At 36.4% G+C, this 133,712-nt stretch overlaps 5 protein-coding genes across 6 annotated transcripts in view; all 5 read right to left on the minus strand.

The window, feature by feature from the left end:
* celsr3 (cadherin, EGF LAG seven-pass G-type receptor 3) overlaps positions 1 to 39,072 on the minus strand; it is a 63,536-nt gene extending 24,464 nt beyond the window's left edge. The window contains exons 1-13 of the mRNA XM_073818755.1: positions 34,245 to 39,072; positions 23,554 to 23,891; positions 21,208 to 21,496; positions 13,123 to 13,345; positions 11,974 to 12,089; positions 11,276 to 11,364; positions 11,021 to 11,178; positions 8,896 to 9,059; positions 8,229 to 8,354; positions 7,889 to 8,058; positions 6,362 to 6,547; positions 6,000 to 6,110; positions 2,578 to 2,746 (exon numbers count right to left, since the gene is read on the minus strand). Coding sequence (XP_073674856.1) covers positions 2,578 to 2,746; positions 6,000 to 6,110; positions 6,362 to 6,547; positions 7,889 to 8,058; positions 8,229 to 8,354; positions 8,896 to 9,059; positions 11,021 to 11,178; positions 11,276 to 11,364; positions 11,974 to 12,089; positions 13,123 to 13,345; positions 21,208 to 21,496; positions 23,554 to 23,891; positions 34,245 to 39,072 — 6,967 coding nt within the window. The remainder of the gene's footprint in view (positions 1 to 2,577; positions 2,747 to 5,999; positions 6,111 to 6,361; positions 6,548 to 7,888; positions 8,059 to 8,228; positions 8,355 to 8,895; positions 9,060 to 11,020; positions 11,179 to 11,275; positions 11,365 to 11,973; positions 12,090 to 13,122; positions 13,346 to 21,207; positions 21,497 to 23,553; positions 23,892 to 34,244) is intronic.
* Positions 39,073 to 59,190: 20,118 nt separating this feature from the next.
* Positions 59,191 to 72,986, minus strand: dalrd3 (DALR anticodon binding domain containing 3). Its single transcript, XM_073819185.1, has 13 exons — positions 72,682 to 72,986; positions 66,089 to 66,393; positions 65,695 to 66,005; positions 64,032 to 64,090; positions 63,826 to 63,927; positions 63,347 to 63,411; positions 63,151 to 63,209; positions 62,935 to 63,017; positions 62,728 to 62,854; positions 61,349 to 61,407; positions 61,049 to 61,165; positions 60,466 to 60,534; positions 59,191 to 60,206 (listed from the first exon to the last, which is right to left on the minus strand). Exons 1-13 carry the CDS (start codon positions 72,880 to 72,882, stop codon positions 60,087 to 60,089), a joined length of 1,677 nt encoding a protein of 558 aa, XP_073675286.1. The 5' UTR covers positions 72,883 to 72,986; the 3' UTR covers positions 59,191 to 60,086.
* Positions 72,987 to 76,305: 3,319 nt separating this feature from the next.
* On the minus strand, positions 76,306 to 90,940 carry impdh2 (IMP (inosine 5'-monophosphate) dehydrogenase 2). 2 transcript variants are annotated; one of them, XM_073819349.1, is made up of 15 exons: positions 90,507 to 90,940; positions 88,822 to 88,870; positions 88,617 to 88,718; positions 87,242 to 87,316; positions 86,789 to 86,995; positions 86,624 to 86,711; positions 85,101 to 85,300; positions 84,098 to 84,188; positions 83,928 to 84,023; positions 81,840 to 81,911; positions 79,554 to 79,697; positions 79,021 to 79,165; positions 77,487 to 77,630; positions 77,145 to 77,228; positions 76,306 to 76,649 (listed from the first exon to the last, which is right to left on the minus strand). In XM_073819349.1, the coding sequence occupies exons 1-15, from the start codon at positions 90,602 to 90,604 to the stop codon at positions 76,628 to 76,630; spliced, it is 1,617 nt and encodes a 538-aa protein (XP_073675450.1). In that variant the 5' UTR covers positions 90,605 to 90,940; the 3' UTR covers positions 76,306 to 76,627. The 2 variants fall into 2 exon arrangements, with proteins under 2 accessions (XP_073675450.1, XP_073675451.1); XM_073819350.1 differs by lacking the exon at positions 81,840 to 81,911 and having other exon boundaries at positions 90,507 to 90,895.
* A 1,968-nt stretch (positions 90,941 to 92,908) lies between these two features.
* On the minus strand, positions 92,909 to 107,466 carry arih2 (ariadne homolog 2 (Drosophila)). The gene is made up of 15 exons (XM_073819007.1): positions 107,317 to 107,466; positions 104,367 to 104,796; positions 104,149 to 104,216; positions 102,446 to 102,518; positions 99,994 to 100,135; positions 99,755 to 99,876; positions 98,988 to 99,097; positions 98,784 to 98,901; positions 98,176 to 98,226; positions 97,692 to 97,713; positions 97,461 to 97,612; positions 96,072 to 96,215; positions 93,899 to 93,967; positions 93,695 to 93,802; positions 92,909 to 93,601 (listed from the first exon to the last, which is right to left on the minus strand). The coding sequence occupies exons 2-15, from the start codon at positions 104,589 to 104,591 to the stop codon at positions 93,530 to 93,532; spliced, it is 1,476 nt and encodes a 491-aa protein (XP_073675108.1). The 5' UTR covers positions 104,592 to 104,796; positions 107,317 to 107,466; the 3' UTR covers positions 92,909 to 93,529.
* Positions 107,467 to 109,283: 1,817 nt separating this feature from the next.
* xpc (xeroderma pigmentosum, complementation group C) lies at positions 109,284 to 121,554 on the minus strand. The gene is made up of 14 exons (XM_073819004.1): positions 121,303 to 121,554; positions 118,877 to 119,146; positions 118,663 to 118,771; positions 118,415 to 118,499; positions 116,829 to 116,986; positions 116,293 to 116,413; positions 115,952 to 116,044; positions 115,081 to 115,860; positions 113,586 to 113,746; positions 112,611 to 112,692; positions 112,373 to 112,504; positions 111,514 to 111,683; positions 110,011 to 110,104; positions 109,284 to 109,852 (listed from the first exon to the last, which is right to left on the minus strand). The coding sequence occupies exons 1-14, from the start codon at positions 121,397 to 121,399 to the stop codon at positions 109,538 to 109,540; spliced, it is 2,667 nt and encodes an 888-aa protein (XP_073675105.1). The 5' UTR covers positions 121,400 to 121,554; the 3' UTR covers positions 109,284 to 109,537.
* Positions 121,555 to 133,712: the final 12,158 nt, after the last annotated feature.

Genomic DNA, 133,712 nt, shown 5'->3' on the forward strand with positions numbered 1-133,712 from the left:
CCAGCATTTTTATGTATTTTAACCCTTTCTAACAATGACTGTATGATTGTGAGATCCATCTTTTTACACTGAGGACAACTGAGGGACTATTACAGAAGGTCCAAATGCACACTGATGCTCCAGAAGGAAAAACCTTGCATTAAGAGGTGGGGGTGAAAACTTTTGAACAGAATAGAGATGTGTAAATGTTTCTTATTTTGTCTAAATATCATATTTTTTCATTTAGTAATGCCCTTCTAGGCTACAGAAGTTAGTTACATGATTCCCAGAAGACAAAATAAGTTAAATTTATCCTGATCTTCAAATTCAAAAGGTTTTCATCCCCAGCTCTTAATGCATGTTTTTTTTCCTTCTGAAGCATCAGTGAACGTTTGAACCTACTGTAATAGTCGCATATGAGTCCCTTAGTTGTCCTTAGTGTGAAAAGATGGATCTCAGAATCATACAGTCATTGTTGGAAAGGGTTCAAATACATAAAAATGATGAAAAAAAACCAAAGAATTTGTGAGATCTGAAGGATTTTTCTGAAGAATAGCAACAAACAAGGGACTCATGAACAACTATCACTAAACAAAAAAAAAAAAAACAGCTGTGGATCATTCAGGCAAGTACATAGTATTAAGAATCAAGGGGATGTAAACTTTAGAACGAGGTAATTTTAAAAAATTCAAATATCATTTTTTTTGTAGAGTATGTGTAAACATCTTTTATGTGAAATATAGAAATATCTTATTCAGGTCAGTACTAAATAAACAATAACATGCATTTTGTATGATCTGTCTTATTTTGTTAAAATAATTAACATTATATCAGTCATTATCAGTTCATAAAATCAAGTTTTCTGTAATCGTATGATATTTCAGAGCTCAAAAATGATAAGTAAACTGCAAAAAAGTTTAAAAGTTTCAGTATGAACTGTTTTGTGAACCTACAACAGTAATGCAGGATGAGGCAGTGCCATGAGGCAGTGCCAAAAATATTGTATGTGACAGCAAACCCTCAACCTGTTACTAATTTCAGGTGGCTTAAAGACACAGAAGCAAAACACTACCTGTTTATAGAGTCGAAAGGCAAAAAAAAAAAAACAAGACTAACATTAACTGAATCTCAGCTGAATAAAATAATGCAATAAAAATTTATGATACAAAGAAATTCGTTCTAGATAATAAAAGAAACGATACACACGCCCCAATTAAATCTACAACAATAAAATGTGCTTGAGGGAAAAACATCACACACATCACATACATATTTATTGAAATTAAGGCGTAAAACACACAGGGACTGAATGAACAGAAAGTATTTTACTCTCTACTCAGAAGAGCCAACAAAACAGCATAGCCTTGATCTTTCCTTCACCAGAGTCATATAGAAAATCATCCATCTGCACGACGACTGATCAAAAGACACAATAACCCACATTCTCTCTCTCTCTCACTTTCAAGAGAACTGCTGTGCAAAAGTGTGTGCAAAATGAAAGAAGAAAAGCTCACTAATCAGAAATGGAATGCAGTAATAGAACTATAAGCTCTTCTGATAAAGCTTTCCACTGCTTTGAATGGTATAGAAGTCACTACAGGCTTACAATAAAGTTCTCAGAAAAACAACACGCATTCAACTAGCAGGCTGCAGCACTGAGACTTATTAAAACTGTTAAATTATGTATGGGAATCTAACAAACAACAGAGCAAGAAGGAGAGAGATATTTCTGTTCTTAAATTTAGGCACCCTGTGTGCGTGTGCGTGTGTGTGTGTGTGTGTGTGTGTGTGTGTGTGTGTGTGTGTGTGTGTGTGTGTGTGTGTGTGTGTGTGTGTGAGCGAGAGAGAGAGAGAGAGAGAGAGAGAGAGAGAAAGAGAGAGTTGAGAGAAGTTGTACGTGTGGGTTTACTCTACAAGGAGGAGGTCTGAGAAATTAATTCAGAGTTTATGAGGGGAGTCTTTGATTTCACTTTCTGCATAGCACTATTAATAACACTGGGCTGATGCAACTCTAACGGCATGATAATGAAGTCTGTATCTTCATTTAGACGTGATGGGAGCTCATACCAACACAAGGACTTGCAAATGTATATAATGTACTGTGTGGGTGAACTGTCAGACTGTTAAAATCCACTGACATACTCTATCTATTATTAATACACATATATACTGTACAGATGCCTGACACTAAACTGAAAACTGAAAAAAATATTGGTGGGGATTTAAACCTAGAAATGAGTAAAGTGTTAGTATACTGAATGTTTTAAAACAAAAAGAAAGAAGAAAGTGTGAAATTTATGACTGAACATGTGAACTCCTTTGTGCAGGCGTTAAGATGTTCTTCTTTCACTGAAGCACAATCTGCTCCTTGGATCTTTCTCAAATCATCCTAGAGAATATGATCATCAATTTTACACAAACTCGTAGAGTCCATGCAGCTCAAATACTGCTCTCACTAAAGCAAAAGAGACACGCCTAATACTGAATTTTTTTATTTAACTTTTCACTAAAATTCTAATGCTGATAATATAAATGAGATAGACCCCATTGTATATGTACAAAACATTTTGCATCCATTGATCATAACTGACATCCTACCTGGTTCACAAACACAAGTGTGTCGATCCCATTCGTCGGTGCACTGGCTGTGGGCGGGACAGGGGGAGGAGTTACATGGGTTGCCAACATTACAGCCAGTCTCCACCTTGATGGTTCTGGAAGGGCGGGGCAATGCAGGGGAATCAGGACGCACCCCCAGACGCACCCCCTACATACCGGAACATAAAACACACATATGTAAGTATCAGGGGCATTTCCTCTGAGGAGGCAAGGGAGACAGTGTCTCCTCAAAATATTTGTTAAGAAAATTTTCTAGTACAAAAATAAAACTTCTTTATATAAAGAATCATTGTCCAACAGCAACACCAGAAGGTAAAATTACAGCAAGAGCCCTCTTCTTTTTCACCTCTCCTGAGCCCATTGAGTTTTAACAGACGCCTAAAGTGTGCTACGAGTTTCATGGGGGGTAATTGAGAATGAATGGGCAAAAGTCATGTGAGAGGAGGCAATGCCTTGATTGTGATATGACTGAATATGACTGGTTATGTTCAGCTGTGATTGGTTCATGCGATAAACCCCGCCTCTTGTGTCCATGTATGTTCTGCATTCACAAATCAGTCTGAATGAACAATATAATGGCAAAATAAGACTTAAAATAGCATTAAAACATGATCTGTGAGAGCTTTTAGTGCGTAATCAGCTTGGTGAAATTTAAAGTAAAGCTCCATGTCTCTGACCAATAGTGTTGGGTCGAGTCCACGTAAGTCGAGTCCGAGTCGAGTCCGAGTCTTTAACCAGTCGAGTCCGAGTCAAGTCCGAGTCCAAAATGGGGCGAGTCGGACTCAAGTCCGAGTCCAAATGGGTCGAGTCCGAGTCGAGTCCGACCGAGTCCAACTAAAAACTACTGTTTGTCAGTATCTTAACCTTGTTTTAATTTGTACAACTACAATAAGGCAATGACAATTTAAATGTAACAAAAGGAAACCTCTGTTGCATATTGCCATTTTGATTTTTTTATTTCACACCATCTCATTAGTGTCCTGCTCAGCAAACTTAAAGTCATGTAACAGAAGTTATGACTGACTTGATATTATGACATATTTCAGAGTGAAACAGCTTTTAGAATGTGGGAAGGACAATGTGTGAATTATAAGGGAAGGACAGGACTGTACCTACGAGTAAAAGAATGAATCTGTGATAAAGGGAGGGGTAGGTGAAGAGATGGACAGCTAGTGACATATTTTTCTTAGATGAAAATGAGGCTGTGAGGGTTAATGACATGGAAGTCATGGAATAAAAGAATAAAATTCTGACTTTATTTTCTCAATTTCGAGATTATATCTCACAATTCTGATAAGAAAATACATTCTCCCTTTTCCTCTCAGCTAAAGTCATGAGTTTATTTTTTCCCTCAGAACTGACAAACTTGCTATTGCTGCGTTAAATTGAGTTCTAAAGTCTTAAATACAACATATAAACGACATAAAAAAATTCTGAATTCTGAGATAAAATAGGTAAATGTAAAATGTTATAGGTTTAAATAGTATTTTTTTACTGACATAACTGTAACGTCTACTCCAAATTGGTCTATTGACAACGGGCCATTGAATTATTAGAAAATAATGCACACCCAAGTAAGTAAGTAAAACATTCTCAAGCTTACTGAAGGAAAATAAACAGTCTAATAATTAATTACAAGCAAAAGCATAAATAAATATAATAATCAAAATACAAATGAAATAGTTTTATACGTTTTTCAGATTGATCTATATAGTAAAGTATACCACAGAAATAGTGTACTACAAACATTTAATGAAGTAATAAATGTAAAAATAAAACTCTCTACAATCTTCACCGTATATAATAAATATAGATGATTCTTATTAAAATTGCTAAACTGCTTCAATCAAGAGCAGTGAGTGATTTTCTCTTTTTATTTTGTTGTTTGATTATGACGCAGTCTGTGGCAGGTTTACACTGCTGTCGCTTTAAGACCGGACGCACAGATCATATATTTTGACACATCTGTATTTCTAACTCAACACAAAACCGATAGCATTTACATGAATGCTCTCCAAGACGATGCATTTTGACATTACCTTTCGTGTAAGTGTGTAGCAATAGAGAAAGAGTTTAATTCAGCATTGTGCGCTGACTGAGAGGCAGGCTTTCAAGTACCGGCAAGACTTTAAAACACATGCCAATAATACTGAATGTCACTTTCGTAATAATGCATCGAGTCAGTAAAATTTCCATCAACTGTCCCTGGACTCGGCTGGACTCGGCAATAATTCCCGAGTCCGAAAAGCTCGAGTCCGAGTCAAGTCCGAGTCAAAATGCATCCGAGTCCGTGACAAGTCCGAGTCCGCTAAAAATTGTACTCGAGACCGGACTCGAGTCCGAGTACAAGTCCGAGTACCCCAACTCTACTGACCAATATTTACTAAGCTTAAATATTGGAATAAATGTAAAATGCTTCAAAACACTAACTTGATGAGATTCATACTTGGCTTTAATAAATATAATATTGATTACATTGTTAATGTAAAAATATAAAATATAATTTTTGTTGTTTGTTTTTTATTTATATTGTAAGTAATGTTTATTTAACCATGAAAAAGTGACTGGGATATGAATTTACATTTGCGTTGAAAAAAAAAAAGTTAAAATTTAGATTTATACATTGTCTGAAAGCTGAATAAATAAGCTTTCCACTGATAAATGCCTGTTAGGATAGGACAATATTTGGCCGAAATACAACTATTTGAATATCTGGAATCTAAGGGTGGACAAAAAAAAAAAAAAATTAAAATTAAAATATTGAGAAAATCGCCTTTAAAGTTGGCCAAATGAAGTTTTTAGCAATGCATATTACTAATCAAAAATTATGTTTTGAAATATTTATGGTAGGAATTTCACAAAATATCTTCATGGAACATTATCTTTATCTTTACAGATTTTTGGCATAAAAGAAAAATGAATAATATTGACCCATACAACATATTTTTGGCCATTGCTACAAATATACCCAGTGCTACTTAAAACTGGTTTTGTGGTCCAGAATCACATTTCAGAACACTACAGCACACCACTGATCCCAATTAATGACACATAAAAAAAATGATTGAAAATGCATCACAGACTTCTTTAAAAAAACAAACCAAAAAAAAAACATTACTTTTACAAATAAAATAAATTTTGTTCTAATTAATGAAATGAAAATTCTAATAATCACTATAAATGAGAATTGACTTGGTAAATGTTTTGCTGACTGCACATTTGAAGGAACTTTTATATTATGTCTGTTCTCTAAGCTCTCATTAATTATTAATTGTCTGCATGTTAAAAACTAATGACACCATTAGGAATTCATAACTACCAATAATTCATACATTGCAGAAGCAGAAGTGTGGTAAGCACAGTTGAGAACACAAAAATGACTGAAAGTTACAAAGACGAACCTGAATGCAGCCACGTATCCCATACTGCACCTCTCCTGACCCTAAAACTCCACCCACGTGCAGATGCTTCACCTTTACACCATTAATCTCATTCCCAACAATGACTGTTCCCTGTGACAGAGAGAGATTTAAAGAGAGGCAGAGAAAGAGATGGAGAAATGGTGAGGTTATATTAAACTATATTGCAAGTAAGTCAGTGTTTAATCACTAGACCAGTGACCTGTAGTTTAATCCAGCAAGATTAGGATCTGATATTTTAATATTCCAGATTATGGATTACAACATGGGATTATAACAGTCAGTCAGCGATATAATAAGGGTTATAGGACCACTTATATGTGGGTGTATGTGCTTGGGTGTACCTGATATAGTCCAAAATCCAGTCGGACTGTAGCAATATATCGAGTCTCTCTGCCACTCCTGACATCGCGGAGCTCAAGCTGTAGGTCATGCCAGCGTCCATCACACACCTGAACCTGATCCAGTCTCAACCTGACCGGCCGAGTCGAACCCCGTGCCACAGAAAACACCAACTGACCTGACACCACCTGGAATGAGACATATAAACACCAGGGCTTTTTAATAATTAACAATTAGTCAATTTCATTTAATGTTTGCATAGGATATGAGAGTTATACTTGATCATCTAAGCATCTGCAGCCTTTGGAGTTCAGCGCAGAACTGTCTTCTTCAAAGTGTTATTGGAAGTCAAGCTAGTTTTAGTTTATTAACACTGTGCTTCTAGTGAAAATGTTTGTTTCCTACTCCAAAACAGATTATGTTTTTCATTTACTGGGCTTTTAATGATTTAAGACATTTCTTGGAATCTTTGCCAGAGAGCGTTAGAATAGTACAGCTTTCACACAGGGGAAAACTTGCTTCATAATTCATGGAGGCTTCAATCCTTTGATTCTACGTGCCTTTAATGAAAATTTTTGTTATTGTTTTTTAAAATGCAAAATGAAATAGCTATGAAAAAATAGTAGCACATTTAGAAACTACAATTGAAACTATTGTAATAAAAATACAAATTGTAGTAACTTCCTCTTTTTACCAATTAGATTATGTAATAAAAGTTATTACAGTAAATCTTGATATTAAATTGAATCAAAATGTAAATAAAAATCTAATTTACATTATATGTGGGTCAAAGACGAAAGTGTAATAATGCTTTAAATTGTTTTTGTTTTTCCAAAAAATATGGAAAAGTTTTCTGTTTAATTTAACTGCATTTTTGTTTTTGTTCTGAGCAAAAAAATTAATTTCATACATTTTTCCCTAATTTACAGAAGAAATGTCATTCAGGGTAGCAGGCTTGTCAGGTATATTTACAACAAAAATCTATTTATCACATATTAAAAGATGAATTTCTTTCACCCCAATACTAATTGTATAGTAAATGTAATTCTACATTTTAAAAATTTGCCACTATCCTAGTGACACTGAATGACAATATAACATTATAATGATATATATTATGACAATATAACATTATTTCAACCAAATATTGACAGTTGTTTCTCCGAAAACTTATTTAAAACCTTAAAAGTAGCGGTTTAATTACATTCAATGTGCTTCCTATGAACATAAAATCACTTTTGTACATTTCTTTTGATGTGGACATCTTAACGTCTTTGGCCCATGTAAATGTAAACTTTCAATTTTAAAATTTGCTTTGGTGACCAAACATTTTATTTCATTGCCTTCAGAATAAAATAAAATCTGTGCAAGAAAGAATGTCTCATAATTCAAAATGTCAGTTTTTATTAGTAATGAGATGAAACACAGACTAAATAACAAAGGGTTAAACCTTTTCTAGTGTTTCTTTCTATTTCTGTGTGCATTACTGTGTGTTACATGTTATTCTGTGTATTTCTAAGTGTGTATACCTGAAAGATCAAGTTGGTGTACTGTCCAGCTTGAGCCTGCAGGAGAACTCCCTCTTTTGATCTGGTGCGGAACACCAGCCCCATGTACCAGGGTGTAGTGATGGTGACTTCATTCTTCAGGTCCCACCACAGCGCACTGTTTCCAAGGAAACGGTGGGGGTGGGACATCACTGTGGAAGAATCATTCCAACAATACCATCATCAGTGATGTCATCGTGGCATTAACATTTAGTAATAGTTCCTGTCTGACACTGGCGTTCTGATCTAATGTTCACTTAAAGATCAACAGAAAAATATTTTATGCATTTATGTTCGTTTTGAATGCTTATGTGGGTCTCACCTAAGTTGCAGTCCTTCCCTCCAAATCCAACAGGGCAGTCACAGGAGTACGTTTCCCAGCTCACCCTACATGTGCCACCATTTTGGCATGGGTTTGATTTACAGAAAGGCAGTTTGGCACTGCAACCTAATAAAGACAAAGAATATTAACTGACAACTGCTTCAGCCATTCAGAGAAACATCACAATAACAGCCAATACACTACCATTCAAATGTTTGGGGTCAGTAAGACTGAAAAAAAACAAGTCTCTTGTGCTCAGTTTCAAAAATATTGACAAAAATACCATGTTTACCATTAAAAAAAGGAATAAACTGTTTTCTCTTTTATTAATTTAAAAATGTAATTTATTCCTGTGCCATTACTCCAGTCTTCAGTGTCACATGGTTCTTCAGAAATTAAACTTTTTGCAAAATAAAAAATAAATATGACCTCATGTTGTGTCAATCACATCTACACACTGGCTCAGAAACTTTAGTCCATCATAAATAAATAAATAAAAATTCTGGTTCAATTTGCTGGGTTTTTGGCATCGGAATAAAACACGTGGAAAATTTCGGACTCATTATGCAAGGACCTTTAATCCAAACTTTTAAATGATAGTGTGTGTTGACACCACGAGACAAAAACAGGACGTCACTATCATCACATTGTAAACAATCATACACACCAGGTAAAGTGCCATTATTAGCGATGAATCCTGCCATGTCCACTGGTCTGTTATCAATATGCAGGTCTTTCATGCAGCCAATAAATTCTCTCGTAGTAAACGGGAAATTCTCAGGCAGGTTAGGAACTCCACCCATAAATAATGGGCCTGTCAGATCCAAAGACCTGTGAGAAAAAAATACAGAAGGAGAGAATGAGAGAGATGCTAATGGTGTTCCCCCGAGCATAACCAACAATTCTGGTATGTGAACTAGGGGTGTAACAATTTCAAATTACTCACGGTTTGGTTTGTATCACCATTTTAGAATCGGTATGTGCTAATCGGTTCGGTCTGTGCTATGTTTAGGGAAAAATATATACTGTCAAATAAAATTAAAGAAAATAAGAACAAATAACAAGTAAGAACAAATAACCAAAGCCAAAGTCTAACATTAGTTTTTAGGTCCAGAAATTGTAGTAGTCGAATGTAAAATAACGCATATTTGACTGTATAAATTAAAGATGAATCCTTAAAGTTGCAAAAGCTATTCAATCAAGAGAAGTAAGTGATTTCCTTTTGTTTTTTGATTAACATTAAAAAAGCGCTGTCACTTTAAGACAATGCACGGCTCCAGTACACTGATACTGTACGTTCAACTGACTATAGGCCAGATTTATTAAACAGGGCAAATTAGCATTAGAGCGCAATTCTATAAAAGCACAGATGGGAGGGGAAAATTCTGTGTGTCATTTACCAGCAATGCGCATATTAAAGAAAACAGATGCAGTAAGATCATTCCCATGATAACTCATCCGTTTAAGTTATATTAAGGCTTAAAGTTCTAAATAATTAAGGGCGTGACCACTTGAGTGACAGGTGGATTGCCACTGCTGTCACCACTGTCGTGGTAGGTGGGTGTGGTTTCAGCAACCAGCTCCACCCACGTCCTGCCTCTTTGCACATTTTCGATTATCCTGCAGTGACGTGTGATGGCGCGATGACGCGATTCCAAAATAGCGACAGCCGACTCCCGCCCACGATGAGCTTCAAAAATGCTCTTCAGAAACCTACGGGTGACGTAAAGGATACTGCGTCCATATTTTTTTACAGTCTAAAAGGGAAACTCCTACAAATAAATTTTCAGTAAGGTCAGGCACAAAAATAACTGTCCATGCCTTTTCAGCGCTCATTCTTCACTGTGCCACTTTAGTAAATCCCGACAGAACTACTTTAACGCAGAAAGCCGGTTTGCGCTGCAGCTACTTACCAAGACAGGAATTTTGATATTTTTTTGTGTGAATATGTCCATTCAAGCACAAGACTTGAATAAGAACTCAATATTTGCACACCTAAATGTGGGTTTGTGCACTTCAGATGAGTGCACACCAGGGTTGCCAGGTTTTCTCAACAAAACTCACCCACTTGCTACTCAAAACTAGCCCATTGGCGTTTCAAGTAAAAATCACGTTCTGGGGGGTAAAATACACGTTTTTGGCTCAGGTCCCCTGTTAAAATTTACATTCCAGCAACTAAATATCACATTATTGGGGTCATTTCAACCCGCGAACATGAAAAACAACCCGCAGCAACAGTGTTGAAGTAGCCCAATTTCACAGGAAAACCTCAGACTTGGCAACACTGGCGCACACACAAATCTTCTCACTGTGTGCGTGAGCTCTCAATTGCATTTTCTGACTCTTGAATGTTTAAACAGACATGGCTTAAATGCATTTAGTTTAAACACAAATAGCAACATGTGCTGTTTAGGTCTCACCTGTGCAGGTGTGCTATCAACACCCAGGTGATGATGGAATAAATGACTGGTCATTTTCAAGCATACGCCACTCGCATTGAACAAAGTTTACAAAGAGTGACTGGTTTGTCCACATCTTTTTTGTTCATCGCTGTATTGGGAAGCCAGAATGTGTATCCATCGACAGAAAAATGAATTTTGTCTGTTTTACGTGTTGTTATTTTTAACAAATCTTATTACAGATGCCTTGTCATATTTCTTAAAGTTGAACTGCAGTGTAAGTACGTACCGAACCGTGGGTGGAAAACGGTATGGTTGGTTTTTTGTACAGAGAGCTGTTACAACCCTAATGTGAATATGTATATGTGTATTTTTGAGGCTGTAGAAGCTCACTTCTTGCTGCTGGTCTGTCTTCCCTGTGCAGCACAGCTGTAGTTGCCGAGTTGAGCGCCAAACCTCAGAGAAACTGCCGTGTCACAGTCATCTACACTCAAGACTGCGACCTTCTCATCAGACGGACCTTGAACATCACCGCTCACACTGCGCTTTGGCTAGATACAAGCACAAATAGTACAAAATAGTCCCCATAAGTACACAAACACAAAGCACACATATACACAAAACTGCTTCTTTAGAGGTCTTTCTCACCTTGTTGTAGTAATGGATGTGAACGGTGTGCCAGTTGCCATCACTCACTCCACCAGGCAGGTATGGACTCACCTGAGTAGACGACTCACCTGTGCAAAGGTCACACAGAGATCAGAAGTTGATATTACAGAGACAAAATTTACACCACATAAACATAAATAGAATTACATTATAATCCCAAATAAAAAACCATAGATGGCTCCAGGGTTTATTTCAACTTTCTGAACACACACACACACACACACACACACACACACACACACACACACACACACACACACACACACACACACACACACACACACACACACACACACACACACACACACACACACACACGTTGGGTTTACATGTTTTATGGGGACATTCCATAGGCGTAATGGTTTTTATACTGTACAAACCGTACTTTCTGTGGCCCTACACCTAAACCTAGCCCTCACAGGAGATTGTGCACACTTTTACTTCATCAAAAAAACTCATTGTGCATGATTTATAAGCCTGTTTCCTCATGGGGACCTGAGAAATGTCCCCACAAGGTCAAAATCTACTGGTATTCCTATCCTTGTGGGGACATTTGGTCCCCACAACGTGATGAATACCAGGTACACACACACACACACACACACACACACACACACACACACACACACACACACACACACACACACACACACAAAATCACTTTATTTTTATTTTACCTGTGGAGTATTTTAGAACCATTTGTCCATCCAGTATCTCCAAAGCAAGGAAGTCGTGCTTCTCATTAAACCGACCATTATAGAAGAGCAAACCATTACTTTCCAATGTGGCAAACCTACAAAACACATTAAATGCTCATCAAAGATCTGGAATGAATCAGTACAGGACCAGGTCCATTTAGTGGTTTATAATGTGATGTCAGCAAAATGAGAAGAGTACACTCAGCATAAAATGATCTCTAAACTAATTCCATTTGATTTCCAAGTCAATATAGGAAGTTTTCATGGCAGGGGTTCAGCAAACAAAATCCATTAGAACTCTTAAAGTCAAAAAGTATTGTATTGTTCATCGTTCGTTTTATTAAATTATGAACTTTCAACATATTTCGGCAGTGAAGTACCATCTTAGGTCAAATATAAGATGGCAAGTCCTCTTTGGTGACCAAAAAGATTCACTTTAAACATCTTTTAGTTTGGTCCAGACAAAACCTTGACAAAAGACCTGAGCTGTGAGAATGATGGCCCTTGTTTACGCTCTACTAAGCAAAGACTTTTAGATTTAAAAGAGTTTTTTATAGGACATGGTCAGTCTTTCCGTGCAGAGAGGCAACACTTCAACCAAGAGAAAGAGAAGGATTTAATATTCTGGCGTGTCTAGGGAAATGAGAGAAGGTTGTGCCCTTTGTGGATGTGTTGATATTTGACCATGTTAATAAATAAAATAGCTCTGTTTTAGTTGCCCTGGAGATTACAACAAACATCCATTATATTACCTCTGTGCCACAGCAACCAAACCCTGACCAATCGCATCAAACACATGACCAGAAAATAGCACTCACAAGGGGAAGTGGAAAAAAACACAAGATGAAAGAGAGTGCTAAGGAGCTTTTCTTAAGAGAGAGCATGAAAGAGAGAGGAGAGACTATAAGGAACAGATCACAAAGAAGAAAACAAGATTCATGACATATACATATTACATAATATTTAAAAGTCTAGGTAAGAGTGGGTAATATTTTATAAAAAAATTCTGTCTGAGAGAAAAAAAAGATTCTAAATCATGATACAAGAAAATCTTGGTCGTCTCCGTCATAAATTTGGACTTGACATTACCTAAGGTCTATTGACAGGTGTGTCCGTGTGCATACTCACGAGAGAGAGATGGAAAGGTGGAATCGTTGACGGAGCCCTCTGAACATCATGAATGATTTTGGTGGAAAGGATCTGGTGGTGACAGAGCAATATGGCTTCTCATAACCTCCTGCAGGACACTCACACCGGAATCCCCCTCCGGAGATTTCACGACATGTACCGCCATTACGACAAACGCCTGCCACACACCGGCCACCACGCCGATCAAACTCACAATGCTCGCCTGAGACAGACAGAAAAAACGGGGCATTTAAAATACATAAAACACACACATGCACACATTGATATACACTTATTCAATTCAGTCTTATTGCATTCAATTTTCAAATGTTAATAATGTCCTACATAGGTGTTGATATTTAAGATTGATATTAGTTTTTAGTATTTTATTTTTTAATTTAGTTAGACAAATTACTTTTAAATTTTATCATCAGATGTTTATCAGTTATGAGCCATAACATAAAAAAGTAAATGTAAAGTAAATGCTTTGACTAAACGTAAAATGTCATGTTGTCGTGACTCAAAATTAGCAAATTTGAACAATTTCCTATTTTGATTACATTTAAAAAGATTTAATAAATTAAAGGAGTAGTTCACTTTCAGAACCAAAATTTACAGATAATGTCCTCACCCCCTTGCCATCCAAGATGTTTCTCTCAGGATTTCTCTCCATATAATGGACTTCTATGGTGCCCCTGAGTTTGAACTTCTAAAATGCAGTTTAAATGCAGCTTCAAAGGGCTCTAAATGATCCCAGCCGAGGAAGAAGGGTCTTATCTAGCGAAACAATCGTTTATTTTTTAAAAACATTTACAATTTATATACTTTTTAATCTCTACACAGCGTACACACAGAGCTAGACAAGACAAGCATTTGAGGTTAAAAAGTATATAAATTGTAATTTTCTTTTTGAAAATAACTAATCGTTTTGCTAGATAAGACCCTTCTTTCCTCGGCTGTGATCGTTTAGAGCGATTTGAAGCTGCATTTTGGAAGTTCAAACTCGGGGGCACCATAGAAGTCCATTATATGGAGAGAAACCCTGAAATGTTTTCCTCAAAAAACTGAAGAAAGAAGGGCATAAACATCTTGAATGACAAAGAGGTGAGTTCATGATCTGTAAATTGTTGTTCTGAAAGTGAACTACTCCTTGGCTTTAAGCTGTTAAAGTCTGCATTAAATGCTGTTTTCGTGCATGTGTCTTTAAATGCAAATGAGCTGCTGCTCCCCGCCCCCTTTTCCAGAATAGGGCTGTGCCTTTACAGCTCGTACCTCAGATACTCTGCCAAAAAACATCAGTTCAGTCTTGATTATCATGTATATCGTGCTGAAATCATGCGTTTTAAAACATATTAGTTTAAAATTCTGATATGGTTTTCTGAGCACACACATCCAAAGCACGCGCACAGAAAGCGGCAAACTTTTGCCACGCCGTTACAACTGGTACACCATTGTCACTTGCGAAAACATTATGGTGGTGCCTTGGGTGGAAACATAATATAATAAGATCCCCTTCCAGAGAAAGGCTTACCAAAACAGTTACTGGATTGTCCTTTTTCACTTTTTTAGGGTTGGTAGATGCACCAGGAACCCTTGCTTAAACCTCTTTCTCACAATGCAAGCTCACAATCAGATATTATTTTGTTTAGACCACAATAAAAATAATTTTACAAGTTAAAAAAATACAAGGTACTAAATGTGACAACAAAACCAGCAACACAAATTTAAATAAAACTGGTGAATATTCCAAAATGCAAACCTAATGATTATTCATGCCCTAGTGCGTGCTGGGAATAGGGAGCGAATGGGACCAAATCACATAACATTTTTTTTAAAGTTCTATTTTTACTTCATCCAAGAATCATTTCACACAGCACAGAGCTGAACATTGATGACTGTATTTTAATCAGTCTGTAAGACACATTTGGATCAAAATCCTATAAATTGTACCATCACTGTATCAGCAGGGGTCTAGCTTACACACATACATACTTTGTTAGCAATGTGTAAAAGCTCTGTAAAAACCTGTAGACGGGAATGTCCCAGTGGACCAATAACAGACAAACACAAACACACACACACACACACACACACACACACACACACACACACACACACACACACACACACACACACACACACACACGCACACGCACACACACTACATAAAGCACCTTGTTGTTTGGGTTTCGAAACATCAGCAATCCTGCCCTTAGGCTTTATGATGCTGAGCCAAATGTGAGCCAGATTCTGGCACTGTGATCTTCCAGCATTGTGCTAGTGAGCCTCTGGCAACGGTTAAATAAAGCACATTAATGTGCATGCGTGTACAAACCTCTGGCACAGACACGCATGTAGACATCTCCGTCTCCCTTTACTGGGAGTGTGAAAATACTGCCTTTAAAAAGCACTTCAAACTTTTACCCACCACAGAAATACACACACATACAGCAAAATGCCTTGGGACACACATATGGACAGACACACACTACAGGCAAACAAACCATTAATGTTTACACCATAGTAACTGCTCACCACAAACCAGCTACACACATACACACACCAAAACCCTCAAGACACATGGACTTAGGGATTTAGAGAAGCTCAGTCCAGCCTTTATCCTACTGGCTACTTAGACTGAGACTTATTTGCATATTCAAGGAGAGGTATTAGCATATTCATCATAGCTTACAAACATATCACCTGCAAAGGGAAAAGGATTTTAGCGCACATTCCTCTTGACAGCACTAGAATGAATATTCAAAAGCCATATGAAATAAGTCGCTGTGCCCTGAATAAAAATATATAAGCAGGTCACAGGCCTCTGAATACCAAATCGACTGAATTTTTCTGACTAACTAAAATGATAAATTGTTAAACAGGAAGGACTTTCTTCATAAGGAATAACTAATGCTGTTGATACATTAATTTACTAAGAGATTCTAAGGTGGTATCAAATTATCTAACCAAGTCTACATGGACTAAAGACAGATATTACAGCATTGCAACTTAACTGTAGATTTCGTAGACTAAAATTGTATTATATTTAGCCAACTAAAACTGGACTAAAACAATTCAGATGACTAAAATACGACTAAAACTAAATGGCATTTAAGTCTACATCAAAATTCGCTGTCAAAATTAACACAGCTAGCACTATCCAAAATTATCTATAAACTGAATAGATCTATTGACTAATTTTTATCTGGTTTTATCTTAAAAAAGAAAAGAAAAAATAATTTACAGTTGAAATCAAAAGTTTACAAACACCTTGCAGAATCTGCAAAATGTTAATTATTTATTTTTTAATATTCATTATATGATTCACAGCTGTGTTTTTTTTATTTAGTGATAGTTGTTCATAAGTCCCAAACTGCCCGCTGTTCTTTAGAAAAATCCTTCTGGTCCCACAAATGATTTGGTTTTTCAGCATTTTTAGGTATTTGAACCCTTTCCAACAATGACTGTATGGTTTTGAGATTCATCTTTTCATACTGAGGACAACTGAGGGACTCATATACAACTATTACAGAAGGTTCAAATGCTTACTGATGCTTCAGAAGGAAAAACTATACATTAAGAGCCAAAAACTTTTGAAAAGAATGAAGATGTAAACGTTTTTCTTATTTTGCCTAAATATCATAGTTTTTTCATTTAGTCCTGCCCTTCAGAAGCTACAGAAGATGCTTACATGCTTTCCGGAAGACAAAATAATTCAAATTTACAAAACGTTTTCGCCCCTAATTTTTATAACGTTTTATGTAAACGTCTTTTATGTGAAATATCATATTACATAGTACTAAATATACATATTACATAGTCAAAAATAATAATAATAATAATAATAACATGCATTTCATATGATCTCTCTTATTTTGCTAAAATAATTAACATTTTGCATTTTGAAGGTGGATTTATGCTTTTGACTTTAACTGTATGCATGTATATATATATATATATATATATATATCTGCATCCATTTTTGTCCAACAAATAAACCAAACAGGAGAGTAGATGGACTTGAACTTGAAAAATAGTGTGTAATGACATTTTTCCACACGGTTGAAACAAGATAGCTTATGATATTTACTCATGTTTATTTCATGCTATAAGGAAGAGATAATCAGGTCACTAAATGGTTTTTATTGTCTGAATTTATTAAAAAATTACAAAATTTGAAAGCTGAGACACAATGTATTTTTCACTAGGTAAGAACATGATGTATGGCATAAGAGCGCCAGCGCGGTAACTAATAGTGTAGGTCTTTGCGAAGGGTCAATTACATGGTTTCTTGCCAGTAGTGGTGTTGAATATATAATAGTGTTCCAGTATTGCACGATTTGTCATTTGAATTTAATTAAACAGATTTTAGAATGTTTTATTATTATTCAACATGTCTCATAATCCCATTTCAAAGCGTATGCCCCTGGCCCTAGTTAAACCATATGGACTGTCTGACATGAACACAAGCAATTCTGAGAAAACATTTCACACTGACTGCTCCTGCTCTCAGAGCCCCTACTGACACACATTCAGAGACCTACAGCAATTTCTTTTAAACTCCTCAACCAGAACTGCCAGAAACACACACACAAACAACATGAACATAAACATAGCATGTACAAAATCAAAAATACAAACACTTAGGTATAAGGTGAGGTATAAAAGTTACTGACAAAAATAGTACTGTCTTCACATATCCACAACAAACACAAGTGATAGCACATAGAGTTATTCACTCACATGCACACCAAGAGCATTTAAGCTCAGTTCTCTTTACAAGGACAAAAGGTGAGCTTTTAGTTACACACATGCTCTCCAAACACACACTTGCACACTTAAACAAATCTCCATTGATTCTCGGTTGACTCTGAATCACTTAGAATCCAGCAGGGAAAGGCTCTCTGCAAATATCTCTCCATCTTTAGTGTCTCAATCTACTATATTTGTGTCTGGTATTCGCTCTCTCTCTATTCGCTTTTTCTCCAGCTGTTCACTTCCTGACTTACTATTAAGAGCACTTCTCCCTCTTTCTTCCCCTCTCTTTCTCCGTTTCGCTCTCCTCGCCTGTACCGATCCACTCCATCCCCTCAGAATATTTGGTAATGTATTCTCTCCCCTTCGTTCAGATGATGTTTAATTCATCAAAGCTATTCTTCTCCTCATGGGCTAAACCACCCTCTCTTCCCAACCCCCACCACACACATGGTACGGCCCTCAGGGGATCCTGCATCTGCCCCTGCTTTCCTCCTTCCGTTGGATTTCTTTCTCTCTCTTTCACTTTCTCTCATACTGCAGCGTTTGTATTACTTAGAGTTGCTCATTTAACTTCTGACTGACTGTTTAGGTCTGTTTAAGCCCCATGGCCACACACATACACTAAAAAAATAAACCGGTTAGCGGGTGTGCTTCACCACCAGTAGCCACCGTCTAGTCTCAGCATCAGATGGTGCGCCCACAGACCGCTCACAGCTCCTTTGCTGGCCATCTGATGCATATTGCAAACTGCCATTGCTTGATTGGCAGGCTGCTGAATAATTTTCAAGAGCTTTTTTGGAAGAACTAGTTGCTGGTTTTGGAAACACTGAAGGCGCTTATAGCCAGGGCTGGGTTAAAATATTGATTTTCCCATTAATCGTGATATTCCTTTGAAAGATCTCAATACTGAGTCTTGAAATCCCAAGACTGATTGTTCACACCATGACTATTAATTTTTTAGCAAGTCTATTTAACGGTAAGTATATTTATTAGACTCATATTTGCAGTCCAAATGTATCGAGGACTAGGAGTAATAATTTAGAAATTAAGAAATAAGTTGCCATTTGCTGAGTGTTTTTCTTTGTTGTTTTGTCAAATGCTTTACTTTGTCCATTTGCAAATCCAGTAAAAAAAAAAACACACAGTTTGTCAGTTCAATCACAGAAGCAACCAACCAAATTTCGACTCTTGGTTTAATAGCAACCCATGTGCCACTCAATTTTCAATAATTTTTTTCACAGTTATTAGGGCTGGGTTTTGACACAATTTCATGATTCGATTCAATTATGCTTTACAATTTACAATATACAATTATTTTGTATATATATATATATAGGATTTTTTTTATGTTGTTTTAAAGAATTCTCTTCTGCTCACCAAGCCTGCATTTATTTGATCCAAAATACAGCAAAAACTGTAATATTGTGAAATATTTTTACTATTTAAAATAACTGTTTAAAATTTAAAAGAAAATTGTATTTTTTCCTTTAATCAAAACTAAATTTTCAGAACCATTACTTCAGTCTTCAGTGTCAAGAAAGATCAAGAAACATTTTTTAATATTATGATTATCAATATTTAAAACAGTACTTTTTCAGGATTCTTTGATGAATATAAAGATCCAAAGATCAGAATTTATCTGAAATAAAAATATTTTGTAATATCATAATATCAATTATAGAAATTAATACTTTTATTTAGCAATGATGCTTTAAATTGAAAAAGTGATGATAAAGACATTTATTATGATACAAAGGATTTCTATTTCAGATAAATGCTGTTCTTCTGAACTTTCTATTTATCGAAGCAGCCTGAAATAATTCTACTCAGCAGTTTTCAACATGATTTCTGAAGGATCATGTGACTGGAGTAATAAATAATTATAAAATAATGCTAAAAATGTAGAAATCACAGAAATAAATTGCATTTTAAAATATATTTAAATAGAAAACAGTTATTTTAAATAGCAATAGTGTGTATCTGGTACAATAAATCTCAAATTTGTTCAAGGAAAAAAAAACTCTCAACTAATGTTGTAAAATATACACATGAGAGTCAGTTGGTACTACATTACTGTAATATTGAAGGTTAAAATTATAATATTAAACTAAAAAGTAACATTTAAATTTCAAAATTATATTTCTATTCCAATTCGTTTTTTGAAATATTAACATTTAAATGGTGGCTGTCATAAAAAAATTGACTGGTTTATTCGAACTTAAATATTAAAACAATTTGTTATATGGTGCATATATTTAGCTAAATGGTCCTCTCTAGAGTTCATTTTTCTAGCTGACTAATAAGTATATGGTCACCGAATATGTTTTTTTCTGAGGTAAATGTGACGTTATGTGACATACTGTATTGTTACAACACTGATTGAGCAATTACATGAGACAGGATATGGATTTCGATAAGTTGTACTCTTTCTTTTAACGTACAGCGCCAAAACAACATTTATTCTTTGAATATTGTAATAAAATGGACAGAATTTAAAATCGGAGACATTGTTTCATATCAAAAGTAACAAAGCACAAAGCTTATTGCAATTTACTGGATGGGAGGCGCACTACAGTATTCTGTTCATTAACTGAAAACAGGCTTATCGACATTTGGGATTTAAAAATCAATATTGTTTTATGAAATGAGAACCAATTAAAATAGAGAAATTGAAGTTTTTTTATCCAGCCCTAATAGTTATAAAAACTTTTTTTTTTTTCATAAGAAATCCAATATAAAGTTTATATTCACAGTTGGTATCCACAGAGCAGTTATATTTGACAGTTTGACAAAAACGATTACATAAATTCACATTTTTGTACTACCAAGCAAGAAGGATCTTTAAGTAACGTATAGCATTAGCTAAGAAAGATTTTTTTTTTCAACTAAAACCTTCAAAAATAAATCAGAAATGAATCAAATCAATACAATTTGGAATAGAATAGTCCAACTCCTAGCATAAAACCTTCAAAAGATATTCTGTGCTTTCCTGTCTAACCACACAAGAAACATCAAATGCCAAGGGTTGTTGGGTTTGTTGGATCAGTGTGTCAACCTGCCTGTTGCTGTCTGTTAGGCAGCATGAACATGACAGTTTTTATTTTCTTCATTCTACTGTACATCCAACAGCCAACTTTAGTACACATTTGAAATGTTGCCGTCTGTTTTGGCAGTGTGAACCAGCCATAAGTGGGCGATTCTTGGCCAGAGTAAACTGCAAAGTGCACAAGACGTTCTTTTGCAAGTCCTTTTCCCAAGTTCTTTTCCCATCATCTAGAAAGACACAATAACACATTGCCCTTCTTAAAAACCAAATCACATTCTCACCTGTGTAATCCTCTCGGCAGATGCAGGTGTAGCCTCCCTCTCTACGAGCGCACACTCCTCCATTCATGCAGGGGTTTGAGTAACACAGGTTAATTTCAATCTCGCAGTAATCTCCCGTAAATCCGGCAGGGCAGCGGCAGCGCAGCCCTGTGATGGGATGGATGGGCCGGAACAGCGTGAAAGGGGACGCGATAAAGGGAGCGGAGCTGTTGAAGCGGAGAACGCTGATGCACTTCATGTAGTTCTGACATGGCTCACGTAAACACACGTTATCATCAAACGGGAGAACCTGCCGGAATACAAAATACAGAGTCAGAGGAGTGTAAGTGTGTCTGTATGTTTGTGTGTGCTATCACCACAAAAAAGAATGGATTTCAAATTTTGCATTTAAAATTCTATCCAAGCTGTGTTTTTCAAACATTATATTTATTTATTTATTAAATGTGAATTGAATAAACAGCTTTAAATACATCTTTTTATTCCTTAATTTATTAAGGAAGTTTATTAGAATTATTTGGGGGGGGGGGGGGGTTAATTAAAAAAATGTTACAATAATGTTACAAAGAACTTTCTATTAATCAAATAATCCTGAAAGAAAATATATTATGGTTTCCACAAGAATATTAAGCTGTAACTGTTTTCAACATATTTATATGAAATCAGCATATTAGAATGATTTCTGAAGGATCATGTGACACTGAAGACTGGAATAATGACAGCTGAAATTCAGTTTTGAAATCACAGAAATAAATTACATTTTAAAATATTAATAATATTAAAACAGAAGACAGTTATTTTAAACTGTAATAATTTTTCACAGTATTACTGTTTTCACAATATTACTGTATTTTTATCAAATAAATGCTGCCTTGGCCAGCATAAGAGACTTCTTATATTTAAAAAAACATTTAAAAAAAAACAATAATAATCTCACTGACCCAAAACTTTGAACGTTTGTGTAAGTTTATTGACTTTGATTTTTAAATAGTTAAATGATATCTGATTGATTGATTTGTTTGATTTTAATGGCTCACATAGTGCTTAAATCACTTAAACCATACTTTAAAATGTATGAATGCTATTTTCTTACTGTGTCTTGGGGATGCACCGAAGTGGGCCAAAACCGGAAATTCTGAAGTTTATTAAATAATATAAAATCAAATAATCCTAAAAGAAAACATATTATGGTTTCCACAACAATATTAAGCTGCATAACTGTTTTCAACACTGATACATGTTTCTTGAGCAGCAACTCAGCATATTAGAATTATTTCTTAAGATTTGTGTGAAACTGAAGACTGGAGTAATGATACAGAAAATTCAGCTACGACATCACAAGAATAAATTATATTTTAAACTGTAATAATATTTTACAATATTACTGTTTTTACTGTATTGGCCAGCATAAGAGACTTAATTAAAAACATCTTTTAAAAAAATCTTTGAAAACCTAAAACTTCTAAATGCTATAGCACTATAGTGTATATAGTGTATATACACTATAGTGTAAGTTTATTTAAAATATTAAATTTTATTTTTTGAATAATTAAATTATTATTAATTATTTTATTTTAATGGTTCTCATATTACAAACACTTTGCATGAATGCCACTGTTTTATTTAACAAAATATCAAAACAAATAATCAGTATTTGACATTTATTTTAAAGTTAGATTTTCTTACTGTATTTTAGGAATGCCCTGAAATTAAAATTCTGGGCCGAAACTGACAATCCTGGATTCACAGAACCCGAAAATGGTTTCATTTAATTTAACTCAGTAATTCTAATGATACTGACTAAAACAACCACACTTTTATTGAAAGTAAAAAAAATTAATTGGACAGAAAACATATTAATATCAAAATCTCACTATATTATTTTTATTCAGTGCTATGCAACAGAATCAGATTTAACTGAACTTATGAAATGTGTGACCCTGGATCACAAAACCAGTCATAAGGGCCAATTTTTTGAAATTGAGATTTACACAGCGTCTGAAAGCTGAATAAATAAGCTTTCCATTGCTTTGTGGTTTGTTAGGATAGGACAATATTTGGCTGAGATACACATATTCGAAAATCTGGAATCTGAGGGTGCAAAAAAATCTAAATATTGAGAAAATCACATTTAAAGTTGTCAAAATAAAGTTCTTAGCGATGCATATTACTAATCAAAAATTAAGCTTTGATATATTTACGGTAGGAAATTTACAAAATATCTGCATGGAACGTGATCTTTACTTAATATCCTTTTGATTTTTGAAATAAAAGAAAAATCAATAATTTTGACCCAAACAATGTTTTGTTAGCTATTGCTACAACTGAGCGTGTGTATATGTGTTTTACCTCCATATGTGCGAGGGCATTGAGCCTAGGTCTGTTGAGGTACAGCTGCTCCTCCAGAGCCTCCGAAGCGAAAAACTGCCCTCCCGGCAAAGCAGCGGAGAAACTAACATTGAGCACTTTTCCTGCATCTGCATCCGGCTGCACGTTGAACACAAACACATCATCAGGAGAGACTGAAAGTACTGCTGACACCCCTTCCAGGAAGTGGGTGAGCAGCGGCGACAGGAAGTGCTCCTGGGACATGTTCTGGAGTCGCACGGTGATGCTGCTGCTGAGCATCTCCTCCGTAATGATGAGAACCCGCAACACACACTGAGCGCTGATGCTGTGAATGCCATCTGAGAAACAGACAGAGACAAAGGAAGATGAGTTAGAGAGCAATAACAAACTGGAAAACTACAAGCCTAGTCCTGCATCACAGTAAGTGTAAAAGCAGTATGTCAAATCACTTTAGTGATAAGAACAGGTCTGACAGCTCAGTCAAAACATCACTTCAGTTACTCTGACAGTCACGCAGTCTGTGCTTTACTCTATAGCAATATGAAACACTTTAATGCTGTAGCTGTGAGAGTTGTAGTATTTCAGAAGTCCATCTCAACATGTGAACTGAGTCGGGTTGGTGTCAGTACAGCCTGTGATATCATCTACAGCTCACTGGCTGTGAAATTAGCAACATGCTGTGGAGTGAGTCATGCGTGTCCATCAAGTGCACACATACTTTATGCTCATACACACACAAATGCACATATAGAACATATAACTTTGAAAATACACACAGGAAGTTTAGAGCTGAAAAGACATAAAGGGTGAAGGATTAAAAAAAGAAAATATACCGATATACCGGTAGACATGATTAACCGGAAGAAATTTGTCCGCAGGTAGAGACCTACCTATCGTCTCTATTGCGGTTAACATGCTCATGTGATGTTACTGTACTACGTGGTACCGAAAACTTAGTTTGCACACATTTTTAAGCATTGCAGTTTGAAAACATGTGATTGTAAGCTGTTCAAATAAAATAAGCAGTGAAAGAGAACTCCTTTCGCTATATGCACACGCTGCGTGAGAGAGGCACATATGTGAAGGCGGCGTTTATAGAGTGCAGGAGTATTGAACCAAATTATTTTTGCCACTTTATAGGCCTTGAACGGTTAAATACACACACTTGTATGTGGCAAAATGCCTGTCTTTGCAAGTAACCTTTTAAACAAAGGAATTTAGGTCTTGAGTGAAAGCAAACAGCTGAGAAAGAAAACGTGTAACAATATATTGGATCCGGGCAGCTCTTAAAGTGACAGCCGTTTTGCACCCTCAGATTCCAGGTTTTCAAATAGTTGTATCTCTGCCAAATTTTGTCCTATCCTAACAAATCATACATCAATGGAAAGCTTATTTATTCAACTTATTTATAAATGATTGATGTATAAATCTCAGTTTCAAAAACATTGACCCTTATTTACAACACAATTAACATTTACAACACAATTAACTATACAAACTTGTGTAACCACCTATTCCTACACTGCATGTACTTCTGCGTAAAAGGCTGCGCGACATGTGCGTTGCAGTTAAATACAAAGACGCGCAGACTATGCACACAGATATCCATGGCATGCCCGTGGTTTTTTAATGTGAAGTATTTTCTCCTGTATTCTGCAGAAAAAAAGAAATGGATACAAGTTTGGGACAACATGAGGATGAATAAATGATGGCAGAATTTTCTTTTTTTTGGGGGGGGGGGGGGGTGGACAGTTTAATGCTTTAATTGATTTATTTGAATACATTTTGGTTATTTAAATGAGCGTGAATTTAAGGGAAATACTATTATGATGCATAAACTATTTTAAAATAAAATGTAATTTCTATAAAAACTGAATGGTCCTATAACTGCTCTTGCTTTTTCTTTGAGAGGACAAAATAAGTACTTTTTGGTGTAAAATATGACACAAACAAGTTCTTGGCAAGCCTCCGACATGCAGTTGTATATTTGTTTGAATTTATACAGTCAAACCAAAATTTATTCAGACACCTTCAACATTTCTCACATTATCACAGTTTATTCGCTATAGTTTAGAAAATGGTTATAAAATATAAGACCTCAAGAGTTAAACTGTGTCAGAACAAATTTATCTTGATAATGTCAGATAACTTTGATAGAAAAGGTTTTGTAATGGATTACAATCAACCAAAAATCCAGACAGTATGACAATATTTACACAACTATCAATACTTTGTTGACTAATTACCAAGCAATGCTTCATTTTGTTAAGTCTGTGGTGTAAAAAGGTTGCATTAGCATTTAAAGAAAAAAACACTAAACACCAAATTTTTATCAGTTTTACTGGTAGTGCACTGTATTAAGATATTTGGGTATCATATGCCACAGTTTACTTTATTTTGCTATCCACACTTATATAAATGAACTATAATGTGCTGCACCCACTAGTAAAAAAATCAAAAATTATATCTGGTGTCTGAATAATTTTTGCTTTGACTATATATTACAGCCACTGGCTATGATTTGTACAACATTGATGAAATTTTCACAGTTGCCTTTCCATTTTCTAAATGCTTTTCGCCTGCATACATTAAAAATGTTTTGGCTATGAAGTGCATGAATACAGTCTTGGCAGCAAGTCACTCTAATGTCGATTTAAATTGAGTGAAAGAAAATTACACAGAGAAGAGGAAATGATTCAGCAGACACTGAGAAGGAGAGAGAGATGGGGTGAGGGGTGAGGCTGCTGGAGACTGGCAAGGAGGAGTCAGGGATGGGAAAGAATAAAGCACACAAGATAAAATGAATGGGGGAGGGGAGAAAGAGAGACGTTAGATCATAATGTCATCGCCTTAAAAGTCATACCTTTCATGCTGATAAGCATTTCCCATAAAATATACCATCCATCCCCCACTTCTGTCTCACACACACACACACACACACACACACACACACACACACACACACACACACACACACACAGACACAGAGTCAAGACGTTATTTAGACTCAACCACACCTGTTATTTTAATACGCTCACTGTAAAAATTACGACAACAATGTTTCAGATATTGCGGGATGATATATTGGTGCTTGTATTTTATAACATTTACCCGTATATTTCATGCTGTATTCTTTATATGTTTATACCAAAATCAGCTTTTCACCTAAATGTACTGATAATCACCATAATAATACAGGCAGGAAAACAAACAAACAAACAAAAAAAAACATTTGATGTTATTCTTTAGTGGCCATTCCATAAAACAAGAACAATACTTAAATATTGTCCAAATACATGGACAATAATGTATAGACGGTGCACAAAGACATACATACAAAGACAATACACCATCAGGGTAACACACATAACTTTTTTCAAGTAACTAGTAAAGTAAACACATTACTTTTTAATTTACAATTTAATTCACTTGCCAAAAATCATTAGGATATTAAGTAAAGATCATGTTCTGTGAAGATATTTTATACATGTCCTAACATAAATATATCAAAACTTTTGATTAGTAATATGCATTGCTAAGAATTTTATTTGGACAAATTTAAAGGCACTATTCTCAATATTTTGATTTTTTTTCACCCTCAGATTCTTGATTTTCATGTAGTTGTATCTTAGCCAAATATTGTCCTATCCTAACAAACAATACACCAATAGAAGTTTATTTATTTAGCTTTCAGATGATTCATCTTTGAAAAAAAATCCTTTATGTATTTAATCCCATTTTATTAACCAATGTCTTTGCTGCTGATCTTTGATGATCCAGTTTAACCATACTAATAAGAAAAAATGACTTTAGATGAACTTACATTTGTGGCTCATTGTTTTTTATTGCTGAAAAATGTTGAACCTTCTTTTCCTTTGCTCTTGCGTTCTACTGTACAGACATGAATTTACTTTTCCTTTTTTTACTTTTAAATGTAACTTTCCCAACACTGCTTATAACAAAAACAAGCAGAAACAAAACAATTTAAAGTGAGAGTTCACATGAGGGTGAGAAATTAATGACAGAATTTTCATTTTTGGGGGAACTATCCCTTTAAATAAAAAATAATCATATTTGATGTGTCACACAAATTCTAAGAACGATCTTTCTTAGTTTTTATTGTAAATTATACAGTAATTCACTCTTTTACTGAAAAAACTGTAATTTACTCATATTTCACAGTACAATTTCACATAATATGATGTTAAATTATTTACGGTTTTACAGTTTACTAAGAAATAGGTTTTTGCTGTATGTACTATAGTTTTTGAAATACATTTTTACATAGTAGCAAAATTAAAATCATATTCATTTCAATTTTTCAAATCAATTTTTGACATTTGCCATAGATCTCCTTGGTGTGTTTATGAGAGAAGTAGTAATGTCAATTTTTTTTAAATCAGATCTATTCAATCAAGCAGTTTGTCTAGGTCACAAAACTGGTCTAAACAATTAAAATGAAAATTTCCTGATAATTCACTCACCCCCATGTCATCCAAGATGTTCATGTCTTTCTTCAGTGGAAAAGAAATAAAGAGTTTAAGGATTTTTCTCTATATAGTGGACTTCAATGAGGATTAGCAAGTTGAAGGTTTAAATTTCAGTTTCAGCGCAGCTTCAAAGGGCTCTACACGATCTCAGCCAAGAAATAAGTGTCTTATCTGGCGAAATGATCAGTCATTTTGTAAAAAAATTACAATTTCTATGTTTTTAACCACAAATGCTCATCTTTTACTAGTTTTGCATCTAAGACTTCACACATTATGTATTGGAAAGTTCACAGGTGACACAGGCAGAAGTACCGACCTGGTGTTTATAAAAGTGAACGTGCAAAGAAAGTAAAACACCCTATACAAAAAAAAGGTAAAATAATGTCAGACGATTTTGAAGTTGGATAAGAAAATTTGAGTTTTTTGCCCTAGCTTTTTGAACGAACCAAAGGTGACCTTTCCAACGCATTTTCTGGTTAAAAAGTATAAACAATTGATTTTTTTTAGAAAATGATCATTCCACTAGATAAGACCCTTATTCCTCAGCTGGGATCGTGCAGAGCCCTTTGAAGCTGCATTGAAACTGCAATTTGGACCTTCAACCCGCTGATCCTATTGAAGTCCACTATATGGAGAAAAATCCTGGAATGTTTTTCTCAAAAACCTTTCTTTTTGACTGAAGAAAGCAAGACATGAACATCTTGGATGACATGGGGGTGAGTAAATTACCAAGAAATTTGAATTCAGGAGTGAATTAATCCTTAAATTCACTATTTAGTGTGATGAGGTTCAATTTGATAAACTAAATAATATTTGTTGCAATGGTTAACAGCCAACTAGTCATAATAGTCAGTGATTAAATAAGTACATTTCAGTCTGTTTATCACACAAAGTCTGGAGCAAATACAACAGATTTTCCTTTTTGGGTGAACTGTCTCTTTAAAGAACCTATAATCCTGCTTGGCTCACCACACCAAACACTGTTTGCATGTACTGTTTGTAAATTACAGTTTAGCTCAAAATATTTGCACAGTTTTCTACATCGCTGGAGTGTTTGACTCAAGTTGTGCTGTAATAGCTAGAGAAATAAAGTCAAGCGCAACGTGTGAGCGTCTACAAGAGGACGACAGCCGCGGCTTGAAGTTTTTAATGTCACTAGATGTCTCAGTGTCTAAGGAGATTATATCCTCCTTTGATGAAATGCCACCCTGTGTGTGTGAGAGAGTGGAAGAGTAATGGAAAGAGAGAAAGGGGTTAGAGAAGGAAGGGTGGAGGCAGGGAAGCAGGAGTGTTTACATAGATGCCAGAAAGATGAAGGCAATATCAAGCAGACAAGAGATCCGGGAAAGTGTGTTTGTGGTAAAGGCTGAGATGAGGAAAAGACGAATCGAAAGAAAGGGTGAGGGGGAAAGGGAGGTACAGGAGATGTGGGGGAAGGGTGCGAGGAGGCAGCTGGTTTGATTACGGGATTATAAGGCAGTGACTCCCTACTGACCTCCCGAAAACAGTCCCTGTTTCTCTGTAACACACCACAGAGCCATTACACTAAAAGACGCATGGTGGGAAATACAACTGAAGCAAATCAGCAAAATCTTGTGTATCATTTTCTGTCATGTTCCGATAATCACCAAGGCCAAAGAAATAACAGCAATTATGGTAAAATGACAAGTAAATTATCTTAATTAGTGCAAATAGCCTCAACCAGTGCAGGGACAAATACACTATGGTTACTCAACACCTGAATAAAACAAAACAAAACATTGATTTAAATGATTAAAGTAGCTTACACCAGGAAAATATTATTAGTCATGCTGATTAAATCAACACATTCGGGCTCCCACAGAGGATAAGTCAAATCACCAGTGTGTGTGTGTGTGTGTGTGTGTGTGTGTGTGTGTGTGTGTTTGTTTTACATTTGTGTCCATAATGTCTGACATTAGCAAAATTAAAACTTTGGATGACAGTCAAGATATTCATAATGTTACAAAAGATTTCTGTTTGGAGCACAACTGTTTTTAACATTAATAATTGTATAAATATTTCTTGAGCACCAAATCAGCATATTAGAAAGATTTCTAAAGGATGTGACTGCTCAAAAAAATTCTAATTTGTGTCACAGGAATAAATTTGGAAATTAAACATTATATTAAAAAAAAAAAAACAGTTGTTTTAAACTCAGATCATATTTCATGATATTAGTGTTTTTATATTTTACTACAAAATATCCTTAAAACTAGATACATTTTTTGATAAGCTGAGATTTTAAGACTTGTTTTTAAGGAAAACGTTCTCAATTAAGTTTATTTTATAACCTCACTGACAAATTGTTGGTTTTGGGCATAAATCTATCAAAGTGTGTAAAATGTAAGCTACCAGTCAAAAGTATTTGAACAGTAAGATTGTTTATGTTTTTAAAGAAGTCTCTTCTGCTCACCAAGCCTGCATTTATTTGATTCAAAGTACAGCAAAAACAGTACAATTTCGAAATATGTTTACTGTTTAAAATAACTGTTTTCTATTTGAATATATTTTAAAATGTAATTTATTCCTGTGATCAAAGATACATTTTCAGCAACATTACTCCAGTCTTCAGTATCACATGATCCTTCAGAAATCGTCCTGATTTGCTCAACAAACATTTTTTATTATTATTTATTTATTATTATTATCAATTTTTAAAACTGTTGAATATTTAATTTAGCAAGGATGCTTTAAATTGATCAAAAGTGATGTTAAAGACATTTATAATGTTACAAAAGATTTCTATTCTATTCCTCTGAGCTTTCTATTCATCAAAGAAACCTGTTTCAACCGCAAATCAGAATATTAGAATGATTTCTGAAGATTTCTAATGATGCTAAAAATTCAGTTTTGAAATCACAGGAATAAATTACATTTTAAAACTGTTTAAATACTAAAAATAGTTCCAAATTGTACAGTTTTCCTGTACTTGGGATCAAATAAAAGCAGGCTTGGTGAGCAGAAGAAAAATTATAAAAAAATCTTACTGTTCAAAGACTTTTGACTGGTAGTGTATGCTTAAAATAAGCAATAAATAAATAAATACAAATTAAAACATATGAAAACAGAGTTTAAATGTATATCTTAAGTGCAATTATCTTGTTCATAAAGATGCTTCAGTATTTTACTGGAAAACAAGATCAAAATACTAGTTATGAAGATGATTTATAAGTGCAAGCACAAATACAAATAGAACCATTGCACATACATACACACACATACAGCCTTTCACTAAAAAGCATATTAGGAGCTGTATGGTAGATTTCAAAGAGGCAATTTTCCATTTCTTTCATCTGAAATAATTTTCCTTTCAGGCATTCAAAGCCAAGACCTGAACTCAGCGAGTTTTTCCTCTTTCTATTTCTCCTGTTCAATCACACGTCTGTCATTCACCACCCTCCATTTCTCAATTCCACTTGAGTGTTTTGTTATCTGTTTTTTCACAATCTGTATTCTTCTTTTTCTTCCTCTACACATTCCCAAAACCCATCCTTTCTCCCGTCTTCATTGTATCTCTCTCTATTCCTCTCTCAGACCCTTTTAATCTTTTATAATCCAGCTCACTTACCTACTCTACAGTGAACTTTATTTTAGGCTTGTTTTGCACAGAGGGATTGTTGGAAAAAATGTGTGTCTGTATGTGTGCAATTCTAGCTGGGGTCGCAAAAAAACATGCAAATAGCTTCTACCAGCTCACAAAAATGAAATAAACAAACAGATCTCAGAGGTCCCAACAGTATAGTTTTTTGTTCAAGTTTCACTACCTAATACATGCATATGCTCACAAATTCTCACAACAGCAGCTCACACATTTGACATGCTTTTAAACATTGAAATGACAAACCTAGCGTGACCAAAACAGACCCAAGGTCTCAAGGGCCAATGTTTGTGTGTTTTTGCACACAAAAAAGTGAAATGCTTAGACGTGTTTGCCCTTCATAGCTGAAATTAGTCACCTGGAAATACATTTCTACCCCCATCAGCCAAGAGGCACTCAAACACATGTGTATAAACACACAAACTTAATATATGCTCAAACAAAGGCATAAACATTGTAGATGCCTGCATGAACGAATATTAAACCATCCAAACACACACACAAAATCTTGGGCACTGGTTTGACAGCTGATTACTGTGCTCCGTTTGTTTCCAAAGCCAGGCTTCCCCTAAGGACGTCCTATTACACTCAAAGTAAAGTAGAACAGAGAGAGAGAGAGAGAGAGAAAGCACGCTAGAGAAGAGGGCTGTCCGTAATCCTCTATTAAACTACATTTACCAGTATGTACACACACTTTCATTTTGGCATTCATGCATTAGGACTGAGACAAATATGGTTTTGGCTACACCTCAAATGTGCATTTTGTACATTACATCATTAGGGAATAGCTAAATAAACTAATCGCATAAATATAAGCAAATCTGCCTTGCTTGGAGAACAAGATAAAAGCGACATTGAGTTTCAAACTATGTCATCTCATTTTACAGACAATGAGCTGCGCTCATTAGGAAACTGTAACTGCTGTTTCTCTGGGTGAAGCGGAATACAAGGGAATTATTTGATAGGAAATTCCTTCAACTTAACCTTCTACTTCCCTCGGGACATCAAAACTCTGATTAAATTGTGCAATGCAGAAGAAAGACACTCTGATTATTTAGGACTATTTAGCCCAATAGAAAAAGATGTTCTGCAGAGCTGGGTAGCCATAACCAATGTCAGAGAACAGAGAACTAGTTAATACAATGTTGAAACGCTTCTTAAAAAATGAAATGATTTTTTTTTTTTTAAATCAGTGGTCAAATGCTGTTTCACTACCTGACTAATGACTGATCTTTGTGTGCATGTCCACAAAACTTGGAGAATCTCTGAAAGTATGTAAGCAGTAGGTTCACGAGTTCACACTTACATATAATTAGCTGGAGTATGTAAAACGTGTTTGGCGTGCTGTCCAGGGAAGGGCTCCGAGCTCGGGAATGTCCCGAACCTAGAGTACCCCCCCCCCCCCCCCCTCATGTATATGTGTAGAAGGAACTCGGAGTGAGGAGATGGGGTGGTGGAGGGATGCTGATAATCCGTCAAATGGGTAGAGGTAAATCAGCTGTATTTATGCATGACGTAGATTGACTTGAGTGAGTTCCAGTATCTGACGTGCTCCTCCCGAACTTTGTTAAAAAACATCATTTAATTTAGAAATTAAAATGTAAAAGATGAAAAAGAGGAATTAAGGAGAATCAAAGAATTATGAATTATTTATTGCTATTGTGTAAATAATATGTAATCCATAACAAAGCAACTGTAATCTGATTCTGAGTATTTTCAAATGTAATATAATCTAATTGCTAATACTTCATTTTTGGAATCTGATTACGTAATCTAGATTACATGTAATCAGTTACTATGTTATAAGAGAAAAATATGGAGAGAAAGGAGGTAAAAATGAATGAGAAATGAAGAGCAAAAGGGGGATGGAAACAGATGTGTGCTTTCCTCAGAGGAGAAAGAGAGAATTTTACCAGAGGGTAACTGAGCTGTCTAACACTGCAGTCTTACAAACTCCCCAACCTATATGCCTTACGCACACACAAACTGCCAGATAAGGTAAAAAGCACAGAACAAAATCAGCAATTTTGTTCAAGTCAAGCAGGAGTGATAAATACACACAAAACAGCCACAAAACCCCACACATCATGTTAAATTCGCCATTTTAGTCACCTTGTCTGTAAATAACAAATCACCATTTATAGCCTTTCAAAAGCCACAATTATCTACACTTCCCAGCAATGCAATCAACAACATCAGGCACTGTGGCAAAGCAATGCTCTCCTCAGCACTTACACTCTCTCATGTTACCACTCAGACTCCTGTTACAGTACCTGCTAATGCCAGTAGAAATCATTCCAGCATAAAGTGATTTACATTGATCGCTAAATGTCTTTACAGAGAAAAATGCAAGTCAAGGGTCAGCTTTCTCTGAAGAAATCTTCTATTCTTTCTATTTTTCCTCTCACAGAGACTCTCCACACTGACACATTGCCTTCAGCAATATTTCATAATAGAGCACTGCAGAAAGGAGTTAGCAAAACCAATTTGACCTGATTTGATTTCATCCTTATGACCTTAATAGCCCTTGCCTCATTTCCCCATATCTTTCTCCCTCTTGTTCTCCCCCCTCTTGGTCTTACCAGTAACAGTTACAAGCATCGGGGCCACCAGTGGTCGGTTGTTGTCCAGTTTCCGGCTGAGCCGGATCTCCCCGCTCGTGTGGTTCAACAGCAGCAGATGCAGCTCATTCCCCCGGTCTATGGTGTAGTAGAGACGATCCGAAACATCTGGGTCATGAGCTGGAACTCGTCCAATTACCCCACTTGGGAAGGTGTTAGATCGATTAGACACAAAATTGTTAAAGATGATTTGAAAGTCTTGCATTTGGGGCCCATTATCATTCTGGTCTACCAGTTTGATGCGGACTGTGGCACGGCTGACTAGCGGTGCTGATGTGGCCTGGACAACAATTACGTACTCGTTCCGTGTTTCATAATCAAGGTCAATCAAAGAAGTGAGTTCTCCTGAAAAAATGTCCATTTGGAAGATCTCTGGAATGTTTCCTTCGACAATCTGATACATAATCTGAGCATTAGGGCCCTCATCTGGATCAGTTGCTGTAATTTGAGCTACGACGGAACCGACGGCGCTATTCTCTTTTACTAGAACCTCAAAATCGTCAGCAGGGAACACTGGAGCATTGTCATTGACATCCATGACACTGACTTGAATGTGCACAGGTGTACGCTGAGGGGGAACACCGCGATCCACAGCGAATGCAGTCAGCTCGTAGAAGGGAACACTTTCGCGGTCAAGCCTCCTGACGGTCCGGACTATTCCCGAGGTTGGTTCTATGGTGAAATCACCATCACCGTCTTCTCCATTCTGGAAGGTATACTGGACACGACCATTGGCGTGAGCATCACGGTCAGTAGCGGAGATTTGTAGGACGCTTGTGAAGGGTGGAGCATCCTCACTGACACCACCCTGATATCTGGGGCTCAGAAACTGAGGTGCGTTGTCATTTACATCATTAACATTGACCTCCACATAAGTAGTGTCAGATTTCTGAGGGATTCCGTTGTCGCGTGCAGTGATGGCAAGAGTGTAAGTCATTTGGTCTTCGTAGTCAAGCTCAGCTTGAAGTGTGATCGCTCCGCTTGCAGGATCGATTCGGAACTGTGGAATATTGTCCTCCAGGTAATACGTGATGCGGGCGTTTTCTCCAACATCATCATCTGTTGCGCTTATGACAACCACGGTGCTGCCAGGAGGCCGGTCCTCATTCACACTTACTGAATAATGAGCGCTCTGGAACACGGGGCGGTGTGTGTTGGCATCTGTGATGTTGATGTGCACCTGACAAGTATCATGGAGAGTTCTGTCAGAAGCAGTGACTGTTAACACATAGCGACGCTCCTGTTTGTAATCCAAAGGCAGTGCTAGGGAGACAAGCCCTGCACCACCAGCTGTGCTAATGGCAAAGCGATTACGTGTGTTTCCACCTGTGATCTGATATGTGACGGCGCTGTTTACATCACGGTCAACTGCGGTTACGCTGACCACACTTGTTCCAACAGCCGCATCTTCATTAAGTCTGACGTAATACTCTTTTTGTAGAAACTCTGGTCGGTTATCGTTAACATCCATTACTGTGATTGTAACACTAGCTGTGGCAGAAAGAGGAGGGGCGCCATAATCTCGAGCTTCAACACCGAAGAAGTAGTGTTCTACTGATTCGCGGTCAAGTTCTGAGCTCACTGTGACCCAACCAGTGGCAGCGTTGATAACAAACGGTGTATCTGTGCCGGTTCCCGTTAAACGGTATTCTAGACGTGCATTATCACCATTATCTGTATCAATAGCTTGTATGTGAAGAATGGAGTGACCAATGGGAGCGCTCTCCAGCACTGTAGCCTGGAAAGGTGTGGAGACAAAGATTGGTGGATTATCGTTGACATCAGTGACTTGCACACTTACAATTCCAGTGTTGTTGGAGAGAGGTGGGCGGCCGTTGTCTTGAGCCCGCAGCCGTAGAGTGTACTCCCGCTCTGTTTCAAAGTCCAGTGGTGCAACCACCTGGATTTCTCCAGTGACGCTGTCAATCGCAAACTGTCCTCGGCTGTTGCCGCTGATTATGTTGTAGTGCACAGCAGCATTTCCATCTTTATCCTGATCTGAGGCACTGACTCTGAGGATTTCAGAATGTGGTCGGACATCTTCTCTAACTGCGACCACATAGCGCTTTTGACTGAATTGTGGAACGTTGTCATTCTCATCCAACACAGTGATATGGACGCTAACTGTAGCCGAGCGTGGCCCCGGCTCTCTCCCCTGGTCGCTCGCTTCCACCAACAAGGTATAACGTTCATTAGCTTCTCTGTCAACAATGCCTCGTGTCGTGATCAACCCTGATCGGGGATCGATCTCAAATGCAGAGCGTGCAACAGCTGCACTTTCTCCAATAAATCTGTAGCGTATGTTAGCATTTGCAGACGAGTCGAGATCTGTTGCACGCAGCTGCAGGATAGGATACCCCTCTTCCACATTTTCTCGAATGGTCTCGCGGTACTCTGTTTGCTCAAACACAGGTGAGTGATCATTACGGTCAGCCACAGTGATGGTCACCATAGTTGTTGCAGAAAGGCGTGGTGAGCCGTGGTCTGTGGCAGTGACTCGGAAGTAGTGCAGGTCCATGTGTTCTCGATCCAGAATGTGTGTGGTGGTGAGAAGGCCAGTAATCGGGTCAATTTGGAAGTAATCCATGGACCTGCTGTTCATTAAAGGGGCCATGCTGTAACTGAGTCGGCCTGCCTCACCGGCATCAGGGTCCTCAGCTGTCATAGTTATGACTGAGGTACCAGGAGGCTGGTTCTCAGCAACCTGAACCTGGTAGTTATACTGGGGGAAATGGGGGTGCCTATTAGCAGCTCTACGGGAGCGCCCAACAGGAGGGACACCTGTCTGCTCTTCGTTGTACGCTTGCTCTTCTTCATCGCTTTCTCTTGCTTTTTGTGTGTTTCCCACCCCATCTAGACTATGTGTAAGCACATTTTGTTCAGTCCACATTCCCTCTTTGTTTTCATCGCTTTCTCTGTCTGATTGAGAGGTGCCATTGCCTTGACCTTTTTCTTTTTCTCTTAGCAAATTTGTCTCTTCTAACACTGGCTCTTCCTTTGTGTCTTCAGCAATCACCCACTCCATGCTTTCCTCCCTTTCTCCCTCTACAGGCTGTCTGTCACCCTCCCCCTTTCCCTCCCCTTGCACCCCGCCCTCTATTTGTCCCTCCCTCCTACCGCACTCAGTCGCGGCTTCCAGCTGCTCCTCTTGCTGACTGACACCCTCAGCTTGTAATGACACCCGTTTACCGGATTTTAATTGCGGCCGCGTGGCTCCCTCATCGGCGGTTAAGCTGTCATAGTCGCCACACTCTGCAGGCGTACTGGAGCAGGGATAACGTGAGCTTTGCTCTCTTATAAAGTCGTGCTCTTCACTGTCAGAAACATTTTGGGTTTCATTTGCAACTTGATCGCCAGGTTTGCTGTTGTTGTTGTGGTGGTTATTATTACGATTTTTGGCGCAGTTGTTGTTATTGTTACTGTTCTGATTTCCCAGCAACAAACTTTTAGGAAAGTCATTCGAGTAAGCGAACTCATGCACGGAGATTGGCGCTGTCCACTGAGCGGGTGCTGAATCCCCCCGCGCGTTAACGTGTGAGTCACGAAAACGTTTAGGAAAGTTAAGCTCGACTAAGAGGTAGATATGTGAAGCATTATGACCCCTGTGAGAGCCAGTAGCAGATGAGTCAGAGTTGTGTACATCACGGTTATACAACTGAGCAGCGCTGATTGCAGTTGATCCACTATAATGAGCCTTTCTTTCGTCAAAGCGAGTCCCAGTCCTGACCCAGAGAGTCCGTTTGAATCCACAAGAAGACTTTCGTGAACTATTCTGATCAGACTTTGCATGCACAGATTCTACTTCTGCGTTGTTATTTGAAGATGTGGTGTTTGTATTTTCTCTTGCCTGCCTTCCACAAACAGCGTAGAGCCTCAGAGAGATGTTGAATCGGTGCCAGTTACTGCTGTGCCAGTCTGGATGCCTTTCAGAACAACCTGTGATCCGGTGTGACTCGAGACAGCTGCTTGCTCCGCTTCCAAGCCCTAGAGAGAGCTGCCACTTGCACGGTTTCGAGCACCCGCGGGTATTCCTAATGCCTGACCCGTTCCAGCCCTCTCTGGTGAGATCGATAACATTCAGGGGGCCTGAAAGATGACGGTCCGCTGTCGCTTTGTGCAATTTATTGGCGTCCGAAACCACGTTAGAATAAGAATAGGCTTTTAATAACGGCCGAGTAGGTGTCTTGATAGTGGCAAACTCCCGTTTTGGGTGAGATGGGCAGTGGTTAGGCCTGGGTTTGCTATCCACGGCTCTACAGTTATCCAGCACGCTTTGTGTAATGACCCTGTCCGTGCCGATGCGCGTCTGTGGCCGCGAACGCGTTCTAGTCCTTTGTATAGTCCTCTTTTTCCCATACTGAACCGGAGAGGCGAGAACACGAGAAACAACGCCCTTCTCTCCGCTGCCACCTTTACTCCAAACAGGCTGGTGATGACAGCGTCCGGTGTGCGCCGCCGGTTCTGATATCCATGCACTAGAATTCCGGTAATCCGGACTCAGCGGACCTGAGGAGGTTCCCAGTGCACAGGACCGTAAGCATTGCGACTCCCATCCACGCGACCGTACCGTCCGTGCAGGGTGGATCTTCCAGTCGCCCCCAGCCAAAGCCCCCGTTACCGTTCCGTCGGGCAAGCTGGTGATTTGAGCGTCTCCGGGGGCTGGGTGGGTGCACAGGGAGCGGCAGAACGGCCCTGCTGCACTCCCCGGGATAACAGTGAACAAAGAGCTGAGGAGAAGGAGAAACAACAGCGGCGAAAGCGAGCCCAAGTCCAGTAGCAGTGCAGCCATTAGTCTGGTGAAATCCTTTCTCTCTCTCCCCCCTTTCTCCCCTCTCTCTGAACCGAAGTGTCTCTCTTTCTCTCTCCAAACGCCGGCTAAGTGGCCAGCTCATCCACCGCCGCCCGACTCCTTCCGCCGTGCTCCCCGGTCGCTCGGTGATCCCGGGAAGCTCGCATCTACTCTCGGTGTTTGGTAGAGCTCCGGCTAGCAGCGGCACGCGCGCAGCATCTCTCATTCACATCCAACATGGCTCACAGCGAACCCGGTGCTACCCTCACTCCTCCCCCTCTCGCTTCTTTCTTTCTCTCTCCTCTCTCCCTCTCTCTCTCGCTCTCTCACTATCTGAGTCGGGAATGGTTCGTTCCAGTGTGCGCAAGGCTGTTTCCTCACTCAGATGACGCCATGTCCACCGTTGGAGAGGTGCTATATAGCCTCTCAATATCAAAGAGAAAACAATATAACATTAATTATATATGGAATATGGAAATTTAAACAGAACTTATATTTAATAAATATTCAATAAATCCATACATTTCATTCAAATTATATAATGTTAATAACTTGCATTGCTTTGTATTTTAAAATGTACTGATATCTTCTATAACAAGACCTGTAACAGAAGGCCACATGGTATTCTCATGAATGACTTTTACATTAACAGTGGCTAAAATAAAGTGATAAAACAGCACCCGTGTAACACATACAGTGGTACGAATTATTAGAACACTACAGTGTTTCCACCAACTAAAAATGGTTTTAAGTCAGTTATTGCTATCTTTTGTTGTAGTGTGTCAGTGGGAAATATCAGTTTACATTTCCAAACATTCATTTTGCCATTAATTGTAACAATCCAGTGAGATTTGACAACAGTCTGACAACAGCCAGTGCTCCACCAAGTGATCTGACCTTATCATCATCCAGTCTGTATGAAATGACATGAAGAAACAGAACAAACTGAGACAAACTAAATCCAGAAGAACTGTGGCAACATCTGCAAGAAAGAAACAGCTTCATGAAACCTACCTGCAAAGTTTTAGGCACTAGGTGTAAAAACGCTTAAAAAATAAGGTTGCTGTAAAAAATGTCTCTTGAAGCATCTTTGTTCTGTTTCTTCATATCATTCCAGACAGACTGGATGATGATGAGATCAGATCTCTGTGTGGAGCACTGGCTGTTGTCAAGCTTCTTGTGCAAAAAAAAAAAAAAAAAAAAAAAAAATTAAATTGAATTTTTACGATTAATGGGAAAATTATTGTTTGGAAATGTAAAACTCATATACTGACACATTACAGCAAAAAATAGAAATAACTATTTTAAAACCATTTTTAGCTGGTAAAAATACTAGTGTTCTAATCATTTTGAAGAAAGTCATCTTCGTTCATCTCATCGTTCAGTCTCTTGATTACACTGAATGTGAGTGCTGCATCTCGTCAAAAGCAAATAGAAATTACAATCATGGCCACTATATTGTCTACACTAAATACAGTATACAGATGTGCACTTGCTTACTGACACATTCTACGTGCTTGAGTCTGTCGATAAACAGGACAGATATCAGTAAGATCCCTGCAGTGTAAGAAACAAGTGGATTGTGTATTTTTAATGGCATCCCGGATTGTGTCAGAGGAATGGCACAGGGTCATGTTCACAAAGAAACATTTGTTGAAAGATGAAGCGGTACTAGATCTGAATGCAACTGCATCACAAATGGTAAGTAAAAGATTTTATAATGCTTTGTCTGGAAATGACAGTTTTATTTTGATTATGCTGTCAAAACACTCACGTGCAATAGCAAGGGGGCACTGATACTGTTTTCTATGCAATGACATTAGCCAGTCATAACTGGCAGATTACTGACTAAAGTCTTAAAGGACCCGCCCCTTAAAACAGGTCGTTTTAGACAGAGGGTTGAAAATAATAATTTTTCCACATCTTTATTTGTTTTGTTTTTTCAATAACAACAAAAAAAAAATTAAATTAACTAAAATTAAAAGTACACCTCAAGGAACATATTACAATAATAATTAGAAAAAAAAATCCATATCATGACCCCTTTAAATATATTATAATTTCCCCCAGCATATGGTAAATTAACTTTAAGCATTTTAATTTTTGACCATTTATTTTATTCTGTTCTAAATGTACATGATTAACCGCATAAAATATTTAATCAACAAATGTCAAAAGTAAAATAAATAAATAGTAGGCTATATTAACGTCTGTTTAGGAGCGTATGGGGATTTCGTGTGTAGCTGTACAACAATCAGTCGGTGTCCACGTGTGACGTCATGTCTTATTCACAGAACGATTTCCTGAGGCGTATTTTTTCCCATTCAACGTATTGACTTCATATTACCTTTTCTTTCTCCTGCCAGCTTTACCTCCTACTCGGTAGACACGGTCTCATTTCAAATGCATTGTTTGACATGGAGACATTTTTTAACTATGATTTTTCTCTTGTTTTAAATCACACTGCATGTGGGTGAATTTCTGAGGCGCGTGTCACAGCCCCGCATGGTGCATGTGAAATCCACGCTTAGTCAAAAATAGACTTGCGCGTTACAAAAACCAATCTGTGTCTCGCACAGTCTGCCTGCCACTGACACGGTTGGAACGAATCCACGGATGTTGAAAAATTCATACGGCTCAATTATACTGTGCGCGCGCGCACACGCCCTCGCGTGCTCTATAAGCTGGCCTCGCGTTCCAGTGTTCTCATGCTTTCGTCGGAGTTGAGCAGAGCTGACTGTGGTAAAGAGCTTGTGCTTTCTGTGTGCAGTTACCAGTGATGTCTAAGCAGAAAGAGATGATTTGCGAATTTTCCTCGTTGACTGTGGAGGATGAGATTCATGTCTAGTGTTTAGTGCTGCGGGTGTGCTTGTGTGTGTCTAGACGCTTGATGGTATTATATCACACAGTCACGGCAGCCCTAAATCACATTAAGTGAGGAGGAGAGGAATTCCCATAACTGAGAGCTTCCTCTGTGAAACCTGACTGATGGACAACTCCGATCAGCCCGCCTGCGATTTACCAGCTCGCCAAACAGCCTCCGGGAAGAGCTATCGTATTTAGCGTTACTCATCATTCCCCAAATAAAGTAGAGCCCATAATTCAAATTCTTGCATGTCATGCAAACACATATGGCCCACATTTCTGATCATTTCCGCCTACACTGGTGGATGACGATAAGACTTTTTATACACTATTTTTATTAGGATTTGTATGCTTGAGCATTGTAGCTCAAACAGTGGAGCACGACTCTAGCAACACCAAGGTCATGGGTCTGATTACCATTAAATGTAGGCATTGTGGGTCACTTTTATGCTTCTGCCACATGCTTAAATGGATGGCATAAATGGAATGTGATTTGAATGAAACAAAGTAAATATTGAAATTAAAACATTTAAAAATAACAATGTCTTAACCAGCAATATATGTGGCATCAAATGTGACTGCAATAAAACCCAAGGTACTAAAACATTAAAAACTATTTCTAAACCAGTAATATGCTGGACCAAATGTAAATCCAATGTCAAGTCGAGATACTTAAAATTACTCTGTAGGTAAAGCATTTAACGACAATGTCTAAAGCAGAAATATGATGGATCAAATGTAAATGCAACAAAATGCAACAAGTTAGTAATTATTACATTGGTGCAAAGTCAGAGTTGGAAACATCTTGAATTTTTTTTTTTCAGAAATGTTGTGTGTATGCAAATTGTAGAATTTCCAAGGTAGACATTTCTAATAATTGTGCAGTTGATTAAATAACAACAATTTAACAATTTATGAATTTGTTATATTTTAAATCCATTTTTTTTTTGTAAAAGGCAAAAACTTGATAATTCTGAATTCGAACTTAAGAATTTACTAGTTTGAATATACACTGAACCAAAAACTATCATAATACACCGCGTTCCAAATTATTATGCAAATGATATCTTTCTCTGGTTTTCATAATTAGTCAATGCAAATGACAGTCAGTATAATTTTTAAGTCATCAACCATTAGGGTATAGTTCGAATTTTATTGAACAAACCTCCTAATGATAACAGTATTTATTTCAAAAATAAAAAACTGAAAATGCACTGTTCCACTTTATTATGCACAACAGAGTTAAAACATTGTATAGGTTGTAAAGAACTGAAAATGGGCATTTGCTGAATTTGCAGCATTAGGTGGTCATATTTACTGAAATCTAAATCTATTTCAATCAAAAACATCCTAACTGGGCAAGTTACATCTTACCATAGGACCCCTTCTTTGATATCGCTATCACAATTCTTGCCTCCATTGAATTTGTGAGTTTTTGGAGAGTTTCTGGTGAATTTGTTTGCAGGATGCCAGAATAGCCTCACGGAGCTGCTGTTTTGATGTGAACTGCCTCCCACCCTCATAGATCTTTTGCTTGAGGATGCTCCAAAGGTTCTCAATCTGGTTGAGGTCAGGGGAGGATGGTGGCCACACCATGAGTTTCTCATCTTTTATGCAGATAGCAGCCAATGACACAGAGGTATTATTTGCAGCATGAGATGGTGCATTGTCATGCATGAAGATGATTTTGCTACGGAAGGCACAGTTCTTCTTTTTGTACCATGAAAGAAAGTGGTAAGTCAAAAACTCGACATACTTTGCCGAGGTCATTTTAATACCTTTAGGGATCCTAAAGGGGCCAACCAGCTCTCTCCCTATGATTCCGGCCAAAAACGCCACCTCCTTGTTGTGGTCGCAGCCTTGTTGGGACATGTTCCATCCACTACTCCATCCATCTGGACCATCCAAAGATGCACAACACTCATCAGTAAACAAGACTGTTTGAAAATGAGTCTTCATGTATGTCTGGGCCCACTGCAACCGTTTCTGCTTGTGAGCATTGGTTAGGAGTGGCCGAATAGTAGGTTCATGCTCAACTGCAAGCCTCTGGAGGATCCTACACCTTGATGTTCGCGGGACTCCAGAGGCACCAGCAGCTTCAAAAACCTGTTTGCTACTTTGTAATGGCATTTTAGTAGCTGCTCTCTTAATCTGATGAATTTGTCTGGCAGAAACCTTCCTTATTCTGCCTTTACCTGCACGAACCTGTCTGTGCTCTGAATCAGCCTCAAATCTCTTCACAGTACAATGATCACGCTTACATTTTCGTGAAATATCTAATGTTTTCATACCTTGTCCAAAGCATTGCACTATTTGACGCTTTTCGGCAGCAGAGAGACCTTTTTCTTTCCCATAATTGCTTGAAACCTGTGGCCTGCTTAATAATGTGGAACATCCTTCTTAAGTACTTTTCCTTTAATTGGGCTCATTTGGCAAACTATTTATCACAGGTGTCTGAGATTCATTTCAGTGATCCAAAGAGCCATGAGACACAATACCATCCATGAGTTTAATTGAAAAACAAAAAACTGTGTGTTTATGACACTTACATACAATTTGCATAATAATTTGGAACGCGGTGTATATTATCTGATAATTCAGTATTTTGACAAAAAACATCCAATTTCTCTATTGTGATTGAACATTTTTGGTAGTGACAGTAATGCTTTGGTAGCGACCACATCACATTACAGAATTTTAACTTGCATACTAAAACATACCAAAATACTAGAAATTTGCAATAACTGTACTACAGTTTTGTTAATTTCCCTAAATTATGGAATATGTGTTTTGTCACTACCAAAACAATGATGTTTTGGTAGTGACAAAAGTTCAGTTTCAGTTGTGACTGTTTCGATAGTGACAATTTTAGATGTTTTTGAACATAGCTCAAAGATGCTAATCAGCATATGGCTGCCTAGCACAGTTCTGAACTGTGGTACACATTTAAAAACTAAATGTTATGAAATAACTCCCAAAAAAGTGTGCTTAATTGCAGAAGTGATGTTTACAGTTACACACAGATTTTCAGACTTTTGAACACATTTGACTCAAAACAATTGGGCCTATCTACCTTGTAGCTATGAGAGAGACGGACACAGGAATATTTTCTGATCATAAATTTAGCGATGTTAAAATCAGTCTCAGCCAATAAACTAAAACACACATGAAAGTGACATGAAAATGTGGAACACATAAAGTCACAAAGTTTCATAATTTACAAAGAAAATATAAAATACGAATTTCATTATAAAATGAAAAGATATTTATACAAACAACAATGGAATAAAATGTTAAAAGTATTTCAATATCATTTTCATAAGTTGAAATTCAGTGTTGAAATTTTCCCAATAAATTATGATTTAATATATATTAAGATTTGAACACTTAAATGCTTTTTAAATGTTTTTTTTTTTTTTTGGTTGTGGAACATCATTTTCTTTGCGCAAAACAAGTATTAAGATTTAAACCACTGATGTCACTCTGATGTGGACTATTTTAACAATGTCCTTACTACCTTTCTGGGCCTTGAACATGGTAGTTGCATTACTGTCTGTAGGGTCAGAAAGCTCTCGGATTTCATCAAAAATATCTTTTATGTTCTGAAAACTTATGGGTTTGGAACGACATGAGGGTGAGCAATTAATGACAGAATTTTCATTTTTGGGTGAACTATCCCTTTTAAAGGGGTCATCGGATGCCCATTTTCCACAAGTTCATATGATTCTTTAGGGTCTTAATGAAAAGTCTATAATATACTTTGGTTAAAAATTCTCAATAGTAGTGTAATAAAACACCCCTTTACCTTGTCAAAATCAGCTTAGCAAAAAATCAACTCATTTCATTGCATGGTCCCTTTAAATGCAAATGAGCTCTGCTCGCCCCGACCCTCTCTGATGTGGGATTATTAGCCATAATGTTTATTTTAGCTGCATTTAGTGGGGAAACTTACCAACAAGCACATTATTAAGAAAGGCTGTTTGCAAAGATGCGTAAACAACCCTTATACTCACTTCTGCTGTGGGTGAAGCTGCATCAGGAATGATTCACACGAACTAGACGCATATGTAGATCGGGATCGGCACTTTCCTTTTTAAAAATGAAAGTAACATTATCCTCTGCATCTTCAGCGGCTCAGATGTTGGAAATAAATAACAACTGCTATGTTCATTATTACATCCAACAACAGAACACCTCAATCGCTCAATCTGAGACATTCTTATCTTCCTCTGCACCCGAGTCAACACAATGGCGATCGGAGTCGGACTGTTTCAGCTCGGTGAGGGCGGGTCTAAGGTAAGGCGCTCATGTCAATCAACTATCGTGGGAGCGGCCTCTGTCGACAAGAAGGTGAGAATGATTTTTTCCCTAAAGGGGATATTTCTTTACCACTGGGTGCATTTTTATCATTATAGGGTGGTTGTGTACACAAACTGCCAATACACATTTATGTTCAACATGTAAAAGTGAGTTTTGCATCCGATGACCCCTTTAAGAGATAAATAAACTCCTAATTTGCTGCTTATTGATAATAAGTAAGCTAGTTGTGAGCTACTTGTAGTAATGTATAGGTATTGCGTAGGGTTAAGGGATCAAGAATATGATCATGCAGAATAAGTATTAATATGCCTTTTATAAGTATTAATAATCAGCCAATATGCATGCTAATAAGCAACTAGTTAATAGTGAATAGTGTTCCCTAATCTAAAATGTTACCAAAAAGGTCAAAACCAGTGATCTGATGTACATCTTGGATCAAATATAAATAAAAACTGAAAAAAATACGAATGCAACAATGTGTTGATCCGAAAAATGAATTTTCCATTTAAAACCCCTGAACCAATAAAAATGAGCATACAACACCTGATCTGTTCAGAACTGCAGACAGCGCTCATATCCTGGGCTCAGTTGGTGTGTTGCTGACTGCTGAGATCCATCACTTCAATCACAGGTGCTGCTATCTGTGGATTTTGAAGTTGGATTTCAAAGTCAGTGACAAAAAAGAGTCACATATATTTCTGTGGTCCAAAACCACGAGAACCATGTTCGCTTTTAAAGGACTTTAATATCAAGCACAATCTTGTTTTATTCATGACTGCATCAACGTTGACACACTAAATATAGCGTCGCACAAAATTATTAATAAGACGCCTGTCTTCACAAGACTTAAAAGACAGTCTATTCTATACAGTTAAGTTGAGAAGAAGCAAAAGTGAGAGTGAGAGCTCTAATGGGCTGATTTGTAATCCCCAAAAATCCAGCCTGCGGATTACAGGGGCGCACACTTCACAGAGCACACCCATGCACACACATACACATTCAGGTAAGCTGTCAGCTACAAGGCCAGAGCTATTCTCTGAGTTGCCATGGGAACGAAAAGAGTAGGGGGTACGTTCCATCAAGAAGAGGGGTTTGTGTTTGTGTCTCGCCACCACTGTTGATCTGTAATTGCTCGCATCCGCCGGACCCCCTCCCTCCCCCCATACGCAACCCTGCTGTCCTCTCTGCTCACCCCGCTAACCCCTCCCCTGTGGCCGCAGCAGCAGGTGGCCTCGGCCCGGTGAGCATCTGTCACGGCTGGGCCTGAACAGGCAGGCGGCAATAATACATATTCACAAGAGAGAGGGACTGTCAGATAATCGCACACATACTGCGAGAGCCATTTTTATTTGCTATATACGCCTTTTTTAAGCATGGATGCAGTACTGACAAGGCAGAACGTGAGGTTTAAATAATGCACAATCACTTTGTATATTCCAACAGAGACAAATCTCAAGCATTGTCTTTCTCTGACACCTACACACGCTTTAATCTGTCTCTCAAAATACTACCGCCTCCATAAGACACAAACAGAGCCCTTGAGATACGACTGAAGGCATATGGTGTCAACTGGGTGGAGTGTGCCGAGCATTTTGAGATTGTTACCCCACTAAATCTGTGCCTGGCGAGCGCGAATTAATTAAAATGGTGTGCACGTGAGCTGAACCTGAATATTCAATGTGGCTTCCACACCCTGAATTCATAAAAGCAAAGCAAGGACACGCCCCCACCCACCTCAGGACCCGTTCCCGACCGTCTCGTGCAAAAACTCGTCGTGCCGCTGTTGCCCCAGGAGCACAGTGATGTCATTAGCAATTTTAGAGGATTATGGGATTACGAACACTGTATGTTCGTTATCTGCCGCATGGTTATTGGATTTCGACATGGAGCTCGCGTAATTTAACTTCTGAATGACTCTTGGAGCAGACCGCGCGCGTTCGTTAATGTGGAATACGCGTAAAGTTGGAATTAGTCCATCCGCGCCCACATGTGCGCGCACACACGTACCCTTCAAAACGCGTTATCATCGCATTACTGACGCATCACTCCCATTTCATAAACAAACACAGCAGTCTGCTGTTCGCAGTCTATTCTGACAAAATGGTGCATCATAGCAAAGAAATATAACTGCAGAGGGCTGACAAAATGAGCACACAAACACAGCTGGATGGTAAAGACTAGTTATCACAGTAATGTGATGAATTATTGCATAATGATAAAGTGCACTCTAAAAATGCTGGGTGAAATATGGAGAAACCCAGCAAGTGGGTTAAATGTTTAACCCAACCGTCTGGGTAGTTTTATTTAACTCAGAAATTGTTTAAAAATGAGTATATGGCTGGCTTATAATAAAGCCGTAATAGGTTGTAAATTAAAAATTAGACACATAATTATTAGAGTCTCTTCTGCTAACCAAGCCTGCATTTATTTGATCCAAAGTACAGCAAAAACTGTAAAATTTATACTTTTACTATTTAAAATAACTGTTTTCTATTTGAATATATTTTAAAATGTAATTTATTCCTGCGCTCAGTGTCACATGACCCTTCAGAAATCATTCTAATATGCTGATTTGCTGTTCAAGAAACATTTTGTATTGCTATTATCACCATCATCATCAATATTTAAAACAGTTGAGTACATTTTTTTCAGGATTAATTGATGAATAGAAAGATCCAAAGATCAGCATTTATTTGAAGTAAAAAAAAAACTTTTGTAACAATTATAGAAATTAATACTTTTTTTATATCAAGGATGCTTTAAATTTATCAAAAGTGATGACAAAGACATTTATGATGTTACAAAAGATTTCTGTTTCAGATAAACGCTGTTCTTCTGAACTTTCTATTCACCCAGGAAATCTTGAAAAAATACGACTCACCTGTTTTCAACATAAGAAATGTTTTTTTGAGCAGCAAATCATAATATTAGAATGATTTTTTTAAAGATCATGTGACTGAGGTTATGATGCTAAAATTTATATTTGAAATTACAGGAGTAAATTACATTTTAAATATATATATTCAAATAGAAACAGTTATTTAAAATTGTACTGTTTTTGCTGTATTTTGGATCAAATAAATTCAGGCTTGGTGAGCAGAAGAGCTTTAAAAAAATCATACAGTTCAAAATTTTTTTAAATGGTAGTGTATTTTGTTTATTATTTAATTATTATTTATTCAACTTATTCATAAATGTTCATTTCTTGAACATATTAATAAACTTAATTTCAGTCTATTTTGGGTTCATCTTAAGCAAGAAATATAGTCTTTTTTAAGCAATAGAGTTAAAACTACCTAGAAGTTTGGGTTAAACATTCATTCCAAACGCTGGGTCCAAACAACCCAATCAATGGGTTTGTCCATATTTCACCCAGCGCTGGGTTGTTTTTAACCCAGTATTTTTTAGAGTGTAAAACAAGTTTCTATATTTTTAAAAATGAAAAAATGAGGATCATAATGGAATAAAAGAAAAATATGGATTAAAAATGTATTTTATGTTTATAAAACAGTCTAAAATGTTATATTTCTGACTAAAATATTTCAATTAATTAATAAATACTTCATGCAAGTATTGGTAGAATATTACAGTAATAAAACATTTAACCAGTATCGAAACCCAAAACAAAAGAAAACAACATTTAGGCACATTCTTTTTAACATACAGCCTGAGAAGCTTAAACTGCTTTGTCACTTTTTCTTTACCTTGACTCAGTGATTGGTCATTGCATTTATTGATTTGCATTTTCAAATACAGCAAAATCAAATTTAAATTGAATAAATAATAAAGGTGTCTGCAGCAGTTGTGATTCTTTCAGGTTGTAAAAACATTTTGTAAAAGCGACATATTTTTTGCAATCTTTCTGCACACTTTTACCAGACTGCACTGTTACTTGGAGAAATCTCTAATTTTTCATACTGCAAGCTTAAGGCAAAACAGCATGGACATTTTTTTAATATTTCTTGATATAAACACAGAGGATAAGAGAGTGGTTCATAAAGCTCATTTTAAAAGACCTAGTAAACAAATGATGCCAAATGATGTGAGAGATTTGTGCCGCTGAGTGCTGGAGTGAGAGGAGATTGTGTGTGTGAGCTAATGCTGCTGAAAGGGGGAAGGTTGTTTATAGGCCAGCTGTGAGTTGTCTCTTAGTCAGCCAGTGACCCAAATCAGCAAATAAAAAATAGAGAGAATGGAATAAAAAAAAGAGGGAATGAGAGAGGGAAAGAGAAAAAGGCAGGGGAACGAACAAGTTAATAGTGTGAAAGAGGGAAATAGAAAGAGCGAGATAGAAAGAGAGGGGTGACATTTAAAAAAAATGCCAGAAAAGTCATTTTAATGCAGCTATAAATATTTTCTAGCTCTTTTATCAACTTCCCCCAGCATTCAAACACACCACTGACACTGCGCAGACACAGCAGATTCTATATGTAGATATATACACTACATATGAAACTGCACAACCCATGCCAAACTATCACAGAGAACCAAAAAAAATACAGATAATTAAAATATGCTGAACATGAAATATTTACACAAAAAAGAGAAGCACATAAATGTTTTTTTTTTTGCCTAAATCAAATAAAATATCGAAAACACATTAATATTCATACATAAATACATAATTGAGTATTTAGTACATTGGTTATACATAAAACCATCAATAAGAGTATACAAAACATCTGAAAACTGAGCCAGCTGCCAGCTCAACTCTAAGAGTGTGTTATTTAATGAAAAAAAAAACTGGCTGTGTGCCTTTAATAGGACCCTAAAGATTATGTCATATTATATTAATGAGAACAAATCTTACCGGATCCTATTACATCTAAAGAGGAGGAGCACATTAATTTGTTCCAGCATGAATTAAAAATGCCTTTATAGAGCAGCCATGTTTTAAACACGCTTCATCATAGGCATCTGAGCTCATTTGAGTCTTCCTCGATATGAATTAGAACTAATCCTGTTTGAGTGTGAATAGAATGTTTGGACTGAATTCAGATCGACTGGAAGCAGCTCTAGTTGTGCTTGGAGTGAAAGTGAACTGGGATTAAAGTGGATTAGCATCAGATGAGAGAGGTATCTAGCTGTCTTACTCAGGATTTAGACATGCTTAGACTCCAATCCAGCTAGTTTCTCACCCAGCTGCTGGATCTGAAGCCTGACGGACCCATGCCTAGATAAGACACACACACACACACACACACAGCATTATTGCATTATATCACAATGGAGATAAATTAAATTAATAAAAAATAAAATAAAATCACAATATTACAGTTTAAACCATATTGTTATTACATAAATGGCACCTTGGTGAGCATAAGAGACAAAAACATACACTACCAGTCAAGTTTTTGGACAGTAAGTCTCTTTTCTTCTGCTCACGAAACCTGCATTTATTTCATCCAAAATACAGTAAAAGCAGTAATATTGTGAAATATTTTTACTATTTAAAATAACTGCTTTCTATTTGAATATATTTTAAAATGTAATTTATTCCTGTGATCAAAACTACATTTTTAGCATCATTACTTCAGTCTTTAGTGTCACATGATCCTTCAGAAATGCTGATTTGCTGTTCAAGAAACATTTTTTATTATTAATATCAATATTTAAAACTTTTTACTTTGATGAATAGAAGATCCAAAGATCAGCATTTTAACTGAAATAAAAGGTTTTGTAAAACGATTCACCATACCAAAGTTTGGAGTCAGTATTTATTTATTTATTTATTTTTTGGAAGGGGGAAGAAATTCTAGAAATCTAGGATTTTTTAGCTTTAATTGATGATCAAGACATTTATAATGTTACAAAAGATTTCTATTTTCAGATAAATGCTGTTCTTCTGAACTTTCTATTCATCAAAGAAACCTGATGAAAATTTTTACTCTGTTGTTTTCAACATAATAATAATTATAATACATGTTTTTTAGCAGCAAATCAGAATATTAGAATGATTTCTAATGAATCATGTGAGTGGAGTACTGATGCTAAAAAAATCAGCTTTGAAATCACAGGAATAATTTACATTTTAAATATAAAAATATATAGTATTCAAATAGAAAACAGTTATTTTAAATAGTAAACAATATTTCAAAATTGTACCGTTTTTGCTGTACTTATTTATTTTTATTATTTTTCAAAAAAATCCAGGCTTGGTGAGCAGAAGGGACTTCTATAAAAAAACATAAACAATCTTACTGTTCAAAAACTTTTGACTGGTAGTATAAAAAACAAAAACTTCCTAATTCAGCATGAAAAAAATAAAACATTTTTTTAAAAATTTGTTCTCTGTGACAATGAACCATGAATTCCCCAGGCCTCATACAAACAAATGATCATCAACAAGCATATATCATGGTGGTCAGAAGAGCACCTGTTGCTTAATATTTTTCACATAACTGGCATCTCTTTTACATTTAAATTTTTTTGGGGGGTCTTGTGGGGACAACACTCACATTTTAAGACTTGTTATCTTCAAAAGACCAGGGAGATTTCCCTCTCTGAAGGAAGATCTGTGAACTTGACATATGGAACTGAAAGTCAGGAAATGGTTAATAGGTAATTCAAACCACTTTTTTTATCAGCAGAGGTACAGAAAAAGCTAGAAAGGAGAAACAGAAAGAAAGAAAGAGGAAGCTGTTGCACTAGGTCCTTATCTGTGAAAGCACACATACACAAGCTTGGATGGGTATAAAATACACTACTGACTGTGCTGTCTTCTGTACTCCTGTCTCCTCTGCAGAACTCACTCTCAATCTAAAAGTAATTTTAAGCAACTCTGTTCGAAATACTATGCCAAATGTGTTTAAAGTATGACACAGATTTTTATAAAGCAGACCATTTTTCCACAAACAGCCTACTACTATTTTCCTTTTTTGATGGTTAAAGAAAGATCACATGAGGTTGTTCTGACACAGTTTTAAATGACAGATTTGTGCAGTCTCTAAGATCTCAACCCATCAAAAATGATTTCAGCTCTAGTCTAAATTTGTCAAACTATCAAAAGTTTCAGCTCAGAGATCTACATCAAATACGGTGCCGCAATCTCTAAGCTTCAGTTTGATAGAGGAAACCCAAAGGCTTTGAGAAAGATTTTTTTTTCCCCCCAGCATGTTGTTGGAACACATACACAAACACACGCACACGCACACACACAAGACTTCACTTGGAACCACTAGTAGCTTGACAGATTCCAGTTTTGTTTTAATTAGATGCTGCGGTGAGGCAGACTGTTCTGGCAACACTGCAGTCTCGGCTGATATTTGATGGGATTAAACCAGGGATATAAAAAATGAAGTGTGAAAATGGTGATGGATTCATCACCTTTAGATTACATTGTGTGCTAAGGCAATAAAATAAAAAGGCATATAATTAGAGCAAAAAATTTGCTGTATGCAATACTTGCCAGTAGTATTATATATTAACAGTATGTTTCTTGAGCTCCAGATCAGCATATTAAAATGATTTCTGAAGGATCATGTCACACTGAAGACTGGAGTAATAGTGTTTTCATGACGTGTCATCAATCGGTCATATTGGTGGCACATACATGAACAATGCCACTGAACCAAATAGAACTCGCAAATTTTGCTTATTATAAATGGTCAATTATTGTAATGTTTTTGGCTGTAATCAGTCAGACCGGGGAAAACATTTGGAGTACTATAGACTGCCAAAAGTTATAAAAAAATCGAGGAGAAGAGTGCAAAAAACGGTCTGAGGAAAAACGGCGTTTGTGGTTGGCCAAACTAAACCAGGATTTCCAGGGCAAGAATCTTGACAACATTCCAGTTTGTTCTTTTGCCGCATTCCAGGCAACCTGTTACCCATGTTTTTCCAAACTTCTACCCGTGAAAGTGCACTGGAACGGCAGTCAAACCCGTGAACTTGTACTAGATCGATGTACTCCCAGTTCCGTACTTGACGTCACGTACACGGTGAAAAAATAAACTTTAGGACAATATAACGCTGCAATCAAATTAATAATAATTAGTGGTGGGCCGTTATCGGCGTTAACGTGCTGCGTTAACGTGAGACTCTTATCGGGCGATAAAAAAAAATATCGCCGTTAATCTATTCTCAAAGTTGGGTTGGGAGCTGGGTCTAAACTACGCAAGATATGATGACTTTCACCTTGATATTTTAGCGTGGATGAGGTATACCTAGTCGAATTGCACTGTAGGGGGCGAGAACGAGTCTTCAACTTCTGGGAAATTACCACATCAAATGAGACGTCAGGGCAGGTGCGTTGCTAGACCCTTTTTACTGGGGCACGTGAGTTATAATTTACTTTGATAATCCCGAAATAAAGACATTAAACTATATGCAACAACTGAATTGACACTTCTAAAAGCAATGCAGTTTAATCAAAGAGTTTAATGGAAGATGCACGCAGAAATCCATGCCCGTGCACGTCTGTGTATTTAACGGCAACGCACACGTCGTGCAGCCTTTTGCGCAGAAGTACTTGGTTACACAAGTTTGTATAGGTAATTATGTTGTAAATGCAATTGTCAAGCAGTTTGTGATGCATTTTGGAAACAGGAGATGAGCGCCTGATCTAATGCGCCACCTGGCTCGTTCTCGAAGACTTACTTTTAGTCATTATTTGGGTAGCACACATATTCTGAATGCCTTCAGCAGAATTCAAATTAGCCATTTTAATCTAGATTAATTCCAAGATTTAATCTAGATTAATCTAGATTAAAAAAATTAATCTATGCCCACCCCTAATAATAATATAATAAAAATAAATGCGCTCAAGTAGTTTGTAATGACTTGCCTGGAACACTACCAGTGTTGTTTTCGTCAACGATGACGAAATCATTTCGTTGACGCCACTTTTTTCCATGACGATAACGAGACGATGACGAGATAAAAATGGCTCGTTGATGACTAAAACATGACGAGACGTGTGTGAGTTTTCGTTGACGAGACGAGAATAGACGAAAATGTTAGTGGGTGGTCCGTCAGGCGTTTAAAATGCATGACATTTCTGCTTATTGTGCATGCCAATTAAAACCGAAAAATATCTGCCGCTATGGCAAGCTGTTTTAGCATTAAATACTCTTTGCCATACTACTATGGCAAGCCGTTTTAGCATTCCATCCTTGTTTGTCTTTTATGTTTTAAAACATTCCTTCATTATTGTAATTATTGGTAAAAATAGTCGATCCGGAAGTTCACATTGTGTTGAACTATAGATCTGCTATTTTCACAACTTATAAGTGACACTACCCAACAGCAAAATACTTACTGACCTACATTAATTTCTTAAAAGACTACTTTTTCCCCTTTTTTTGACTAAACCTAGACTAAAACCTTTTTGACTTTTCGTCGACTAAAACTAGACTAAAACCTTCTTGACTTTTCGTCGACTAAAATTGGACTAAAACTATCACATATAGAAGTGACTAAAATTTGACTAAAACTAATAACCATTTTAGTCCAAAAGACTAAGACTAAATCTAAGATGGTTGTCAAAAACAACACTGAACACTACAAAGTCGTGAGTCGTGGTTTAAGGTCGTGATTTATAAGCTCAAAAACTTGCCTGGAATGCAGCATTATTTCCGGTCAGGTAGGTGAAATATTAGGCTAATATCTTAATTATTACTGCTCGTATGTGTCTTTACCACATATTAATTTTGGTTTGTCAAAATATCGCACACTTCCCTGATTACTAAGTCCTTCTCTCTATGATTTATCAGCTTCCACACGTTTTTTTCCGATGGGGGCACCATTATTATGATGACATGAAATTGTTGCAATCGGTTGCTCTTTTTACCGCAACACAACTTGGAAAATAAATATTGATATGATGCCATATTGTGCAGCTTTTGGTTGTAATTTTCAGTTCGAGGCAAGAGAGGCAATGCACGTCTTCACTGCTTTCCCAACGAAAAGCGGAGGAGAAAAGAATGGAAAGATGCCTGTGGATTAATAAAACTTTCTAAACACCCTTCGTCTTAGTCTTTTCCACTTTAGTCCTGATGCCTTTGAGGCTTTTAATAGACCACAGCAATTGAAAGAGCTTACAAACAGCAGAAAAAAGAAATGCTAGATGCCATCCTGGAAGGATGTAAATGTATAAATATGTTTAAATATGTATAAAACTATGTGGATTTCTTAAATAATGCAAATCTTTCATTGGTTCTCTACTACAAATTTCAGTAAGAGACATAATTTGTTATATTAACCCATACAAGCTTTAATACCAGGGGTTCCCTTTAAATTGCTATAATATTAATGATCAAATAAACTCGAAAAACTTTTCACTGAGGTAAAAGTCACTAAAATGTGAGATTTTGTGTTGAATCCTTCCCATTAGCAAGGCTCAGAGTGTAATTCTTAGAATTCAACATAAGCCCTGAATTGAACACACTTCGGTCAACAGCTCAAGGGCATGAGTCGACTAGACCCTGATATGAATCACAACTAATCTTGTTCGAGTGTGAACAGAATGTTTGAACTGAATTCAGATTTCCTGGAAGCCTGTTAGTTGTGCTCAGACTGAAAATGAACGGGGATTAAAGTGGATTAGCACCTACTAATACAATTATTGGCCAACTGGCAAGATGCCCCCTTTTGTTTACTCGACAAAGCCAGTTTATACTTGTATATGGTGCTTGTTGAGTGTTAATTTAGTACACTCTTAAAAATAAAGGTGCTTTACGATGCCATAGAAGAACCTTTTTTTGTCCAAAATGGTTCCATAAAGAACCTTTAACATCTGAAGAACCTTTGTTTCACAAAAAGTTCTTTGTGGTGAAAGAAGGTTCTTCAGATTTTAAAAAGGTAAGAAAGAGATGGTTCTTTAAAGAACCTTTGACTGAATGGTTCTTTGTGGAACCAAAAATGGTTCTTCGATGTCATTGCTGTGAAGAACCTTTTAAAGCACCTTTATTTTTTTAAGAGATTACCCTGAATATGCTTGATACCAAGCAAAAGAAAACAACTGCAGCTAGAGTGACACTTACAGATCTACACTTACACATCTGTCTCCATGTGTCATTTCCCTACACTCCACAAACCACACCCACCTCACACTGCTATTTATTTCCTGTGTAGGGTTCCACGCCAGTCAACAAGAACAACATACATCAATATCACTCTCCTCTATCATCTCCACCCCTCCTCCACCCACCTTTTCTCCCTCTCTCTCCTCCTATCCCTGGCAACTACAAAAATCATTCAGTTCCCATGGGCACCTCTGACCTCATTCATTCATCTCGCTCTCACACACCTCTTGAAAAGACAGCAGTTTTGCTTGTAGCGATTACACAGCGTACTCTACTTCATCCTTTGAACTCCTTTCACGCACTAGTCTCCTTTCTCTCTCTCTCTGCCTCCTTTCATCTCTCCTCCCTCTTTGTCTTCAAGGTAGAGATGCCCGGCAGTGATGACTGACAGCCTAACCAGCCCTAAACCACATAAGAAGGGGAGAGAGCGAACGAGATTCAGCAGAAAGATAGAGTCGTGATTGCTCTCTAGTGGATGAATGAAGCTATTACACGTTCTTATGTTCATAGCTACATGTGCATTCTTGGTATGTGGACATCTGTGGTTACTACTGGACAGATTGGCTGGCAGTGTTCTACAGTTTAAATCAACGATAGTCACACTCACAGTCACGGCACTAAAAACTGGAGTCATTTTCTAGCCATGTGGCTGCTATTAATGTTCATTCCTGCAGCTGAGCACTATATTACCAACTCAAACTGCATATTTCACATACAGCCTGCTTTATTAAAAAGATGAGCTGCTGTCAGCCCACTCATAACTATTATGAGATGTTTAGTCATGGCTGTCTGGGTCATAATTCTGGCTCCATCTCAAATTGAAATAATATTTAAACTAAACAGTGCACTAATGTTTAGTGATAGTCCCTTGTTTTGTCCTGAACTGCCTGCTGTTCTTCATAAAAGTCCTTCAGGTCCCACAAATTCTTTGGTTTTTCAGCATTTTTGTGTATTTGAACCCTTTCCAACTATGACTATGATTTTGAGATACATCTTTTCACACAGAGGATAACTAAGGGACCCATATGCAACTATTACAGAAGTTTAACACTCACTGATGCTTCAGAAGGAAACACAATGCATTATAAGCCAGGGGGTGAAAACTTTTGAATTTGAAGATGAGGGTAAATTTAACTTAAGGATTTTCTATAGCTTCTGAAAGGGTGTACAAAGTGAAAAAACTATTATATGTACGCAAAATAAGAAAAAAATTACACATCGTCATTCTGTTCAAAAGTGTACACCCCTCAGTTGTCCTCAGCGAAAAAAGATGGATCTCAAAATCAGTCATTGTTGGAAAGTGTTCAAATACACAAAAATGCTAAAAAAACCAAAGAATTTGTGGGACCTGAAAGATTTTTTTTACGTTAAATATTTTATTCAGGTCAGTACTAACTAAAAAAATAACATGCATTTATGATCCCTCTTATTTTGGTAAAATAATTAAAATTTTGCAGATTTTGCAAGGTGTATGTAAACTTTTGACTTCAACTGTATATATATATATATATATATATATATATATATATATATAGATTGATATACAGAAATGACAAAACTACAATATTCTATACATTAAAATAAGTTTATCCACCTGCTAACATTAAATTATGTAAATAAAAATGGTTAATGTTAATATCTAACAGAAATCTATCCTACACAAAAACACTTTAAATTGTAAAAATTAACATGAACAAATTATGATCAATTATGACGGAACATGAATAAATAAATAATAAACATGATTATTGAATCAAGTAAAAAAAGTTCAGGGTTTGTTATCTATTGCATTAACTAATGGTGACTAATTAACCCTTACTGTAAAGTGCTATCATTAAAACAAACAAAAGACTTGTGTACGGATAGATAGTCAAACATTTGCACACTTGAAAAACAACCAACCCAGAAGTTGAGGCAGACACTCTTTTTAATTCTGAAGTCTCTGCGGGATGCTGTTTTTTTTTTTTAAATACATTGAGTGAAATCACCACTAACAAAACTTTGAAATGTGAGAATGTTAAAGTCACTCAAAATGTGTTTATTACTCTCAGGGTTTTGAATACTGTGTGGCGTATGGCACAGATCTGTGAAAACTCCAACTCTGTATGGCACACAAGGAATCTCAGTACTACACCTGCACACTTACAGTGGCATAAACCATGAGGGTCACTGAGGGAATTTAAGACTTTAAATTAAGACATTATATTTGGTACAGATGAGACTATTTTCATCTTAAAGGAAGTAGCATCCCAGATCATGACATTTCAAGAATATCAAACGATCGCCAACCACGCTGACATGATTCCTAATCAGAAACAGTGGGGGACAGATACTTTATTGTGTGTGCATCTATTAGACTGTGAGAACAACTGTGCTGCACTGTAAATATGTGTTCAGAGTTGAACAAACAGAGCTGGGCACTAACACCAATTAAACATTATTACATAGAATACATATTCATGCAGGAGGGCAGAATGTATGAATGTTGTGCAGGGGAATTTAAATTCAGCGTGAAAGGAAGCTGTTGACATTTTAGGGGTGAATTTTCAGACTCAGTATTACTGGATGAAAGGGTGAAGAGTGACAGATTTATTGCAGTCTGTCCTGCCTTGTTTATGGCTATTAGTGGTAAAACAGTCTTTTTTTAAGGGCAAAAGGAATATTGGACTATTCGGACAAGATGGCCAAGCAATTATGGCTATGAGGAAGGTATCTAAGGTGTAATAACTGAGAAAAATGGAAGAGTGCTGGCTGTTAAGGGAGGGAGTTTGTGGTTGTTAGTGTGTAATGTCTGTACTGGAGATGCTATAGTTGGGGAATTGGGGGAAGGTTAAGGGAGTCCAGGGCGCTGTGGTAAAGTTCTCTTAATGCTCTCAGCAACAATAAACGACAAAACATCTGATTAAAAAGATGAGGCAGGGGCTCCTAAAGAGAGAGAGAGAGATAAAGAAAGAAAAGGAAGGAGTGGAAAGTTAATGGCCCTTAACTTGTTTAATCATATTAATCACTGTTAATGCTGATACACACACAAATATGCAAAATACACACTAAATCATACATTAAATTGTAATTAATAAGCAGTTTTAAGTGTGTAGCATAATCTGAAATATCCTTACATAAACAGAAACTGATTGAAATTCAAAAACTGATTCATGAACAACCACACAGATCCATAATGTCTTACCCCAAGGACATGAACTCTGTTGTAGTAGGAGCTAAAATCTTTACTGAGAGACACCAAAAATCTGCACACCTGACAAGACAAACAAAACACACACATTTTAGTTATGGATAGCTATATTAATGAAGCCAAGATGGCAGAGAGAAAAAGAGAGATGAGTGGAGGTACTAGGAAGATCCTTAAAGAGATAGCTCACCCAAAAATATAAATTCTGTCATTAATTACTCACCCTCATGTTGTCCCAAACCCGTAAGATCTTTATTTTAGGGACAAAAATTAAGATATTTTTGATGTAAGCGTCATAACATTTCGGTTGAACGACTGATGTCACATGGACTATTTTAACGATGTCCTTACTACCTTTATGGGCCTTGAACATGGTAGTTGCGTTGCAGTCTATGCAGGATCAGAAATCTCTTGGATTTCATCAAAAAAATCTTAATTTGTGTTCTGAAGATCATCAAAGGTCTTACAGGTTTGGAACGACATGAGGGTGAATAAAATAAAGGCAGAATTTTCAATTTTGGGTGAACTATCCTTTTAAAATCAACTCCAAACTCCACCAGAGAAACAAAACCTTAAGCACCTGTTCAGTCCTTAAATTAACTCTGGCTGTACCGCCTTCATGCTCCAAGACTTGTCCCGATTGGTCCAGCAACTCAGAGAACGGAATGAGGTAATTGAAGAGAAGGAGCCACTCCCCCTAAAAAAAAAATGAAATGTCAATATTATCCCCATGTAAACCACTTCTATCGCACTAAACACAAAAACATGATTACATTTGGCATAAATGTAGCAACTGAAGAATACTTCAAATACTTAAATAAGGATGCAACAAATATGACTATCAGCATAAAAAGGACATGTTATTGGCATATTGCTTTACCTCCTCTTTTAGGGCAGAAAAGTCCAGCTCTGTGCCTCCAGGGATTTCTGGATAAAGACCTACATATTTCAAAACAGACATGGATATTATTTCACAAATTACACAACATTTTACCATTTAACATGCAGTTAATCAAAAGGTGCAAAGGAGAAAGATGGGAATTGATTTCTTTACTTCAGCCAATTGCAAAGTTGTACACAGCCCCAAACAACATGACCAATCGAAATACCATACCTATGTTGTTGCACAGACTACATTGGCTATTGTTGTTTAATTCTGTACATTTTCTGTACATTTTTGCTGTACTTTGGATCAAATAAATGCAGGCTTGATGATCAGAAGAGACTTCTTTAAAAAAAAAAAAAAACATAAAAAGATCCTAACTTATAAAAACTTTTGACTGGTAGTTTATATTATCTTTTACTGTTTTTCCATTACCATAATTTAGAATAGTAACTAGCAATAAAAAAAAACATAGCACTTGCCTAATAAAATGATATACAACAAAGGGGTCATCTGATGCAAAATTAACTTTTACATGTTGTTTGCACACAAATTTGTGTTGGCAGTGTGTGTACACAACCACCCTATAATGATAAAAATCCACCCAGTGATTTTTTTAAATCCTCAATAATAAACACTTTCTCAAATCAGGCTATCCTGAGATTCCTAGCAGAATGAAGTAGTTCTGCACAGCCTGCTCCCGCGATTATTGATTGACACGACCATCTTACCATAAACCTGTCCAAACTGAGCTAAGAACAGTCCGCCATTGTTTCGACACCAGAGCAGGGATAGACAAGAATGTCTCTGATTGAGCAATTGAGGTGTTTTGTTGTTGGATGTAATAATGAACATAGCAGTTGTTATTTATTCCCAACATTTGAGCCACTGAAGATGCAGTGGATTAACGTTACTTTCGTTTTTGAAGGGAATGTGCCCGCCGATCTACCTAAATGCATTTATGTTTGCGCAAATCATTCGTGTTCCAGCTTCACCTACAGAAGAAGTGAGTATAAGGGTTTATGAATCTTTGCAAATCGCCTTTCCTAATAATGTGCTAGTAAGCAAGTTCCACGGCTAAAGCTTACAGTCTCTCGAATCGCTTGTCACCTGACAGAAGCAGAGCTCATTAGCATTTAAAGGGGCATGCACCGAAAGGGTTTGCTGTGAACAGGGCTGCTTTTGATAAGACTTTTCATCAAGACCCTAAAGAATCATATCAACTTCTGGAAACTGGGCATCCGGTGACCCCTTTAAGATTTGGGTGTAGTCATACTGAATGCACTTTAAAAAAACAACTCCATGGCTACTATCTTAATAATATTGCTTAGAACATCAAGTGTGTGTGTGTGTGTGTGTGTGTGTGTGTGTGCTACCTTGTTCCACCCCTTTCTCGTAGCTGCTGAAAAGTGTGTGAAGACGAGCACAGTTATACATGACAAAGACTCCACCCCTGGGGCCCTTTGTGGACACACCACTGTCCCGCTGAACATCTAAGGTCACCTGAAAAAGAGCTGTCAGTCATCTCTGATGCAGGAAAATATACTCCACACACACGCACGCACACATGCAAATACACTCACCGGACTTGTGTGCACTGTGGACAGCAATTCAAACCTCACGGTGGCTGAGGTCATGACTCTAATGATGTCATCCCATGTCTGACCTAAGAGAGCAAATAATGTCACACAGAGAGTTCACATCTGGTATTAACAGGCATCACAAACAATTCCAGGCTATTTTACTAATAACACATGCGGTAAAAATTCTTTTTTTATAGAATGCACAAATAAGCACACCTTCAACTTGGTCTCCATACTTCATTTCTGAGGCCTCTTTCATCTGAGCTTTTCTTAACCTACAGAATTACACAGTCAAACATGTAACACTGTAGTTATCAGCCTTATAAACTGAAGTCTTGTAAGAATGATTTATAGAGCTGATAAAGCATTAGAAAAAGCATTAGAGAATTGCTGTTCTAAAGTTTTTCCTTACTGAAGATACTGAGCTGCATTCATCTGAACACCAGGAGTTTTAACAGGACCACAAATCACCAATCTCTAATAGAGAGGAAAAAGCAATTATTCATTAATTCCTTCATTTTCCGGCAAAGATAGTCTAACATACAGACATGTGCAGATGTGCACCATTTGAGCTGAAAACTTGCTCTTCCAGAAAGCGGAAAATAAACATTGATCGGATCCTTTCAAATGCTCTCTAAATGAGAATGACCTTTGCACAATTCAGCTGCTACTAATTAGGACGTACCAAATAATGGTTTATAGCTGTGATATAACTAAAGCTATTGGCTAGTTAAAAAAAAAACGAAAAAAAGAATGAGTCCTTTGATAGGTTCAACGCAAAGCTCCTGTTACAGGACAGTAGATACAAAACAGAAAGCAATTGTTTAATATGTAAAGCGCGCTGGTACAGCTGATGGACAAATGTGTCTGTGTGGGCAGAGAGTGTGAAACCTGCACTGCCGTTGCACCCGCTGCTCTCCACAACATGGCTGTTTGCTGCTGACGAAACTCATCCTGACAGGAAGTGACATGCACGGCTGTTGCCGTAGGGACCTAAAGTAGAGAAATCCATTACAAGCGTCCAACTAAAACATGGGAACTCATTGTAAATTTAAAGCAGACAGATATAATCCAGACAGAGGGTCCTTTTGACTCACAGGGAAATCTGCGGTAGCACTGTCCAGCTGGGCCAGATGACACAAAGCCTCTCTCTGCACTGGAAAAAAAAAAGAAATCACTGACTTATGCATATTACAGGGTAAAACTAAGGCTATTCAACAATTTAGCACTGAAACACTAGGAGTGAAAGGTCCTTGGAAACAGATTCTGGTTGACAATTCATTCCAGCCTAGTTAATCTCATCTTGTTGCCTCTTGTGCAACTAGCCTGAAAATACTATAACTGAAAATCTATTATTATTTTACATTTTAAATTATTTTAAATGCTAAACATGAATTTAGGCATCACAACAACTTTCAGTTTTGAAAAACACATACATTTACATTAGGGCTGGACAATATATCGAACGATATTGTGAGGCGCGTTTAGTCAATGAAGCCGGTGCTTTGATTAGTAGTAAATCTCCATCACATGCGTTCCGCTCAGGTTCCGCTGGAGCGGCAATTAATACACAGAGACGTAAATCTCTGACAAGCTACGCCATATCGCATTCGAATCAATTTCAAGTGAATATTAGATTGTTGCAAAAGTCTAAAGGCCAATAATGAATGAAATAATAAAGTATAACAAAATTTTTAATGTCGACGTCAATAAAATTCAATAAATTTTTGAACAGTAAGACTTTTTTAATGTTTTTTTAAGAAGTCTCTTCTGCTCACCAAGACTGCATTATTTTAACACTTTGAAATATTTTTACTATTTAAAATAACTTTTTTATTTTAATATATTTTAAAAAGTAATTTATTCCTGTGATCAAAACAACATTTTCAGCACCATTACTCCAGTCTTCTGTGTCACATAATCCTTCAGAAATCATTCTAATATGCTGATTTGATCTCGTCAAGAAACATTTTTTATCTGAAATAAAAATCTTTTGTAACATTATACACTATACCATTCAAAAGCTTTGAGTCAGTTTATTTTTTTGGGGAAAGAAATTATAGAAATTAATACTTTTATTTAGCAAGGATGCTTTAAATTGATCAAAAGTGATGATAAAGACACTTATAATGTTAAGAAATATTTTCAGATAAAAGCAGTTCTTCTGAAGTTTCTATTCATCAAAAAAAAAAAAAACTGAAAACAAAAAATTTCTACACAACTGTTTTCAACATAATACATTTTTGATAAAAAAAAATCAGCTTTGGAATCAGGAATAAATTAAATTTTAAAATAGATTTAAATAGAAAACTGTTATTTTAAATAATGAAAATATGTCATAATGTTACTGTTTTACTGTACATTGGATCAAATAAATGCAGGCTTAATGAGCAGAAGAGATTCTTTAGAAAAACATTAAATGTTTGACTGGTAGTGTATATCAAACCAATAAATTGTGCATTCCTAGTTAAATTTACAGTGTGGTGCATTTTAATGAATAATTAATGACAGTGTGGTTACAGTGTGGTGCATTTTAATGAATATATAACAAGTGTCTTGTTTAAAAAAAAAAAAAACATCAGCAAATGGAACTGTATTGGTCAATGACAAGGTTAAAATATTTATAAAACAAAACACAATTAAAATCTCAACATCAAACATTCTACTCATGTACTGGCCAAACAGACACAAATATTGTATATAAACCAAACCATGAAAAAATTAACCCATTAAATCCCTAATAAACACACTACAGCTCACCTGTGCAAGTGCCAAGACTGGGATCATACCCCTGAAGGTTCTCGTCCTGTACCACTTGTTTAAGGTTTATCCTAACTTGTTCTTTTATCCCTCTTTTCTCTCCCTCTATTTCCTCTCCTCTGCTTCTCCTTTTCCCCCTGTCCATCTCTCTGTCTCTGTAGGTTGAGTTCTCTAAAGCTTTTTTCATCTTCTCCTCTCTGTCCTCATTGGTCCAGCTGACAGGGACTGTTGGCCAATCAATGCCTAGTGTTTTCAGAAAGTTGACGATGTCACTGTCCTGTGGCAAGGCTGGACAAAAGGACACAGTGTACCTAAAAGAAATAAAGAAAGAGTTGATCAAACTATTCTTTTGGTGACAAAATGTATGCCAGATCATAAAAGTCAAAGCACTCACCCTTGTCTTCTGAGCTGTGCCCCGAGGTGGTCGGCAATGAGAACGGTTCGCAGCTGCCCCAGAGCTAGTGTATCTGGAGATGGTATGGTTTGTTTGGTGTGAAGGGCAGGGCAGTTGATGAGGACACAGCCCTGTCTCTGAGCAGCAGGTCTCAGATATGGCGTTATTCCACATAAAACACCTTTGAAGGCTGCACAGCGATCCACACACACACGCAGGCCTTCTGCTGTCACTTCAGTGGCTCCCATCGGCAATACACCGCTGCCGCGAAGAGAGTGAATGCCACTGAGAACATCAGAGGGAACCTGAAAACACATGGACAATCATGAAAATTGTACTAAAGTGTATTTAGTGTAACAATTTACATATTTAGTGCAGCTACCCCGAGACACTTTCTCATTAAATCAAAACCCTTGCTAAAAACGGTATAAAGTGATGAAATCAAAAGTGATCAATTGTTATTTTTGTAATATTGCAGTGTTTATTATAAATGATTTATCCTTGCACATTTTTTTCAAATAATATATTTATTTAAAAACATGGTCCCCTCCCCCGCACAAAGGCATCTCTTCTCTGATAACGTGTGCACTAGCATAAAGGCAGGACAAGAATCCCTCCCTTTCAGCAACCTGTCAGTTACACGAGATCCCAGCAATAAGCAAATGACAGTGATCCGGTCGATCCAATCAATTTCCGACTGATGAAAATCCCACCCTACAATTTTTCTAGTTTGAGAAGCTGTTTTACTATACGTCAGAATAGGGGAGAAAAGACAATTGCAATTTCTGTTTTTATGCCGTTTGTTTTATGCAGTTTTTTTTTTCAGATTTCATCAAAATTCATATCTTTGTTTGTGTTCTGAAGATGAACAAAGGTCATACAAGTTTGTAATGACATGAGGGTGAGTAATAATTACAGAATTTTCATTTTTGGGTGAACTAACCCTTTAGGGTGAGGTCACATTCACCGCTGTTCTGTGAAATTTCATGGCTGCTAACCAGTCATTTAAACAGGAACCCACAAAATCTGATGTTTCACATGAAGGCAAAAAAGTATTTCATGCATCTTGATATGAAACGATAGATCTTCCGGGCAAAAAGTGTAGTTTTTAAAATATAACAAGACTTCTTATTCTAAAATAAAAGGTCTTTAAAGTTTTTCCATGTATGTTTGTAAGCCTGTTTTTACTGAAGCTGGAGGTTTCCATCAAAATTAAAGCTCTACTGCCATTTCCGTCAAAATTAAAGCTTAAAATTGCAGTATGAATTGCTGACAGCTAGAGGTTTAAATGGGTAACACTGCAGTCCAAATTTAAAATATTTCACGTGTAGAAATAAGGAAAGTAAGCAAAGCAAAAATAATATACCTATGTAATTTCCATTTTCGTTCATTTTACAGTTCAATTATTTTACAATATACAGCTATTACTGTCATAAGAAGTTCAGGTACAATACAATTCACTGACTTTCTCTGACTTAAGTTTTCTTAGTTAAAAACATGGGTTGGAGCTTTTAATTTTGAACTCTCAAAGTGCATTAAATAGAAGAATTTAACTTTAAAATGTACAAAACATTCTTCATTTGTCTTCTATTTTTTATTTTTTTTAAATATTCAATTCAAGTTTATTTGTATACCACTTTTTCACAATGCAAATCATTGCAAAGCAGATGTACAGAAAATTTTAGTTTCTACAATATATTTAGTAGCTTACTAGTGGTGACTATGTCAAGTTGATGTACATATGGCATAGATGTATGGCAAAATCTGTAAATGACGTAATTCGACAGACAATGAACACTATTAAGAGTAGGGCTGCACGATATTGGGAAAATATGCGATATTGGTGGTGAATATTGCGATAACGATATTTCTTGCGATATTACATTTCCCTAGAGAAATGCTTTTTTTAATGGTGATTATTATTATTATTATACTTTTTTTAATCATTTATATATGTAATGATGGTAACACTTTACAATAAGGTTCATTAGTTAACATTAGTTAACCACATTAGTTAACATGAACTAATAATGAACTGCACTTATACAGCATTTATTAATCTGTGTTAATGTTAATTTCAACATTTACTAATACATTATTAAAATTTTGTTAACATTAGTTAATGCAGTGTGAACTAACGTAAACAAACAATGAACAACTGTATTTCCGTTAACTAATGTTAATAAAGATTAGTAAATACAGTAACAAATGTATTGCTCATGGTTAGTTCATGTTAGTTAATACATTAACCAATGTTTAGCTAATGAACCTTATTGTAAAGTGTTACCGTAATGATCATACTAAAATAAACAGGTAATAGATATTCATCTGTCATCCGAATTAAATGTAATACAGCCTACAAAAAAAAAAAAAGTAGTCAATGAAGTTGCAAAAATTTAGACTTTAAAACACTTTGAATGTCTTAAAACCTCGGCAGACATTCTGACATTACTTTTTTATTTAAATGTAACATGTACACTCAAGAGCATCTTTTAAACAAAATATTTCCCTTTATTAACCTTTTTTTAATGAAAAAAAAAATATTATTACACAAAATTTAAATAAACTATTAAACAAAAAGTTTACTATTAAACTTGAAAAAGGTAGGAGCATCAACAACAAAAAGAGGAGCACCCAATTTCTTTTTAGTAATGCACCGATCTTGATTCTTCATGGCTGATTCTGATTGCCAAGCAAATCAAATGGGCTGATTCTGAAAGCCTTTTTATATATTTATTTCATGCCCAAAGCAAGGGACAAGAATTAATGAAAATATGAGTACATGAACAAAATGTTTATTTTCTCTATTATAGGTACAGCCATTTAAATTAGAGGCAACCACTGTATTTTTAAACAATCTAACAACAAACAGTAAAGGACCCAGTTCTTCATTATTATGCAGTCATAATCAAAGTAGGCTACTCTTTCAGTATTCAAAGTGAAAATAGAGACCGAATTTTAAGTATGATTCAGAGTTATTGACAACTTATTACAGGCCACATACTAATAACAGCCTAGATATTTTATGTAGCCTAATTTGCGCACATTGGGGAGTCGCTCTCTTAACGTGGGGTATTAAAATTGCTTTTGAATGCGGGTGCGTCTTTTACTTTTGCTTTCGTTTTAACGACCGTGCGAAACTCTCGACGGTGCTGAACGTGCATTCTACAATACAAGACATTACTTTAACAAAACCTTTTGAAAGTCGGAGGACACAAACAGGACTTTGAAAAGCGTGTCCCCAGTCCAGTCGTTTTTTCTAATTGTTTATTTGAATTAAATGGAAAATATAATTCTAAATAATTTACTTAAAGGTGCAATGTGTAATATTTAAGAGGATCTCTAGACAGAAATGCAATATAGTATACATAACTATGTTTTCAGGGATGTATAAAGACCTTACTTAATGAACCATTATGTTTTAATTAGAATTATCAGTTTATATCTACATACACCGCGGGTCCCCTCACATGGAAGTCGCCGTATTGTTTCTACAGTAGCCCTAAACGGACAAACTGCTCTACAGATCGCGTTTCATCACTGTTGTTCTAGCGGAAAAACACTGACACAATGATGAACAAGTAACTGAAATATTCACAATAACATCGTTTTAGTTAATTATTAAGTAAATATAATTACTTAATTTACGTTTTAAAAGAAACCTCATTACTCTTTGCTGTCTAAAACCACGACATCTTAATCCCGTGTGGGCCACCGTAGCTTCTGTAAAGGGAGGGGTGAGCAGTGGACGGGAGCCGTTGGTTGCAATTCACAATCTCACCGCTAGAGGCCACAAAAATCTACACACTGCACCTTTAAGACGAGAGAATGCACTATAATTAAAAACTGAACATAACAATGCGTCATATTTCATTTATCACTTGAGGAGAACGAGAGGAGTCGAGTTTACAGAAAGAGAATGGCGGACGATTTAGTGTCAAAACTAATTAATTAAATTAATATTCTGAAATGCATCAAGTGTTTTGTCTATAGATCTTGTTTAATGCAAGTCGTGTTGATTTGAGACGGCTAAATTTATCAAACATGCTCAACTCATTGCCGCTGACCGCTTGGTCTTTAGGTCATTACTTTAAAAAACAAAAACTTGAATTTAACAAATATAAAATGTTCCAAACATATTTGTAAATTAACATAAAAAGGAAACAAAACGAAATCTAGCCACTTTGCCATTAAAATCCAAAACTGAACTATTTTATTGGCTGCAACACGATAACTCTGTTCTGATAAATTGTCGGACAAGGACGGGGTTTATGTCTGAGAGTCTCAGGCTGGGCTCGTGTAGGACTCTATTCGTTCCCTTGTTTCAATTAAATAAGATCTGAGCGGTACCTCTCGGTTGGTATCGTATTCGGTTTAGTTTTTCATGCTTAAAATGACTATAGCGGCAGCTTTTATAGCAAAAGATAAACCGCCCTTTTCTGTGGTGGAAAACCCCGGGTTTCGCCACCTGTTAAATACACTGGAGCCGCGATATAAGCTTCCCTCACGCAGACACTTTTCAGAAAAGAATATGCCGGAACTCTAGAACGAAACCAAAGCCCAAGTATTTACTTTTGAGTATTTGTTCTAAATGTTGCTGTTGTCTTCTGTGCCCAGACTTTAATTTTGTTTGATAAATGCAAGAAGTGTTTTCATTGAGAAGGTAAGATTAAAGTTTCAGTTCATATATCTGACTGTTTGTATTTATTAACACAATTGTATATATTTGTAGACCTAAAAAAATTTAAAAAATGAGTATGCAGTGCATCGAGATATTGTATTGAACCGAATCGATGACATGATAATCGTAATCGAACTGAACCGTAAGACCACTGTAGGTTCACACCCCTAGTCAAAACGCAATGCAAAAGCGCCTGTTTGACAACATTTTGGGTTCAAAGTTTTTTTTTTTGTCATCCATTCAAACAATTCACGCCGAATTGCCAATTCCCGTAAAACTGAAAGTGAAAGTATAATATGCACGCATTTATAAGCTATTTAAATGCAGAAAATAAGAGGAAAAGAGGAAACCCCCACCCCCACGGTGATACCGGTATTACCGGTGTTGTCACATGCCGATTAACCGCTGGGGAAATTTCCTCATCGTCACAACCCTACTCGTTACCAGTATTTTTCTGCTACCACAATGCGTGCACAGCTGCAAGTGACATAACTGTGACCTGTACTCCAAATTGGTCAAAAGAGTGTTTTCACGATGCACCATTAATCAGCCATATTGGCAGTACTGAACGTAAACAATGCCACTGAACTGAATGAAACTTGTATTTGAAAATGGTCAATTATTGTCATGTTTTGGGCTGTACTAATTGGTCAGACCAAAAAAAACTTTTGGAGTACTATAGACTGGCAAACGTTATAACAAATCAAGAAGAAGAGTGCAAAAAAAAAAAAAAAAAAAAAAACACTGAAAAACAATTAGTGTTTGTGGTTGGCCAAACTGAACCAGGATTTCCAGGGCAAGAATCCTGACAACATTTGTGCTTGTTCTTATTTCCAGTGAGGTAGGTGAAATATTAGGCTAGCATCTTAATTAATACTGCTTGTACGTATCTTTACCACCTATTAACTTTAGTTTGTCAAAATATTGCACCCTTTCCGGTTTCCTTCTCTATATGATTTAACAGCTTAGACACGTTTTTTTTAGTGGTTCAGACAGCATAAATCAGCAGAAAAAAAGTGTTCTGTAGTACATTAACCAATCCAAGCTGCTGTTTACATCCAAGTATCACGCATCCAAATTATGACAGAGCGCAAACCCTCTTTTAAGATTTCTCCCACAAAGGATGTCAAAAGTACGTTTTAATTTTTAAACTGTAATAACTTTTAAATAATTTCCAATTTTTACATTTTAGTAACCACAAAAGACTAGATGCACGCCAACTTGTGTGGTAACCACAGCAACAGTTACTGCTCTGGCAGTTTTCGTTGAGGTCCCCTATCGGACGACATCGACAAAACATAAAAAGGTACGTTTGTTAATACGTTCTGTCGTTATTTTTCGTCTTACAACACATTTAAATATTACAAAACCTTTTGTTTAAAACGTCATTTACATGTTTGTTTGTCAGAGGCGAGAAAAGACAATTTAAGTTAGTTACCTGAGAATTCCCTCAAAAAAAAAAAACTTAAACAAGGTTTCTGTTGTTAGAGGAAAAACATAGTAATAAACCAGGACGTGATTATATGACACGGTTCTCCTAATTGCCTACATGTTGTTATCAACATTGGCATATTCTGACCTAGATCTAACGGGCAGTGAGGAGTTAAATCATTTCTGCCGCAGGGTTCAAATGTTTGGTCGATGCCACCAATGTCAACAGTCTAGCTGGCGCCCTGCGTGTCTGTGCAGAGCTCGGGCTTACATTCGGACAATTCTGTGTCTGTGACTTTGTGATACATAACCAGACGTCCAAAGCAAAAGCTTGAAAATATATCCACCACGGCGCCTCAAGCCATGCGTAAAATCGCCATGCGGAGAAGCATGAGAGCGCATCTGTCACTGGTGCAGGCCAGGAAGATATCATAACACAGAAAATAAAAATCGCACATGTAAGCAGAAATTTCAGACTTACCTCTCCACCGGCGTACAGCGTTGTCAAAACCGTGTTGGGTGTCAAGAAGTCACGATTTCTCAGGTTCTTAGCGCTGCTCTCCTTGAACCAGAGCTTCTCTCGCTCGCGGCTGATCTCGGCGTCATGTTCAGCGTCTCTCCGCAACGCGCCGCTCAACGCTTTGACGGTGGACACGATGCTAAAAGGCACGGCTTCCTCCATAATTAGGCTCAGTGCGTTGACATTGTTATTAGTGCCTGGAATCGAGGAATGCTACTGAGATTGACTGTAGCAGCACTGCAGTGCTGTGCTCCGATTGATCACCAATCAAAACAGATGTATGGGGACCGGAACGTTAAAAATGTTAATGATTAGAGCGGGGCATTGTTTTCACGTAACACCAGTTCCCGGTTGCGACCTTCTAAAAGGCGCCATTTTGGGTGTGGCAAAATTAGTTATGTCAATGATAGAACAGAAAGTAAAAGTGCTCTTTTGCAAAAAAATACATTTTGTTCAGAAGCTGCCGGTTTAATTTTAAATAATATAGACACTTTTTAAGATATTCTATGGATTTCTCTACTACTTGTCACTGATGTTACATAGTTATGTATCTAGTTCCCACAAAATGCATGAATCTCTGCTTCTAAACCTACATGACTATATTAATTGCGCTATTACAATATCATTTTAAGCTTTGAGTGAGGAAAAGAGTATTTATCATCGTTAAAGTATTTACTACAAGTCTCACTTGACAGCTATTTCTGCTTTTCTGATCAAATAAGATAACATAATACTTAAGTTTTTGGCTGACTAAAGGTGAAAAATTCCATCTTTTTTAACAGACTTTTCTCTAAATAAATATAAGCCAGCTTGTTATTCTGTTCAGTGTTGAAGTAGGCCGCCTCAGGAATATTGTTTTCAGCATAAACATGTTTTTAATGTTTAACTTCTGAATACGAAAATATTTCCTTATGGAAGAGTAATAAGACGCCATCAGTAAATTGTTTTATAGGAATCTTCAGAACGGTATATCAAAAAGAGATCTGGTCACACTTCATACTGAAGCATATTTGAATGCTGGTTGTTTAGTTGTGTATTTGAGTACTTCCGCTTTGTTTGTTGCAGGTAACAACTGTCTGTAAGAGTTGAACTTGGGCCAGAATACATGTCACATGTTGTGGTTTACAGTAAGATCTAGATCTCTTCCCAAAACAACTGAAACAGTAATACTGGCTCATAGATTTCCCTTTGTATCCTCTAGCCAGAGTAAAAACTAGAAATTAAATCATCTAAAACCTGCAAATCACTCACTGACAAAACTGTCATTCCTTTTTATATCACCATGCAGATCTAAAAATTCTTTAGGAGTTGCTGATAAAGGCCCCAAAGTAAAACAAAAGTCAACAAGTTATATATAACAAATGTTCTTAGTTTATTAAAGAATTACAGAGGCAAAATTCAAGTCTGACAAAGCATTTTAGTTAGATTCTGTGGTTTACTGAATAAATACTGAGGATTTGTGATTGTCAGGAAGTGATGCCATTCTTGGCTGACACGAAGTTCCCGGTGGCGAAACATATTTCTTGCGATCCGGGAGAAAACGTGTCATTCCAGAGCAACATCAGAACTCATATTGGCACATTCACTCATTGCAGATATATTCAAATACATTTCAAGTAGCATACAATATCATAACTCCTGCATTCTCCCAACATACAATCAAGCTCCTGCAAGAAAGGAAGGGCACAGAATCCATAGCCAGCTGTCAGTCAACCATACAGCTGCATTATGGGTTCCGTTACCATCCAAACTGCTGTGGCCATTTTCATTTTCACCAATACTCCATGAACAAGCACATCCGGCAACAAACTGAAAATGATTTTCATACTGAAATTACATTTAGCAAGTGTACTTTTATTAAATAGGGAAAGAGAAACAACATTCAAACAGCTTTTTACCACAAACAAGTTTGGCGCCTCTGCAATAGAATCAAACTTGTTTATTTATCTGGCTTCATCTGTAGACTTGTGTCTTGAAAAACCTGTTCCCTATCAGAAGAAGAGTGGGCAGAAAGAGGGAGGGGGAGAGAGAGAAGGAGAAGGGGGGTTATGAAAGGTAAATGAAGACAAAATGACAAGAGAGGTTAAACAGGACACAAAATTGACTACAGAAAGTTACATGAAGTAAAATGAAAGGAGGAACTAGCCTGAAATATGAAGCTCAGTTTTAGAAACAACAGCCTTGATGGCACATAGTAAATATTTTAGTATAGACTAGCTGATCACTTCTCTGTCTTTCCCTTTTTTCTTTTGGTCAAGATTTCCTTATATTTGTCAAACACATTGAGGAAATATCAGCAGAATGAGACAAGATTAACAAAATGAGACAAATGCACAGTGTATCAATGGACATTTCCAACATTTTTTCATTTCAGTGCGATCTGCTTGCAAAAGAGAAGAGAAGTTAACAAATGAAAGAAACAAGCGGAGCAAAGGTGAAGAGAAATGAAAGAAAACTACTTGCCACTGATAAACGACAAGAGAGGAGTCACACTACACAGGACAGATAAAAGCAGACAGGTACGAAAGAGATGAGACGAATAATTCTACGTTACCTGCTCCTGTCATCGCTCCTGTGTCTTCCGCACTCTCTCCCTCTCTCTGCTCCCTGGCTTGTGTGAGTTTGTCAGAGCGTTCGCGTATTTATGCCTACCGACTTCCTCCTCAGAAATCTGAGGAACATTTTCACTTTCACTTCTTCACTAGACTGCCCACAACCTCCCCCTCCAAACATCTCAATGTCTTTCCCTTCTCTTTTCTCTTCTTATAATTCCTGTCATCTCTTGCTTTTAATTTATATTTCTGTATGTTAGATCAAAAAGTGCTTCAGCTACAATGGTTGATTCACTCATTTGATTGTAGGTGCAGTGTAATACTGTTTTTCATGTGTTTATTTGAAAATATAGATACATATGAGAATTATATAGGCTTATACTTCAAATATTTTTTTATATTGTTTTCTTAGACTGCAGGAAAGACAATATTGAGGCACACATTAATATACACCTGTCAGTCATTTCATTTTTGCTGTGTATAAAAGCATTAAGAGATCTGGGCCCAGCTGGGCTGAGCTCACTAACAGGCCAATATCATATTTCATTTATGAGGAGCCACCTGGAGCTCCCAGCCCAACCTGTCCAGGTGCGGGTCCATTAGTAAATGTGTGAACGCTTGCTTGGAAAGTCCGGTAGTTTTGGAGGTGAAGGCTGGTTCCCTTGAGACACGCTTGCAAAATGAGGAATAACGTACCAATGTCAGTGTTGAGCAGTCATCTACCCACAGATTCAGGATTTGAAAACCAATTTATGATAAAAAAAAAAAAATAAAAAAAAAAATATGAGTGCGAGTGAAATATATTGTAATTTTTATAAAGCTACACACATGCACCTAACTTGAACCGTCAGTTCTCTTTTTGTAGCAAACTTGACAGAAATCCCATTAAAATACAACACTTCCTGTTTCACACAGATGCATTGCACTGGACTGGATCATTCGGTTTTCTTCTTTGGACAGACAATTTTGACTGTTGCTTATAATGCATATGCAGGTATGTTTGTATTTTATTAATCAAGACAGGACAAATATGTGTGGCAAAAAATGTATATTTTCCAACAAAAGTCAAATGACATTTTTTGACATGTAAGGCATCTGATACAAACAGCAGACGGCACATGCGTTCTCCGCAACCACACAAATGCACACATTCACGCAAATTGGCATATGCTCGCAGACAGTCACACACGGTTTCTCTCCTCGCTGAGAGGAAAGGCGGCTGGGAAGACGAGAAAGAGGAAGCTGAGGTTCTCAGTGTGTTTGGGTGCCTGTATATGCAAAAGCACGCGTGGAAGTCCATTAATGGAGGTTATGTGCGTTTGGCTGTCCATATACTGGCATCTGTAGTGTCTTCTTTAAAACAGGCGCTTCTCATAGCTGAAAGAACAAAATAAAAGGTCAGTTAATTTCTTAATTTAGGTTAAAAACATTATTTCATTCAAAAGTGTGGTTTCAGAAAGATTTTACATTTTCTTTTTGAAAAAAAAAAAGATCTCATGTTTACAAAGGCTGCATTCATTTGATTAATTAAATATTAGAATTTAAAATAAATATTTTCTATGTTAATAAAATATCATTTATTCCTGTGACAGCATGGCTAAATTTCCAGCAGCCATTACTCAAGTCTTCAGTGTCACATGATCCTTCAGAAATCATTCTAATATGCTGATTTGGTGTTGAAAACAGTTCTGCTTCATATTTTTGTGGAAACCTTGATACACTATTATTTTTAGATTCATTCAAAATAACATCATTTATATGAAACAGGAATCTTTTGTAACATAAAATGTAATTTTTTTTATCTTACTGACCCCAAACTTTTGATCAGTAGTGTTCAATATTTTTTGACTAAGTGTATGAATGTTCAACTACCTGTGTAGGCTGTGTACTCCACCCTCCATCTGAGCTGACATTGTCCTCTTTTCAAACCTTAGTTCACCAGAATACATCATTGCCCTGTAATAGATGGAGAAGGAAAGAGGAAAGGGGGAAAGGAAAATGTCAAACTGTCTCTCATTAATGTCAAACATATGAGTATTTGGGTTTGTGTCTGTTTTAGCAGTGCTTTATTGGCTTAAAGTTGTAGTTTATAATTTTATTGCCACTAAAGGAATCAAACAGAATTGCAAAAATAAGAAAAAAAAATAGTGGCACACTGCACAATGGAATGCATTTAATTGCAGGTATGTGAGTAATTAGTGCGATTGCGCGTACCTCAGCTGCGTGAGGCTCTTTGCACCGATGTCTTGGCAGGAATGCTGTATGCCAACGAGGAGATATGGAACAAACTTATGGATGGAGCCTTTATCCTGAACAGCCCCTGAAACTCCCTGAGCTACTTTAATCTTATCACTCTCACTGAAAAAGAGACAGAGAGAGAGGAAAGTTAGGTTGAGAGAGTGAACATGGTTTAAATTTATATTCTGTAGAACTTGCTTTCTCACTCAAAAAGCTTTTTTGTTATTAGCTTTTATTAATGTTTCATATTCTCACTGAACTACTACTCCATAAATACAGTTGAAGTCAAAAGTTTACATACACCTTTTCTGCAAAATGTTAATTATTTTACCAAAGTTGGAGGGATCATACAAAATCCATGTTTTTTTAAATTTATTACTGACCTGAATAAGATTTCACATAAAAGACATTTACATATAGTCTACAAGAGAAAATAATAGTTGAATCAAAAGTTTACATCCACAGCTGTTTTTTTGTTGATGAATGATAGTTGTGCATGAGTCCTTTGCTTGTCCTGAACAGTTAAACTGCTCGCTGTTCTTCAGACAGTCCTTCAGATCCCACATATTCTTTGGTTTTTGACATTGTGTATTTGAACCTTTTCCAACAATGACTGTAGGATTCTGAGATCCATCTTTTCACACTGAGGACAACTAAGGAACTCATATACAACTATTACAGAAGGTTCAAACGCTCAGTGATGCTCCAGAAGGACAAACAATGCATTAAGAGCCAGTGGTGTAAACTTTTGAACAGAATGAAGGTGTACATTTTTCTTATTTTGCCTAAATATTATATAGACTCATTTAGTACTTACCTTCAGAATCTATAGAAGATAATTACATGTTTCCCAGAAGACAAAATACATTAAATTTACCCTGATCAAATACACCAACATGCTGAAAAAATAAAAAAATTGTGGGACCTGAAGGATTTTTCTGAAGAACAATGGGCAGTTTAACTGTTCAGGACAAACAACCATCACTAAACAAAAAAAAAAACAACAACAACAAAAAAAAAAAAACAGCTGTGGATGATTCAGGTAAAAACACAGTATTAAGAATCAAGTGTGTGTAAACTTTTGAACAGGGTCATTTTTATAAATTTAATTATTTTCTCTTGCGGAATATATGTAAATGTGGTTTATGTGAGATATCTTCAGGTCAGTACTAAAAAAACAAATATATATATATATATATATATATACACACATATATATACACATATATATACACACACACACACACACATTTTGTATGATCCTTCTTATTTTTCTAAAATATTTAACATTTTGCAGATTCTGCAAGGCGTATGTAAACTTTTGACTTCAACTGTATACCTAACTATCATCAAGCATTAGTCTATATAAGCAGTTGTGAAATATTTAGCATATAGCAAAGCTGTTTGAAAAAACATGGAAACCTGTAATTAGTGGCTAAACTGTAGCAAGAACTAACAGCAGTAAGAGCACAGTATTGTATTTGACAAAGAATTTATTTGTATGTGACACCTGAAGTATCTGGTCTGTGAGCCCAAGTTCTTGTCCATGGCATCCAGTGAGCCCATCCCTCTGTACTTCTTCAGACGGATCCCATCCGAAAAGAAATATTCACCAGGAGCTTCAGAGGTGGCAGCGAGCAATGACCCCATCATTACTAAGAGACAGAGAAACCAAAAGCATTAGAGAATTTAGCTTCAGTTATGACTTTAGTCTATATCTTGTCAATCTATCCACCTTAATTTTCCTGTAAGAGTGAGCCCGGCCATTTGTAAATATTATGGGTCTGGCTTCCGGTCTCATCCGCAACCAGCTATTATTTATCTGTACAAAACAGCTCACTTTGCTGCTTGATATTGCAAATTGGTGTGTCTTACCATATTATTTTAATGCATTATCTTAATTATGAACACAATGGTTTGTAGTGCAAACAGTTTTACCGTTTACTGCACTTTGTAATTCTTGTAATTTCCCTATAGTGGCTAATGAAACAGAGGTCTTGCGCATAGGCGAAGAATAAGGTGGATATCTAACCCATATCTCACCTGTAGATGCTCCCAGTGCAAGTGCTTTAGCAATGTGACCAACGGTCTGAATTCCCCCATCAGCGATGACAGGGACTCCAAACCGCCGAGCATATTCTGATACCTTATACACAGCTGTTGCCTGTGGCCTCCCGCACGCTAGCACTGAGAGAACAAAAAGAAATAGAGACTCTTACTTACAAATCACTATTAACTTGCATATTCTACAAATGTTAATTATGTAGATGAGGTCAATCATATGCATTGATGAACAAATACTCTTCAGTTGTTGTTCATACTAAAATAGACGTCCATACTTTCTCTCACACACACACACACACACACACACACACACACACACACACACACACACACACACACACACACAGAGAGATAGACATGTGGACACATGAATACTCATGCAGTCATGTGACATCAGTCAGTGACAATCAACCAATCAGTAAACGTAACAGACAGTTTTACATGTCAATTCAAAATGAGGCCAAACCAAAATAAATTGAAATCTCAATCATAGCATTTCTTTGAACTTCAAGGTTCAAAGACAAAAAGTTAGCATTATATGAAATTGGTGGATTTATGAAAGTGGAATTTTAGATGTGAGATTTTCTATACATGGTGAGGTAACATGAGAGGAGAAATAGAGGAGCCCATCAGCAAACCCTCTGCAAGTCTTGACAAACAAGGACAACTGAGAAAGTTTCTAAATGATATGAGTCATTGTCTAAATTCACCTGAATCTTGTTCCACTGTCTGTTTGTGCTCTTTCGCAAGACCATCACAATAAAAATCCGACTTATTATCATTTCCAAATGTTGACAGAGTGGGATCCAAAAGTCTGAGACTACTAGTACAAATGATACCATTTTATTTATTTATATATTATATTATTAGCATAACAAGTGATAAGCTCCATGCAAGAAGTCCATGGAAATCCATGCTGACTGAAGCCCTGCAGCCATAGGAGTTTTTGATATTTTCATTGTTTTATTTAGAACAAAGAATGAGAACAGACAAGAAATGAAGAGAGGCCAGCAGCACTGGGAAATGACAAGTGTCAGCTTTTTACCCACAACCCCCTTGTGCAATCTCTAAAGTCACACCATCTACACACTGCATACTGTAAAATGAAAAAATGGTGTGACTGAAATTAACACAAACTAAACTGAACTGTAAAATGAAGACCTTCTGCCGTGAGACCGACGATTGTGAAACCCTCAGATATTTGTGCTTCGTTAACAAGTGCACTTCATGCGTTCCAGTGCTCTTACAGCAGCTCTGAAACCTATTTGGACACTTAAGCCACATTTCTAGCATTTTCATTGTACAGATTACATATTTAAAGCAAATGACATATGGAAACAAACAACGCTAGAGCTTTTTTAAGAACTAAATTCACTTTCCTGTGTCAAATTGGCAATGACTTTTAATCAGCAACTCCAAAAGTGATTTTAAGGGGGTTGAATGAAGTCGTTTCCCCTCAAGTTCATCCCATTAATTAAGAAGATACATTAATGTTTGAAGGAAGTGACCAAAAGTGACCCTGGACCACAAAACCAGTCATAAGGGTCAAAATAAAAAATTATTAAGATTTATACATTGGAATATATAAGCTTTCCATTGATGAATGGTTTGTTAGGATAGGTCAACATTTGGCCAAGATACAACTATTTGAAAATCTGGAATCTGAGTGTGCAAAAATATATTGAGAAATTCATCTTTAAAGTTGTCCAAATCAAGTTCTTAGCAAATATTATTATTAAATAACAAATTACGTTTTAATAGATTTACAGTAGGAAATTTACAAAATATCTTCATGGATTGATTTTTGGCATAAAATAAAAATCGATCATTTTGACCCATACAATATATTGTTGGCTATTGCTATAAATATACCTATGCTACTTACGACTAGTTTTGTGGTCTAGGGCTACAAATGTTCATTAGTGTCAATTAGCAGTTTTGTTTTTGTTTTTTTTACGTCACTTGGTTTTATATTTTATGATGTGATGACATTGTTTAAGTGTGATTTTCGTGTCCAAATACCTTTTCTGGCCACCGCACAAGCTAGTTCACGTATGTTAGTGAGGGATTCTGGGTAACAGACTTAAATCAGAGGAAGTGCCAAACGCAATTACTAACAGGTTAGTCAGACAATGATAAGCATCCAAAACCCCAAAAACCAGCAACTACTTCTAATGATGCAGAGCCATTAACCAGTCAATGCAGCAGGCAGAGTGAGATAGTGAGCCAATGGGATCTGTATGGGGATCAGGGGGAGGGACTTACTGGAGTATCCCGTAACAGTAGTTGGGGTTTTGGGGCTGTGGAGCTTTAAACCAGGAGGAATACTGAGAGGCGCTAGAGAGACACAATTATAGAAAGGGAAATAGAGACTGAGAAAGAGCGCACGGTAGCTCTGTTCTAAAACCTAGTGAGGCACCTCGAGGCCTACATAGGCTGCTTTCTTTCTAAGGAAGTATTGCTATTTTTTATTGGACCTTGTAAGGAATGTATTTGCAATACAGTTTAATGTTAACATGTTGTTAAACTAACAGCATAATACTCTAATACTCATAAATGATGAGTAGAATAAATTACTTGTTTTATTCAGTATGAAGTTAATTTATAATAAAATGTTCACTTGCTTTGTCAGCCATTTTTGATTTTTGTAATATTTGTGAAGGACATATGCAATTTAAAACAACTTTTCAATTTTTATATTATAAAATGTAATTTATTTCTGTGATGGCAAAGCTGAATTTTCAATCTTTAGTGTCACATGATTCTTCAAAGAATTTTCTAATATGCTGGTTCTTATTATTAATTGTGAAAATAGTTGTGCAGAGTATTTTTGTGAAAACCATGATGCATTTTTCAGGATTCACAAAAATGGTAAGTTCAAAGGAACAGCATTTATTTTAAATAGAAATCTTTACTGTCACTTTTGATCAACTGAATGCGTCCTTGCTAAAGTATTAGTTCAAAAAAACCCTACCATTTAAATTAACTGCTTTCTATTCAAATATATTTTTGAATGTAATTTATTCCTGTAATCAAAGCTAAATGTTCAGCATAATTTTATTCTTCAGTGTCACACGATCCATTAGAAATCATTCTAATATGCCAAGTTGTTGTTGAAGAAACATTATTTCCAATTTTTATTTTATTTTAGTACATTTCTTTGATGAATCGAATGATCCATAGATCAGCATTTATCTGATCTATACCATTTAAAAGCTTGAAGTCAGTATAATTTTGAGAAAGAATTATTATGTAGCAAGAATGATTTAAATGAATCAAAAGTGATGATAAAGACATTTATAATGTTACAAAAGATTTACATTTAAAAAAATGCTGTTCTTCTGAACTTTCTATTCATCAAAGAAACCTACAAATTATACTCCGCTGTTTTTAACATAACAATAAATGTTTTTTGAGCAGCAAATCTCATTTGAATGATTTCTGAAGGATCATGTGAGTGGAGTAATGCTAAAAATTCAGTTTTGAAATCACAGGAATAAATTACCTTTTAAAATATATTCAAATAGAAAATAGTTTTTTAAATAGTAAAAATATTTTTAAATTGTAGTTTTTGCTGTACTTTTGCTCAAATAAATGCATTCTTGGGGAGCAAAAGAGACTTTAAAAACATTTAAAAAAATGTACTGTTCAAAAACATTTGACTGGTAGTGTATGTCAGAAGGCAGTATAATTATATAGTCTACCTTCTGGAACAGTCTTTGCTAGGTTTTGGAACAGAGCTGAAAAAAAAGGAAACTGAAGCAAGTAACAAAGACAACTGGTCGGAAGAAAGAAAATATGCCATAGAGAGAGTGAAAGCAAGCACAAAAGAAGCAAAAACTTAGAAAAAAAAAAGTGTAAAAAGATAAAAAAAAAAAAAACTGACAGAATAGAGCAAGGAAGAGCCTCCACTACCATACTCCCATCATTCAGAGCGACAGAGAAAGACATTTGTCACAGAGAACTATACAAATGGACAGACAGACAAACACTTATATAGACATATACATATTATTTCTTAGACAAAAACACAGAATATAAAATAATAGCTACACCACACAAACAAAATATGAAAACTGTTCTCCACAGATTCAAAAACCCCAGAAAAGTGCTGGAAGAGAGGAAACAGTACAGTGCAGATTGTCTGCCAATCAATCCGCACAATTAACGGGAAGACCAAAACTGCAGGGATGTTTGGGAAATGACAGATAATTTAGTCTGCTCTAACCATGTCAAAACAGGACCAGAGGAGGCACTGGCCATTAAGTGCTCTCTCTGGAATGACTGGATGTAAAAATGCAGTCTGTGATTGGCTGAGGGGCAGGCAGTCAGGCGTGGGATTGGTGGACTGACCTTCTTGTGTGATGCAGATGGAGCCGCTGCCCATTCCCACTCTCAGAGCATCCACTCCAGCGTCAATCAAATTCTTCGCCTGAGCCGCAGTCACCACTACAAGGGAGAAACAACCCATGTTAACTGTATGTTTGCAAATATTATGTTTAAAAAGTTTGTTTAATACTAACCATTGCCGCCAATGACTTGTACGCTGGGGTATTTCTCTTTTATGTACTTAATCATATTAATTTGAAAAATTGAATTTCCTTGGGATGAGTCCTGAAGTGAGCAGAGAGACAGTATGTAAACAAATAGGACAAAATAATCCATCTTCAATAACTGATTCACTGAAAGACATCAAAGGAGTACACTTCAAGAATGAAAATGTCCTGATAATTTACTCACCCCATGTCATCCAAGATGTCTGTCTTTCGAACAGAAATTAAGGTTTATGAGAAACATTCCAGAATTTTTCCCCACATAGTGGACTTCAATGGTGACCAATGGGTTGAAGGTCCAAATTACAGTTTCAATGCAGCTTCAAAGGGCTCTACAGGATCCCAGCCACAGAATAAGGGTCTTATCTAGCAAAACAATTGGTCATTTTCTAAAAAAGGTAACATTTTTCTTAAATTTTAACCACAATTTCTGTGATGCACGTCTTTACACATTACATAATCACGTTGGGGAAAGTCACATGCGGTTAGTTCCTCATCTGTGTACTTTGATTAAAAAAGGTAGGGTAGTTCGGAAAAAACAACAACTCATTTTCCCCATCCAAATTCAAAATCAACATTGTTTTACCTTTTTTTGTAAAGAGCGTTTGATTTTCTTTGCATGTTCACTTTGTAAACACTTGGTCGGTACGTACACCTACATCACGTATATATTTGTATTTTTCTTCGAAAATGGCATCATTTGGCTAGATAAGACCCTTATTCCTCAGCTGGGATCATGTAGAGCCCTTTGAAGCTGTACTGAAACTGCAATTTGGACCATCAACCTGCTGGCCACCATTGAAGTCCACTATAAGAAGAAAAATCCTGGAATGTTTACCTCGAAAACCTTAACCTCTTTTCGACTGAAGAAAGAAAGACATGAACATCTTGGATGACATGGGGGGTGAGTAAATTATCAGGAAATTTTCATTCTAAATGTGAAGAACTTCTTTAAGACCAAAACAGGCCTCACCAGGACAACAACGTCGACACCTGCCTGCACCAGCAGGTCGAGTCTGTATTTGTCATCATTGTGTGTTCCGATGGCAGCGCCACAAAGCAGCTGTTTACGAGAATCCTTTGAGGCCAAAGGGAAATCTCTGTTCTTCTTCAAATCTGTCCGAGCGATGATAGCAACCAAACAGCCCTCCTCATTTACTATAGGAAGCTTACCTATGGAAAACAAACATTGTGTCAGAATTATCCTGTTAGATGATGATCTGTTCTGACATATTCAGTTAAGGTTTTATAAGACCTTCAATATGAAGTTTTTTTCTTTTTGGAGAGAATCAACATTTTTACTTATTCATTGGCTGTTTTATACCATGTCAGCAGCTACAGTTGAGGTCAATGAATAAGATATTTTACATAAAATGTTTACATACAGTCCACAAGAAATAATAATAGTTGAATTTATAAAAAATTACCCCACTCAAAAATGTACATACGCTTGGTTCTAAATACTGTTATTTAAACCCTTTCCAACAATGACTATGATTTTGAGATATGTGACCCTGGACCACAAAACCAGTCTTAAGTCGCTGGGGTATATTTGTAGCAATAGCCAAAAATACATTGCATGGGTCAAAATTTTTGATTTTTCTTTTATGCCAAAAATCATTAGGAAATTAAGTAAAGATCATGTTCCATGAAGATTTTTTGTAAAATTCCTACTGTAAATATATCAAAATGTAATTTTTGATTTGTAAAATGCATTGTTAAGAACCTAATTTGGACAACTTTAAAGGTGATTTTCTCAGCATTTTGATTTTTTTGCACCCTCAGATTCCTTATTTTCATATAGATGCATCTCGGTCAAATATTGTTCAATCCTAACAAACTATGCATCAATAGAAAACTTATTTATTGAGCTTTCATATGATGTATAAATCTCTGTTTTGTAAAATTTTACCTTATGACTGGTTTTGTGGTCCAGGGTCACATATATCTTTTCACAATGTGAACAACTGAGGGACTCACAGACAATTATTACAGAAGGTTCAAGCACTCACTGATGCTCCAGAAGGAAAAACTACGCATTAAGAGCCAGGGGTGTAAACTTTTGAATAAAAATGTGTACATTTTTCTTATTTTGCCTAAATATCATTTTTTTTTTTTTTTATTTAGTGCTGCCCTTCAGAAGCTACAGAAAATACTTACAACAAGGGACTCATGAACAACTATCACAAAACAAAAAAACACAGTTGTGGATCATTTAGATAACACAGTATTAAGAATCAAGTGTATGTAATTTTTTTTTAAAAAGTACAAGATGCAAGATTACCATCTTGCAATTATTTTGTGGAATGCCACTGTTGCGAGGTGGTGCACCAAACACTGCTATATAGGTTAATGAATTATTAACATTCATATAAATCTTTTATTTGGTTCAAGGATTAATTAAAAACTTTCCTTAACCATAAGAATGTGAAAGAGAGAGAGAAAAAAAAAAGAAGAGTTAAGAGCTCTCATAAACTGACTTAAAGTCGACCCCACCCTTCTTGCTCCTCTGGAGGATTTCATTGGCCTCTTTCAGTGTCACTCCTGCTGGAGCTACAACCAGGTCCTCCCTTTTAGTCATTACCTGAGAGAGAAAGATAAAGTGAGCTGAGCTCAGTAAAAACTAATTAACCCTTGTCCTAAGTGTTAAGCCCCACCCACCTCACTGAGGGGCAGGTCATGCTCCGACTCTTTAAGGAAGTCGATATCTCGAGATGAAATGATGCCGACCAGACGTCCACCCATCTGTCCGTTGTCAGTGATCGGAATCCCACAGAATCCATGCCGAGCTTTGGCCTGAAATACGTCTCTTACCCGCTCGTTAGGACTCATCACCACTGGATCCGTAATGAAACCTTGTTCGTACCTCTAAATGATCAAAAGCGGAGGGAAAGGGAGGAAGAAAAGTCGAGCGATGTTCTATTAGGAATTTCTATTTGGGAGTCATCTCAATACATATGACTAAATACAGAACAAGGTGTGGATTTCTAATTCACAAGGACTCTGTTGCAACTACAGGGTAGGGGTCGGAAGAAAAATATATATTATGAATGAGAAAAGAAAGCTTGTACATAAAAAGGCAAGAGTCAAAGACAGAGACGTGAAGAGACTCACCTTGACCTTGCGAACTTCATTAGCCTGGAACTCTGGAGTGCAGTTATGATGAATGAAGCCAATGCCACCAGTCAGCTGTGATAACATATTAGACTTTATAACAAAATGCTACATGCATAAATGTTCAATCTTTGTTAATTTACACTGCTGGGATCAGTAAGTTTAAAAAAAAAAATTCTGTTATGCTCATCAAGGCTCCATTTACTTCATCAAAAATACAGAAAAACAGCAATATTGTGAAATATTATTAGTTTAAAATAATAGTTTTCTATTTCAACATATTTTAGATATAATTTATTCCTGTGATGCAAAGCTGAGTTTTCATCAGCCTTTACTCCAGTCTTGAGTGTCACATTATACTTCAGAAATCATTCTAATATGATGATTTATTATCAATGTTGAAAACAGTTCTTTGATAAATAAAACATTAAAAAGAACAGTGTTTATACAAAATATTACAGTCTTTGCTAATCACTTTATATCAATTAAACACATCATTGGTATAGAAAAGTATTAATTTCTTAAAATAAAGAAAGAATGAATAAATATTCACTGACCACAAACTTTTAAATGGTAGTTACTGTTTTTACAAAAGATTTCTTTTTAAATAAATGACGTTCTATTTTTTACCTTTTATTTATTAAAGAACCATGAAAAAAGTATCACAGGTTCCAACAAAATATTAAGCAGCACAACTGTTTCCAACATTGATAATAAATCAGCATATTAGAATGATTTCTAAAGGATCATGTGACACTGATGCTAAAAAGTCAGCTTAGCATCACAGAAATAAATTACATTTTAGAATATTTTCACATAAAAAAAACAGTTATTTTACATGGAAATAATATTTCACAATATTACTGTTTTTCTAGATTTTTGATCAAATGAATGCAGCCTTGATGAGCATAAGAAATTTCTTTAAAAAAAAACCATTAAAAATCTTACTGATCTTAAACTTTTGAATGGCAGTGAAGGTTTAAAGACTCTGTGAGACCAAGATGAAATGTTCAATTCAAGTTGCATGTAGTTTTGGAGAGAAGACAGGGGATTCTCAAAAAAAAAAACCTCCACTTACCTGGAAGAGGAATTTTTTTTTTTTTAAGATTTACAATTGTTATTTTGTCAACTTTTAGCAGTATATTTGCAAAGATGGTCTTAAAGCTAATGGAAGCAGATTTTAAATGACAAAAACTTCTCTTGATTCAGGGGGATTTTAATAATTCCATTGATATCAACATTTGTAGCAGCATGATTGCAAATAAACATTTATTTTGCAATATTATGCAAACACACTGACATTTGTGCTTATTCAAATGTCTATAACAGTAATAGCACTTTCTGTTGTGGAATGTTATGTCATTCATTCTCTTACCGCCATGGCAATGGCCATGCCAGATTCTGTTACTGTATCCATGGGTGATGAGACCAGTGGAGTTTTCATTGTGATTTGTTTGGTCAACGCTGATGTCAGGTCCTACAGAGACAGTCAATCAAATTAAACCACTCCATCTAGCAGCAGAATGTAAAAAGTTGACTACTGTTCAAAAGTAGAGAGTAGAATAGAATGTTTCACTTACCACCTGGTCAGCTGTGAAGTCAATGTATCCTGGCAGAATCAGGAAATCACTAAAATAGAATGAAGAAAAGTGAGCAACAATGTAAATGAGAGAGATTAATTACTTTACAGCTGCTGCAAGTGATTTTTGAACACATCACTACTCCTTGACATTGACAGCATGTTTCCGCCACTAAATAAAAAACAAAAAAAAGCTTTTTGCAATTGTTAGATATGAACTCGCAACTGCAATTTTATGAAAACTCACAATTTTAATGAAATAAAGTCAGAACTGGGAGATAACTGACTTTTTCTCACAAACTCACAATTCTGCCTTTATCTTAGAATTGTGAGATACAAACTTGCAACTGCGAGTTACAAAGTCAAACTTGGCAAGATATAAACTCACAATTTCAAGAAATAAAGTCAGAATTGGGAGATAACTCTCAAATCGGACTTTTTCTCTCAGATTGCAAGTTTATATCTCGCATATCTCGTAATAGTGAATTTATATCAGTTCTGAGGAAGTTTTGACTTCACAGGTTAACTCGCAATCCTGAGAAAAAGTCAGAATTGTGAGTTTTTTGTATCACACAATTCTTAGGAAAAAAAGTCTGAATCTGCGGGATGTAAACTTGCAATTACCTTTAAAAAAAATGTTTATTTAGTTCCTAAAATGGGCTTCCATACTTGACAGATGTAACTACAAAAAATGTGTATGTGAATATATATATATATATATATATTTATTTTTTGCCATCCTGCAGAAATCACTTTTATGAATTCCACGGAATCAATAACGATTCAGTGAGTTGATGTGGGTACTGCTTTGACCGATTCAGTCCAATTTGCCAACACTTTTACCTCTCTTATCTTATACACACTGACATATACATACACACGACGTTGATTAAGTTCCAAAAACAGACACTATATCTATTATGTCATTTATCATGTTTATGAGTTTCATGCAACGCCCAGTTTGAGATAAACCCGAGTACGTCAATGCTTTAACCAAATGTCCAATGTAAACAGTCCATAGTGAGCAACTCTTGTGGTAGATAGTAAACAGAAAGAAGTTTCTAGAAAAAAAAAACTCGCACCTGCCACGGATAGGCTTTCACTCGGTAACATTACATGCTTTACATGGCACCAGGGAATTTGTAACGAGAAAACAACCACAACATACCTCACAAAGCTCAACCTATTTATAGCACATTTGGAGAGACTAGCGTGGGAGACAGCGATTAGTTTTAGTACAAGAAAAGCTGTTTGGGTTGTCAGGTGGATTAAGAATAGACTGTGGTAACTCTACTTCTCTCTACTCTTTATAATGGAATGGCAGAAGATGATGAATCACCCACAGTTCAGCAGTCATTCTAAGATGTCCTTCCGACCTGATTTAACCTTGTGAACCCACATGGCATGACACTGGCATAGTTATCTGTCTATGCGGTACTGACCCACGTGAAATTGCATAATAGATGAAAAACAGTGTACTGTCACACATACCAATACTGCATGTCAACCCACACAAATGCGGACCAACAACGACACCTAACGTTACATGCTGTTTAGCTCATGTTAGCGGTTTTAAACGAAGCTGCACATCTGCATTGCTGACTGGCAAGCCTGTTTGATGTTTAACAAACAGAAGCATATGTAGAATGCAATAGAGGGTTATGAGACACAACTTAAGGTATTTACTTATAGGTAAGGCCGTCTCCGCAATTGAAGAGCTGCTGTCCGGTTAGACCATCGTCAGGCACGTAGCCCGTCTGTCCGCTGATTAAATAGTCCGCCATAGCGCATAAAAAGGGTAAAAGTCAGAAATCTCACAAGAGGAGTGTTATTCGAAACGGAGAGCCGGTGCGCACACAGTCCGGTGAGTGATGTTCTCCTCAGAGCTTCAATCTAACACAGTCTTCACGGAACCTAATGACATTAACCGTCTCAAAAAGCGCAGGTTTCTATTAAAAAAACAGGTCCGAATCAAAGAAGACCCAGGTTTTGGGACCGAAGCTGGCCCGTGGTGCCCACAAGCATCACACGTGTCTGTCTGTAAGACGACCTCGTCTTCCGCAGATATAAATAAGGTATCTTCGTACGTCACTTCCGGACTGCAGCAGGCTGGCGTTTATTCGCTAAAAATGTTTTATTTAATATCCCTCAATATAGCATACTGAGAGTCATCTCTTCGCCCTGGGGTGCAATGGAAAGGGTGGGATGTTTGTTTGTATCGTAGAACTGGCTCGTTCTCGTTATCTCGCGCGCACATGTGTTCAGCACTAGGGGGACGACTTCTTCGATTTAAATTTATCTCGTGCACTCTGCTGCTGACTTTATTTGGCTCGCAAGAACTGACCTGAATATGCAGGCCCGGGAGCGCGCGAGGACACCTAATGCCCTTCTAGTGAGCGCAGCGACCATTTGAAGATGTTATTTTTAGTGTGAAATAATTTAGTCTATTAGGGCCGCAATAAAAACCAAGTAATAAAGCAATTTTATATATTTGGATCAAATAGGTAATCTTCACTGCTTGTCAGTAAAAGCAATTTTGTATAGTTTTGACCTTTTTTTGTCCTTGAAATTTAATATTAATATTTTTGTATTATATTTTTTCTTTATCAGAAAATTGACTTGGCATCTGATCTGTGTATGTGATTGACTTATAAAAAGAAAAACTAAATCATAGCTGAACACTTGGTGAAACATCATCAAAAGAAAAAGTGGTTCATACAACACTACATATTGTTTATTATTTTCTATAGACCAAATGTTGTATTATATGGCTGCAGGTTGCCTATAGTAATTATAGTTATCCTGATGTAAGAACGGTGTACGTATTTGTGACACCTCCAATTATATATAAACATAACATGGCAAATATGAACTGTACTAATATCGACAACATTTTGGTGTCAGAGGCAACTCTGGTTTTGTGTAAATATATGTTATGATAAAGTTGTGTGGTCCCATTCAAAATGTTGGGATCACTATAATCTTGGAAAAAAATATATAGGAAGGATGCATTAAACTGATCAAAAACATAAGATATTTATTGTTTTGAAATATTTCTAATTTAAAATAAATGTTCTTTCTAACTATTCTAAAATAAATTAAAAAATTAAAAAAATCCACACTACTTTTTCAATTGTATAAGATTTAATAAAAAAATACTTAAATATTAAATTTAAAAAAAAAATCTTGATCACCAAATCAGAAAAATGTCAGCAAAAAAGCTTGAAATATTTGTACCATTTAAATTAGCTGTTTTCTATTTGAATATATTTTAAAATGTAACTTATTCCTGTGATTTTAAAGCTCAATTTTTAGCATCATTACTTAAGTCACATGATCCTTCAGAAATCATTCTAATGTTCTGGTTTGCTGCTCAAAAAACATTAATTTTTATTTTGAAAACAGCCGAGTAGGTTTTTTTTTTTTTTCAGGTTTCTGTGGTAAATAGAAAGTTCAGAAGAGCACTGATCTAAAATAGCAATCTTTTGTAACATTATAAATGTCTTTATCATCACTTTTTTTATCAATCTAAAGCATCCTTGCTAAATAAAAGTATTAATTTCTATAATCCCTTTTCCAATAATCAATTCAAAGAATCTTGAAAAACAAATGTAATGAACCGTTTAAAATATTGATAATAACAATAAAAATGTTTCAGCAAATCAGCTTAGAATGATTTCTGAAGGATCATGTGACACTGAAGACTGGAGTTATGATGCTGAAAATTAAGCTTTGAAATCACAGGAATAAAATTACATTTTAAAATAGATTCAAATAGAAACCAGTCATTTTAAACAATACAAATATTTCAAACTTTTACTGTTTTTGCTGTACTTTGATTCAAATAAATGTAGGCTTGTTCAACAAAAGAGACTTCTTTAAAAACATTAAAAACCTTACTGTTGAAAACCTTTGACTAGTAGTGTATTGTTCATTGTTCGTTCATGTAAGTTAATACATTAACTAATGTTAACAAATGACTCTTTATTGTAACTGTTACCGAGACTTCTTCCCAAAACAATTTTGTTGGGTAGTGTAGTGCAAATACATCCTTAAAGTGTGTGCACAAGAAAACACAAGAGTCACTGTCTGGTTTAAAAACTTTCTCTCAGTAACTCTATTTCTGTATTAATGTACAACCGTTGAAAATTACAGCATCATTTGTTTTTCATCTTTTTTTCAGTTTTCAGTTTTTTTTTTTAAATGATCTAACTATCAACAGCCATTTCCAAGGAAGAAAAAAAAAACATGAGAAGAAAGCAAGAGTGAGAAGGAAAGGAGGCAGAAATGATGGCAGGAGCAATGATGTAGGAAGAAAAGAGTTAGACTGTTTTCGGTGGAGTGTTTTGAGTGTGTGTGTGCGCGTGCATATGCGTGTACATGTGTAATGTCAGCTGACATGGGGATGTGAGAATGCAATGTTTGTGTATGCGAATGCAAAAATTACAATCTTGCTATTCTCTAACCCAGCAGCTGAGTAAAGATTAGAAAGCAAAAAGGGCATTGATGAAGGAAAGAATGAACAAAAAGGGGAAAAAAACAGCTTTGAAAAGAGATGCTATAAATGAGAAAAACAGAAATGAGATAGACAAAACGTTATGAGATGCAGAGTAGAGTTTTGACAAAAACGTGGAGGGGTATCTTTGGAGAGAAGGGGCCAAGACAGTTGAGAGAAGAGTGAACTCGACGTGGATTTGATGGACGGATGTTCAGGTGTCGTGGAAATCCTTCAGCAGCGTCCGTCTCTTCTGCTCAGCAATGTGCATCTGATTCTCCAGATCCTACAGAGAGCGAGAAAGAGAGAGGGAAAAAAATTATTTTTAATTCCAGTGTTCCTGTTCACAACTTCCTCTAGTCTTTGTTCCATCTCTCACCCCTCTATCATTAGCGCTCGGCTCTCCTCTCTCATAAGTGTCTGCTCTCTCCACTTTCCATGACAAGTTCTCGATCTCCGCCTCCAGCTGTGCTTGCTGATACTCAAACTACAGGGGATAAAATGAGATTTTCTATTACCAAAGACTGATCTCACATAGATATTTGACCTTTAAATGATTCACACATTTAATGCAAGTGCGTACCAATTTTTTGCGGGGTCCAGACTCCATGTAGTAGGCATAAGGATAAGTGTACTGCAGTGTGTAACGACACTATGGAGAAAGCAAACAGACAGTGTAAGCATGTGGAAACACAGACCCCTTGTGTGTGAACATTTGTGCCTGCAGAATAGGTGTGAGGTGTGAGTAGGAATGAACAGATAAATGTACTCACCCCCTTGTCATTCAAGATGTTCATGTCTTTCTTTCTTCAGTTGTAAAGAAACAGTTTTTTGAGGAAAACATTTCAGGATTTTTCTCCATATAGTGGACTTCTATGGTGCCCCGAGATTAAACTTCCAAAATGCAGTTTAAACGTGGCTTCAAACAATCCCAAATGCAGTTGTAAACAATCCCAGTCAAGGAAGGAGGGTCTTATCTAGCGGAACCCTTTTTTTATTTTTTATTTAATAATTTATATACTTTTTAACCTCAAATGCTCATCTTGTCTTGCTCTGCCTGAACTCTGTTTTTTCCAGTTCAAGACAGTTGAGGTATATCGAAAAACTTCCATCTTATTTTCTCCCTCAACTAAAAAAAAGTTATCGTTTGAAGTCGCATTTAAACTGCATTTTGGTAGTTCAAACTCGGGGCACCATAGAAGTCCACTACATAGAGAAAAATCCTAAAATGTTTTCCTCAAATGTTTCCTTTGCAATTGAAGAAAGAAAGATAGGAACATCTTGGATGACAAGGGGTTGAATACATTATCTGTACATTTTAGTTCTGGAAGACAACTTCTCCTTTAATCAAAATAACCAGAATTGCGTTAGGGTTATATACCCTGACTGTTTTAGAGTGAAGCGTGGAACTATCAGCTGACATTTGAGTAGTGCTTTCAGCTTGGTTTACAGTAAATGCAGCTCTTAATCATACAAACTTCATCTCTGAATCTGCTAAGTTTGCAATCAGCAGTGAAAGAGAACTCATTTCATTTTATATATGTTTGAAGATGCAGGAGTATTAAACCATGGATTATTTTCTACTTTATAGGCCTTGGGTGGCCTTGAAATACACACACTTGTATGTATCAAACTGCTGTCTTTACGGCAAAAGTATTCTCATAAACACTGTAATTTAGGTCTTAAGTGAAACAGCTGAGAAAGAAAACATGCATAACAGTATATTAGATCTGGGCAGCTCTTAAAGTGACAGCAGTCATTCATGTTAATCAAACAACAAAAGAGAAAATATCTTACTGCTCTTGACTTCTGTAACCTTAAAGGAGTAGTTCACTTTCAGAACAAAAATTTACAGACAATGTACTCACCCCCTTGTCAAAGATGTTCATGTCTTTCTTCAGTCATAAGGAAATTGTGTTTTTTGAGGAAAAGCTGCATTTTAGAAGTTCAAACTCAGGGGCATCATACAAGTCCATTATATGGAGAGAAATCCTGAAATGTTTTTCTCAAAAAACATAATTTCTTAATGACTGAAGAAAGAAAGACATGAACATCTTGGATGACAAAGGGATTTATTATTTGTACATTATTTGTTCTGAAAGTGAACTACTCCTTTAATAAGAAGGGATATATAATATACGCAATAAAGAATGTGCAGTGTTTATATACATTTGATTACTTTATACACAATGTAGCAATTTTTATTTATTTGTTCTTCTGTAGTTTTTTGTCCTATTGCTTAATTTTAGCTTCTTATTTAATTGCTGACTGTTAACTTGTCCTCAGTGAGGTTTTTTTTAAGGCTAGTATTAATTTGTGACATTGACACTGGTAACAAGAATTAAAAAAATTCCTATGGTATCAAAAATGTTGAGACCATAAAGACCCTATTTAAAGCAAAAATAACTATATTGTGAAAAAAATTATTCATATCTTGATATAAAATTTTGGTCTTATCGCCCACACCTTAAAGTTGGAAAATTAAGAAAATAAGACAGCCATAAATATTAGTACTAGTTTTACTGTAAAATAAAAGTATTTTTATTATTATTATTTTATAGCCATATTGATATATAAATCACAAAATTTGGGGCCAACTTGTAAACTTACAAATAAACAACCCTCAGTAAACCTTAATTTTTTTTTTTTTTACAGTTTTAACAAAATTAACACATTTTTAAATCATAAACCGCAAATTTTTCTTTTTCATTAGAAAAATCCCAATTTTCCACAAATCGTGCAGATTCAGCCTGTACCTTGGCCAGTAGCTTGGCAGCATTCTGCAGGTACTGCCAGTCAATCCAGGTGCCCAGGTTATTCATGACTCGCTCCTGAATCTTCTCCTGGATCCGCTGGTATGTCTGTGCCTCCAGCTGCAAGCTCTTATTGTGGTTCTCCCACTGGACACAGAGATAATGTATAGATTGATGTTTATGTATCAAATCAATTGTCAATGTTGTTATTAACATGAAAACTACAAATCATAAATACAATGAGATAATTTAGTTTTAAATCTAGTGAGCTGTATTGTTGCCATATAAGCAGCTTCCTAACTGAAAAAGAACACCGTATAGGCAGCAACTGGACAACCACCATACAAATTTTCTTTCAACAGAGTTTGCTGTTAGTTGTTACAGCATGATACTCTTAGCATAACAAATTAGATCGTAAACATAAATATTAACTAGTCCATGTCATTTAATTTAGATTTACAATCAAACTAAAAATTCTTCATACACCATATTTAATTTATCTTTTTTTACTAGTGGGTGCAGGACAATAACGGTGTGTTCACACGGGAAATCAGCGTCAACGCTTCCCATTGACTTTGAATGGGTGACGTCAAGCGTTGCCGAAAAGAATTGTGGATCCGTCGGCGGCGCTTCACTGGCGTTGCTTGCGGCAGAAGTTGAGAATTTTTCAACTTCTGCCACGAGCAACGACAGTGAAGCGCTGCCGACGGAAGTGTCAGCCAATCAGGATCGCTCTATGCAAATACAGTAGCGAGGCGGCAGCCAATCACGTTCCTGTCTAATTTCATTGGCTGACGCTGCTATGACCATGGTGTCAGCCACGCCTTCCGTCAAGCGTTGACGCCCCATGTGAACACACCGTAAGGTTCATTTATGTAAGTGAGGATAGCAAAATAAAAGTAAACTGAGACATATTATACCCAAACATTCTTTATACAGTGGACTACCAGTAAAACTGATAAAAATTGGGACTAAAATTTTGATTTGACACTTTGACCTGACCATGTTGTTACATACCTTTCTATCAAAGTTATTATCATCACAATGAATTTGTTCTGACACAGTTTAACTCTTGAGTTCCTGTCATATTTTATTACCATTTTCTAAACTATAGCGAATAAACTGATAATGTGAGAAATGTATAGTCCGTGTCATTTAATTTAGTGAAGGTGTCTGAATACATTTTGATTTGACTGTAGAATTAGATGTTTTTTTATCAATACCTCTCTATAATGAGTGAACTCTAATGTTACTGCCTGCTTTCTTGGAACAACCTACTTGTCAGGATCACTACTAAGCTCACTAGGTTTTGGAACAAAGCTAAAATTAATCAGACTTTATCTCTTTTTCAAAAGACATTTATTTATTATTGATTTAACATTTTTGTCTCACCCTCTCAAAGTAGAACAAGTATTTCTTGAGGGCCTCTCTGGCCTGGGCCTGCTGGCTCTGATTCACAATGTCTGGGTTCTCTTTGTAGCGACTGCACTCGTAGTACTCACTGCCATGAGTCTTCCAATCTCCCAGACACATCCAGCAGAAATCTACAAACAGCCATAATTTCATTACTATCAAGACCACTTCACACCATTCTGACTAAAACTCAATGGGAAAAAAACATACCATGTTTACACTTTGAGCATTGCTGGGAAAGAGAGAGAGAGAAAAACATGTTAAGTAAAAACTTTTTTTTTACCATCATCCTTTGAAACATACACTAAGTTCAAAAGTTTTTTTCTACCGGAAGAAATTAATACAGTAATTAATTTAGCCAGGATGCATTAAATTGATCAAAAGTGACAGTAAAGACATTTATAATTGTACAAAAGATTTATATTTACAAATGGTACAAAAGTTTTATGAGAACAAATCAACATGTTAGAATGATTACTGAAGGATCATGTGACACTAAAGACTGCTAAAAAATAAGCTTCGCATCACAGAAATAAATTGCAACTTAAAATATATTAAAATAGAAAACAGTTTTTTAAATTGTAATAATATGCTGTTAATAAAATACTGCTTTAGTACTCTCACTCTGATATGCTGGGTGTTAAGTGCACTAGAAAGTGTGCAGATAATGAAAACGAATGTGTATACTTCTCACCATGTGGTTGCACCCTCCATTCTTCTCAATGCAGATATTGCACTTAGGGCACTGTGGGTACAAAATAAAAACATAAACATTAATAAAATCTTAACTATCAAAATAAACTCATCAATATATTCTTAAAAGGGACATTAGATGCAAAATTTAGTTTATGTGGTGTTTGCACATCAGTATGTCTCAACCACCCTACAGTGACAGAAATCCATTCACTTTTTTTTTTTTAATCCCCAAAAACGCTAAGTCTCAATTATTAACTGCCGTTTAGATTTTCTCAAGCAGCTTGACATCATTTTCTCCGCGATCGAGCAGCTGTAGCGACAACAATGTCTCGTAAGTAGTAGGTGTTTTGTAGTTGGATGTAAAAGAGCCACTGAATACACAAAAAAACGGAAGAGAGTGGTGGATCCAGCAGTAGCTCATTATCATTTAAAGAGACACGGGTCGCTGTGAACAGAGTGGTTTTTACGACCTTTAAGGAATTTTACACAAAGTATGTTGCAGACATTTCATAGAGACCCCAAAAAAATCATCCCAACTTCAGGAAAATGAGCATCAGATGACCCCTTTAATGTGACCATCTTAAATGTATTTGTGTGCTTCCTTACGTCTTTAGTGTGTGCACTGATGTAGTTGGCTGTCTCAGAATCATCTGCGCATTTGGTCAGCCATTTCCGGATGATAGCACAGTCTGTGGGTGCATGGTACATCTGTCTGCACTTAAAACTGAAGACAGATAGACACAGTCAAATCTAAACACACATGCAGTCCATGAATTTATTAGTGTGCGCAAGTGTAATTGTGTGTAGTACCAGAAGACTTCTTGGCAGCGGCTGCATTGGACTCTACGAGCTCTAGGTTTCTGCACCTGTATAACTATCGGACAGTCGGCACCAGGACACAACTGCAGCTGGAAATGACTCTGCAGACACATAGAAACATAAGCAGGTATAGAGCAGTCAGTGAGATATGCCTGTTCTACAATGTGATAAGACTAGATATGTACTGATATCACAATTCTGCTAGATACTGATTTTCAATATACAATATGTGACCGTGGACCACAAAACCAATCATAAGGGTTTTTTTGAAAGGGAGATTTGCTGAATGCATAAGCTTTCCATTGACGTATGGTTTGTTAGGATATATTTTGCCTTTTACAAAAGGGTGCAAAAAAATCTATATATTGAGAAAATCACCTTTAAAGTTGTCCAAATGAAGTTCTTAGCAATGCATACTACTAATCAAAAATGAAGTTGATATATTTAGGAAATTCACAAAATATCTTCATGGAACCTGATCTTTACTTAATATCCTAATGATCTGTGGCTTAAAAGAAAACCGATAAGTTGGAACAATACAATGTATTGTTGGCTATTGCTTCAAATATACCCATGCTACTTACGACTGGTTTTGAGGTCCAGGTCACATATAATGTATAATAAAATAATGCTTTTAAAAATTTTTAGCTACTGACAAAGTAATCTAATAGGTCAAATGAGCCTAATTACAATAATCTCGAATACTGGCAAATAACTTGTCATAAAGACACATTGTGCATTCCTAGACAGACACACACCTCCACATAGTCCCTGAAGAGGTAGCGTCTGTATTTGTCTTTCAATTCCTCGCTGGGCAGCAGAGGAAGAACAAAATCATCTGGCATGCGGAGAGAGCATTCCTGCGCCATGCAGGAGATCTCTATAGACAAACACAATCCACAGAGGAGATCAGATAACAAGCTCTCTAATCAGCAATACATACTGTACCGTACACAGTCTTTATGTGCTCAGTGTGTGTAAAGTTGTTTACACTCACCTACTCCCACGCCATCTTTGACAAGTACAGTGCAGTGCTGCTCCCAGCATGCCTTGCAGAAGGAGTGCTGACAGGGTAGAGAGAGGAGAGCGTCTCTCCGGACCAGCTGCAGACACACCCCACACTGCTGTGATGTCCCAGCCTAAAAACACACACACGTCAAGAGAAGGAAGTGTAGTAATGATCGTTAACAATATAATTAACATTTGTCCCAGGAAACCACAACTTTACTGGTTTCTTGTCTTTCAAATCATGTTCCACATAATAAAATAATTAAACTTTAATCGATTTTTTCAGGTCTATCATTGATTTGGCAAATAAACGTGTAAGATGCAGAATAAAGCAGAATCAGCAGGTCATTATAATGAAATAATAATATTTTGCATGTATACCATACTTAGATTACCTGATTTCAGAATGGGCACTTTTTTTTAACTCCGTCAACTTTGCATTTTAAAGATTGGAATTCTAGTTTAAAGGTGACATGTCATGAAAATCGGACTTTTTCAATGTTTAAGTGCTATAATCGGGTCCCCAGTCCATCTATCAACGCAGTAACTTTGTTTTGGTAAGCCTATTTCTGCAAGCATGTGAAAAAACTAGCACATCAGATTTCACTCCCTTGATGATATGGTAAAGGGATCTAATGTTACCGCCCCTTAATCTGCACATTTCCACCCATATCGCCATAATTTTGTTTTCACCGACAATGGTATACCAGTTCTAATGCCATGGCAAAAGTTCTAGGAAGGCATGCTAACTGTTCCGTCTTTGGCTTCACAGACGAGCACTGAACATTATTTAGAGTCCCAGCCTCAGAAGAGACAAGAGAGCAGTGGATTTATTGATTTATTTACTGTATATTACGTTGCTGCCACATAAATGTAATATAAGCATGCAATTTCTTTCCCAGCTGTTTACCTTCACAGACATAACTGTTTTTATAAACTTGTGTGTATTTGACATAAAAGAGAACTTAAGAGAAAAAGCACCGCTTTCTGTGCACTCCGAAAACCGTATATCAGTTTTAACCTTTTAAATCGTATCATATAAGTTTAAACTAATATGGTTTAAAACGCATGATTTCAGCATGATAGACATGATAACCAAAAACAAACATATGTTTTTTAGCAGAGTATCTGAAGTACAAGATGTAAAGGCAAAGCTATATTCTGAAAAAGGAGACATGGAGCAGTAGTTTATCTGCATTTAAAGAGACTAGGGGTGGCACGGTACATGGAAAAAAAACGAACCGTTTGGTTCGCTTGTCTCGGTTCGGTACGTGTGTGCGTCACACGGTTCAACGCATGCGTAATGTAGCCTCGTGCACATAGTGAGTGTCCTTTTTGCGCGAAATAAGAGGTGTGTGTGGACGTACAGACAGTAAAAGTGGTGTGCTGCAGGTTACGTCACGTGTACAAATGGGAAGTTGGAGAGATAAGGAAGGCTGCCCGGAGTTGGAGGATGCGCCAGCGTTGTATAAGGGGCCGTTCACATGTAGCGTCTTTTGCGCGCTCATGTTCGTTATTTCAAATGTGGATGCGCGATATGCGCGCTCCTAATGGAAGCGACGCGCTCGTTTTTTCCAGGCGCGTCTGCGCCGCATCGAGATAAAAACATCTCAACTTTTCAGTATGCCGCAAGCGCACCGCAGGTCATGTGACATGAACCAACCAATATCTTGTTTAAAAGACAGAGCTTAAAGAGTTCCTCTCGTTTTCTTTTAAAATATACTATTTTTGTAAGAGCTACACTGAAGTTGGCTCTTTGATAAATGCAAGTTAATTCTTCAGTTCAATCTTTATATGCAAAAAAAGCACATAAATTCCTGTAGAGATAGCAATACACATTCTCCTGTTATTGCCAAATAAATGAAAAGCATGTCATCAATTGCCGTATCAAGAGAGAAGACATTGATGAAATCTCTCCTAGCTTTCCTCAGAGATGGTCCCAATAATGTGCTTAAAGTCAAGTCAGATTCAGTTTATGCATGATTACATGATATAACTTTAATACTGTATCCTAAATTGCGGATAATTAAGCTGTATATCATATGCTGAAGTACATTTCTGGAGTGTTAAAGATTAAAAGAAAAAAATAACAACAACAACCGTACAGAACCGAAAACCGTGACCCTAAAACCGTGATACAAACCGAACCGTGGGTTTTGTGAACCGTGCCACCCCTAAAAGAGACAAAAGCATGTTTCTGCTTCCACTCAAAATAGGCATTTAAAATGATATAATAAATGATCTGTGGGGTATTTTGAGAGTAAATGTCAAAGACAAATTCTGGGGACACCTGAGACTTATATTACATATTGTAAAAAGAGGTATAATATGTCTACAATCAGGGGTTTTAATCTAAGAAAGAAAAAATATATATTTTTCATCAAATAACTATGTAAAAGACAGTTCTCACATATAAACACATACAGATTATAGGAACTCACAGTGAGAGATCTGCAGATGCTTGTAGTCTGAGCATGGGCTTCACATAGCAACTGAGAGGAATTGGATTTATACCTTCAAATACAAGAGAAATATTAACAGATTAATACAGAACACATTACATTTGTTTTGTTAATACATTAACAAAAATGTGTACAAAATATTTTTTAACATCAGGATTTTTAGGTTAAATGTTATAGAAATGTAATGAATATTTTAGGTGCTGTATTTAGCTGCATTTTCATTCTTTTTTATTCTTTAGTCTTTTAGTTCACCTAAGAAATCCTGCAGTGACAAATAACATGTACACTAATGTTCAAAAGTTAAGGAAATACTTCAGTATTCTTAGATAAATAGAGAAAAGTACTGAATTTATTTGAAACAAATCTTCTGTAACATTATAAACGCCTTTAACTGTTACTTTTAATCATTTTTATGCATCCTTGCTGAATTAAAGTATTATTTCTTGAGGGGGAAAAAAGCTCTTACTGACACTAAACCTTTGAACTGTAGTCTCTCTAGTGTCATGAGTAATTACACAAGAATTACAAAAAACATTTGTTTTAATAATTTTAGATGAAGTATAGCATATCACACGGCTGTAATTTCGCTTTTCATGTTAAAGGGATAGTTTACCCAAAAATGAAAATTCTGTCATTAATTACTCACCCTCATGTCATTCCAAACCTGTAAGACCTTCACTCTAGCCTGGGTTTTCCCATGCTGCCTTGCGCGCAGCGCGATTTTATTCACGCTGCTAGGCAGCCTGGAGTCCATGGACCAAATTTTCACCTCATATAGGGAACCAATCACAGAACGGGGAGGGAGCAGCGAGACGATGACGCCTTCTATGCGACTCACCGAAGGAGTTTGTTTATAACTATGGATCCAGCATGGCAGCAGACGCGAAGTTATCTCTCGATGCAGTCTTAGATAGTGTTCTAAGTAGTTTAGAACGCAAGTTTATTTTGAAAAAAGAGCAACTTTTGGTGTTAAATCATTTCATAACCAAGAAGGATGTTTTTGAAACGATTGGCTATGAGCTACGCACAGGCGCATTTAATAGACATTCGTAGCGCCCAATAAACGGCCTCAAATACGAGAAAATGAACATGTGGTTCCCAGACCACGAATCATGACGTTGTCATAACGTGGTTTGGCGTTAGCCAGGCTACCTTCATCTTTAGAACACAAATTAAGATATTTTTGATGAAATCCAAGAGCTTTCTGACCCACCATAGACAGCAAGGATCCTACCATAGTCATGGTCCAGAAAGTTATTAAGAACATCGACAAAATAGTCCAAAATGTGACATCAGTGGTTCATTTGTAATTTTATGAAGCTATGAGAATACTTTTTGTGTGCAAAGAAAGTATTGTAAAACAAAGTATTCTCATAGCTTCGTAAAATTACAGTTGAACTACTAATGTGACGTTGACTATTTTACCGATGTCCTTACTACCTTTCTGTGCCTTGACTGTGGTTGCACCCTTGCTGTCTATGCAGGGTCAGAAAGAAATTCCACAATTTTATTAAAAATATCTTAGTTTGTGTCCCGAAGACGAACAAATCTCTTACGGGTTTGGAACAACATGAGGGTGAGTATTTAATAACAGAATTTTCATTTTTGGATGAGCTAACCCTTTAACTACCCATAAAAGTACACATATCTTTGTGAGTGCATGCTGTGCTGTTTTTAATTACCTTTCGAGTATTTGTGACACTTGCCAGTGAAAATGAACAAGGACCAGTTTGGCTACAGCTGGTGACACCTGAAGGGAGAAAAAAAATCTATTTTCTGACAGACTAAACTCCATGATAAGTCTGACCAATTTATAGTTTGGAAAGATACATAAATACACGGCTAAATATTGTCAGCCAACAATAAATCTGCTAAGCACTCTTACTCATTGCTCCCTCACCTTTAGGGCACTGGCTACATTGTTGACTTCCTCAGTTAGTACCCTCTGGCTCTCCCTGTACGTCAAACAGTTGAACTGGTATTCTTCAGGGTCAAACGGTTCTTCTATCGCCACATCATCATCAAGTCCATCATAATAATCGGGGATGTCACCCTCCACGATGTCTTCGTCATCTTCGAATTCCTCGTTACTGTCTGAGGCTTGGCTACTCATGTCCACAGACATAACCCTCTGGGCCCGACCTTTCCCTGACTGACAGCTGCTCTCCACTAATCAGCAGCTACTGAGCTGCTCCTCTCCGCCCCCAACCGGACCGAGAATCCCAGGGGGCCTGTGGCTTTTAGCAGCACCGAAAAAAGCAGAAGAAATCACACTCCCCGTCACTCATGAGGAACTGGAGCAAGGGATAAGCTCAGACAGAGAAAAAATACTGGAAGAGAGAAGAAAAACACATTATTTAGTATCTGTCATTTATACATGGTCATACAAAAGATATTTAAAGGTCCACTGAAGTGCTTTGAAACAAATACGCAGCATTATTCTATGTATTGACGTAATTTCATTTGATTGGACGGAAAGTTTGATGAGAAGCTGAAGTGCAGGGTGATGTCATCAAAATTGTTCATATTGGCAGAAGTTAGAGACTGTAAGTTTTGAATGCTTATATCTTGTAAACGCGAATTTTGTCATCGTTTTGGAGATCACTAGCTTAGAGATAGCCTTAAGGCGAACATATCCATACTAAAAGCCAAAAAAACTTCAATTTTGATTTCATGGGGACTTTAACCTAAAAGCTTGCATTTAAAATTAGTTATTATTAGACAAATATAAATACAATTTTTATTTTCTATGTTTAACTGGAATTAAATTGCACTATTGCGAAGTGATTTATTTTGTGATATGACCGTCTGACTCTACCTTTACCCACTTTTTACACAGCTCCTTGATGGCATGAAATATTGATTTGAGTTGAAATGATTTTATTATGTGAGAAGAGATCGCAGAGCACCCAGGAACACTGAATTCAATCTCCAACACGAGTCTTGGTATTATTGGAATTTATTATAAAACACAGCAAAAACAGTGATATTGTGAAATATTTTTACTGTTAAAAAAATGCTTTTTATTTAAATATTTTAAAAAGTAATTTAGAGTAATGATGCTAAAAATTCAGCTTTAAAATCACAGAAAAAAAATTTAACATTTTTAAATATATTCAAATAGAAAACAGTTATTAAATGGTACAAATATTTCAAAATACTTGGTAAGCAGAAGAGACTTCTTTAAAAACATTATAAATCTTACTGTTCAAAAAACTTTTGACTGGTATTGCATTATTGTGTACACAAGGCAAAGACTGATGCGAACAAGGTTGAATAAAGTCATTATTTTTGTTTTCTTTGTGCACTAAAAGTATTAATTTAGCATCATAAAACTAAGGTTGAACCACTGATGTCACATGGACTATTTTAACCAATATCCTTACTACCTTTCTGGCCCTTAAACGTGGTAGTTGCGTTGTAGTCTATGTAAGGTCAGAAAGCTCTCAGAATTCTTTAAAAATATCTTAATTTGCGTTCCAAAGATGAACAAAGGTCTTACAGGTTTAGACTGACATGAGGGTGAGTAATTAATGACAGAATTGAAATTTTTGGTGAACTATCCCTATAATGAGGTAAAGCAAAAATTGTTTAAATAATTGTTAGAAAATAATGAAGAAATTGTTGAAAATGCAGTCTTACTGCTTCAACAAAAGCATATACAACCTCACGGCTCACAGTAGGTCTGTCTTTAAAAATGTATAAATTATTGTTCAAAATCAGTTCTCTTTTAGAGAAACCGAAAGGGATTTTACTTCAGGTCTGCTGCACTCTACTACAATAAGCGGTAGCTGTGTTCAAACTTTTTACAGGTAGTTTATTTCCAAAAACACAGACAGAATATACATGGTGAAAGCAGCCTTGCTAGTGTACTTAACTTCAATGACACTCACTGAGCTTGACCCCACTGGTCAAGGAGCCGCTCCAGTATTTACAGAACAACACACCTTGGAAACTATCTGAAGGTTGCGCTTGTAGATGTTTGTCTCAGTATTACCAGCGTCCAGGCATCTCTTTGAGCGTAAGACAATCATAACCTCACATGCAGAGCGGCTTAGCGTTGCGTTTTAAAGGATTACACGGTGTACTGACAGTCCAACCGGACAGCAGGAGCAGGGAAGGCCGCGTGACCGCGCGCCTGATGATCACAGAGATCAGAGCTCTGCGTGTGTGCGCGCCTGCTGATGTGACGACAGTCACCGACTCGACTGAATAAACAATCAGTGTACATTAAATCCAACGTGAGCTCGGGGCCCGGTCCGGTACCGGGTGGGTCAGAACCCCACACTCATTGGACGACCTAAAGGTCCAACGCACTCGTGCACTATCTATCCCTAGCATTTCTCCCATAGCTATTAATAGAGCGCGACGCTGGATGGTATGCATAATATCACGCTCAGCTAGGTTACGGATCATGGTTTAAGTGCGTAGGGGTCGGGTGGGGGTTGAGTAAGGACTGCAAACTCGCTGTACTGACAGTACGGGTTCTGCTTTGTTTACTCCATATGAATCGGGCCGCACCAGCTGTTGCTCCTCTCTAGATCAGCACATATATACAGCAGCGCGATCGATGCGCACAGTCACTCTCTCCCGCTTTATGCATCGGAAAATCTATTGTTTCACTAAACATATCCTGCATTTTAAAGTTCATATAGTCTAATTAAACTAGTTCGAGCAAATGCACCGCTCGTTGAATGTCGCGTTTAAGGGCTTTATTTGCAATCATCCGCCAGCGCGCACTCCAGCTCGGGGATTCGTATGTAAACAAGGCCGTTTTGGTTCGCTCACCAAAGCCGCCGATCTAAACTTTTAAAGCCCCCAGTCCTACCCAACATACTGACTTTACTCACCTGCTGGACCGCTTCGGGCCGCCACTCGACTCTGGCTGAAGAGAGATTTCTGGACAGAGATCCGATCCGTTCGCTTAGATGAGTCGCAGCAGAGCTGAAGATCGGAAGTACGGGGGGATTCTAGAGCAGCGTCACTTCCGTGTCCGAGTGCGAGGCTGTTTTCAACAGCGAACAGATTCTGTTACTGAGGAGGGGCCACACGAACACACGCACTCAAAACTGACATACATACTTTCAGTCAGGCACGCTCATGCAAATGTAGGTCAACAAAACAAGAAACCTGATTCACAGTGCGCAACTTAGGTACAAAGGCAAACAGAGAAAGGCGACCTCATAACAAATTCACACACCTTAAAGAAAAGCTTGCTTTGTTAATAAAGATGAAACAAAAATGGAATATAAAGTAAAATCAAAATATGTTATCTAGTGTACTTGAGTAGTTTATAAAAGTAACTTTTAGCATTTAAAAATGCTAATGTTAAAAAGAACAGCATTTATTCAAAATTAAGTCTTTAGTATCACTTTTTATCAATTTAACACATCTTTGCTGAATAAAAGTATTAATTTCTTTCAAACAAAGAAAGATTTATTTTAAATAAATGCTGTTCTTTTTATCATTTTATTAATCAAAGAATTTAAAAAAAAAGTATCACAGGTTCCAAAAAAGTATTATGCACAACTGTTTCCAACATTGATAATAAATCAGCATATTAGAATGATTTCTGAAGGGTCGTGTGATGCTGAAGACTGGAGTAATGATGCTGAAAATTCAGCTTTGCATCAAAGGAATAAATTCTATTTTAAAGTATATTAAATTGGAAAACCACTATTTTAAATTACAATAAGATTTCACGATATTACTGATTTTTCTGTATTGTTAATCAAATAAATGCAGCCTTGATCAGCAGAAAAGTCTTCTTTAAAAACAGAAAAAAATCTTACTGATCCCAAACTTCCCAAAAGTCAAACGTTTACATACACCTTGCAGAATTTGTTGCAAAATGTTAATTGAGCAAAATAAGAGGGATCATACAAAATGCATATTTTTTTTAGTACTGACCTGAATAAGATATTTCACATAAACGACGTTTACATATAGTCTACAAGAGAAAATATTAGTTGAATTTATGAAAATGACCCTGTTCAAAAGTTTACATCCACTTGATTGTTAATACTGTGTTGTTACCCGAATGATCCACAGCTGTTGTTGTTTTTTTGTTTGTTTAGCGACAGTTGTTCATGAGTTCCTAGCCCGCTGTTCTTTAGAAATCTTGCAGGTCCTATAGATACTTTGGTTTTTCAGCATTTTTGTGTATTTGAACTCTTTCCAACAATGACTCTATGATTCTGAGATCCATCTTTTCACACTGAGGACAACTGAGGGATTCTCAGAAGGAAACATGATGAAGATCAGGGTAAATTTAACTTATTTTGTCTTCTGGGGAACATGTAATATCTTCTGTATCTTTCTGTACTAAATGAAAAAAAATAAGAAAAATGTACAAATCCTCATTCCATTCAAAAGTTTACACCCCTGGCTCTTTGTTTTTCCTTCTGAAGCATCAGTGAGCTGTATATATATTATTTTTTTAAATGCATGTTTTGTAATTAACTGATTCAAAATTCAACCAACAACTGCTGAATTGAACCCCCAACCAACCCATAACACTCTGATATAGATGAAAAGATCTGGAAAAATTAAGCTCTTTCTCTTTCATTGCAGCTTTAACAGTTTTAACTTAAGTTATTTCAAGTTGACAGTTTAAAAATGTGCTAATATATGGACTATATAATTAACTGTATAACCTGATGTCAAGATACCTCCAAATTAAATTTGTTTTCCCAAATTTATAGCCAAAAACACTACTGTGTGCACCAGATCACTAGGTGGCACCAACAAAGAGAGAAAGACGTTACCAAACTAGACATCTGTAAATCATAATTCACAGACACAAATAGCTGCAACATATTATTTGTTTATTTTTTTAACAGCATGTTCTATAAAAATATGTATTTTGATACAAAAACAAATGTACAGTCTGAAAAGATAATGAAAGAAATGCTTGACATTTTCAAATCTCCCTGCATAGGCAGCTATTGCAGTTGTAAAAAGGTTGAGGACAGAGATGTACAGTACAGCTCACAGTTACAGATAATACATGCTTATAAATGCATTTAAAAAGGAGGATAAGGAAGGTGATATAACAAAGGGCAAATTCAGTCACACTTTTTCAAAAGGGAAGAGATGTTTCTCTTCTCCACGTTTCTCTCGTTTAGTTACACGCCTTACAATCTTTTCCTCTTGTTCCTCTTGCCTGTTCTGCGGCCATGAAGTAGCCAGAGATGGTGGAGCTGTCTGAGCCCCGCCCTCTTCCTCCTCATCCGAGGACAGTCCTTCAGCCCCGCCTTCTTTTCCCTGCGTAAGCCCCGCCCCTGATGCCAGCCCCTGTTGCCCATAGCGACGCTTCAGCCTCTCTTTTATCAACAGGCCTTTGACCAGCAGTGTCCAGTTAGCCACCGCACGCTTCTCACGTTTCTGTTAAGAGAATCACCATAAAATTTATAACACACATTGTTCACTGTATAATCAAAAGTACTACTTCCTAGCTAAAATATTTCTGCAACGTTAGGTAAAGTGTTTTAAAGGTAAAGAGTGTTTAAGATGGTGATGCTGTGATCAAGAAATCAACACACCTCTTGTTCTTTCTTCTGCTGGATATCTTGCTCATTTTCCCAGGCTGCTTTCAAGATTTCTTGGTGTTCTTCACAAACTATATAGCCATCGTTACTGAAATATATTGAGCCAATCAAATTATTTATTTTTTTACATTCATACCATATACAGTTGAAGTCTTATTTTGCATAAAGACATTTACATATAGTCCACAAGAGAAAAGAATAGTTACATTTATAAAAATGACCCTGTTCAAAAGTTTGCATACACTTGATTCTTTATACAGTTGTTACCTGAATGAGCTGTGTTTTTTTTTTTTTTTAGTGGTGGTTGAGTTCCTTGCTTGTCTTGAACAGTTAAACTGGCCAATGTTATTCAGAAAAAATCTTGCAGGTCCCATAGATTCTTTGGTTTTTCAGTATTTTTGTGTATTTGAACCCTTTCCAACAATGACTGTATGATTTTGAGATTCACACTGAAGACAACTGAGGGACTCATATGCAACTATTATAGAAGGTTCAAGCCTCACTGATGCTCCAGAAGGAAACACAATGCATTAAGAGCTGGGAGGGTGAAAACTTTTCAAATTGGAAGATCAGGGTAAATTTAACTGATTTTGTCTTCTGGGAAACATGTAAGTATCATCTGTAGCTTCTGAAGGTCAGTACTAAATAAAAAAATATGGTATTTAGGCAAAATAAGAAAAAAGTACACACCTTCATTCTGTTCAAAAGTTTACACCTGGCTTTTAATGCATTATTTTTCCTTCTGAAGCATCAGTGGGTGTTTGAACCTTCTGTAATAGTTGCATATGAGTCCCTCTGTTGTCCTCAGTGTGAAAAGATGAATCTCAAAACCATACAGTCATTGTTAGAAAGTGTTCAAATACACACAAATTCTGAAAAACCAAAGAATTTGTGGATCCTGAAGGATTTTTCTGAAGAACAGCAGACAGTTTAACTGTTCAGGACAAACAAGAGACTCATGAAGAATTACCACTAACCAAAAAAAAACAAAAACAGCTGTGGATCATTCAGGTAACAACACGGTATGAAGAATCAAGTTTTGAACGGGGTCCTTTTTATAAATTCAATTATTATTTTCTTGTGTGGACTGTAATGTAACGTGTAACATGGATATATAAATGTCTTTTATGAGAAATATCTTATTCAGGTCGGTACTAAAAAAATTACACATTTTGTATGATCTCTCTTATTTTGGTAAAGTAATTAACATTTAGCAGATTCTGCTAGGTGTATGTAAACTTTTGACTTTAACTGTAAGTACTCTATTCATGCACAATACACTCTTATTCCTTTGATCATGTATTGATCATGTATCATGAATTAATGGAACAAGCACTGGCCATTTCTTACAGAACGAAAAAAACACTGAATGTGAATCTGTTGTGGAATGTGACAGTTGTGGCTCAACAAAACATGTACATGGAAGGAGATAGCTTTTATCAGATTCCACAAAGTTAGGACATGTTATTGCAAACACATAAAAACACTCCAACTTACACTGCATGTGCATATCCACAATGATAATCAAAACCTGTCACTGCCGCAGCACAGTCTATGTTCAGTTTTCGAGCCACTCTGTGCAGATTTGGCAAATGCAGGTGAACACATCCTACGGGTAACATGCATTCCTTGAACATGTACACGTTCCCGAACTCATTACGTGGTACCTGAAACATACACACATATAAATTCATATTAGCACACCAGCAAATAAAATATCAGTAGATCTTACTCAAATATGTTAATTACATTTAACTTTATTAAAGTTTTACTTCTAGAAAAAAATTCTGAAAATGTACTCATCCCAATGTCATCCAAGATGTCCATGTCTTTCTTTCTTCAGTCAAAGGTTTTTGAGGAAAACCTTCCAGGATTTTTCTCCATATAGTGGACTCCAATGGGGATGAATGGGTTGAAGGTCCAAATTGCAGTTTCAAAGCAGCTTCAAAGGGCTCTACATGATCCCAGCCAGGAATAAGGGTTTATCTAGGTCATTTTCTAATAATAAATACAACCACAAATGCTGGTCTTGCACTAGCAGACACGCATGCGCATCACAGAGCTAGTGCAAAACGAGCATTTGTGTTTTTTTTTGTTTGTTTTTTTTCTCAGAAAATGGCCTGTCGTTTCGCCAGCTGGGATTGTGTAGAGCTTTTTGAAGCTGCATTGAAACTGCAATTTGGACCTTCAGACTGTTGGGTCCCATTGAAGTCCACTATATGGAGAAAACTTCTGTAATGTTTTCCTCAAAAACCCTAATTTCTTTTCTACTGAAGAAAGACAGACATGAACATCTTGGATGACATAGGGGAGAGTGAATTATAAGGACAATTTTATTCTGGAAGATTGAACTCACTTTGCCATCAACGGCAATTGGAGGCTGGTATTCTTCAGTTTGCCAGAGTCCGAAGAGAGGCAGATCTTTGACATTTTTTTCTTCGGACATCATCCTGGCTTTTCGAGAACGGTTGGAAAAACCAAGCACCATCTGACAGACATTAGCTTTAGAAAATTAGCTTTAAAAAAGTAATATCATTTATTGTAAAAAGGTCAAATACATGTGAAAAAAATGTTAAATCATGACCAGAACAGACCTTGTACGGCTCCTCTCCTAGTCGAACAGTTCTTGCTTCCTTTAGCCAGGTGTCTCTAGAATGTAGTGTGTGCACACAGTCTCTAAAAATAAATTAACATCATAATCACAAATGGCCTCCATTTTTATTTATTATGATGTCTCAGATTTTGGAAACACTGACAGAATAAGAACATAATGTATGTGCAGAATGATTTTATAATGGTTTTGATCACCTTTACCATTATCTGACACTCAATGACATTGTTATTAACCAAACTATTTAAAAAAATGTCAATAATTTCAATGAAGGTCAAATAAAATTAAATTCAATTAGAAAAACACAAACGTATAAGCTTACACGTAAATTAGAAAATAAGACATACTAAAAAAACTAGACATATAGAATGTTTTTAAGAGAACTAATAAAAAGACAAACGCACATAACAAAATTACTAAAAATTTAGTAAAAGTAAATAAGTAAAAAAACTAAAAATATAAAATGTTAAAAAAGGATCATAGTAACAATGTTTCTTCTAAAGCAGATTTTCAAAGGATTATTCACAATGCGTTAATCTTGAATTTAAAGATCAGGGTAAATTGAACTTATTTTGCCTTCTGGGAAACATGTACGTATCTTCTGTAGATTCTGAAGGGCAATTTTAAATGGAAAAAAATATGATATTTAGGCAAAATAAGGAAAATGTATATATATATATATAAATAAATATATATATATATATATATATATATATATATATATATATCCTCATTCTGTTCAAAAGTTTACACCCTGGGTCTTAATGCATAATTTTTTCTTCTGGAGCATCAGTGAGCATTTGAATCTTCTGTAATAGTTGCATATGAGTCCCTCAGTTGTCTTCAGTGTGAAAAGATGGATCTTCTTTTTGCATTTTGCAGATTCTGCAAGGTGTATGTAAGCTTTCGACATCAACTGTATATTAACTTGTATGCAAAAAAACTATATAGAGTTTACCGTGAATAAACTGGCTCTCCTCTGCAGTACCCCAAGACAGCAGCTGTAGCGGGGTAGAGTGCCTCGTATTTAAGCATGTGCCTCTTTAGTGCATACAGTGGATGGTTCTTGTATTCTGAAATGGATGTTGGCAGTGGCTTGTCCAATAACTTTGCCTGCATCTGTGGATGAGGAGCACAGCGGAGTCTTAATAGACATCATGTGTGATATAGACATCTAAGTGTGTACTCTGCCACTCAAAAAGTTTAGGGTCAGTAAGATTTTCTTTAAAAGACATCTCTTAAAGGTCCCATATTGTACACATTTCTGGAGGTTTATTTTAGTTGTTGATGTCCTTAAGAATATATATTTGCGGTATAAGTGCCAAAATCCATCTCAATATATTTTTACAGCTCCTTTTTTAGGAGCTCTGTCAAAAACAGGTCGATTTTAGCCCATCTAATTAATATTCATGAGCCTCTCTTCTGATTGGCCTGTTGTTTTCTGAGTGACGCACAGCCAGGCCAATCACAGGTAACTACGGTCATGTATGCTTTAGCCGAGCCCAGAGCCATAGAGAGAGCCTAGCTTGCTGATACTCAACACGATATTTCAGAATGATCATTAATGTTTTTTCTTTTTCAAACACCGAATGCAGTAAGCTACATAACTGTTGCTTTAGTAAAGCCCCTTTCACAATGCGCGCTGATTCTGGAAAAGTACGGGAACGAGCGCTGTGTGAACAAAAGCCAGAACCATAAAGGCAGTGTTGTAGTGATGATGCACGTTATCATGTGACTCTTCACGACGAAAAAATACGTGCAAAGTGGAATGAAGCGGCGATCGGGCAGAGCCAGCTCCTCACTATCAGCGCTGAAGCACAGTTTGTTCAGGTTAGTTTCAGTTTAGTGAAACGTACGCGTCGCATTACATCTCACATCCAAACGTCACATGTCTTTATGGGTTGTGTGTAAAGCACGCACAGATTCCGGAAAACAACTGTGAATGAACTAAATCAAACAACTCCGGAACAAATCATGGGAAACATTATCCGTGTATTTACCGGAATCGCTGTGTGAAAGAGGCTGAAGTTGACGTGCCTCTGGTCTCTTATATTCACATTGTTCTGAAGCCTGTGCAATGATGTAGTTTCGACATCTATCGACTGAACAGGGTTTTCTCGACTTGCTTTCGTGTTGTTGCTTAGCAATGTAGATCGGACGTCACATCTTTGCGGAAGTCACAGCGGCTCGTGAAAATGAACAGCTACTTTAAGCAGGCTGTGTGCAGTTTACTGTGGATTGACTGTTTTGAAACTCATATGGTAGTTACATAGCTCCTAGTTATCATGAAAAAAGCCAGGAAATTTCGATTTTGACAATATGGGACCTTTAAGGTCACCAAGGCTGCATTTATTTGATCAAAAACACAGTAAATACAATAATAAATAAAAAAATAACAGTTTTCTATAGTAATATATTTAAAAATGAAATTTCCAAACTTGAAGGATACATACCTCCTGATCCTCCTTCTGTCCTCTCTCAGTATCTGGAGACTTGTAGAGCTCCATAGTCTCCTCCCACCATTCTGAGTCGACGCGCCGTCGGCGTGAAGACGTCAGCCACGTGAGGTCATACCTGCTGCTAAGATCTTTCAGGTACCCTTCGTCATCAACACCCACCACGTAAGTTATCGGCTGAGTGGCCTGATCGGAGCAGAGCTGCGGTTGGCCAACACCTTGATCCACATCGACACAAACCCACTTCCCAGCACTCTCCAAATAAACCTCCAACCACTCATCCACCCCTTTCCCTTCCTTTCTTTTACATCTTTGTTTCTTCACCTGCTTTTCTTCTTCCTCCTCTTCTTCTTCTTCTTCCTCTTCGCTTTCCTCTTCCTGTTTGACCTCGCTCGACCTCCGAGGAGCCTGACCTTTTCCTTTCACCTTCGACTTTCTGCATACTTTCATAGCCCCGTCAGAGTCTTCACTGTCGTCCTCAATGGATGGCTGAAACTCTTCCTCACTCTGGTCCCCTTCCTCCTCACTGCTGTCTTCTTTGTATGACACTTTTGAGGCTACACTTCTTCTTCTTCTGTTTTTGGGTTTCTGTCCTCCTGCTGCTTCTTTCTCTTCACCTTCCTCTTTCTTCTTCTTTCGCTTTCCACCTCTTTCCTCTTTTACTGCAGCTTTACGGGCTGATGAAGGGCGTTTGGATCCAGGAGATATCTTGGACTCTGGGGAGGATTTTTCAGACTGATCTTTTTCTGAAGAGCTTTTGGTAGGTGTCGTCTTGTTCTGAAAACAATAAACATGCTCGATACATCAAAAACACAAAGTAATAATTTGTACACAAGCAAAAGTTACACAATAATAATCCAAACATCACCTTGCTGGCAGGTGGTGGCTTCAGAGGAAGAGGTTGCAGTGACAGAACCAACCGACAGAAGAGTCGCAATGACCGCAGCACCAATAAGAACAGCTACAGGAAGTGGGATCACAGGTTAGTTGAAGAACATTACACTTCTTTTCAAAAGTCTGGGGTTAGTAAGATTTTTTATTCCAGGAGACTTATCTTATAGACCATATTATATAATTTCTAATCAAATACATGCAGCCTTGGTGAACATAAGAGACTTCAAAATTGCTAAACAAAAACCTTACCAACCCCAAACGTTTGAACAGTGTTTTTTTTTTACACAATCTCAAAGAAAGTGAAATCTCCCTCACATAGGTCATCTCCTCATGGTCCCTTGCTGATAAACATTCAATTCGCTTTTCCAGCACCGTCCTCAAATCCACCTCCTTCTCCTCAGGTAAGGCAGGGTTTAATGTGAATGTGGCTTGAAACCTGTGATTAATTTACAACGATTAGAGATTATCAATACAATATTTGTACATAGCACAGGAATAGCTGATTGAACTTGTGTCTTTTGCAAATACATATTTTCATGGCCAGATGTAAATTGTGAACCTTATGATACTCACCTTCATAATGGTTCTAAACCTGTAGGATGTTTTCTTATTTGGAACACAAAGGAAGATATTTTAGAGAATGTTGGTAATTCAGTAGTCAACTGACTTCCACTGTACTGAAAAATTTCTCAAAATATCTTCTTTTATGTTCCACAGAAAAAAAAAGAAACGCATATACTTTTGGAACAACATCAGAATGAGTGAATATTGACAGACTTTGTATTTTTGGGAGGAAGATCGCTTTAACTTAACTAAAGTGAAATACTTACAAGAAGACAAATCAGGCTTACCATTTAAAAAGCCCCTCTAGGAAGCCATTGTTTATGCGTTTCTTGGCAAGTGTGGTAAAATGGGCAGGCAGTATTGACAAAGCAATAGCCAACAGGTCAGACTCACAGCACAGTCTGTTTCGGAACAAACCGCTGGCCAACAAGCAAAGTAGGTGGACCTGTTGACAGAGTAAATGAGAAATCATACACTAGTACAATACAAGCAATAAAAAAGTAGCCAAAACACTTAGATCAAAAAATACTACATTTTACTGCAATAAAAACAGATGTAAATTATATTGTTGGATATGGTTCTATCATTTGAATGTTTAGGATCAGAAAGATTTTTTTAATAGATATTGATAATTTTATTTAGGATAAGTGGTCGTATAAAAAAGTGGCAGGAAAGACTTTACATGCCAAAAATTAAATTTCAAATAAATGCTGTTCCTGCTGTTTCTATTCATCAAAGAATTCTGAAAAAGTTATCGCCGTTTTCACAAAAATATCAAACAGCAAACCTGTTTTTAACATAATAAGAAGAAATGGTTTTGGGTCTCAAATCAACATATTAGAATGATTTCTGAAGAACCATATGACACTGAGGAAATTCAGCATTTTTTGTTAAAAAAAAAAAAAGGTAAGAGTTACTTGTAATAATATTTATTTAACTATATACGCTGCCATTAAAAAGTTTGGGATCAATGCGATTTTTAATGCTTTTTAAAGATGCTCATCTTATTAAATGCTCATCAAAGATCCATTTATTTGATCAAAAATACAAAAAAAGTAATATTGATAATATTATAGCAATTTAAAATAGTGTTTTTTTATTTGAATATATTTTAAAATACAATTTATTTCTGTGATGCAAAGCTTCATCAGCCATATTACTTTTGTGTTGTGCTGCTTGATATTTATTTTAGAACTTGTGATACTTATTTCATTTTTTTAATGAATAAAAAGTTAAAAAGAACAGTGTTTATTCAAAATAGAAATTTTAACATCAATTAGAAAACAACATAAGTTCACTATCACTTTTTATCAATTTAACACATTTTTGCTAAATAAAGAATAAAAGAAAACATTTACTGACCCAAACTTTGAATGGTTCAAATAAATGCTGCTCTTTTTAACATTTTATTCATCAAAGTATCCTGAAAAACGTATCACAGGTTCCCAAATTTTTTTTTAAGTAGCACAACTGTTTCCAACATTGATAATAAATCAGCATATTACATTATTTCTAAAGGATCATGTGACACTGAAGACTGATGTAATGATGCTGAAAATTCAGATTTGCATCACAGGAATAAATTCTACTTTAAAGTATATTAACATAGAAAACCACTATTTTTAATTTCAATAATATTTCATATTATTACTGTTTTTTCTGTATTTTTAATCTTATGAATGCAGCCCTGATGAGCAGATAAGACTTCTTTACAAATCTTGCTGGTCTCAAACTTTTGAACGGCAAATGAAACCTTGGTGAGTGTAAAAGACTTCTAAAAACTCTTATCAACCCTAAAACCTTTGAATGGTAGTGCGTATATTCAGTTGATTTAACTGCAAATAAAAACTCCCACAGAAATACACACACATACCTTGTGGGTATCCACCAGCAGGTCCTTGTTAAATCGCTTCATCATTCGACGAAGGTAAGTTTCAAACTCTGCTTTCCTCTTCTCCCTGGAAACAGTTGTCATGGTGTTAGGACTTTCCTTTTTATCTGTCTGACTATCACTGCTCCTCTCATGAACACGACTGCAACTATCTTGTGGCCATTTACCACACTAAAGAATTTCATCACTTGGCAATCTGCTCCTTGTTAAACTCTATCACAAACACTCACTTCCTCTGTCTCTTGCGAGCCATGTCCGGAGTCTCGATCTCAATCTCCACAGGTTTTGACTCAACTGCTAGTTCAGTCGAGTCCACAGGCCCCAGCGGTTCGGCCATTTCTGAGAAAGGACACAGTTCAAAAAAGGGTAGCATTAGAGTGGTAAAAAACATGACAACATAGAGGACAGTCAAACATGTCTGATTGACAAAAAAACACTATGTACCTTCCACTTCCTCCCAGTCCTCCTCATCCTCATCCTCATCCTCACTCTCTTCCTTGTCTCCTTTGATTTGTTTTGATGGTGATGAGTGCTCTATGAGCTTAGGACTCATCTCCTCACTGTGGTCACTCATGTCCTCTGGCTCTTCGGTTTTAACTTCACTGTCCTGGAAGTACTTGCTTTTCCTCTCATCAGAGGAATCTTTGATCTTTTTGGATGCACGAGACACCACTTTGGAGTTTTTGCGGTTGTTTTTGCCCACCTTACCATTTTCTGAAACAAACAAACAAACAGGTCATGGATGACAGCAGGACAAAGATGTACTAGAGAGCAGACAGCATATCTTTCCTTTATACAGAATGATTACTCTTTCGTTATTACATTTTTTAACATTGTTTTATTAAACTGACAGTTTTCAACAGTATAAAATAAAGTAAATCTCTATATAGTTTTTGGAAATTAAAAATGATCTGCCCTTCTTTGCAATGCCAAGAATAATTCCATGTGCTGGTACCTTATCGAGTACACTTTATCAAGTATGTCACTCGCTTTGCAAAAAAGTGCCTATTAATGCCCCTATAATTCAAGTTATGAAAGGAAAAAATATCCCTCTATGTTACATTTTAGACGCAATATTTTCTTTTTTCTGTTTAGCAGACGAAAACAGTTCCCGGATCAAAACATGTGTGTTGTGTGATGTTTCGTTCCTTAAAGAATCTGTTTTTGAATTAATCATTTGAGTCAATGATTCAATGATGCTTCATTTCTAAATGAATCAGCCATTTTGAATGAATCGTTTGAATGTATGATTCAATTAATCACTCATTAAAACAAGGACTTGCTGCCACCTAATGGCTGTTTTAGTGTCATTTATTTATTCATAACAGACCTATATTTTTGTCTTATTTGTGTCAGTGTTATAGATAACTAAAACTAAAACCATTAAACAAAACATTTTCATTACTTAAAATATAAATGTTAACTGGAATACAATAAAAAAATAATTTAGCTAGTTGCCAAAGCAATATTTCTCATTATAATTAAGTTTAACTTAATGTACACTACACTAAATGTTTTTAGACTTTTTAAGATTCTTTAAATAAGTCTCTTCTGCTCACCAAGCCTGCATTTATTTGATCCAAAATGAAGCAAAAGCTATTAGTAATATTGTGAAATATTTTTACTATTAAAATGTATATTAACTATAATTTCCTTCAGAAATCCTTCTAATATGCTGATTTGCTGTTCAATCATTTTTTTCTATTATTATTATCATCATCAATATTTAAAACAGTTGAGTCATTTTTTTTTTCAGGATTCTTTGATGAATAGAAAGATCCAAAAGTCAGCATTTATCTGAAATACAAAGCTTTTGTAACATTATACACTATACCACTCAAAAGCTTGAAGTCAGTATCATTTTTTTATTTTACATTTTTTTGGGAGGAAGGAAATTATAGAAATCAATACTTTTATTCAGCAAGGATGCTTTAAATTGATCAAAAGTGATGATAAATACATTTATAAGGTTTCAAAAAAAATTCTATTTCAGACAAATTCTGTTCTTTTGAACTTTCTATTATACATGATACAAATATTTTTTTGAGCAGCAAATCAGAATATTATTTCAGAATATATTTCTGAAGGATCAAATTAATGATGCTAAAAATTCAGCTTTTAAACCACAGGAATACGTTTTTTAAATTTTAAAATATATTCAAACACAAAAGTTATTTTAAATAGTAAAAATATTTTAATATTGTACTGTTTGGGCTGTACTTTGGATCAAATGCAGGCTTAGTGAGACTTCTTTAAAAAAAATATTAAAAATCTTACTTTTGACTGGTAGTGTACTGAACTAAAACTGAAAGGCAAAAAACATAAAACGACATACATTTAAAAAAAACTAGGTAAAAATGCATCTAAATTTACAATAAAAATTTTTGTATCTTATGACACTGCTACATACAATGTATATGACATTTAATATTTGTATAATACTTATATAATATTTTAGGAAAAAGTCTGTCACAAAAGGAACATCATTTTTGGGGGGTCCTTGTCATTATAAAATCTAAAGACTTCTGTGTCAGAGTATTCAAATACACTATGCCTAAAGCACCCAAAACACACATTTGATCCATTTGATCACATTTGTGGACACGCCCACAATCCTGTCAAACATTGATGACACAGAGACAAGAACTGACAAGATGGGATGTTTTCATTTAAGTGCACCAGTTAATAACACGCTACACAAGAGAACTCAAGCGAGAGTTACTTCACACCTGCACACTGCAGCTGTCTGCATCAACCGTGCACTACATTCACTATTACAGTTCATTCATTTAGCTGTTCAGCTGCAAAGCTGCATTTTATCTTAGCGACTAGTTTTGATTTTGGGTTTGAGCATCATGAAGCGCAGATACCTTTGGTTTTTTGTGTTTTGGATGCCGATTTGTTCTTTGCAATCTGCTTCGGCTTCTTTGTGTCGCTTTTCTGCGGTGTCTCTTTTCTCTTTGCCATTCTGCCGCTGCTGAGAGATCGCCGGTAGTTTCAGGATAAATTAACTCTGGTGTATAGAGGGAAACAGAGAGACTTGCATTACACGTCGATTTATGTAATGTAACCTAAAGACCACTGTTACCCAACAAAATCACCTCCCACCTTTCATAACACTGAAAAGCATGCACTTTGGTTGCAAGGGATCCGTATACGTCACATCCGCTTCTACTAAAGAATGAGTAGTATTCTGGGTAGTAGACCGAGTAATGTGATGATTTAAACGCTAGGAGGCGTTGTCGTATAAGCTTATTTTACTGTAGTTATTCCTGTAACATCATATGTATTTTTTCCTTTATGCCAAAATCTTTAGAGTATTAAGTAAATATCATGTTCCATGAAGATATTTTGCAAATTTCCTACCGTAAGTATATCAAAACTTAATTTTTGATTAGTAATATGAACATTTGGACGAATTTAAAGGCGATTTTCTCAAAATATTTAGATTTTTTTGGTACCCTTAGATTCCAGATTTTCAAATAGTTGTATCTCGGCCAAATATTGTCATATCCTAACAAACCATACATTCATGGAAAGCATATTTATCCAGCTTTCAGCTTCCCTTATGACTGGGTTTGTGGCCCAGGGCCACATATCTGACTTCTGAACAGAGGTGTAAAAAGTACTCAAAAATTTTACTCAAGTGAAAGTACAGATACTCAGTGAAAATTTTACTCAATTAAAAGTACAAGTATCTGGCCAAAAACATACTTGAGTACAAGTAAAAAAAGTAAAAAAGTAAAAAAGTAAAAAAGTACAACTTTAAATTATACTCAAGTACTGAAAAAGTAAAAGTACTTTTTTTTCTGACAGACATACAGAAGTATGGTTAAAGGGAGAGAACAAAACAAAACGCAGTGGCACAGGTTAAACACGTATATCTAGTGCAACAACAACAATTAAAATGAAGCACATCAGGAAAAAAAATACAAGAAAAGGAATTAAAACTCCATCCTTTCCACCCTCATGCCATCCCATATGAGTTTCATTTATCAGATGAACACTAAAAAAATCATCTTTCAACACAAGTGTATGGGACATCCAAAAATGACACTTCAAAAACTCTACACAAAGTGAATATGACTAATTTATGCAACCTCCGCTGAATCAGGGTCTTCTTAAGTGAAATGAATAAGAATACGAATACTAATATTTTAATCTTGACCGTCATGTTCACTTTGGGTGGTTTCTGAAGTGGTCCTGTCCCCTTGCATTATATAGACTAAAAATCTTTGCTTGTGTTCCTCTAAAGAAAGGAAGTCATACACATCTGGGATGACAGAGGTTCAATTTTCATTTTTAGGTAAACTATCCCTTTGTAGAGCAAGATGTGATGCAGAATACAATAATGTGTTGAATTAATGAGGCGACTCATAGAATTAAAACATAAAACATTATTAACATTTTGTAAGGCCACTTTTTGTGTTGTCTATTCAATGTCACTGTCTAAAAGGATAATTAATCTTTTAATTGTTTATGACTTATTAGATTAATTCATGAGCAAATCATGTAATTATTAAGATTTTAAAAATATTAATTCCTACTCAGTGTGTCATATAATCACATTGCAAATGCAACCTATCCACTATCTGGTAAGAACATGACTAAACATCAATTAGAATTAATTTAACAAACAATGTTTGTTTAAATTTTTTTGGGAGATTTGTAACATTTAATTTTAAAAAATCCCACAAAAATATTAATTGTATTTAAATTCTTGTCACTGATTTTATTTGCACTCAAAGTTGTGCATTCAGCTAATATATTACACAACTAATGCCTCTATCAAAACAGGGGGGGGGGGGGAATGCAATTTTGCTACGTCAATATGCTTCCTCAGATTTGATGGTGAAGTTTTAAAGCCAGCCATTTACCTGATAAAAGTCGTAACTACGTTTGAGCTTCCGTTTACCATTGATGTGCATAAGATACAATAAAAATGTAATGTAGGCCTACTTTTCAAGATTAAATAAAATTGTAGGGAGTAAAAAGTAATATATTTTCTTCAGAAATGTAAGCAAGCACAAGTAGTCAGTTTAATTTGTACTTGAGTAAAGTACAAATCCCCCGAAATAATACTTAAGCACAGTAATCAAGTAAAATTACTCAAGTATTTTACACCTCTGCTTCCGCAACCCACAACCTTTTTCAACAACGCGGAAGTAGTGAGACTTCAATGACGAGAAAAATAACATGCTGTAAATGGTAAAACTGTTTGCTCTAATATAATAAATTAACATAATGTGGTAAGACACACTAATCTGCAATATCAAGCAGCAAAACGAGCTGTTTTGTAGTTAAAAATAGCTGGAGGAATAGACGAGACCGGAAGTCGCAACTGTACAATTTACAAATGGCCGCGCACAATCATACAGGAAGAGAAAGGTTGTGGCTAGAAGGGATACAGCTCAGACCGGAAACTAACAATGAAATAAATTTTTCTACTTATTAGACTGTGTTTTTTTAACGTCTACACCTACCCCAACCCTAAACTTAGCCCTTACTATAATTCAAAAACAGTATTATTGTTGTACAGTGTGATAAAAATAACGTTAGACTGATGTTCGCATGCCCAGTAGCCAGATCTGTCTAAACCGAAGAGAAAAGTGGTTAGTTCAGATATTGTTTACTATTGTAATTATAATGAGCTTGAACTAATATTTGTTCAATAGTAATTCATTTTCATACTTACATGTACTTGTGTGTATAAGTGGATAATAGTAACTGTCAAATGCAAACTCATTATCACTTTTGAGAATGGAAATTACAAGTAAACTTTGAAGTAAAACATCTGGACATATTACAAACGACTAATCACGATTAATTGCATCCAAAATAAACGTTTTGCTTTACATGATAGCTATATGCAAAACGTGCACAGTATATACTATGCATATTACACACACTTTTAAAAATATTTACATGAATATATTTATATTAATGTAATTTGTATATATATATATATATATATATATATATATATTTAATATATAAACATTTTAATATAAATATATATGTATTAAATATATGCATGTGTGTATATATTGTGTATGCATATATATATGTAACGAATATACACAGTACACACACATAGCCTATAAAAAAACGTTTATTTTGGATGCGATTAATCGCGATTAAATCATTTGACAGCACATTTTATGTTCTATTAATGAATAAATGACCACACAGACAACTTTACAGTTATTTTTTTTATTATTTGAAGGTTACGTTTGTTAAGATTTGAGCCATAATGAACACGGGGGGACACAGTTAATCAGCGTGGTATGTATCAAATATATAAACATCATACATATGATCATATTACTGATGTTTTATGATACTAGCTTGTCTTTCATAGAAGTCTGTGCTATATAAAATTATGTTTTTTATATATTCAAAATCGCTGCAGTTTGTATCATACAGGACATTAACCTCATTCAGTCAAGTTCATTAACATTTGGGCCTGGCTTTGAGTGTGTGTGTGTGTGTGTGTGTGTGTGTGTGTGTGTGTGTGTGTGTGTGTGTGTGTACCTGGTGGTGCTGATGCAAATGAACAGCTGTTTTAGCGTCACTTTGCAGCAGATGTCCAGCCAGTGTGTGTGTGCGCGCGAATGTGAGACTTCAGAGAACCGTCTGTGGACTTGATTGGCAGAGCAGAATCAGATATTCTCTCTGCAGCCAGCCAGACTCAATGGGCATCTGTGCCCGAAGCCGATGCCAGGACAGGTGTATGCGTGTCACATGATTGGCATATTAAGTGCGCTGTTGTTGGCACCAAGTCTCCATGACGACACAGTCCCCCAGCCCTGCATGGCTTCCATCCCTATATGAGTCCTGAGCATTCTCAGATAGGAATAAAAAGCCATACGGGGCAAAGAGCAACGAGCAAGATCGCTTTCAATCATTTATAATAAGCAAATATATTTTTGCCTATACACAGAAAACGCAATTCCTGGTGAATTGATGGTGTAGCGCGACCTCCACCGGACGAGTATGGTATTACAAATCTGCCGTGCTATTATATCGCACTGCAATAGTCGTCACCACTACCGTTGTGACCATTACAGGACAATCTTTCCGACACAACATCGACAAAAATAACGTCATATCCCTAAACTTAAAAAAAAAAAAAATAGCGCTAGATTTCTAAAGTGTGAGAAGCAAGCTGTTTTTGTGAATGGAATAATTAACATTTTCGTTATTGTACCCAAACCGATGCATTTGGAGGTTGATGGCAACAGTCTGTACATTGATTAAAACACGGATCTCCTACACATGCACCTGTTGTCCAGCCACTGCGATGTCTGTGAGTAAAACGGGAAAATGCTGGCGCCTGAGTCTTTTCTCTCCAACCTAAACGCGCAACAGGAGGAGCAGGCTACAAACCGACAAGCCACTCTGCACTGAAGAAAAAACTTGTAAAATAGACCAAATACAACGCATAGTAGCCTATATTAGGAAAACTATAAATCGCGATGAAGGTCGAGCTGTGTTCTTCGGCTGCTGACGTGCAGTTCGGTGCGTAAAAAACTAGCAGCGCAATTCGTCACCATGTCATACATGACATTAGAATGACCAACGCATGATGATGAAACGACTGGAAACGTCCGTGTGACATTCCTGCAACATTTCTGTTCACTACACACTGGTAGGCTACTATGGCAAGCTGGATTAACATTTATTCTTAGTAGCTCACTAGTTACAAATAGTTAAAATTTCCCAAATATTAGACTACTACTAAAACTTATTCACTTTATTATTGCAATACTGTCTCATAGGTACTAGTATATTAGGTTATAGTCAATCTGGCTAGTTACTAGTAACTAAAAAATAACTAATACTATAATGAATAATGAATAGGTAAAACTAGCAAAACTGGAATCAGTAGCATCATCAACTGGAAATACATACTAACGGTGATGTCTAAACCAGAAATCTCCATAGGTTTCAATTACAAAAGTGTGTAATTTGTTACCAGTGACAAATACAAAAAGAGTAATTACTAGCGACTAGTTTAATAGATTATTGTCACTATTGGAATATGTTCCAATATAACCTATTTAATAAATAGTGTTACTGATCAAATGTAATGTAAGACAGTACCCAGTCACTATTAGATTAATTCCTAGTAATTATGTAAAATATATATTAGCAATATAATAATAAATACTAATTGCTACAAGTACAAATTTTTCAGAATAAATGTTAAAATTGCGTGCCATACTAGTACCTGCTTCTCTGTTTTAACAGTTTGACGTAGCCTCATTTTTCTCGAGTTTGCCCTGTAAGAGATAAGTGAGTCAGACAGAGATAGACAGAGGAGCCCTTGATCGATAATATCAGTGATCGGATGAGAGGAGCCATGGCGCAGCAGTCTGACAGGAGCGAGATGATGAACGGTCAAAGTCTCTGTCCGGCTGCTCCTCCAGACTCCAGAAAGAACATGGAAGCGGCTGAGGTGAAAAGTTAGCGGAACGGCATTCCTCATTCCAAAGCATGGCTCGGAACACGTCATCCCGAGCCCAAAACCCGTGTTTCCAGCTCCAGCGCCTCAGTTCGGATGATCATGAATAGGTATTGGTAGTGGCGACTGTGAGCCAGCAGGTGGATGTGGCCTCGCCCAATCAGAGTGGCGCTTTCACGGGGCACAGCAGCGTCAGTCAGTCAGTCAGCCGGTCGGGCCGCTCGGAGTTTGAGCAGCGTTGTGCAGCTGTGCGCTCCTCCATTCACTCTCGCGCAGACAGAGGCGAGGGGGCCGCCGCGAGGAGGGGTGGGGGAGCGGACAGGCCCCCTCCCCTGGAGCCGGGGCGACCAATGGCAGGCGAGCAGCGAGAACAGAAAGGACATCATACCTGAGCACGAGACCAACCTCCGTGCGCGCGGGGGATTGTTCCCCCCTCATCTATTACAGAAGCGCGCGTGTTAATAAAGGGCTGCGGCCGCTGAATAGGGCCTTTTTTAACCCTCTTTTCAAATACCGCCAGAAAGCAGTTTCTTTCTGCCTCTAACAGTACAGGAGAGACATTCGGCCGTAAAATATGCGTGTATGTATGTGTGGCCTGCTCTTCCTTCACCTCGCTCCTTCATTCTAATGAACACCTCACCAGGACATCCTGCACTTGCTCAGTCTCTCCCTCTCTCCTTCTGTGTGTGTGGTTCTCCTTTTTGTACTTGGTCAGGCGTCCGTTCCTGTTGGTTGTCCTAACAACACACTGTAGACTCAGACCCTTGAGACAAAAGACAGCTCCAAGTGTCTACTGAGAGAAAAAGAAGAAGGGGGGAAAAACCCTTCCACAGCCATTTGGAGGGTTCACCCGCCCCCCTTTCTCTCCTCTAGCACATTCCACAGCGTTTCCTCGCGCCCTCTCTCCCCTTGCCCCTCCACTGCTGTCTCCCCCGAGCTGAGCGGGGCACATCACTGTGGAGCGGAGAGGGAGGGAGAGATGGGGTCGAAGGCGGTTTTTTTTTTTGGAGGCAGAGGGCTTCTTTTCTTCAGGCGATAGTAGCTTAGCCATTCGAGGCAAATGTCAAATGATGTCACTCTTCTTCCATCCGCTGTTGTTTTTGTTGTTTTGCATTGTGCCCGCAGAAAAAAATAATTATGTTGGCACCGAGGCAGGAAGAGGCTGTCTTGTACTTCCACTGCCAATTGGGATAAACCTGATGCTTTTTTGAAGTGAGTGGTCATGTGGTCTGAGAGGGCAAGAAACAGTAAAAGACGGCAACAATAGGATTATTAGGAAAGTAATTGAAAGAAACTGCATTTGTTTAAATGTATTATTCAATAAATGATCAATCAGCATCGCATTTTTTAGTAACAGCCTAATTATTATACATTTATAAGTTGTTTGAATAAACTCTGCAATTGTGCCTTTGAAGAAGAAAGCATCTTCTAATGTACAAACATCTGTAAAGGGACAGTTCACTGAAAAATTGTTATTCTCACCTTTCATGTCATTCCAAACCGACTTACTTTCTTCTGCGGATCACAAAAATAATTTTGAAGAAGTCTTTGTGACCATTATGGACCAAAAAAATACATTCTCAGAATATCTTCTTTTATATTCCTCAGAAAGAAAAAAAAATCATACAGGTCTGGAATGACAATAGAGTGAGTAAATTATTAAAATGTTCAGTTGTTTACACAGCATATATAAAATGTGCAAACAGCAAAATAAATAAAAAAATTCTATAACACTAACTGTATAATGTATTCATATTCCAATGCATAATGGCAGCTGCAACATTCTTCAATAAGAAACTGTTTGTTCAGACAACTCTGTTTGGCTAGTTGGAACAAAGCTTTTGCGAAAACGGTTGGACTAATGTGTGTTTTACACAAATTCAAAGTCATTTATTATTATCCGCAAGTCAAAAAATTATTTTTATCATAATGCCAATAGAGATCACAACAAATCCTAATACGATTATTTTAATGAAGTAAAAAGCTGGACTAAGAGTTAATGTACAGATGAGGTCAAACGTTTATATACACCTTGCAGAATCTGCAAAATGTTAATTATTTGAGTAAAATAAGAGGGATCATACAAAATGCATGTTATTTTTTATTTAGTACTGACCTGAATAAGATATTTCACATAAGAGATGTTTACATATAATCCACAAGAGAAAATAATAGTTGCATTTATAAAAAAAAATACCCCTTTCAAAAGTTTACACAGAAGTTTACTTAATAAGAACAATCTTGTCCTCAGTGTGAATAGATTGATCTCAAAATCATACAGTCAATTGTTGGAAAGGGTTCAAATATACAAAAATGCTGAAAAACCACAGAATTTGTGGGACCTGTAGGATTTTTCTGAAGAACAGTGGGCAGTTCAACTGTTCAGGACAAACAATAGACTCATGAACAACTATCACAAAAAAACAACAAAAAAAAACAGCTGTGGATTATTTAGGTAACAACACAGTATAAGGTATTACTTCTGAAAGGGCTCATTTTTATAAATTCAACTATTATTTTCTCTTTTGGATATATGTGTAAATGTCTTTTATGTGAATTATATTCTTCAGGTCAGTACTAAATAAAAAATAACATGCATTTTTTATGATCCCTCTTATTTTGGTAAAATAATTAACATTTAGCAGATTCTGTAAGGTGTATGTAAACTTTTGACCTCAACTGTATAATTTGTGCTAGAATTAGATAACTTTTAATGAAAATTTAATTTAGTAAAGAAGCTGTAAGTCCATTTCAGCCTCAGAGTAAAAAATTAAAACGGGTTGTTAAAAATCTGAAATTTAAAATAAAGACACATTGTAAGATATAAATTCAAATTGTAAGATAAAAAAAATCACAATTACGAAGTACTACTATCTACTATTTTAACTCTATGACATATCTATGTGAAATATCACACTCTGATCCACCCAAGAGACACTCTGCCACAAAGCTTACAGGATAAAAGAACCAGACACAATTGTGCATCTCTTTGAGGATAATAGTGAGAATAGTTTAAGAGGCTTCATGCTTGAACGCCCCCGAAATCATTCTGCCAAAGACTGCAGGTGTTTGAAACATTCGTAAGTATTCAAACAAATCCGAAGAAATGCAAGTGGAAGCAATTGCTGGGAAGGACAAGCCTCTGTAATAGCCATATTTACAGAGTGCTGATCAGTAATTTGGTATCTGTCGGTTTACCAGGCAGAGGAGCGTGGTTGTGCAAAACACTACCTGAGTTCTCGCAGCTAAAAGTTGGGCACACCTGCATGTGCGATTAGACGGAGGGATTGTGCGAAAAGCAGCGTTGGCCGTTGGAACAAAAAGAGGGACAGGAAAAATCATGAGAGTCATCTGGTCTGCAGCGAGGCTCCCCGTCAGAATTCCACGCTCAGCTCTCTGGACGCCGCACCAGCACAACCACACAATGAACTGCATAATCAACTGGGATTTACCTAACAAAGAACAGCATGGGCACACATACACGCACACACCAGGGAACAGACACGCATGGCACCTGAAACACACTCGCTCAAACACAAACACACAAACACAGCTGAAATAAGCATCTACTCACACTTTTAGAACCACTGAATCAGCAGCTAGACCAGTGCCAGCAGTAAATGAGAACACAAACGCACGCGTCTATGGCAAGCCGTTTTGACTTTTATTCCATCTCAGGATATGACTTCTTGATATCAACAATTCAGTCTTCACTAGGGAAAATGTTCATTTTTTGATATCAGCAATTAGATTTCCACTAGTGACAATTGCTATTTTTGATATCAACAATTCAATTTTCTCTAGTAACAATGTTAATTCTTGATATCAACAATTAGATTTTCACTAGTGAAATGTCTCCATAGACTGCCATTCAAAATCAATTGTTGATATCAAGAATTCAGCTCTTACTAGTAAAAACCTTTATTTTTGATATCAGCAACCATGTGGTAACTAGCAAAAAATTATGTTATTGATATCAAGAACGTAATTGTTGATATCAATAATTGTAATTCTTGATAGCAAGAATCTAATTTCTGATATCAACAATTACATTCTTGATATCAAAAATTACCCTCCCGGTTGTTGATATCAACAATTGCATTCTTGATATCAATAACATAATTTTTTACTAGTAACCACATGGTTGCTGATATTAAAAATAAAGGTTTTTACTAGTAAGAACTGAATTCTTGATATCAACAATTAGATTCTTGATATCAAGAATAAACATTTTAACTAGTGAAAATATAATTGCTGATATCAAGAAGTCATATCCCTAGAAGGAATAAAAGTCACAAAGGCTTGCCATACGCGTCTATACAACACACTCACACTTACGTGCTTTAATTAGTGACTGTGATGTGATTTATTTAGGTAATTGTAGGTGTAGAGCTCTGTGTATACTTGTGATACGGATGGCTGGGTAAATTGAGCATGGTGTGTGTGTGAGATGTGAATGGCTGGCTGAGTTGTGTGTATATGTAAGCATGAGGTGCGAGTCTGATAGGGGGTCCAACAGCTCTTTGATCATGACAGCCTGCGGAAGAGAAGTTCTGACAGAGCTCTGCAACCCGTCCCACCCCCCGCACATACACACGCACACACATCTAAACACTATTTTCACTACTTTAAATTTTATATCAGCCGTTTCATGTTTTAGTAATCACTCCAAACCTATACAGTACTATATGGATGAAAGTAACCATCAGTGTGCGTTTATTCAGAGCAAGACTGTTGGTAAAGTCTGCTGTAGATTTCTGTCAGAGGTTTTCTGTCAGGGTTGAGTTCCTAAGATCCCCTCATTCACTCAAGGGTGAAATCTCTGTTTCTTATCTTTTTACCCAGAAACATTGAAAAAGCTCTGTCTACTCAGACCCTGTAAAAGCAGTAGATATTGCAATTCGTGTTCAAGGTAGTGGGCTCAGTAGGGTAAAATTTCGATCCAATTGCAAATGTACGAAGCTCCATACATAACGAGAGAAAACAAAATGCCATGAACTGGCCAACAACCCTGCACTATTACTGAAAAAAAAAATCATTGTCAATTAACATAAACAATGCCACAATGCTGCTAAATTCATGTTGAAAATGTTGAATTATTGTCATGTTTTGGGGTTGTACTAATTGGTCGGACCGGGAAAAACATTTGGAGTACTATAGACTGCCAATGGTTATAACAAATCAAAGAGAAGAGTGCAAAAAAAATGTCTGAGGAACAAAAGGCATTTGTGGTGGACCAAACTGAAGCAGGATTTCCAGGGCAATAATCTTGACAACATTTGTGTTTGTTTTTATCATTTTCAGTCAGGTAGGTGAAATATTAGGCTAATATCTTAATTAATACTGCTCGTATGTATCTTTACCACCTGTTAACTTTGGTTTGTCAAAATATTGCACCCTTTCTGCTTATTAAGTCCTTCTCTACATGATTTAGCAGCATCTGCACGTTTTTTCAGTGGATTAGACAACATAAATTAGCAGAACAACCAATTCAGTAGTACATTAACAGTGCAATCCATGCTGTTGTTAACATCCGAGTATCTTCTATATGGCGGCGCATCTGGGTAACTGACCAAACCGTGACTTCAGTGCAAACCCTCTATATAAAAAAGCTATATTTTTGCCAAATGTAAAAGCCTTTACATACAAAGGAACCTTTTCATAGTTTTTAGAACTATTGGCGGAAGATTCCACTTTTTGGCGTGTTTACACCAAAGGAGCTAGGAATGTATTTAGTTCTAAGAACTCCATTTCTGGTAACTAAATTAGCTCCTACTTCAGAATAGGGTCAGTTCTATAGGAACTACTAGTGACGCAAGTGTACGCTGATTGGCTAAATATGTACGAAAAACACTGGTTACCCGGCATTTTTAAAAAGCCATGTAAAATATTTACTCTAGCAACACCCAGGTAAAAAAAAGTGCACTAAAATACACTTTATTTAAGTATACTTAGTGCACTTTTCAGTAATGTACTAAAAGTGCTCTATTTTCGCACACTAATTTTGTAATTATTGTACTAAAAAAATAGTATTAAGTATGTTAAGATAAACTTAATACCATCTAAGTGTACTCAACTGTGCTATTTTGAGATACCATGAAATTGAACTAAAATGTGCTTTTAACATACTATATCTGTATTTTAAAAAAATATATTTAGTTACAACTAGAAATACACTTGAACCTTACTTTTAGACATTTATAAATATATTTATGACTAATTTAAAGTATAACAATAATATATTAAAAGAATATACAAATTGTGAAAGAAGTGTGCTAAAATACAATTTAAGTACACTTAGTGCACTTCCCTAATGTACTTAAAGTGCTCTATTTTCGGGCACTAATTTTGTACTTAATATACTAAAAGTTATTCTTAAGTACTTCTTAAGATAAACTTAATATCATCTAAGTGTACTCAACTGTGCTATTTTGAGACACCATGAAGATGAACTAAAATGTGCTTTTGACATACTATCTCAGCATTTCCAAAAATGTATTTTGTTACCACTTATAATACAATTGAAACATATTTCATAAACCTTTAAATATACTAATTATACATAAAAATAAACTTATTGATTATTTAAAATACATGAATAATATATAACAAATGTATACAAAGCGTATTTATAATGTATTGCCCACATATTTTTATTAATAAAAAAATACACTTGTTGATTATTTAAAATACATGAATAATATATAATAAATGTATACAAAGCATATTTATAATGTATTGCCCACATATTTTTATTAATAAAAAAATACACTTGTTGATTATTTAAAATACATGAATATATAACAAATGTAT

This window comes from Garra rufa, chromosome 15, assembly GCF_049309525.1.
Source record: "Garra rufa chromosome 15, GarRuf1.0, whole genome shotgun sequence".
In the NCBI taxonomy this organism is placed as follows: Eukaryota; Metazoa; Chordata; class Actinopteri; order Cypriniformes; family Cyprinidae; genus Garra; species Garra rufa.

Coding starts and splice junctions, on each gene's coding strand:
- dalrd3 (XM_073819185.1), bottom strand. CDS start 72,882: ATGGAGGAAGCCGTGCCTTTTAGCATCGTGTCCACCGTCAAAGCGTTG. Junction 63,210..63,346: donor AATGCAGCTCAGTATCTTCA/GTAAGGAAAAAC, acceptor GTAATTCTGTAG/GTTAAGAAAAGCTCAGATGA. Junction 63,018..63,150: donor GTATGGAGACCAAGTTGAAG/GTGTGCTTATTT, acceptor TTGCTCTCTTAG/GTCAGACATGGGATGACATC.
- impdh2 (XM_073819349.1), bottom strand. CDS start 90,604: ATGGCGGACTATTTAATCAGCGGACAGACGGGCTACGTGCCTGACGAT. Junction 88,871..90,506: donor GGAGACGGCCTTACCTATAA/GTAAATACCTTA, acceptor ATTCTATTTTAG/TGATTTCCTGATTCTGCCAG. Junction 79,698..81,839: donor TACTGTTACGGGATACTCCA/GTAAGTCCCTCC, acceptor TTGTTCTCTCAG/TGCTAGCGTGCGGGAGGCCA.
- arih2 (XM_073819007.1), bottom strand. CDS start 104,591: ATGTCTGTGGACATGAGTAGCCAAGCCTCAGACAGTAACGAGGAATTC. Junction 98,227..98,783: donor TCAGTGCACACACTAAAGAC/GTAAGGAAGCAC, acceptor TTGTACCCACAG/TGCCCTAAGTGCAATATCTG. Junction 93,602..93,694: donor CGAGCGCTAATGATAGAGGG/GTGAGAGATGGA, acceptor CGCTCTCTGTAG/GATCTGGAGAATCAGATGCA.
- xpc (XM_073819004.1), bottom strand. CDS start 121,399: ATGGCAAAGAGAAAAGAGACACCGCAGAAAAGCGACACAAAGAAGCCG. Junction 119,147..121,302: donor CAAAACACAAAAAACCAAAG/GTATCTGCGCTT, acceptor TGTTTGTTTCAG/AAAATGGTAAGGTGGGCAAA. Junction 116,045..116,292: donor ACCATGAGGAGATGACCTAT/GTGAGGGAGATT, acceptor CACTTCCTGTAG/CTGTTCTTATTGGTGCTGCG.